Source organism: Rhinatrema bivittatum, chromosome 12 (genome assembly GCF_901001135.1).
Source record: "Rhinatrema bivittatum chromosome 12, aRhiBiv1.1, whole genome shotgun sequence".
NCBI classification, from domain to species: domain Eukaryota; kingdom Metazoa; phylum Chordata; class Amphibia; order Gymnophiona; family Rhinatrematidae; genus Rhinatrema; species Rhinatrema bivittatum.
The window spans coordinates 599,959-736,246 of NC_042626.1; the positions used below are offsets into that span (position 1 = coordinate 599,959).

General features: G+C 49.8%; 2 protein-coding genes across 3 annotated transcripts; one reads left to right on the forward strand and one right to left on the reverse strand.

Annotated features, from left to right (window-relative positions):
• Positions 1–34,289: 34,289 nt before the first annotated feature.
• Positions 34,290–84,160, forward strand: EPS8L3 (EPS8 like 3). 2 transcript variants are annotated; one of them, XM_029573515.1, is made up of 20 exons: positions 34,290–34,461; positions 42,314–42,373; positions 43,118–43,191; positions 43,329–43,393; positions 43,943–44,101; positions 44,540–44,686; positions 46,132–46,208; positions 46,801–46,937; positions 51,660–51,748; positions 66,190–66,304; positions 68,781–68,848; positions 69,182–69,256; positions 70,227–70,375; positions 72,452–72,569; positions 80,169–80,203; positions 80,477–80,564; positions 80,927–81,046; positions 81,174–81,241; positions 81,734–81,866; positions 83,271–84,160. In XM_029573515.1, the coding sequence occupies exons 2-20, from the start codon at positions 42,354–42,356 to the stop codon at positions 83,280–83,282; spliced, it is 1,749 nt and encodes a 582-aa protein (XP_029429375.1). In that variant the 5' UTR covers positions 34,290–34,461; positions 42,314–42,353; the 3' UTR covers positions 83,283–84,160. The 2 variants fall into 2 exon arrangements, with proteins under 2 accessions (XP_029429375.1, XP_029429376.1); XM_029573516.1 differs by lacking the exon at positions 34,290–34,461 and having other exon boundaries at positions 42,310–42,373; positions 43,334–43,393.
• Positions 84,161–95,793: 11,633 nt separating this feature from the next.
• LOC115074229 (glutathione S-transferase Mu 5-like) lies at positions 95,794–114,884 on the reverse strand. The gene is given in 9 exon segments (XM_029573518.1): positions 95,794–96,057; positions 96,140–96,250; positions 99,853–99,948; positions 100,118–100,218; positions 100,386–100,398; positions 100,400–100,468; positions 102,413–102,477; positions 114,398–114,473; positions 114,729–114,884. Coding segments are annotated over 9 exon segments (675 nt in total). The 5' UTR covers positions 114,765–114,884; the 3' UTR covers positions 95,794–95,949.
• Positions 114,885–136,288: the final 21,404 nt, after the last annotated feature.

The following is a 136,288-nucleotide window of genomic DNA, read 5'->3' on the forward strand; positions in this document are numbered from 1 at the left end:
GTCTTGGTCTGGGAGCAGGTTATCCTGGTCTTGGTCTGGGAGCAGGGTATCCTGGTCTTGGTCTGGGAGCAGGTTATCCCGGTCTTGGTCTGGGAGCAGGGTATCCTGGTCTTGGTCTGGGAGCAGGTTATCCCGGTCTTGGTCTGGGTGCAGGTTATCCCGGTCTTGGTCTGGGAGCAGGTTATCCCGGTCTTGGTCTGGGAGCAGGTTATCCCGGTCTTGGTCTGGGTGCAGGGTATCCTGGTCTTGGTCTGGGAGCAGGTTATCCTGGTCTTGGTCTGGGAGCAGGTTATCCCGGTCTTGGTCTGGGTGCAGGGTATCCCGGTCTTGGTCTGGGAGCAGGGTATCCCGGTCTTGGTCTGGGAGCAGGTTATCCTGGTCTTGGTCTGGGAGCAGGGTATCCTGGTCTTGGTCTGGGAGCAGGGTATCCTGGTCTTGGTCTGGGAGCAGGGTATCCCGGTCTTGGTCTGGGAGCAGGGTATCCTGGTCTTGGTCTGGGAGCAGGGTATCCTGGTCTTGGTCTGGGAGCAGGGTATCCTGGTCTTGGTCTGGGAGCAGGGTATCCTGGTCTTGGTCTGGGAGCAGGTTATCCCGGTCTTGGTCTGGGAGCAGGGTATCCTGGTCTTGGTCTGGGAGCAGGTTATCCCGGTCTTGGTCTGGGAGCAGGGTATCCTGGTCTTGCTCTGGGAGCAGGTTATCCCGGTCTTGGTCTGGGAGCAGGGTATCCTGGTCTTGGTCTGGGAGCAGGTTATCCCGGTCTTGGTCTGGGAGCAGGGTATCCTGGTCTTGGTCTGGGAGCAGGGTATCCTGGTCTTGGTCTGGGAGCAGGGTATCCTGGTCTTGGTCTGGGAGCAGGGTATCCTGGTCTTGGTCTGGGAGCAGGGTATCCTGGTCTTGGTCTGGGAGCAGGGTATCCTGGTCTTGGTCTGGGAGCAGGGTATCCTGGTCTTGGTCTGGGAGCAGGGTATCCTGGTCTTGGTCTGGGAGCAGGGTATCCTGGTCTTGGTCTGGCAGCAGGGTATCCTGGTCTTGGTCTGGGTGCAGGGTATCCTGGTCTTGGTCTGGGAGCAGGGTATCCTGGTCTTGGTCTGGGAGCAGGGTATCCCGGTCTTGGTCTGGGAGCAGGTTATCCTGGTCTTGGTCTGGGAGCAGGGTATCCTGGTCTTGGTCTGGGAGCAGGTTATCCTGGTCTTGGTCTGGGAGCAGGGTATCCTGGTCTTGGTCTGGGAGCAGGTTATCCTGGTCTTGGTCTGGGAGCAGGGTATCCTGGTCTTGGTCTGGGAGCAGGTTATCCCGGTCTTGGTCTGGGAGCAGGTTATCCCGGTCTTGGTCTGGGTGCAGGTTATCCTGGTCTTGGTCTGGGAGCAGGGTATCCTGCTCTTGGTCTGGGAGCAGGGTATCCTGGTCTTGGTCTGGGAGCAGGGTATCCTGGTCTTGGTCTGGGAGCAGGTTATCCTGGTCTTGGTCTGGGAGCAGGGTATCCTGGTCTTGGTCTGGGAGCAGGTTATCCTGGTCTTGGTCTGGGAGCAGGGTATCCTGGTCTTGGTCTGGGAGCAGGTTATCCTGGTCTTGGTCTGGGAGCAGGGTATCCTGGTCTTGGTCTGGGAGCAGGGTATCCTGGTCTTGGTCTGGGAGCAGGGTATCCTGGTCTTGGTCTGGGAGCAGGGTATCCTGGTCTTGGTCTGGGAGCAGGGTATCCTGGTCTTGGTCTGGGTGCAGGTTATCCTGGTCTTGGTCTGGGAGCAGGTTATCCCGGTCTTGGTCTGGGAGCAGGGTATCCCGGTCTTGGTCTGGGAGCAGGGTATCCCGGTCTTGGTCTGGGAGCAGTGTATCCTGGTCTCGGTCTGGGAGCAGGTTATCCTGGTCTTGGTCTGGGTGCAGGTTATCCCGGTCTTGGTCTGGGAGCAGGTTATCCTGGTCTTGGTCTGGGAGCAGGGTATCCTGGTCTTGGTCTGGGAGCAGGGTATCCTGGTCTTGGTCTGGGAGCAGGGTATCCTGGTCTTGGTCTGGGAGCAGGGTATCCTGGTCTTGGTCTGGGTGCAGGTTATCCTGGTCTTGGTCTGGGTGCAGGTTATCCTGGTCTTGGTCTGGGAGCAGGGTATCCTGGTCTTGGTCTGGGAGCAGGTTATCCTGGTCTTGGTCTGGGAGCAGGTTATCCTGGTCTTGGTCTGGGAGCAGGGTATCCTGGTCTTGGTCTGGGAGCAGGGTATCCTGGTCTTGGTCTGGGAGCAGGGTATCCCGGTCTTGGTCTGGGAGCAGGGTATCCCGGTCTTGGTCTGGGAGCAGGGTATCCTGCTCTTGGTCTGGGAGCAGGGTATCCTGGTCTTGGTCTGGGAGCAGGGTATCCTGGTCTTGGTCTGGGAGCAGGGTATCCTGGTCTTGGTCTGGGTGCAGGGTATCCTGGTCTTGGTCTGGGAGCAGGGTATCCCGGTCTTGGTCTGGGAGCAGGTTATCCCAGTCTTAGTCTGGGTGCAGGTTATCCCGGTCTTGGTCTGGGAGCAGGGTATCCTGGTCTTGGTCTGGGAGCAGGGTATCCTGGTCTTGGTCTGGGAGCAGGTTATCCTGGTCTTGGTCTGGGAGCAGGTTATCCCGGTCTTGGTCTGGGAGCAGGGTATCCTGGTCTTGGTCTGGGTGCAGGTTATCCTGGTCTTGGTCTGGGAGCAGGTTATCCCGGTCTTGGTCTGGGTGCAGGTTATCCTGGTCTTGGTCTGGGAGCAGGTTATCCCGGTCTTGGTCTGGGAGCAGGGTATCCTGGTCTTGGTCTGGGAGCAGGGTATCCCGGTCTTGGTCTGGGAGCAGGTTATCCTGGTCTTGGTCTGGGAGCAGGGTATCCCGGTCTTGGTCTGGGAGCAGGTTATCCCGGTCTTGGTCTGGGAGCAGGGTTATCCTGGTCTTGGTCTGGGTGCAGGGTATCCCGGTCTTGGTCTGGGAGCAGGGTATCCTGGTCTTGGTCTGGGAGCAGGGTATCCTGGTCTTGGTCTGGGAGCAGGGTATCCTGGTCTTGGTCTGGGAGCAGGTTATCCTGGTCTTGGTCTGGGAGCAGGGTATCCCGGTCTTGGTCTGGGTGCAGGTTATCCTGGTCTTGGTCTGGGAGCAGGGTATCCTGGTCTTGGTCTGGGAGCAGGTTATCCCGGTCTTGGTCTGGGAGCAGGTTATCCTGGTCTTGGTCTGGGAGCAGGGTATCCTGGTCTTGGTCTGGGAGCAGGGTATCCTGGTCTTGGTCTGGGAGCAGGGTATCCTGGTCTTGGTCTGGGAGCAGGGTATCCTGGTCTTGGTCTGGGAGCAGGTTATCCCGGTCTTGGTCTGGGAGCAGGGTATCCTGGTCTTGGTCTGGGAGCAGGGTATCCTGGTCTTGGTCTGGGTGCAGGGTATCCCGGTCTTGGTCTGGGAGCAGGTTATCCTGGTCTTGGTCTGGGAGCAGGGTATCCTGGTCTTGGTCTGGGAGCAGGGTATCCTGGTCTTGGTCTGGGTGCAGGGTATCCCGGTCTTGGTCTGGGAGCAGGTTATCCTGGTCTTGGTCTGGGAGCAGGGTATCCTGGTCTTGGTCTGGGAGCAGGTTATCCCGGTCTTGGTCTGGGAGCAGGGTATCCTGGTCTTGGTCTGGGAGCAGGGTATCCTGGTCTTGGTCTGGGAGCAGGGTATCCTGGTCTTGGTCTGGGAGCAGGTTATCCCGGTCTTGGTCTGGGAGCAGGTTATCCTGGTCTTGGTCTGGGTGCAGGTTATCCCGGTCTTGGTCTGGGAGCAGGTTATCCCGGTCTTGGTCTGGGAGCAGGGTATCCTGGTCTTGGTCTGGGAGCAGGGTATCCTGGTCTTGGTCTGGGAGCAGGTTATCCTGGTCTTGGTCTGGGAGCAGGGTATCCTGGTCTTGGTCTGGGAGCAGGGTATCCTGGTCTTGGTCTGGGAGCAGGGTATCCTGGTCTTGGTCTGGGAGCAGGGTATCCTGGTCTTGGTCTGGGAGCAGGGTATCCTGGTCTTGGTCTGGGTGCAGGGTATCCCGGTCTTGGTCTGGGAGCAGGTTATCCTGGTCTTGGTCTGGGAGCAGGGTATCCTGGTCTTGGTCTGGGAGCAGGGTATCCTGGTCTTGGTCTGGGTGCAGGGTATCCTGGTCTTGGTCTGGGAGCAGGTTATCCCGGTCTTGGTCTGGGTGCAGGTTATCCTGGTCTTGGTCTGGGAGCAGGTTATCCTGGTCTTGGTCTGGGAGCAGGGTATCCTGGTCTTGGTCTGGGAGCAGGTTATCCTGGTCTTGGTCTGGGTGCAGGTTATCCCTGGTCTTGGTCTGGGAGCAGGGTATCCCGGTCTTGGTCTGGGAGCAGGTTATCCTGGTCTTGGTCTGGGAGCAGGTTATCCTGGTCTTGGTCTGGGAGCAGGGTATCCTGGTCTTGGTCTGGGAGCAGGGTATCCTGGTCTTGGTCTGGGAGCAGGGTATCCTGGTCTTGGTCTGGGAGCAGGGTATCCCGGTCTTGGTCTGGGAGCAGGTTATCCCGGTCTTGGTCTGGGAGCAGGGTATCCTGGTCTTGGTCTGGGAGCAGGTTATCCTGGTCTTGGTCTGGGAGCAGGGTATCCCGGTCTTGGTCTGGGAGCAGGTTATCCTGGTCTTGGTCTGGGAGCAGGGTATCCCGGTCTTGGTCTGGGAGCAGGGTATCCCGGTCTTGGTCTGGGAGCAGGGTATCCCGGTCTTGGTCTGGGAGCAGGGTATCCCGGTCTTGGTCTGGGAGCAGGGTATCCTGGTCTTGGTCTGGGAGCAGGTTATCCTGGTCTTGGTCTGGGAGCAGGGTATCCTGGTCTTGGTCTGGGAGCAGGGTATCCTGGTCTTGGTCTGGGAGCAGGGTATCCCGGTCTTGGTCTGGGAGCAGGTTATCCCGGTCTTGGTCTGGGAGCAGGGTATCCTGGTCTTGGTCTGGGAGCAGGGTATCCTGGTCTTGGTCTGGGAGCAGGGTATCCCGGTCTTGGTCTGGGAGCAGGGTATCCTGGTCTTGGTCTGGGAGCAGGTTATCCCGGTCTTGGTCTGGGTGCAGGTTATCCTGGTCTTGGTCTGGGAGCAGGTTATCCCGGTCTTGGTCTGGGTGCAGGTTATCCCGGTCTTGGTCTGGGAGCAGGGTATCCTGGTCTTGGTCTGGGAGCAGGTTATCCCGGTCTTGGTCTGGGAGCAGGGTATCCTGGTCTTGGTCTGGGAGCAGGGTATCCTGGTCTTGGTCTGGGAGCAGGGTATCCTGGTCTTGGTCTGGGAGCAGGGTATCCTGGTCTTGGTCTGGGTGCAGGGTATCCTGGTCTTGGTCTGGGAGCAGGTTATCCCGGTCTTGGTCTGGGTGCAGGTTATCCCGGTCTTGGTCTGGGTGCAGGTTATCCTGGTCTTGGTCTGGGAGCAGGGTATCCTGGTCTTGGTCTGCGAGCAGGGTATCCCGGTCTTGGTCTGGGAGCAGGGTATCCTGGTCTTGGTCTGGGTGCAGGTTATCCTGGTCTTGGTCTGGGAGCAGGGTATCCTGGTCTTGGTCTGGGTGCAGGTTATCCCGGTCTTGGTCTGGGTGCAGGTTATCCTGGTCTTGGTCTGGGAGCAGGGTATCCTGGTCTTGGTCTGGGAGCAGGGTATCCCGGTCTTGGTCTGGGAGCAGGGTATCCTGGTCTTGGTCTGGGAGCAGGGTATCCCGGTCTTGGTCTGGGAGCAGGGTATCCTGGTCTTGGTCTGGGAGCAGGGTATCCTGGTCTTGGTCTGGGTGCAGGGTATCCTGGTCTTGGTCTGGGAGCAGGGTATCCTGGTCTTGGTCTGGGAGCAGGGTATCCTGGTCTTGGTCTGGGAGCAGGGTATCCTGGTCTTGCTCTGGGAGCAGGGTATCCTGGTCTTGGTCTGGGAGCAGGGTATCCTGGTCTTGGTCTGGGAGCAGGGTATCCTGGTCTTGGTCTGGGAGCAGGGTATCCTGGTCTTGGTCTGGGAGCAGGGTATCCTGGTCTTGGTCTGGGAGCAGGGTATCCTGGTCTTGGTCTGGGTGCAGGGTATCCTGGTCTTGCTCTGGGAGCAGGGTATCCTGGTCTTGGTCTGGGAGCAGGGTATCCTGGTCTTGGTCTGGGAGCAGGGTATCCTGGTCTTGGTCTGGGAGCAGGGTATCCTGGTCTTGGTCTGGGAGCAGGGTATCCCGGTCTTGGTCTGGGAGCAGGGTATCCCGGTCTTGGTCTGGGAGCAGGGTATCCTGGTCTTGGTCTGGGAGCAGGGTATCCTGGTCTTGGTCTGGGAGCAGGGTATCCTGGTCTTGGTCTGGGAGCAGGTTATCCCGGTCTTGGTCTGGGTGCAGGTTATCCTGGTCTTGGTCTGGGAGCAGGTTATCCTGGTCTTGGTCTGGGAGCAGGTTATCCCGGTCTTGGTCTGGGTGCAGGTTATCCTGGTCTTGGTCTGGGAGCAGGTTATCCTGGTCTTGGTCTGGGAGCAGGTTATCCCGGTCTTGGTCTGGGTGCAGGTTATCCTGGTCTTGGTCTGGGAGCAGGTTATCCCGGTCTTGGTCTGGGAGCAGGGTATCCCGGTCTTGGTCTGGGAGCAGGGTATCCCGGTCTTGGTCTGGGTGCAGGTTATCCTGGTCTTGGTCTGGGAGCAGGTTATCCCGGTCTTGGTCTGGGTGCAGGGTATCCTGGTCTTGGTCTGGGAGCAGGGTATCCTGGTCTTGGTCTGGGTGCAGGTTATCCCGGTCTTGGTCTGGGAGCAGGGTATCCTGGTCTTGGTCTGGGAGCAGGGTATCCTGGTCTTGGTCTGGGAGCAGGGTATCCCGGTCTTGGTCTGGGAGCAGGTTATCCCGGTCTTGGTCTGGGTGCAGGTTATCCCGGTCTTGGTCTGGGAGCAGGGTATCCCGGTCTTGGTCTGGGAGCAGGTTATCCTGGTCTTGGTCTGGGAGCAGGTTATCCCGGTCTTGGTCTGGGTGCAGGGTATCCCGGTCTTGGTCTGGGAGCAGGTTATCCCGGTCTTGGTCTGGGAGCAGGGTATCCTGGTCTTGGTCTGGGAGCAGGTTATCCCGGTCTTGGTCTGGGAGCAGGTTATCCTGGTCTTGGTCTGGGAGCAGGTTATCCCGGTCTTGGTCTGGGAGCAGGTTATCCCGGTCTTGGTCTGGGAGCAGGTTATCCTGGTCTTGGTCTGGGAGCAGGTTATCCCGGTCTTGGTCTGGGAGCAGGTTATCCCGGTCTTGCTCTGGGTGCAGGGTATCCTGGTCTTGGTCTGGGAGCAGGGTATCCTGGTCTTGGTCTGGGAGCAGGTTATCCCGGTCTTGGTCTGGGAGCAGGTTATCCTGGTCTTGGTCTGGGAGCAGGGTATCCCGGTCTTGGTCTGGGAGCAGGGTATCCCGGTCTTGGTCTGGGAGCAGGGTATCCCGGTCTTGGTCTGGGAGCAGGTTATCCTGGTCTTGGTCTGGGTGCAGGTTATCCTGGTCTTGGTCTGGGAGCAGGGTATCCTGGTCTTGGTCTGGGTGCAGGTTATCCTGGTCTTGGTCTGGGAGCAGGTTATCCCGGTCTTGGTCTGGGAGCAGGTTATCCTGGTCTTGGTCTGGGAGCAGGGTATCCCGGTCTTGGTCTGGGTGCAGGGTATCCCGGTCTTGGTCTGGGAGCAGGTTATCCCGGTCTTGGTCTGGGTGCAGGTTATCCTGGTCTTGGTCTGGGAGCAGGGTATCCCGGTCTTGGTCTGGGAGCAGGTTATCCTGGTCTTGGTCTGGGAGCAGGTTATCCTGGTCTTGGTCTGGGAGCAGGTTATCCTGGTCTTGGTCTGGGAGCAGGGTATATCCCGGTCTTGGTCTGGGAGCAGGGTATCCCGGTCTTGGTCTGGGAGCAGGTTATCCTGGTCTTGGTCTGGGTGCAGGGTATCCCGGTCTTGGTCTGGGAGCAGGGTATCCCGGTCTTGGTCTGGGAGCAGGGTATCCCGGTCTTGGTCTGGGAGCAGGGTATCCCGGTCTTGGTCTGGGAGCAGGGTATCCTGGTCTTGGTCTGGGAGCAGGGTATCCTGGTCTTGGTCTGGGTGCAGGTTATCCCGGTCTTGGTCTGGGAGCAGGTTATCCCGGTCTTGGTCTGGGAGCAGGGTATCCTGGTCTTGGTCTGGGAGCAGGGTATCCCGGTCTTGGTCTGGGAGCAGGGTATCCCGGTCTTGGTCTGGGTGCAGGTTATCCCGGTCTTGGTCTGGGAGCAGGTTATCCCGGTCTTGGTCTGGGAGCAGGTTATCCTGGTCTTGGTCTGGGTGCAGGGTATCCCGGTCTTGGTCTGGGAGCAGGGTATCCCGGTCTTGGTCTGGGAGCAGGGTATCCCGGTCTTGGTCTGGGAGCAGGGTATCCTGGTCTTGGTCTGGGAGCAGGGTATCCCGGTCTTGGTCTGGGAGCAGGGTATCCCGGTCTTGGTCTGGGAGCAGGGTATCCTGGTCTTGGTCTGGGAGCAGGGTATCCTGGTCTTGGTCTGGGTGCAGGTTATCCCGGTCTTGGTCTGGGAGCAGGTTATCCCGGTCTTGGTCTGGGAGCAGGGTATCCTGGTCTTGGTCTGGGTGCAGGTTATCCTGGTCTTGGTCTGGGAGCAGGGTATCCTGGTCTTGGTCTGGGAGCAGGGTATCCTGGTCTTGGTCTGGGTGCAGGTTATCCCGGTCTTGGTCTGGGAGCAGGGTATCCTGGTCTTGGTCTGGGTGCAGGTTATCCCGGTCTTGGTCTGGGAGCAGGTTATCCCGGTCTTGGTCTGGGAGCAGGTTATCCTGGTCTTGGTCTGGGTGCAGGGTATCCCGGTCTTGGTCTGGGAGCAGGGTATCCCGGTCTTGGTCTGGGAGCAGGGTATCCCGGTCTTGGTCTGGGAGCAGGTTATCCTGGTCTTGGTCTGGGTGCAGGTTATCCCGGTCTTGGTCTGGGAGCAGGTTATCCCGGTCTTGGTCTGGGAGCAGGTTATCCTGGTCTTGGTCTGGGAGCAGGTTATCCCGGTCTTGGTCTGGGAGCAGGGTATCCTGGTCTTGGTCTGGGAGCAGGGTATCCTGGTCTTGGTCTGGGTGCAGGTTATCCCGGTCTTGGTCTGGGAGCAGGGTATCCTGGTCTTGGTCTGGGAGCAGGGTATCCTGGTCTTGGTCTGGGAGCAGGGTATCCTGGTCTTGGTCTGGGTGCAGGTTATCCCGGTCTTGGTCTGGGAGCAGGTTATCCCGGTCTTGGTCTGGGAGCAGGGTATCCTGGTCTTGGTCTGGGTGCAGGTTATCCTGGTCTTGGTCTGGGAGCAGGGTATCCTGGTCTTGGTCTGGGAGCAGGGTATCCTGGTCTTGGTCTGGGTGCAGGTTATCCCGGTCTTGGTCTGGGAGCAGGTTATCCCGGTCTTGGTCTGGGAGCAGGGTATCCCGGTCTTGGTCTGGGAGCAGGGTATCCTGGTCTTGGTCTGGGTGCAGGTTATCCCGGTCTTGGTCTGGGAGCAGGTTATCCCGGTCTTGGTCTGGGAGCAGGTTATCCTGGTCTTGGTCTGGGAGCAGGTTATCCTGGTCTTGGTCTGGGAGCAGGGTATCCTGGTCTTGGTCTGGGAGCAGGGTATCCTGGTCTTGGTCTGGGTGCAGGTTATCCCGGTCTTGGTCTGGGAGCAGGTTATCCTGGTCTTGGTCTGGGAGCAGGTTATCCCGGTCTTGGTCTGGGAGCAGGTTATCCTGGTCTTGGTCTGGGAGCAGGTTATCCTGGTCTTGGTCTGGGAGCAGGGTATCCTGGTCTTGGTCTGGGTGCAGGTTATCCCGGTCTTGGTCTGGGAGCAGGGTATCCTGGTCTTGGTCTGGGAGCAGGTTATCCTGGTCTTGGTCTGGGAGCAGGGTATCCTGGTCTTGGTCTGGGAGCAGGTTATCCCGGTCTTGGTCTGGGAGCAGGTTATCCTGGTCTTGGTCTGGGTGCAGGTTATCCCGGTCTTGGTCTGGGAGCAGGTTATCCTGGTCTTGGTCTGGGTGCAGGGTATCCCGGTCTTGGTCTGGGAGCAGGGTATCCCGGTCTTGGTCTGGGAGCAGGGTATCCTGGTCTTGGTCTGGGAGCAGGGTATCCCGGTCTTGGTCTGGGAGCAGGGTATCCCGGTCTTGGTCTGGGAGCAGGTTATCCCGGTCTTGGTCTGGGAGCAGGGTATCCTGGTCTTGGTCTGGGTGCAGGTTATCCTGGTCTTGGTCTGGGAGCAGGGTATCCTGGTCTTGGTCTGGGAGCAGGGTATCCTGGTCTTGGTCTGGGTGCAGGTTATCCGGTCTTGGTCTGGGAGCAGGTTATCCCGGTCTTGGTCTGGGAGCAGGGTATCCTGGTCTTGGTCTGGGAGCAGGGTATCCTGGTCTTGGTCTGGGAGCAGGGTATCCTGGTCTTGGTCTGGGAGCAGGGTATCCTGGTCTTGGTCTGGGTGCAGGGTATCCTGGTCTTGGTCTGGGAGCAGGGTATCCTGGTCTTGGTCTGGGAGCAGGTTATCCCGGTCTTGGTCTGGGAGCAGGGTATCCTGGTCTTGGTCTGGGAGCAGGTTATCCCGGTCTTGGTCTGGGAGCAGGGTATCCCGGTCTTGGTCTGGGAGCAGGGTATCCTGGTCTTGGTCTGGGAGCAGGGTATCCTGGTCTTGGTCTGGGAGCAGGGTATCCTGGTCTTGGTCTGGGAGCAGGTTATCCCGGTCTTGGTCTGGGAGCAGGTTATCCTGGTCTTGGTCTGGGAGCAGGTTATCCTGGTCTTGGTCTGGGAGCAGGGTATCCTGGTCTTGGTCTGGGAGCAGGGTATCCTGGTCTTGGTCTGGGTGCAGGTTATCCCGGTCTTGGTCTGGGAGCAGGTTATCCCGGTCTTGGTCTGGGAGCAGGGTATCCTGGTCTTGGTCTGGGAGCAGGTTATCCCGGTCTTGGTCTGGGAGCAGGTTATCCCGGTCTTGGTCTGGGTGCAGGTTATCCTGGTCTTGGTCTGGGAGCAGGGTATCCTGGTCTTGGTCTGGGTGCAGGTTATCCCGGTCTTGGTCTGGGTGCAGGGTATCCTGGTCTTGGTCTGGGAGCAGGTTATCCCGGTCTTGGTCTGGGAGCAGGTTATCCTGGTCTTGGTCTGGGAGCAGGTTATCCCGGTCTTGGTCTGGGAGCAGGGTATCCCGGTCTTGGTCTGGGAGCAGGGTATCCCGGTCTTGGTCTGGGTGCAGGTTATCCTGGTCTTGGTCTGGGAGCAGGGTATCCTGGTCTTGGTCTGGGAGCAGGGTATCCTGGTCTTGGTCTGGGAGCAGGGTATCCTGGTCTTGGTCTGGGTGCAGGTTATCCCGGTCTTGGTCTGGGTGCAGGGTATCCTGGTCTTGGTCTGGGAGCAGGTTATCCCGGTCTTGGTCTGGGAGCAGGTTATCCTGGTCTTGGTCTGGGAGCAGGTTATCCCGGTCTTGGTCTGGGAGCAGGGTATCCCGGTCTTGGTCTGGGAGCAGGGTATCCCGGTCTTGGTCTGGGTGCAGGTTATCCCGGTCTTGGTCTGGGAGCAGGGTATCCTGGTCTTGGTCTGGGAGCAGGGTATCCTGGTCTTGGTCTGGGAGCAGGTTATCCCGGTCTTGGTCTGGGTGCAGGGTATCCTGGTCTTGGTCTGGGAGCAGGGTATCCTGGTCTTGGTCTGGGTGCAGGTTATCCCGGTCTTGGTCTGGGTGCAGGGTATCCCGGTCTTGGTCTGGGAGCAGGGTATCCTGGTCTTGGTCTGGGAGCAGGTTATCCCGGTCTTGGTCTGGGAGCAGGTTATCCTGGTCTTGGTCTGGGAGCAGGGTATCCCGGTCTTGGTCTGGGAGCAGGTTATCCTGGTCTTGGTCTGGGTGCAGGTTATCCTGGTCTTGGTCTGGGTGCAGGGTATCCTGGTCTTGGTCTGGGAGCAGGGTATCCCGGTCTTGGTCTGGGAGCAGGTTATCCCGGTCTTGGTCTGGGTGCAGGTTATCCCGGTCTTGGTCTGGGAGCAGGGTATCCCGGTCTTGGTCTGGGAGCAGGTTATCCTGGTCTTGGTCTGGGAGCAGGTTATCCCGGTCTTGGTCTGGGAGCAGGTTATCCCGGTCTTGGTCTGGGAGCAGGTTATCCTGGTCTTGGTCTGGGAGCAGGTTATCCCGGTCTTGGTCTGGGAGCAGGGTATCCTGGTCTTGGTCTGGGAGCAGGTTATCCTGGTCTTGGTCTGGGAGCAGGGTATCCTGGTCTTGGTCTGGGAGCAGGGTATCCCGGTCTTGGTCTGGGAGCAGGTTATCCCGGTCTTGGTCTGGGAGCAGGGTATCCTGGTCTTGGTCTGGGTGCAGGTTATCCTGGTCTTGGTCTGGGAGCAGGTTATCCCGGTCTTGGTCTGGGAGCAGGGTATCCTGGTCTTGGTCTGGGAGCAGGGTATCCTGGTCTTGCTCTGGGAGCAGGGTATCCTGGTCTTGGTCTGGGAGCAGGGTATCCTGGTCTTGGTCTGGGAGCAGGGTATCCTGGTCTTGGTCTGGGAGCAGGGTATCCTGGTCTTGGTCTGGGAGCAGGTTATCCTGGTCTTGGTCTGGGAGCAGGTTATCCCGGTCTTGGTCTGGGAGCAGGGTATCCTGGTCTTGGTCTGGGAGCAGTTTATCCCGGTCTTGGTCTGGGAGCAGGGTATCCTGGTCTTGGTCTGGGAGCAGGGTATCCTGGTCTTGGTCTGGGAGCAGGTTATCCTGGTCTTGGTCTGGGAGCAGGTTATCCCGGTCTTGGTCTGGGAGCAGGTTATCCTGGTCTTGGTCTGGGAGCAGGTTATCCCGGTCTTGGTCTGGGAGCAGGGTATCCTGGTCTTGGTCTGGGTGCAGGGTATCCCGGTCTTGGTCTGGGAGCAGGTTATCCTGGTCTTGGTCTGGGAGCAGGGTATCCTGGTCTTGGTCTGGGAGCAGGGTATCCTGGTCTTGGTCTGGGTGCAGGGTATCCTGGTCTTGGTCTGGGTGCAGGGTATCCTGGTCTTGGTCTGGGTGCAGGGTATCCCGGTCTTGGTCTGGGAGCAGGTTATCCCGGTCTTGGTCTGGGAGCAGGGTATCCTGGTCTTGGTCTGGGTGCAGGGTATCCCGGTCTTGGTCTGGGTGCAGGGTATCCCGGTCTTGGTCTGGGAGCAGGTTATCCTGGTCTTGGTCTGGGAGCAGGGTATCCTGGTCTTGGTCTGGGAGCAGGGTATCCTGGTCTTGGTCTGGGAGCAGGGTATCCTGGTCTTGGTCTGGGAGCAGGGTATCCTGGTCTTGGTCTGGGAGCAGGGTATCCTGGTCTTGGTCTGGGAGCAGGGTATCCTGGTCTTGGTCTGGGTGCAGGTTATCCCGGTCTTGGTCTGGGAGCAGGGTATCCTGGTCTTGGTCTGGGAGCAGGGTATCCTGGTCTTGGTCTGGGTGCAGGTTATCCTGGTCTTGGTCTGGGTGCAGGTTATCCTGGTCTTGGTCTGGGAGCAGGGTATCCTGGTCTTGGTCTGGGAGCAGGGTATCCTGGTCTTGGTCTGGGAGCAGGTTATCCCGGTCTTGGTCTGGGTGCAGGGTATCCTGGTCTTGGTCTGGGAGCAGGGTATCCCGGTCTTGGTCTGGGAGCAGGTTATCCCGGTCTTGGTCTGGGAGCAGGGTATCCTGGTCTTGGTCTGGGAGCAGGGTATCCTGGTCTTGGTCTGGGAGCAGGGTATCCTGGTCTTGGTCTGGGTGCAGGGTATCCCGGTCTTGGTCTGGGAGCAGGGTATCCTGGTCTTGGTCTGGGAGCAGGTTATCCTGGTCTTGGTCTGGGTGCAGGGTATCCTGGTCTTGGTCTGGGAGCAGGGTATCCTGGTCTTGGTCTGGGAGCAGGTTATCCCGGTCTTGGTCTGGGAGCAGGGTATCCTGGTCTTGGTCTGGGAGCAGGGTATCCTGGTCTTGGTCTGGGAGCAGGGTATCCTGGTCTTGGTCTGGGAGCAGGTTATCCCGGTCTTGGTCTGGGAGCAGGGTATCCTGGTCTTGGTCTGGGAGCAGGGTATCCTGGTCTTGGTCTGGGAGCAGGGTATCCTGGTCTTGGTCTGGGAGCAGGGTATCCTGGTCTAGGTCTGGGAGCAGGGTATCCTGGTCTTGGTCTGGGAGCAGGGTATCCTGGTCTTGGTCTGGGAGCAGGGTATCCTGGTCTTGGTCTGGGAGCAGGGTATCCTGGTCTTGGTCTGGGAGCAGGGTATCCTGGTCTTGGTCTGGGAGCAGGGTATCCCGGTCTTGGTCTGGGAGCAGGTTATCCCGGTCTTGGTCTGGGAGCAGGGTATCCTGGTCTTGGTCTGGGAGCAGGGTATCCTGGTCTTGGTCTGGGAGCAGGGTATCCTGGTCTTGGTCTGGGAGCAGGTTATCCTGGTCTTGGTCTGGGAGCAGGTTATCCCGGTCTTGGTCTGGGAGCAGGGTATCCTGGTCTTGGTCTGGGAGCAGTTTATCCCGGTCTTGGTCTGGGAGCAGGGTATCCTGGTCTTGGTCTGGGAGCAGGGTATCCTGGTCTTGGTCTGGGAGCAGGGTATCCCGGTCTTGGTCTGGGAGCAGGTTATCCCGGTCTTGGTCTGGGAGCAGGGTATCCTGGTCTTGGTCTGGGAGCAGGTTATCCTGGTCTTGGTCTGGGAGCAGGTTATCCCGGTCTTGGTCTGGGAGCAGGGTATCCTGGTCTTGCTCTGGGAGCAGGGTATCCCGGTCTTGGTCTGGGAGCAGGTTATCCTGGTCTTGGTCTGGGAGCAGGTTATCCCGGTCTTGGTCTGGGAGCAGGGTATCCTGGTCTTGGTCTGGGTGCAGGGTATCCCGGTCTTGGTCTGGGAGCAGGTTATCCTGGTCTTGGTCTGGGAGCAGGGTATCCTGGTCTTGGTCTGGGAGCAGGGTATCCTGGTCTTGGTCTGGGTGCAGGGTATCCCGGTCTTGGTCTGGGAGCAGGTTATCCTGGTCTTGGTCTGGGAGCAGGGTATCCTGGTCTTGGTCTGGGAGCAGGTTATCCCGGTCTTGGTCTGGGAGCAGGTTATCCCGGTCTTGGTCTGGGAGCAGGGTATCCTGGTCTTGGTCTGGGAGCAGGGTATCCTGGTCTTGGTCTGGGAGCAGGGTATCCTGGTCTTGGTCTGGGTGCGGGGTATCCTGGTCTTGGTCTGGGAGCAGGTTATCCTGGTCTTGGTCTGGGAGCAGGTTATCCTGGTCTTGGTCTGGGAGCAGGGTATCCTGGTCTTGGTCTGGGAGCAGGGTATCCTGGTCTTGGTCTGGGTGCAGGTTATCCCGGTCTTGGTCTGGGAGCAGGGTATCCTGGTCTTGGTCTGGGAGCAGGGTATCCTGGTCTTGGTCTGGGAGCAGGTTATCCCGGTCTTGGTCTGGGAGCAGGTTATCCCGGTCTTGGTCTGGGAGCAGGGTATCCTGGTCTTGGTCTGGGAGCAGGTTATCCTGGTCTTGGTCTGGGAGCAGGTTATCCCGGTCTTGGTCTGGGTGCAGGGTATCCTGGTCTTGGTCTGGGAGCAGGTTATCCTGGTCTTGGTCTGGGAGCAGGGTATCCCGGTCTTGGTCTGGGAGCAGGGTATCCCGGTCTTGGTCTGGGAGCAGGTTATCCCGGTCTTGGTCTGGGTGCAGGGTATCCTGGTCTTGGTCTGGGAGCAGGTTATCCTGGTCTTGGTCTGGGAGCAGGTTATCCTGGTCTTGGTCTGGGAGCAGGTTATCCCGGTCTTGGTCTGGGAGCAGGGTATCCTGGTCTTGGTCTGGGAGCAGGTTATCCTGGTCTTGGTCTGGGAGCAGGTTATCCCGGTCTTGGTCTGGGAGCAGGGTATCCTGGTCTTGCTCTGGGAGCAGGGTATCCCGGTCTTGGTCTGGGAGCAGGTTATCCTGGTCTTGGTCTGGGAGCAGGTTATCCCGGTCTTGGTCTGGGAGCAGGGTATCCTGGTCTTGGTCTGGGTGCAGGGTATCCCGGTCTTGGTCTGGGAGCAGGTTATCCTGGTCTTGGTCTGGGAGCAGGGTATCCTGGTCTTGGTCTGGGAGCAGGGTATCCTGGTCTTGGTCTGGGTGCAGGGTATCCCGGTCTTGGTCTGGGAGCAGGTTATCCTGGTCTTGGTCTGGGAGCAGGGTATCCTGGTCTTGGTCTGGGAGCAGGTTATCCTGGTCTTGGTCTGGGAGCAGGGTATCCTGGTCTTGGTCTGGGAGCAGGGTATCCTGGTCTTGGTCTGGGAGCCGGTTATCCTGGTCTTGGTCTGGGAGCAGGTTATCCCGGTCTTGGTCTGGGAGCAGGGTATCCCGGTCTTGGTCTGGGAGCAGGTTATCCTGGTCTTGGTCTGGGAGCAGGGTATCCTGGTCTTGGTCTGGGAGCAGGGTATCCTGGTCTTGGTCTGGGAGCAGGTTATCCCGGTCTTGGTCTGGGTGCAGGGTATCCTGGTCTTGGTCTGGGAGCAGGGTATCCCGGTCTTGGTCTGGGAGCAGGTTATCCCGGTCTTGGTCTGGGAGCAGGGTATCCTGGTCTTGGTCTGGGAGCAGGGTATCCTGGTCTTGGTCTGGGAGCAGGGTATCCTGGTCTTGGTCTGGGTGCAGGGTATCCCGGTCTTGGTCTGGGAGCAGGGTATCCTGGTCTTGGTCTGGGAGCAGGTTATCCTGGTCTTGGTCTGGGTGCAGGGTATCCTGGTCTTGGTCTGGGAGCAGGGTATCCTGGTCTTGGTCTGGGAGCAGGTTATCCCGGTCTTGGTCTGGGAGCAGGGTATCCTGGTCTTGGTCTGGGAGCAGGGTATCCTGGTCTTGGTCTGGGAGCAGGGTATCCTGGTCTTGGTCTGGGAGCAGGGTATCCTGGTCTTGGTCTGGGAGCAGGTTATCCCGGTCTTGGTCTGGGAGCAGGGTATCCTGGTCTTGGTCTGGGAGCAGTTTATCCCGGTCTTGGTCTGGGTGCAGGGTATCCCGGTCTTGGTCTGGGAGCAGGTTATCCCGGTCTTGGTCTGGGAGCAGGGTATCCTGGTCTTGGTCTGGGAGCAGGGTATCCTGGTCTTGGTCTGGGAGCAGGGTATCCTGGTCTTGGTCTGGGAGCAGGTTATCCTGGTCTTGGTCTGGGAGCAGGTTATCCCGGTCTTGGTCTGGGAGCAGGGTATCCTGGTCTTGGTCTGGGAGCAGTTTATCCCGGTCTTGGTCTGGGAGCAGGGTATCCTGGTCTTGGTCTGGGAGCAGGGTATCCTGGTCTTGGTCTGGGAGCAGGGTATCCTGGTCTTGGTCTGGGAGCAGTTTATCCCGGTCTTGGTCTGGGAGCAGGGTATCCTGGTCTTGGTCTGGGAGCAGGTTATCCTGGTCTTGGTCTGGGAGCAGGGTATCCTGGTCTTGGTCTGGGAGCAGGGTATCCTGGTCTTGGTCTGGGAGCAGGGTATCCTGGTCTTGGTCTGGGAGCAGGTTATCCCGGTCTTGGTCTGGGAGCAGGGTATCCTGGTCTTGGTCTGGGAGCAGGTTATCCTGGTCTTGGTCTGGGAGCAGGTTATCCTGGTCTTGGTCTGGGAGCAGGTTATCCTGGTCTTGGTCTGGGAGCAGGGTATCCTGGTCTTGGTCTGGGAGCAGGGTATCCTGGTCTTGGTCTGGGTGCAGGGTATCCCGGTCTTGGTCTGGGAGCAGGTTATCCTGGTCTTGGTCTGGGAGCAGGTTATCCCGGTCTTGGTCTGGGAGCAGGTTATCCCGGTCTTGGTCTGGGAGCAGGGTATCCTGGTCTTGGTCTGGGAGCAGGGTATCCTGGTCTTGGTCTGGGAGCAGGGTATCCCGGTCTTGGTCTGGGTGCAGGTTATCCCGGTCTTGGTCTGGGAGCAGGGTATCCTGGTCTTGGTCTGGGAGCAGGGTATCCTGGTCTTGGTCTGGGAGCAGGGTATCCTGGTCTTGGTCTGGGAGCAGGGTATCCTGGTCTTGGTCTGGGAGCAGGGTATCCCGGTCTTGGTCTGGGAGCAGGGTATCCCGGTCTTGGTCTGGGAGCAGGGTATCCCGGTCTTGGTCTGGGAGCAGGGTATCCTGGTCTTGGTCTGGGAGCAGGTTATCCCGGTCTTGGTCTGGGAGCAGGGTATCCTGGTCTTGGTCTGGGAGCAGGTTATCCCGGTCTTGGTCTGGGAGCAGGGTATCCTGGTCTTGGTCTGGGTGCAGGTTATCCCGGTCTTGCTCTGGGAGCAGGGTATCCCGGTCTTGGTCTGGGAGCAGGTTATCCTGGTCTTGGTCTGGGAGCAGGGTATCCTGGTCTTGGTCTGGGAGCAGGTTATCCCGGTCTTGGTCTGGGAGCAGGGTATCCTGGTCTTGGTCTGGGTGCAGGGTATCCTGGTCTTGGTCTGGGAGCAGTTTATCCCGGTCTTGGTCTGGGAGCAGGGTATCCTGGTCTTGGTCTGGGAGCAGGGTATCCTGGTCTTGGTCTGGGAGCAGGGTATCCTGGTCTTGGTCTGGGTGCAGGTTATCCTGGTCTTGGTCTGGGAGCAGGGTATCCTGGTCTTGGTCTGGGTGCAGGGTATCCTGGTCTTGGTCTGGGAGCAGGGTATCCTGGTCTTGGTCTGGGAGCAGGGTATCCTGGTCTAGGTCTGGGAGCAGGGTATCCTGGTCTTGCTCTGGGAGCAGGGTATCCCGGTCTTGGTCTGGGAGCAGGGTATCCCGGTCTTGGTCTGGGAGCAGGGTATCCTGGTCTTGGTCTGGGAGCAGGGTATCCTGGTCTTGGTCTGGGAGCAGGTTATCCCGGTCTTGGTCTGGGAGCAGGGTATCCTGGTCTTGGTCTGGGAGCAGGGTATCCTGGTCTTGGTCTGGGAGCAGGGTATCCTGGTCTTGGTCTGGGAGCAGGGTATCCCGGTCTTGGTCTGGGAGCAGGGTATCCCGGTCTTGGTCTGGGAGCAGGGTATCCTGGTCTTGGTCTGGGAGCAGGGTATCCTGGTCTAGGTCTGGGAGCAGGGTATCCTGGTCTTGCTCTGGGAGCAGGGTATCCCGGTCTTGGTCTGGGAGCAGGGTATCCCGGTCTTGGTCTGGGAGCAGGGTATCCTGGTCTTGGTCTGGGAGCAGGGTATCCTGGTCTTGGTCTGGGAGCAGGTTATCCCGGTCTTGGTCTGGGAGCAGGGTATCCTGGTCTTGGTCTGGGAGCAGGGTATCCTGGTCTTGGTCTGGGAGCAGGTTATCCTGGTCTTGGTCTGGGAGCAGGGTATCCCGGTCTTGGTCTGGGAGCAGGGTATCCCGGTCTTGGTCTGGGAGCAGGGTATCCTGGTCTTGGTCTGGGAGCAGGGTATCCTGGTCTTGGTCTGGGAGCAGGTTATCCTGGTCTTGGTCTGGGAGCAGGGTATCCTGGTCTTGGTCTGGGAGCAGGGTATCCTGGTCTAGGTCTGGGAGCAGGGTATCCTGGTCTTGCTCTGGGAGCAGGGTATCCCGGTCTTGGTCTGGGAGCAGGGTATCCCGGTCTTGGTCTGGGAGCAGGGTATCCTGGTCTTGGTCTGGGAGCAGGGTATCCTGGTCTTGGTCTGGGAGCAGGTTATCCCGGTCTTGGTCTGGGAGCAGGGTATCCTGGTCTTGGTCTGGGAGCAGGGTATCCCGGTCTTGGTCTGGGTGCAGGTTATCCCGGTCTTGGTCTGGGAGCAGGGTATCCTGGTCTTGGTCTGGGAGCAGGGTATCCCGGTCTTGGTCTGGGAGCAGGGTATCCTGGTCTAGGTCTGGGAGCAGGGTATCCTGGTCTTGCTCTGGGAGCAGGGTATCCCGGTCTTGGTCTGGGAGCAGGGTATCCTGGTCTAGGTCTGGGAGCAGGGTATCCCGGTCTTGGTCTGGGAGCAGGTTATCCTGGTCTTGGTCTGGGAGCAGGGTAGCCTTTTTTCTGAAGTCACACATTTTCTGAAAAGCTTCTGCTTGCACATCTCAAATACACCTCATCATTTTTTACAAGTAATCTTTTCTTGTGATAGTTGGACTGGAAAACCTGCAAAACTCATGACACAGGTCCCTGGTGATTGAGCACAGATAAAAGAGAAGGTTGGGCAGCTCTTCTAGGAGTTCTCTGGCTAAGAACAAAAAGGTCATTATTGTTACTACAGCAAGTGTTAAAGGAGCCTGAAATGAGTCAGATCTGGGAGGAGAGCTCAGCCCCGCAGCAACGGGAGGAAGGAGCTGAGAGCAGGGAACCTGAAAGGAGAGCTGAGCATCGCAGACAAAGCCAAACAGCTTCCTTTACTGCTCTTATAAATGTCTAACCAGAGACAAGTCTGTGGCACTCCTGCGTACGTTCTGGGCGAGGAGATGATGCTCCTCACCATTCTTGCGCTCAAGCTCCTAACCATCACCCTAAGCGAACACTGGACCTATGACTCACCATTATATACTTTCAAACAAGCCCTGGTGTAGGGCCCCTTGCTGAGGAACTTTGCTGCAATAATCCAACCCTCGGAGAACCCACAGCTGTGGGGGAGTGAGGGGTAAAGCCTGGGATAAGCACAGAGGATCCTTAGCTGTGGGGGAGTGAGGGGTAAAGCCTGGGATAAGCACAGAGGATCCTTAGCTGTGGGGGAGTGAGGAGTAAAGCCAGGGATAAGCACAGAGGATCCTTAGCTGTGGGGGAGTGAGGGGTAAAGCCTGGGATAAGCACAGAGGATCCTTAGCTGTGGGGGAGTGAGGGGTAAAGCCTGGGATAAGCACAGAGGATCCTTAGCTGTGAGGGAGTGAGGGGTAAAGCCTGGGATAAGCACAGAGGATCCTTAGCTGTGAGGGAGTGAGAGGTAAAGCCTGGGATAAGCACAGAGGATCCTTAGCTGTGGGGGAGTGAGGGGTAAAGCCTGGGATAAGCACAGAGGATCCTTAGCTGTGAGGGAGTGAGGGGTAAAGCCTGGGATAAGCACAGAGGATCCTTAGCTGTGAGGGAGTGAGGGGTAAAGCCTGGGATAAGCACAGAGGATCCTTAGCTGTGGGGGAGTGAGGGGTAAAGCCTGGGATAAGCACAGAGGATCCTTAGCTGTGAGGGAGTGAGAGGTAAAGCCTGGGATAAGCACAGAGGATCCTTAGCTGTGAGGGAGTGAGGGGTAAAGCCTGGGATAAGCACAGAGGATCCTTAGCTGTGGGGGAGTGAGGGGTAAAGCCTGGGATAAGCACAGAGGATCCTTAGCTGTGGGGGAGTGAGGGGTAAAGCCTGGGATAAGCACAGAGGATCCTTAGCTGTGGGGGAGTGAGGAGTAAAGCCAGGGATAAGCACAGAGGATCCTTAGCTGTGAGGGGAGTGAGGGGTAAAGCCTGGGATAAGCACAGAGGATCCTTAGCTGTGGGGGAGTGAGGGGTAAAGCCTGGGATAAGCACAGAGGATCCTTAGCTGTGAGGGAGTGAGGGGTAAAGCCTGGGATAAGCACAGAGGATCCTTAGCTGTGAGGGAGTGAGGGGTAAAGCCTGGGATAAGCACAGAGGATCTTTACTTAGGAAGAAGTGAAGGGAAAGCCAGAGATCAGCTGTGATCTGTAGCACCGCACTAGTCTTGAAATTGTTTTGTGCATTAAAGCAATTGCTTGTCTGAAAGTGATGATTTACAGGTCATAGGAAAGCAGCTGGGTAGATGACCGTCCATGCCTCTGGGCCAGAGATGGTGAGCCCCAGTTCCTCTCCCTGCATGCCAGACTTATAGCTGTTCCCTGGTATGACTGGCACCAAAGGTTATCAGCGGGACTAGAAATCTTACACTGAGTCTCTTAGTACAGTCGGCCTACGTTGTGCCCTCTTATCAGTCAATGCCTAGTGGGGCCTCCTATTCACAGGAAGTAACCTCAGAGTTCTGGGAAGAAATGTTGAGAAGGAGCTTTTGTAAAGAAAGCAGGAAGCAAGCTGACCTGAGAGGCTAACACAGAATATGAGCCCAATAGTTAAGAAGCTCCACTAAAACAAGAGCAATTTAAGAGAGACCCAAGTCTTCAGGCAGATGTACTACGCATTTCAGCAATAAATCCTCATTCTCTGCAGGAAATTCTTTTCCTTTCACCCTTGCCCTCTGAGTCCCAGCCAGTTTAGTAAGGACCTTGGGCCTCCTGAAGCACAGAGCTGCTATTTTAGGGTCCAGTTTGCTGGAAAAATGTTCTCTCTCTGACCCCTTGTGGTTGAGACTCTGAATTCATTAATGGCATTCAAGGGTTTGCAGCAGAATCCTGTGCTGGACCCAGTTGTTTACCATTAGCAATTTGTTTCCTGTTTAAATATATTTAAAGATAAAAGTACTCAGTATTGTAAAGGAATAAGCTCAATTAATGGTTATACAAGCAGAAGAAGGATACTGGAGCAAGAGGAATCTGCATCCCTAGAGGATTGTAAACCCAGATCAGAGCAGAAGTCCCTTTTTCACGGCAGGGAGGGGATGTCCACTTCCTTTGGGCTTTCAACACAGTCAGAACCAGGGCTGGGATTTTGCAACTTGCTCTACTCCAGACCTCGCATCGACCATGCAGCAGGGTCCCATCCAAAACCCTAACTCTATGGCTGAGCCTCCATCCCTCGAGGAGATGTGACTGCGGCCTCTCGGGAGCACCCAGTCCTATTATTCTATGCGGCCTGCAATTTATAACATAGAACGAGCAACTACAGAATGAAAACATAAAATGTATTCAAATGGTTCAGTGGTGCTGTGAGAGGGAAAACACAGGAAACACTTAACGACGCCTTCAGTTTAATGAGGGACTGCAGAATAATTTTCAAGAGGGCTAAACTCTACATACTTCAGCCACAATTTTTTTTTAATTCTTTATTTATAAATTTTCATTCACATTTACATTTTAGTGGATAAAAAGGATCAAATCTGCCCAACTTCAACCAAAACCATACAACCCACATTAGACAATAGAAAACCCTGGTTTACCCCTGAACTTAAATCCCTCAAGCAATCACTAAGAAATAAAGAACAAAGCTGGAGAAAAAACCCAACCACTTCGACACATGCTATCTACAAATCCTTCCTCAACACATATAGGAACACTATCCTTAGAACAAAGAAAGAATTCTACGCAAAAATAATCCACAACTTCATTTTCGACTCAAAGGCTCTTTTCTCCTACGTCTCCTCACTAACCAAACCTTCTCCTCCCACCATCCCAGACCACCAAGCTCTCAATAAAGCAAACGAACTCGCCAATTACTTCAAGACAAAAATCACCAACCTTACCCATTCTCTCACAACCAACAGCCTCCCCCCAACACACCATCTCATAACCCTGCCTCAACAAAACGCTAGTCTTGATTCATTTGAGCTCACTTCTTCACTGGAGATAGAAAATACCCTCAAGAAACTTAAACCATCCTCCCACCCATCAGACCCATTACCAACAAATCTCCTCATCGCCATACCGAACATCATCTCAAAACCAATTGCAGAAATTATTAACACATCCCTTGCTCAAGGCTTAGTACCTAACCAGTTAAAATTGGCAATCCTCAAACCACTACTAAAAAAACCAAAAGCCTCTCCATCGGACCCAGCTAACTTTCGACCTATCGTAAACTTACCTCTCATCGCCAAATTGATGGAGAAAATTGTCAACAAGCAACTGTCAGAATATTTGGAAGATCATAACATTCTATCCCCGGCTCAGTATGGCTTCCGCAAACTCCTAAACACCGAATCTCTCTTACTATCACTCACGGACACCATCCTCGTTAACCTGGAGAAAAAACAATCCTACCTGCTTGTTCTTCTAGATTTGTCTGTGGCTTTTGACACGGTAAAACACACTATACTTATAGACCAACTAGCCAATATAGGGATCAAAGGCTCAGCTCTCAGATGGTTTCAGTCCTTCTTAAGCAACAGATTCTACAAAGTCAGGATAAACAACAAGGAATCTCATCCAGTCCTTACAGATCAAGGAGTCCCGCAAGGATCTTCACTTTCACCCACCCTCTTCAATATCTTCCTCCTCCCTCTCTGCCACCTACTCTCAAACCTCAAGCTTACCCATTACCTCTATGCAGATGACATACAAATCCTTCTCCCCATTTACAGAATCCCTTCAAAAAACCATCACCTACTGGAATGAATGTCTACAGCCAATCAAAGACTTACTCTCAAGCCTCAACTTAGTATTGAATGCCAATAAAACTGAAATGCTCATTATCTCCCACGACCTCCTCACAATCTCATCAAGCCCCACGCAACCAAACTCAAACAGCATGTTCTCATCTGACGTCAGGGACCTTGGAGCCTGGATAGACAACCATCTAAACCTAAAAAAGTTTATAAACATTACCACAAAGGACTGCTTTTACAAACTGCAAGTCCTCAGAAAACTAAAACCCCTCCTTTACTTCACCGACTTCAGGACAGTACTCCAATCCATTATACTATCTAAGCTAGATTATTGCAACTCCCTTCTTCTCGGTCTCCCCACTAATACCATCAAACCATTACAGATGGTACAGAACTCCGCCGCTAGAATTCTCACAAACTCTAACAAAAGAGACCATATCACCCCAATCCTTCGTAATCTACACTGGCTTCCTATTAAACACAGGATCCTCTATAAAGTACTCACAATCGTTCACAAAGCGACATACAAACTAGCTCCTATCATGTTAAGCACTCAACTTCAACCTCATACATCTTCCAGACCAATTAGAAGCGCATACAAAGGCACACTTCACGCCCCACAGGTAAAATCATCATTGAGTAAACGAGCACTATCTTCAGCAGGCCCCCACCAGTGGAACGCGCTCCCCCCAGATCTAAGACTGGAACCAAGTCATCAGGAGTTCAAAAAAAAGCTAAAAACCTGGCTTTTCCACCAAGCCTTCCCAGACTCTTAATGCTGCCTAGACGGGAGGATAAACCCAATTTATGGGATCCCTCACTGAGTCTTACTATTATGATTTTTAACTGTACAAAGATCTTGAGTTCAAACGTTCTCTTACTTATATTGTATTTATATTGTATCTATAATATATTTTAATTTTACTATGTTAAATTGGCATTCTGTTCTATTGTTCCATGTAAAGCCCCTTTCTCTATTTTGGGCATATCATCGTTTTATGTAAACCGGAGTGATTTGTAGTTCTTACAAGAACTTCGGTATATAAAAATTAAAAATAAATAAATAAATCACATCATAGAATATCCCTAAAGGGTAACAAAACATCATTTGTGTAATAACAAGAAAATGTCTATCTTTAATCTATTTTTGTGTTACTTTATAGACCGTGATTAATAATCTAAATAAGAAAAATAAAATAAGGCTGTTTGAGTAATTTAGTTAATACTGGAGATCTCTTATTTGGATAAACAAAGTAAACACGTAGTACAGATCACATACCGGTTTCTTTACTTACTTGCCTACTCATTGATAGGGATTACACTGGTAGATGGTTCTTCTGTTATAGCAGGCATAACTAATATATCATTATTAACTAAAGGGGAGGAAGCTAATGGTTGCTGCGCAGCCAAGTGTTGCAATTGCTCCACTTGATGAAAAACATAAGAATGTTCTCCTTTTTTTACCTCACATTTACAAGGGTAGCGCAGTAAAAACGTAAAACCTAATAAGGTTATCTGAGATCTTAATGCCAAAAATTCTTTGCGCTTCATTCTTGTAATCAAAGCTAAATCAGGATAAATCTTAACCACCCGTCCATGAAATGTCGTAGGGAATTTCTGGAAATAACGTTTCATGACCTTATTAATATCCTGAGCTATAATAAAGGATGCTACTAGTGTACATCTATTAATAACTTCTAGGTTGGAGTCCTCTAAAAATTCAGTAAGATTTGTTGGAACTAAAGATTTCTTTGTTAGAAAATAGAAATTATTAATCGAGGGAATTTCCTCTTCTTCAAATAACATTTCTCTAAAGTATTTTTTCAAGGAAATATACGGAAGTTCACCCAGAACTTGTGGAAAATTTGTCAGTCTAATATTTAAATGTCTTATATGATTTTCTAGAGCCTCCAACCTTCGTGAACTAGCTATTTGATCCTTTATTATGCATACATTAAGTTTTTGCAAAGAATGAATATTTCTCATTATCGTTTACTTTTTGAGAAATTAAATTTTATTTTGAGTTTGAAGAGAGGCATCAGAGCTAGGGGGCCCAGAATCCCACGTAGGAAATTTATCTCAGATATTAACGAGACCTGGGAAGGTAACACTGGAATTAATATGGGAAGCAGTAACTGGTTTAAGCTCAGCCATGAAGAGATTAGAAAAAAAGATGGATGCAGTATCTGATTTTCAATTGAAATTAACAAGTGTTCAAACTCAGCCACAATTTTTAAACTGCAGTTACAGTATGCTGCTTTGAAAATTGGCCAGTATGCACAATTCCTGCACGGCGTACAGGATGGAGAGTAGTGCTAGCTTTGTGCATGTGGATTTACTTTCAAAAAGCTAAAGTATGCATGTAGGGAGACATCTCATGTGTACCAATGATTCACCAATTATGAATCATAATAGCCAAGAAACTTTTATTTATTTATTTATTTAATATATATTTCGATACCGGACTTCACGAATAGAATTCACATCAGGCCGGTTTACATGGAACTTAGGGGATAAACAAGTGTAACCAAGAACGAGAAGGCTGAATCAAGCAAAGTTACATAAAACAGGGGCATTGAACTTGGGGGCTAGAGTAGCCAGGAAGAAAGGTAGAGCGGAAAAGCAACAAATAAATAATAAATAACTGGTTATGAGATTGGTAATTATCTCATTCCTTAGGCTGAGTTCGAAGTGACATTTTGACTAGGGGAAGGCTTGGAGGAAAAAAAACTTACAGGCCAGTGTGGGGACAGGCCCCAGCACGGTCACCACAAGAAAGAAGACTTTTACCCAGGTAAACTGTAAAACTGCACTGTCTCAGTGGAAAATGAAGAACTTTTGTCCTGTTACACTGAAGGATCCCTTATCAGATCTGCCTGATGTTGCATCCATTCTCAGACGGCTTCGACCCTTCTGCCTCACCTTTTTCTCTGCTCTCCCCGCTAGCCTTGGGAAGATGGCCACCACCGCATCTGCAAGCCGCTCTCTCCGGAACGGCTATGGTGTTGCCTCAAGCCATGTTTCTCCTAGGGTGCGCGTGCACGCTACCCACGTCTTTATTCCAGCAATGGCGCAAACCTCGGGGACGACCCCCTCTAGTGACGTCATGCCATCCGGGTATTTAGCCTTCCCTGTATTGCTAGCTAATTGAGTTAGCAAAGACCGATCTCGGATCGTGAATGGATGGAAAGCCTCCGGTCTACGCTGCTCTGCCGCTGGAAGCCCTCTCTCTGCCCTTCGGGGTATTCTCTAACCTGGGTACCCGCTCCTCGGGGGCCCTTCTTCTTTCAGGTGCCTTACTGGGATCAGGTACTCGCTCCTCAAGGGCCTGCTCTCCCTGCCTCGGTGCCTGGAACCATCTACTTCTGCCTGGTGGGAATCGCCAACCTTACAGCTACCATCTAGTGAGTAATCTCATTCTCAGTCTGTCTCATCTACAGCATTGCTGTGCTGGGAAACCTACACCGGATCTCCCTATACCATCATGGTGAGATGGGTTCCCTCTGCTGAGGATCCCTGGACTGCTATCCCTGGATCACCTCACTACTGCCACCTCTGGTGGTACACATCAGCTGTACAATAAAAGACAAAACTCTGTGTTTGTGCATCCTGAGTCTAGACCAGTACTGTGGCTCCCCGCAGGGCTCCTCCCCATGGGCGCTGTCATCTGCCACAGTACCCGAGAATCCATCCAAACACCTCAAAACCATAACAGATTGCTAATTATGGATTCGGCTCAGCTCACCACATTGCAGGCCATTCCAGGCCTGGCCCAGCGAATCTCTGAACAGCAGAACACTCTGGAGAATTTGACTGCTGCATGCACAGATGAATTCATCTACCACCACAGGTAAAGACGTTACGCCGCCAGAAGTGACGGTCAAAACAATTGTACCTCTATCTGCTCCAATACGCTTCTCAGGGGAAGTTTGGAAATGTAGAGGACTTATCAACCAATGTTGCATGCACTTTTCCCTGCAACCTAACCATTTCCCTACAGCCTATGCCAAGACCACCTACATCTTGTCTTATCTAGACGGAAGAGCGTTGGCTTGGGCCTCTTCGCTGTGGGAGCACGATGACTATCCTACATGATCGTGCTGGGTTCCTTGAACTGTTCAGATCAGTTTTTGATGACCCTGCCCGGCACACAACTGCAGGATCTTTGTTGGTTCACCTGAAGCAAGGTAGTAAACCTTTATTTATTTTTAATTTTTATATACCGACATTCTTGTATAATATACAAATCATACCGGTTTACATTAAAACAGGAGATGCAGGAAAAAAGTTACCTTTGTCAAATACATTTAACATTAACTTCCCATAGGGTTCAAGACTCTGGTGTCTGAATTACATTGGGACCCTAAATGCCTGAGGACCCTCTTCTTTGAAGGACTGAACTCTCATTTGAAAGACGAGCTGGCAGCTCGTGAGATGCCCGAGACCTTGGCTGAACTGGTGAAGTTGGCTACAAGGATTGATTGCCGACTTCGTGACAAGGTTCAAGAGACCAAGACTCCCAGAAGACCCCTTCAGGGTGAAACTCGAGTTAAGTCTTCACCCAGGCCTTTTCCCTCGGGTCCAGTTGCAGGCGAAGAAGAACCAATGCAACTAGGCCGCAGTCACCTGATGTCCAAAGAGAGAAGAACGCGGAAGAGGTTGGGACTATGCATGTATTGTGGACAAGCTGGCCATGCTGTGCAAACATGCCCTATATGTCCGGGAAACTGGCAGACATAAGTCCTGTGGGAGGACTCTTCTTAGGTCTAACTACACCCTCTCCTCTACTCTCTCTTCCTGTATCCTTGGTCTGTGGACCATTAGAATACCAGACCCTTGCCCTAGTGGACTCAGGGGCAGGGGGCAACTTCATTTTGCAACGATTAGTGGAGCACTTGCGGATTACCATCACCACTATGACGTCTCCACTACTCCTATCTTCAATTCACGGAGAGCCCTTACAGGGTGAAGTAACCCAGCTCTCCGAACCAGTGGGTTTGTGGACTGGTGCTCTCCATTCAGAGACTATCTCCTTATTTGTACTAGAGAAGGCCATGCACGCTGTAGTACTGGGGCTACTGTGGCTGCAGCAACATATGCCTCAATTCAATTGGGCCACTCTGGAGCTTTCATGTTGGGGTCCAGATTGCCATGGTAAATGTCTGATGGAGGTTTCTCTTATACCCTGCATGCCAACTACCCCACTGATGCCTGGGTTGCCGCCTCAGTATGCATCTTTTCAAGATGTGTTTTCCAAAGAAGCCGCAGACGTACTACCTCCACACAGATCCTACGACTGCGCCATCAATTTGAAGCCTAACACTGAACCACCCAAAGGAAGGGTTTACCCTCTCTCCGTAGTAGAAAATAAAGCTATGTCTGAATACATACAGGAGAACCTTCAGAAAGGCTTCATAAGGCTCTCCAAGTCTCCTGCTGGTGCAGGCTTCTTCTTTGTGGGGAAGAAGGATGGAACATTGCGTCCATGATTTGACTACAGAGGTCTAAACGAGATTACTGTGAAAGATCGCTATCCCTTACCACTCATCTCAGAGCTATTTGATAGACTACAGGGAGCCAAGATTTTCTCCAAGCTGGACCTCAAGGGAGCCTATAACCTCGTTCGCATTTGCTCTGGCGATGAATGGAAGACTGCCTTCAATACCCGGGTCGGACACTTTGAATATCCAGTGATGCCCTTCGGCCTGTGCAAGGCCCCGGCTGTCTTCCAAAACATGAATGACATTCTGCGAGATCTACTCTACAAATGTGTCGTTGTGTACTTGGATGACATCTTAATATTCTCCCAAGATATGAACACTCATCTGGAGGATGTCAAAAGGGTGCTGCAAAGATTCCGCGAGAATCGCCTATACGCCAAGTCGTGTAAGTGCGAGTTCCACAAGGAATCAGTGCCTTTCTTAGGGTACATTGTTTCCAATTAAGGTTTCCATATAGACCCACAAAAGCTGGAGAGCATTCAGAAATGGACACAACCCACAGGTCTAAAGGCTCTAAGACGATTTTTGGGATTTACCAACTACTACAGAACATTCATCAATACTCTTCACTAACCGTTCCGCTTACTGCAATGTCCAAGAAAGGTGCCAACGTCGCCAATTGGTCTACGGAGGTAGTAACAGCATTCCAGAAACTGAAAGATGCCTTCTCGAGCAAGCCATGCCTCTGACACCCAGATCCACCTGGCCCTTCATCGTAGAGGTCGATGCCTCAGATGTAGGGGCCGTGCTAAGCCAGTCCAGTGACTCTAAGGCCTTATACCCATGTTCTTTTTTCTCACGACGCTTCTTGCCAGCGGAGAAGAACTACGGCATAGGGGATAAAGAACTACTGGCAATAAAGATGGCATTTGAGGAGTGGCGCCCTTGGCTTGAAGGTGCACAAAATCCGTAAGAACAGTGATCTGATCATAAAAATATGGAATACCTCCGTCATGCACAGCACCTAAACCATAGGCAGGTGAGATGGTCCCTGTTCTTTAACAGGTTTGACTTTGTGCTGAAATACCACCCTGGAGATAAGAACGTCAGAGCAGATGCCCTATCTCGCTCTTTTCTCTCAGAGGACTTACCCGATGAACCCCAACATATCATCGACCCGAAAAGAGTTATCTTGTCAGCTACTCACCCAGTACCTGCGGGTAAAACCTTTGTACCCAAGAATCTAAGGAAAAAGCTATTAGCATGGGCTCACGATTCCAAACTGGCTGGACACCCTGGTCAACGAAGAACTCTGGCTAAATTTCAGAAGTATTACTGGTGGCCTACCATGAAGGAAGACATGTTCTCTTATGTTGCTTCTTGTTCCAATTGTGCCAGACAGAAACCGCCGCCCGGACATCCTTGGGGCCTACTCCAACCCTTGCCAGTGCCAGACGAGCCCTGGACACATATTGCTACAGACTTTGTGGTAGACTTACCACTCTCGGGAGAAAACACCATCTGGGTAACAGTGGATCGTTTCTCGAAGATGGCTCACTTCATGGCTCTCCCTGGCTTGCCCTCAGCCATGGAGCTTGCAAAGCTTTTCATCACGCACATTATTCACCTACACAACATGCCAAAGCACATCGTCTCTGACAGAGGAGCCCAATTCACAGCAAAGTTCTGGAAAGCATTGTGCAAGTTTGATATCTCTCTCGACTTCACCTCTGCATACCATCCTCAGTCAAACGGGCAAACGGAGAGAATGAATAGGACATTCAAGCAGTTCATTCGTGCCTACGAGGGTACACGCCAAAATGACTGGGCTGAACTGTTGCCCTGGGCTGAATTCACCATCAACTCTCATCCAGCAACATCAACTGGATTAACACCATTTGAAGTGGTCTACAGACGACCTCCATCACCACCATTACCACTTCCACTTTAGTGTCGTCCCCGGCAGCTCAATCTACTGCCAATGATATCCAACAACTATGGACTAGAACTAAAGAGATGCTACGTAAAGCAGGACTAAGAGCAAAGAACATAAGAACATGCCATACTGGGTCAGACCAAGGGTCCATCAAGCCCAGCATCCTGTTTCCAACAGTGGCCAATCCAGGCCATAAGAACCTGGCAAGTACCCAAAAACTAAGTCTATTCCATGTAACCATTGCTAATGGCAGTGGCTATTCTCTAATGGGCGGATTTTAAAAGCCCTGCTCGCGCGCCAATTTTGCATAGGCTACCGGCGCGCGTAAGTCCCGGGGTTTTTTTTAGGGGGTGTGTCGGGGGCGTGTCCGCGCCCTCTGGAACCGCCCCCAAAACGCACCAGTGATCATCAGATGGTTTGGTTTGATATCGCAAACAGGATACAGAGAGGTCACACGAAGACCTGAGTTTTGAATTTCTAAAAAATACGGACTTTACTGAAATGGGCAAATTCCTGGAGATGGAACTGAGACTGGGAGAGAATGGGAGGTGGAACAACAGTGACCAAACTAAAGGAGCAATTACAAAGGCAACAAATCTATACGTTAGAAAAGTAAACAAATGCAAGACAAATAAGAAACCGATCTGGTTCTCAAATGAGGTGGCTGATAAAAATAAAAAGAACAGCGTTCAAGAAATATAAAGGATCCCAAAAAGAGGAACACAGGGAAGAATATCTGATGGAACTGAGAGAGATGAAGAAAGAAATCAGGAAAGCAAAATGTCTGGCAGAAGAAAAGATTGGCAAGGAGGTAAAGTGAGGTGACAAAACATTTTTCAGATACATCAGAGAAAGGAGAAAGGTCCAAAGTGGCAGAGTGACACTGAAAGGTGACAAGGATCATTGTATGGAAAAAGACCAAGAAAAGGTAGAAATATTAAACAAATACTTCAGTTCCGTGTTCACTAAGGAAGACCTCTGAGAAGGACCGTCATTGGTTAACATAACTGTAGAAAGAGATGGAGTAGCCGAAACTCCGTGTCCAGAAAAGAATGTTTGGGAAGAGCTAAGAAAACTAAAAGTGGACAAGGCCATGGGGCCGGATGAGGTTCATCCCAGGATACTGAGGGAGCTGAGATGTGCTGGTGGGTTCAATAGATCCCTGGAAACGGGAGAGGTGCCACAGGATTGGAGGAGAGCGGTGGTGGTCCCGCTTCACAAGGGTGGGAGCAGAGAGGAGGCTGGAAACTACAGGCAGGTTAGCCTCACCTCGGTGGTGGGAAAAGTAATGGAGACTCTGCTGAAGGAAAGGAGAGGGAACTATCTACAGTCAGGAGGATTGCAGGACCCGAGGCAGCATGGAGTCACCAGGGGAAGGTCCTGCCAGACACATCTGATTGATTTCTTTGATTGGGTGACTAGAGAACTGGATCAGGGAAGAGCACTCGATGTAATTTACTTGGATTTTAGTAAAGCTTTTCATACGTTCCCACATAGAAGACTCATCAACAAAATGAGAAGCTTGGGAGTGAGTGCCAAGGTGGTGGCATGGATTACAAATTGGTTAATGGAAGACATCGTGTGATGGTAAATGGAACCTGCTCTGAAGAGAGAGCGGTGTTAAGCAGAGTGCCACAGGGATTGGTGTTGGGACCGGTTCTGTTCAACATCTTCATGAGCAATATTGTGGAAGGGACAAAAGGTAAAGTTTGTCTATTTGCAGATGATACTAAGATCTGCAACAGAGTGGGCATGCCGGGAGAAGAAGAGAAAATGAGACAGGATTTAAGGAAGCTGGAAGAGTGGTCGCAGATATGGCAGCTGAGATTCAATGCCAAGAAGTTCAGAGTCATGCATCTGGGGTGTGATAATCCGAATGAACTATATGTGCTGGGGGGGAGAAGGGCTGATGTGCACGGAACAGGAGAGAGACCTTGGGGTGATAGTGTCTAACGGCCTGAAGTCAGCAAAACAATGCGACAGGGCGATAGCTAAAGCCAGAAGAATGCTGGGCTGCATAGACAGAGGAATATCGAGTAAGAAAAGGGAATATCGAGTAAGAAAAGGGAAGTGATAAACCCCTTGAACACAAGTCCCTTGTGGGACCTCACTTGCAGTACAGTGTTCAATTCTGGAGACCGTATCTCAAAAGGAACAGAGACAGGATGGGTACTTGCCAGGTTCTTATGGCCTGGATTGGCCACTGTTGGAAACAGGATGCTGGGCTTGATGGACCCTTGGTCTGACCCAGTATGGCATTTTCTTATGTTCTTATGTTCTTATGGAATCTGTCCAGAGAAGGGCAACCAAAATGGTGGGTGGTCTCCATCAAATGCCTTATGAAGAGAGGTTGAAGAACCTGAATATGTACACCCTGAAGGAGGAGAAGAGCAGGGGGGATATGATACAGACATTCAGATATTTGAAAGGTTTTAATGATTCATGGTCAACAACAGACCTTTTCCATTGGAGACAATTTAGTAGAACCAGGGGTCACAATTTGAAACTCCAGGGAGGAAGACTCAGAACCAATATCAGAAAATATTTCTTCATGGAGAGGGTGGTGGATACCTGGAGTGACCTTCTGGAGGAAGTGGTGAAGACTAAAACCGTAAGGATTTCAAAGGGCATGGGATAAACACTGTGGATCACTAAAAGCTAGAGGATGGGAATGAATGAAAAGAAGCATGGGGGTAGTGGGCCTGGGGGTAACTGGCATGGAGCAGCAATTACTACCATCGGAAGCTAGCTGGGCAGACTGGATGGACCATTTGGTCTCTTTCTGCAATCGTTACTATGTTAAAAGAGAAAATGCATTCTTAACAAAAGAAAGGAAGCTCTTACACAGTAACTTTTTATCCTACTTTATAACTAAATGTCAATAAATAGCCAGCAGGGAAGTGGAAAAAAATCACTCAACGCTAACCACTGTCCAGGAGATCTGCGCTGAGGCTTCGGGTGCACTAGTGCATGTGCGTACCTTGGTTATTCTCTGTTCCTGGGCATGTCAGAAATCAAAGGTCATTGGTTGTCACCACAAGCAATAAAAGCATTTAGCCTGTGATCTATAAATACCTGCCTTCTTGACTGGCAGTCTCCAGCGTCTGCTCCTGGGCCCTGCTGAGTCAGGCTCCAAAGCTGTTGTTTACAGGGATATGGACTTTGCCTGGCTCCCTCCCTCAGTGCTGTTCCTTCTTCCTTCATCACTGACTCCATTCGCAGGCGTCCCAGTGGTGCTGCTGAAATCCACCCAGGTAATCAGTTTTCAGGTTTTTTTGCGCAGTCTTGAAAGAGCCAGGGAGACATCCCCTATGTAAAAGTCAGAAAAGGGTCCTCTAGGAAGAAAGTGAACCTTGCAACCATTGTCTGGTCTTAGCAGGCTCGCTCTTTCATGGGCTCGCTTTGTAATATGGTTTCTTGGCTCTGACTCGTTTTTCACAGGTCTGCAGGTACTTGTTTATAAGACTCCAACTTTGACAATATTTAGTTTCAGAGCTCAGGACTATACCGTAACAGTTTGTGAACTAATTATAACCGCTTGTTTTGTGTGCCCTCGCACACCACCTCCTCCTTCCTGAAGTCTCGTCCCGTTCCTGGTTTATCAGGTTCTGGTGCATTTTAGCACTACCCTGGGTTTTCCGCTCCTTGGGAAGAGGTTGGCAGTTTCACATTAAATGGGAAAGAAGAACTGGGGAGATGCTAAAATAACCTAAAGCAGCGTTTCCCAGCCCTGTCCTACAAGCACAACTTACCAGTTGGGTTTTCAGGATTGCCACAATGAAGTCAATTTGCACACACAGGGACTCCAATGTATGAAATTCATCTCATGCATATTCATTATGACGGTCCTGAAAACCCTGTAAGGAGAAGCATGGTAAAACTGCACTGAAATTCATCACATAGTGTCTGAACACGCACAGTAAAAGAATATTCAATAAGCAAAGCTTTTTACAAAGGATGAGGCGAGATACTCAATTCATGTGCATAAAAACAAGCACATTTTTTATTTTTTTCAATTTACAAGCTTACAAGACTCCCAAATTAGCAATGCAAAAGCATTCAATGTAATACAACATATAAACAAGCCTTTCCAGACCCTAACTGAATCATAACCTAACATTAATTTCAGTTAGTCATTTCGATTGTCGTAAATAATTAAGCCTTGTTCTGTTAAGAATGTTCTATCTTCTTCTTCCTCTCCCAGTCTTGAACAGCCTTGTTTTATTGTAACTTCATGGTTTCTTTCACTTGTTCCATGTTCATTCACACCCCTTGTTAATTGTAAACCAGCATGATGTGATTTTATCATGAATGCTGGTATAGAAAAAAACTAAATAAATAAATACAAATATAATTGCAGTATAAGTAACAGTAGATAAACTATTCTCTTCCAGCTATACCTACTTATTGCATTAAAATTTTAAGAATTTAGAGCATTCTTCAGAAAAATAAGGCACACAAATCAAACTGCAACATTAAGCATTCCCAGTAATGGGATGGTGTGCACCAAATGCCAATACAGACTACAGCATTTTTAAATATTTGTGACAGTAGCTGAACAAATCACATCACTGTCACTTGTTGTGGGAAAGGCTCTCAATTGTTAGAAATATCTTATAGTTGTACTTCATTGTGTACAGATCTCCAATGAGAAGTCACATTATGTCGAGCAGTTAGGCAAATAACAGGATGAGAATCCCCATGTCAATAACTAAGGCGTCCAAGTGCAATTTAATACCCATAAACAGATGGATCCATGACAACATTTCTGGGTCATTCCCCCCATTTTCACCAAGTGTCACCCTCCTGAATACGCATCCTTTTCAGTTTAGAAGGGGTCTAGCACCACTGATAAAGAGGTTTGTACGCAGGCTTCAGATTAGTAATTCAAATGAAAGGTAGAAACGAGGATGGCAGAAAAGGAGCAAACTATGCAGCAGTCTGTGGCCGAGTCCCTGCACAGGAATCCCCGGTTAACCCTATAGGCGCCGTGCAAAAGAGAAGGGAAGCAGTTGTGCAGGGAACGACATTTCCCAGACTGCCCCGCGTTTCTAATTCCCTCTGCGTCCTTAATCAGGCACCAGGGCTGCATTGTCAAGCTCAGAACTAAGGCGGAAGCTTGAGGGTGCAGATGTTTTAAGAGCTTGTTAAAGTTTCCCAATTTTATTATTATTTTTTTAAACAACGATATAAAGATTTCCTCCTTCCATCCTCCATTTTTCAGCGGTCCAAAAGGAGAAAAAAAACCCTCTTGTGCTTCTCAGCAGAGGAAGAAGAACAAGGAAATGCCTTGCCTTGCTTCTCAGCAGAGGAAGAAGCACAAGGAAATGCCTTGCCTTGCTTCTCAGCAGAGGAAGAAGCACAAGGAAACGCCTTGCCTTGCTTTTCAGCAGAGGAAGAAGCACAAGGAAATGCCTTGCCTTGCTTCTCAGCAGAGAAGCACAAGGAAATGCCTTGCCTTGCTTTTCAGCAGAGGAAGAAGCACAAGGAAACGCCTTGCCTTGCTTCTCAGCAGAGGAAGAAGCACAAGGAAATGCCTTGCCTTGCTTCTCAGCAGAGGAAGAAGCACAAGGAAATGCCTTGCCTTGCTTCTCAGCAGAGAAGAAGCACAAGGAAATGCCTTGCCTTGCTTCTCAGCAGAGGAAGAAGCACAAGGAAATGCCTTGCCTTGCTTCTCAGCAGAGGAAGAAGCACAAGGAAACGCCTTGCCTTGCTTCTCAGCAGAGAAGAAGCACAAGGAAATGCCTTGCCTTGCTTCTCAGCAGAGGAAAAAGCACAAAGGAAATGCCTTGCCTTGCTTCTCAGCAGAGGAAGAGCACAAGGAAACGCCTTGCCTTGCTTCCCAGCAGAGAAGAAGCACAAGGAAATGCCTTGCCTTGCTTCTCAGCAGAGAAGAAGCACAAGGAAACGCCTTGCCTTGCTTTTCAGCAGAGGAAGAAGCACAAGGAAACGCCTTGCCTTGCTTCTCAGCAGAGGAAGAAGCACAAGGAAATGCCTTCCCTTGCTTCTCAGCAGAGGAAGAAGCACAAGGAAATGCCTTGCCTTGCTTCTCAGCAGAGGAAGAAGCACAAGGAAACGCCTTGCCTTGCTTCTCAGCAGAGGAAGAAGCACAAGGAAACGCCTTGCCTTGCTTCTCAGCAGAGGAAGAAGCACAAGGAAACGCCTTGCCTTGCTTCTCAGCAGAGAAGAAGCACAAGGAAACGCCTTGCCTTGCTTCTCAGCAGAGGAAGAAGCACAAGGGAAACGCCTTGCCTTGCTTCTCAGCAGAGGAAGAAGCCAAGGAAACGCCTTGCCTTGCTTCTCAGCAGAGAAGAAGCACAAGAAACGCCTTGCCTTGCTCTCAGCAGAGAAGAAGCACAAGGAAAACGCCTTGCCTTGCTTCTCAGCAGAGAAGAAGCAACAAGGAGAACGCCTTGCCTTGCTTCTCAGCAGAGGGAAGAAGCACAAGGAATGCCTGCCTTGCTTCTCAGCAGAGAAGAAGCACAAGGAAACGCCTTGCCTTGCTTCTCAGCAGAGAAGAAGCACAAGGAAACGCCTTGCCTTGCTTCTCAGCAGAGGAAAGAAGCACAAGGAAATCCTTGCCTTGCTTCTCAGCAGAGGAAGAAGCAACAAGGAAACGCCTTGCCTGCTTCTCAGCAGAGGAAGAAGCACAAGGAAGAAACGCCTGGCCTTGCTTCTCAGCAGAGAAGAAGCACAAGGAAACGCCTTGCCTTGCTTCTCAGCAGAGGAAGAAGCACAAGGAAATGCCTTGCCTTGCTTCTCAGCAGAGAAGAAGCACAAGGAAATGCCTTGCCTTGCTTCTCAGCAGAGGAAGAAGCACAAGGAAATGCCTTGCCTTGCTTCTCAGCAGAGGAAGAAGCACAAGGAAACGCCTTGCCTTGCTTCTCAGCAGAGAAGAAGCACAAGGAAATGCCTTGCCTTGCTTCTCAGCAGAGAAGAAGCACAAGGAAATGCCTTGCCTTGCTTCTCAGCGGCTTGGCTGCCAGGTCTCCCGCTGCAGTCTCTCCTCCATTTTATTTATTCAGCAGTGGGGAGGGAGACCAAGTCGCTGCATCTCAATCCTTAACCAAAAACGAAACCATACGGATTACTCCCTCCTCCCTCCTGCTTTGCAGGGGGAGAAGCAGAGAAGTTCCGACCGGAAGAGGGGGCAAAAGGGCTCCCCCTCCACTTCTTTTCAGAGGGGGGGGTAAAATAAAAACACAAAACTCCCTCCCTGACTTTCCAGCTAGGGGGGGGGGGGCTCCTTCCTTCCCCTTCGGCTGAACCGGAAGAGGAGGAAAAGGCGATGCCGGCTGAGCCAGCCTTGCGGTCTGGGAGCGCCCCCTGGCGGCCGGAGGCGGGAACTTCTCCTAGCACAGCAGAGCTTTGCTGCTCACGCCTGCGCCTGCGCAATCCTCCGCAGGTGAAGGTAGAGAAAGGAGAGGTACAGACTGTCCAGGGAGGTGGAAGGAAACGCATTGCTTAATAGTAGCACTATTTGCATAGTTGATATTTGAATTTTATTTATTATGAATTATTGTATTTTTCTCCAACTGCATTTTTATTTATTTTTACTTTAATTATTTCTAGACACTTAAGGATTACGAAATGCAGTGGTTTTATTTTTAATTCTAATTTTTTATCATTATTGTAAACAGTTTTGGTCAATTTGCTTTGTTAAAACGGTATATAAAATACTTTAAATAAATAAATTAAATAAATTAGGTCCATCATTTATGGACATAGTTTTCCTGCATTGACAAGATTTAAATCCTGGGATTTTCGGTGCCATTGTAGCACTTAAAAGTGCTCCGGGGGAGATGAGAGAAGAACCCGTGCCCATTGCTGCACAGAAAAGGGGAAAAACAGAGAATTTGCCGAGGATTGCGCGGACGTGATCAGCAAAGTTCTGCTAGTGCTAGGAGAAGTTCCTGCCTCGAGCCACCAGGGGGCGCTCCCAGACAGCATGGCTAATTCAGCCTGCTGATCAGGGGGAGAATCAACCCAAGCCTAGGGAGAGCTGACAATGAAGAAAAAAAAGGTGAAAGGAGGGAAGGAACTGCCCCTTACCTCTTACTCAGCTAACAGGCCTGCAGGGCTTTAGCACCTCCACCCCAGCAGAGAGGAAAGGCAAAGGACCTCAGAGGGCAACCCCTGGGGAGAAGGACAAAGTGAATAAAAGGAATAAAAGAGGAAAGAACTAAATTAAAAGACAGAAAAGGAGAGGTAGTGCTGCAGCACTATGAGAACAGTAAGTAGCAGAAGAGTCCCCAGAAGGTAGTGCAGCACTAAGAGAAGAGTCCCCAGAAGGTAGTGCAGCACTATGAGAAGAGTCCCCAGAAGGTAGTGCAGCACTAAGAGAAGAGTCCCCAGAAGGTAGTGCAGCACTATGAGAAGAGTCCCCAGAAGGTAGTGCAGCACTATGAGAAGAATCCCCAGAAGGTAGTGCAGCACTAAGAGAAGAGTCCCCAGAAGGTAGTGCAGCACTATGAGAAGAATCCCCAGAAGGTAGTGCAGCACTAAGAGAAGAGTCCCCAGAAGGTAGTGCAGCACTATGAGAAGAATCCCCAGAAGGTAGTGCAGCACTATGAGAAGAGTCCCCAGAAGGTAGTGCAGCACTAAGAGAAGAGTCCCCAGAAGGTAGTGCAGCACTAAGAGAAGAGTCCCCAGAAGGTAGTGCAGCACTATGAGAAGAGTCCCCAGAAGGTAGTGCAGCACTAAGAGAAGAGTCCCCAGAAGGTAGTGCAGCACTATGAGAAGAGTCCCTAGAAGGTAGTGCAGCACTAAGAGAAGAGTCCCCAGAAGGTAGTGCAGCACTATGAGAAGAGTCCCCAGAAGGTAGTGTTATGCTCAGGCTTGTGAACCCTTGGGCCGACAGGAGGATGGTATTCCTTAGGAGGTGAATCCTTAGGTTCTCCCGTCGGGTGGTGAGGTGGAACAGAAGATGTGACTGGCTGACGTTTGGTACTGGAGACTAAGGTGACCGTGGAGGCAGAGGAAGAGTCGTGAAGTTGAAGAAGCCAACTGAGTCTTTGCCACTGGAAGCCCGCGGTCCCCCTGGGAGGAGCCCATAGGGACCCGGGCCGCTGGGACTTAGGTGGACCTTTGAGACGATGGTCCAGAGGAAGTCCAAGGTCAAGTACCAGAGAGTCGTCGCTTACCAGTCTGAGGTCACACACCAAGGGATCGCCGCTTGCCAGTCCGAAGTCAGGAACCAAAGAATCACCGCTTGCCAATCCGAAGTCAGGTACCAAGGAATCAACGAGACGAGACAGGAACCAGGAAGCAAGGATCCGAAGCACAAGAAGACTCACCAAAGCAAGCAGACTCGAACAACGCTGGAAGCTGTTGCCAAGTCAAGGAATGAGCAGAGGAAGTCTCCTTATATACTTCCTCTGCTTTGACCCATTGGGAACAGGTGTATGCAATTAAACAGACGAGGTCCCTTTATGTTCAATATATTTTATTGAGGAAGTGGTCCATAGTAAAACAATACACAGTGATTCAGGAACAAGGTAGCAACCAAAACTACAACAATGCAAAATACAAACAACAATACATCTCTGGTGCTTCCTTGTCTAGTCCGTGAAGGGAGCACTATCCAATTTTATCCTAATGAGAGGCATAGCCCAACCAAACATCGTGGTATCCGGGAGCCCCTATTCTTCCCCCCTCCCCATCGGCCCCCACCACTGCCACATATCCAGTAACATGCCTCCCTGTAATTCCCCCCCCCCCCCTCCCCCAAGCCCCCCCAGAGATCCCTAGCCACAAACCCCACTGTTCAGGGTCCGTTCAAACATGACAAGTTAATTGTTGAGTACCAGACTCCTAGCCCGGTGAGGCAAACTTTGGAGGTAAGCGTCCCAGGTCTGAAGAAATTTCCGGCGAGCCGCCACAGACAATCGAGACGCCAAATTCTCGAACTGCATCAGACGATGAAAATGTATCCTCCATGTCCAAAAGGAGGGCCCCGTCTGCTCTTTCCAATGGAGAAGGATGATTTTCTTCCCGACAAGGCCCTTTAAATCTGGTGAGGAGGCGCGGCCTCACGCCTAAGATAATGGTGGCCATCTTGGATTTCGGCCGCGGAAGAAAAGCTGCCCGAAGCTGCGAGGGAGGAGCAGGGACGGCTTCCACCGCGAAGGGCCATGCCGACGCGCGAGAACGACAGACGAGCTTCTGCAGCTTCCCCTGATGCTGTCGCGGCGGTTCGCCATCACGGTTCAGGTAGGGGGCCGCGACCATGGCCATCCGCCGCCGCGGAACACAACAGAGCAGGTCTGTGTTTGAATTAGAAAGCTGTATTTGTGAGATCCCAGCAGTAAAAGACCAGGCTTAATTAGGAAGCTATATGTGGGAACTGCACAGGGGCAGATCACCCCTCTTGATTAGCCTTGGAATAGGAAAATCTCTCCGTAAATCACTAATCTTGCCTAGGATCTGCAGAGGGGTAAGCTATTCCCTGCTTAGTCAAGCCAGGAGTTGAAATGTGCTAGAATGAGCTCAGTCCCCAGTACTTACCAGCCAGGGCCAGCCTCATTGCATCGACACTCCTCAATAATGGTTCTAGTTGCCATCAGGGTTCCTGGCAATGTCACCAGCCTAAGCAGTATTGGGAAAGCCTGTCCAGTAAGTACAGCATATTACTTGCTTCTCTGGGACAACGAGAGTTTCTCTGAGGCAACTAGGTAATACATCTAATAAGAATAATAGCCTAGGCAGAACATTCATTTTGAAGGAAGCTATCCTCCCAATCCTTCAGATGGACAAGCTGCCAAGTCGGATGAAAAGAGAAGCAAAATTCAAAGAATATAAACTCTCCAGATTTCCAGAAATATCAACTTCTAGATACCTAATTGCTGCCTTTGACCATCTAGAAGGATATTTCTTTCACCTCTGAATTTTTAATTCTAGTATTTCAGTTTTAGACATATTAGCTTATATCCTGAGAATCTGCTGAAATTATTAACGGTTTTTAAACTTCTTTACAAAAGGGCTAAAGTCCTTGTCATCGAGTGATCAATGATGTGAACCAATTCTCGGCTCAGTGGTGCGAGTTATTAGGAGCATATCTCCAGGGCACGTGGAAATGAGTTTTAATCATTTTCTGGTCTCTTCCAGAATCTTGTGTTCAAAGAAGCTGAACAATTTCAGGAGCTACATGGAAAGTACTCAATATGCGTATGTATCCTCATATCCCTAATATTTATAACATGCATGGACCTTCCTTTCTGCAAGCATTGTAAAGAAATTCCAATGCACATAAATGGTGCTTTTTGGTGCCAATGGAATAGAGTGCTGTAACGATCTCTCTGTGGTCATCTCTTCAGTCACAATTTGTATTACAAAGTCAGTTTCTTGTGACAGCTGCTTTTCCAATGGTCCGTGACATCACAACGACACAACCAAACCAAAGCAGCCTGGAGTCAATGCAACATGTGATATATTAAGAGCATTAATTCATGTACCTTGTTTGTGATTTAGCCTTGTATGTACTTTTTCCAACAGACATTGTGGATTTGTTGTGGTGTGTCTGATATTGCATGACCTGTCATGTCATATGTAATTATAAATGATGAGGGGCCGATTTAAGTTCCCAGCCTACTTCTGTATTGCTGCATTCTCTGTCTGCGTGTAAGACATAATCCTCTATGGTTTGTTTGTTTTTTGCAAATTTATTTTTGCAGATTTTGAACCATGCTATGTTGAATTTCATGTAGCCAAATATATGGTAAAACTCCGTTAAATATTAATTGTGAGCATTTTTAAGAGGTGGGAAAGATCAGATATTAAAGAATTCAAGCGCTACACATGAAGGAATCAATAAAATAGCCAAAGAGAAGATGGACAGTGGGACAGACAGAGGAATCCATGTCTGGCTGGTGTTTGCTGTATGATGTTACTGACTCTGTCTTCTTGTTTTAGTGGGCTCCCTCCTGCTGATTCGAGCTTCCTAAGGAGCAATAGCGTATCCAGGCCTAGTGCCAAATCAGTTTATCGTAAGCAGCACCGCACTGTTTCTCATTACTTTCAAGTGTCATCCTCTCTTTTCCTAATTTATCTCCCTGCTTCTATCCTATTAAACGTTTACTCCATGCCCTCTTCCTCATCCTTACATTGTCTCTCTTTCCTGTAGAACAGAGGAAGCAATATTCCCAGGCTGTATCTGGTCTGAAGGATGGTTTTCAGCATAGAGTGGAGGTATGAAAGATTGAGACAAAACAAGCCTATTCTTCTACAAGGTAGGGGAGAAGGGGGTTTTGTCAGTCCCAGCTTCTGCCATCAGCCATCCCTGCATGCCTCCTAGCTCAGGGCTGGTACTGCTCATGTATACCTCTGTCCTGAACACGGGGAGGGTTCAAGACCTCCGTACATCGTGCAACCGATTCTCTTGGAGATAGGGGCTAGAAAGACTAGATATTCAGAAAAGAAAGAAGGAACCCAGAAGTAACATTGCTAAACTACCTTATCTGGTTCTCCACTTATCTAGTAACATTGCTAAACTACCTTATGTACTTCTCCCCTTATCTAGTAACATTGCTAAACTACCTTATCTAGTTCTCCCCTTATCTAGTAACATTGTTAAACTACCTTATCTAGTTCTCCCCTTATCTAGTAACATTGCTAAACTACCTTATCTAGTTCTCCCCTAGTTGTAATACAGAAAGTGTGGGAGGTAGAACGGAAGCCTCTAGAATCCGGCTCCCTTGCCCTGGAGTGTTTATGTTAAATGATTTGGTTCTGCTCCAGCACCTGCTCACTTGCCAAGTTGACAGTGGAGAAATCCAGAGTGTGGAAGACTGTGTTACTCGACTACAGATGCTGGAAGCCCAGGGTCGGGTGTGGACTCAAGACCTGATCCTGCAAGTCAAGGACAATGAGCTGCTCTTGGCCGATATTGAGACCAAGGTATGAGGTACCCTTCGAAAGCTGCTATATGTGGACTAGAATAACAGAGTTTATAATATTTGTTTCTGAAATAACATCACATCACAATGAACCTGTTGCCAAACAAAACAAGGGTATGTAATTTTAGGAGATGGAGTGATTTGATTGTCTTGGCTTGTGTAGGCAGCTCATAAGCAGAGAACGTTTATTCACTTTTTATGTGAAATAGTGTATTCAAAGCTCTGAAATATTTCCTTTTGTGAATCTGTTTTACATGTTTAGTTTCTGCAGCTATCGACATTATGACTTTTACTTACTATTTACTGTTGCAGAATAGGACAATAGGTGATGAGTAGAAGGCATTTCTTTGTTACACTTTCCAAATCCTTATAAAGTGACAAATCAGAGCTCACCTCTGTTTGCTCTGTCCCATCCCCTCCACTTCTGACTTTCATGCAGGAGGAGCTGGAATGCTTCAGCCTGGATAGCGTTCAGAATTGCTGCTCCATCCTGCACAGTTGCTCATTCAACTCAATCCTTGCCATCACTGTGCGAGACCATCATCACAAAGAAAACATCTTTCTTTTCCAGTGTGAAGAGATTGGGGTGAGTACCTCCAAGTGATTCCTCGTGTGAAGGGGGTGGTGCTTGATGCCTGGGTCATTTCATTTAGTATGAAGGGCTGACATAGTCTGATAGATCATTCTATTCCTGTGAAGACAGGTGATCAGTGCCTCAGTTATCCTGTCCTCTACAAGGTCTTTCCAACACATGAAGGTGGAGTCAGTTACCAGTGCTTGGATCATTCCATCTCGCCTGGTCCACCTTAAATCCTACAAGGATAGTGAGCTGTGTGGGCAGGGATCAAGAGGCCCTGCGTCTCCAGGAGCAGGAGCTCCTAACCCTCTCTGGAGTTTGTGTTGCAAGGCTGGCGTCAGCATGATTCCTGCTCGTTTGGCTATCCTACATTACCCGTTACCAGCTGATGCAGGAAGGTGTGCCCAGAGACTGCCAGCCAAGCACGCACCTTTCTTACGCCAGTTCTGGAGATGGAGTAAACTTTACTCGCAGTCAAGGACTCATGAGAGACAAAATAATTGTTCCTCTATGTGGCAAAAAATGTGTCCTCCTCCATAGTAACATATTTGGAGCTTTCTGGTTTCCCTGATCAAGTCGAATAATATGTTTTTTTACAGCATAGATATATATTTTTCCATTTGGTTTTCCTGTAACCAATTTAATAAGTGAAGGGAATGTACAACCTGAGGAAAAGGTCAGGATTTTAATTGGTATCTTCAACAATTAGCCTGAAATGGTAATGAATGCACAACTTTTGCAGATTTCTCCCTAGCTCATTCTTTTTGTAAAACGCTTCGATTTCACTCCCATTTGAATATTGCATTGCGTGTGCAGGGAACGTGGTTGCATTGAGTGTACAGGGAACGTGGTTGCATTGCGTGTACAGGGAACGTGGTTGCATTGAGTGTACAGGGAACGTGGTTGCATTGCGTGTACAGGGAACGTGGTTGCATTGAGTGTACAGGGAACGTGGTTGCATTGCGTGTACAGGGAACGTGGTTGCATTGCGTGTACAGGGAACGTGGTTGCATTAGGAAAATGTGTGCCCGTTTTTAGCGAGACTACAGCCAGAGAGAGGAGGGGAGTTCAGTTTCCATATCTGGTAATAGAGAGAGGGGAATGCACATCACAGAGAGAGGGGTTGGAGCTGAATTCCCACCCGGAGAGGTAGAGTTGGAGCTGTAAAGTACAGAGAGGGAGGCAGAGCTATGCAGGTGTGGGGCAACGTTCCTATTTATTATGATAATTCTTGCTAGAGTGGATTTGGTAGAGCAGTTTTTTAAGATTATTTCTGTAATAGGAAGGCACTGCATGCTTACCTATAGGAGAGGTTCTCCAGGGGCCATTCTTACCTGCTTTCTCCTTGTGTAGAGCTTGTGCCCGATATCAGAGAGAGATGCGAGTACTCGTGGGACGTGGCGTGTGATGATTGCATCCCCTCTCAAGCTGTGTCTGTCTGTCTTTCCCATCAGGCTGAGCTGCTGCAAGTCAGCTTGGAGAAAATACTCAAGGAGAAACAGGGAGCCTGGGAAAGCCAGAACACTCTAAGGTACAGCTCCAATCAATCCCAGCACCATTCACATCCTTTCAATGTCTTTCCACGATAATAGTGATTCTTTCCACTTTCAGTTAGGGACTATAGAGATCAAGATGAATGTTTTTAAAAAGTGTCCATTTAAACTATATCATTTATACTAACCATTAACATGCATGGAGCAGGAGCCAGGAGAGCACGGTGCCAGAGCAAGGCCAGAAGCTTAAGCCAGAGGCAAGGTGGTAAGCAGTAAGGCAGCGTGAAGCAGAGGTGGCGATGGAGCTTGGCTGGCCTGGCAGTGTCGGTCAGTCACAGCTCTGCCCTTGAATCTTGCCAGTGGGACCTGGAGCCTCTCACCTCCACCTGTCCTCACACAAATGTCCTGGATACTGCTGTTGTAAGGGAGCAAATATGCTAAACGGTTAAACACCGAGACTGTGGATTAAACGGCAAAACTGTGCTTAAGGATTATCCATTTAATATTTTACATCCCTGATGGAATTGCATTTCAGTGATGTCACTTATCGCCTGTGTGAGACAAAATTATGAAATGTCACAATGATGCAATATTTGTTTAATTTTTGCCTTTTTTTCTGCCATTTTTCAGGAATAATTTGGAACACATATTGTCCCAATATACTCAGGAGCGGGTTCTATCAAAGTCCCCTCAAACCTCCCAGGATGGCTGGGCTCCAGCAGAGAGGCTAAGGCAAGAGAGCCCAGCAGTGAATAACTCGGAATATGGTACCTGAGCGTGCAAGTTTTACATTCATACACTAACGCACATCTCACGTGTTTATCCAGGTCTTCTCGTGCACCATCCAGCACAGCATGCACAATTATTCATGAAATGTAAGGCAAGAGAGCCCAGCAGTGAATAACTCGGAATATGGGACCTGAGCGTGCAAGTTTTACATTCATACACTAATGCACATCTAACGTGTTTATCCAGGTCTTCTCGTGCACCATCCAGCACAGCATGCACAATTATTCATGAAATGTAAGGCAAGCGAGCCCAGCAGTGAATAACTCGGAATATGGGACCTGAGCGTGCAAGTTTTACATTCATACACTAATGCACATCTAACGTGTTTATCCAGGTCTTCTCGTGCACCATCCAGCACAGCATGCACAATTATTCATGAAATGTAAGGCAAGCGAGCCCAGCAGTGAATAACTCGGAATATGGTACCTGAGCGTGCAAGTTTTACATTCATACACTAATGCACATCTAACGTGTTTATCCAGGTCTTCTCGTGCACCATCCAGCACAGCATGCACAATTATTCATGAAATGTAAGGCAAGCGAGCCCAGCAGTGAATAACTCGGAATATGGGACCTGAGCGTGCAAGTTTTACATTCATACACTAATGCACATCTCACGTGTTTATCCAGGTCTTCTCGTGCACCATCCAGCACAGCATGCACAATTATTCATGAAATGTAAGGCAAGCGAGCCCAGCAGTGAATAACTCGGAATATGGGACCTGAGCGTGCATGTTTTACATTCATACACTAATGCACATCTAACGTGTTTATCCAGGTCTTCTCGTGCACCATCCAGCACAGCATGCACAATTATTCATGAAATGTAAGGCAAGCGAGCCCAGCAGTGAATAACTCGGAATATGGTAGCTGAGCGTGCAAGTTTTACATTCATACACTAATGCACATCTCACGTGTTTATCCAGGTCTTCTCGTGCACCATCCAGCACAGCATGCACAATTATTCATGAAATGTAAGGCAAGCGAGCCCAGCAGGAATAACTCGGAATATGGGACCTGAGCGTGCAAGTTTTACATTCATACACTAATGCACATCTCACGTGTTTATCCAGGTCTTCTCGTGCACCATCCAGCACAGCATGCACAATTATTCATGAAATGTAAGGCAAGCGAGCCCAGCAGTGAATAACTCGGAATATGGGACCTGAGCGTGCAAGTTTTACATTCATACACTAATGCACATCTCACGTGTTTATCCAGGTCTTCTCGTGCACCATCCAGCACAGCATGCACAATTATTCATGAAATGTAAGGCAAGCGAGCCCAGCAGTGAATAACTCGGAATATGGTACCTGAGCGTGCAAGTTTTACATTCATACACTAATGCACATCTCACGTGTTTATCCAGGTCTTCTCGTGCACCATCCAGCACAGCATGCACAATTATTCATGAAATGTAAGGCAAGCGAGCCCAGCAGTGAATAACTCGGAATATGGTACCTGAGCGTGCAAGTTTTACATTCATACACTAATGCACATCTAACGTGTTTATCCAGGTCTTCTCGTGCACCATCCAGCACAGCATGCACAATTATTCATGAAATGTAAGGCAAGCGAGCCCAGCAGTGAATAACTCGGAATATGGGACCTGAGCGTGCAAGTTTTACATTCATACACTAACGCACATCTCACGTGTTTATCCAGGTCTTCTCGTGCACCATCCAGCACAGCATGCACAATTATTCATGAAATGTAAGGCAAGAGAGCCCAGCAGTGAATAACTCGGAATATGGTAGCTGAGCGTGCAAGTTTTACATTCATACACTAATGCACATCTCACGTGTTTATCCAGGTCTTCTCGTGCACCATCCAGCACAGCATGCACAATTATTCATGAAATGTAAGGCAAGAGAGCCCAGCAGTGAATAACTCGGAATATGGTACCTGAGCGTGCAAGTTTTACATTCATACACTAACGCACATCTCACGTGTTTATCCAGGTCTTCTCGTGCACCATCCAGCACAGCATGCACAATTATTCATGAAATGTAAGGCAAGCGAGCCCAGCAGTGAATAACTCGGAATATGGGACCTGAGCGTGCAAGTTTTACATTCATACACTAATGCACATCTCACGTGTTTATCCAGGTCTTCTCGTGCACCATCCAGCACAGCATGCACAATTATTCATGAAATGTAAGGCAAGAGAGCCCAGCAGTGAATAACTCGGAATATGGTAGCTGAGCGTGCAAGTTTTACATTCATACACTAATGCACATCTCACGTGTTTATCCAGGTCTTCTCGTGCACCATCCAGCACAGCATGCACAATTATTCATGAAAGCTAAGGCTTATAACCTTTACCCTTAGGGCCAGTTTTTAAATCTTACGCATGCTGTAGCATGCACAAATGTACACCCGATTTTGTAACATGGGCACGCTGCCGCACGCACGTTATAAAATCCGGGGTCGGCGTGTGCAAGGGGGTGTGCACTTGTGCACCTTGGGCGCGCCGAGCCCGAGGGGAGCCCCGAAGCTTTCCCCGTTCCCTCCGAGGCCGCTCCGAAATGAGAGCGGCCTCGGAGGGAACTTTCCTTCCACGTCCCCCCACCTTCCCCTATCTAATCCACCCCCCAGCCCTACCTGAATCCCCCCACCTTATTTTATTTCTTACGCCTGCCTCTTGCAGGCGTATCTTGCACGCGCCGGCTGGCTGCCATGCCGGAGGACTCGGAACAGCCCGGATCAGCGCCATGCCTGCTGCCCCACCCCCGGACCACCCCTTTTTCAAAGCCCCGGGACATACGCGCATTTCGGGGCTTGCGTGCACCGCCGAGCCTATGCAAAATAAGATGGGCGCGCGCAGGGTTAGGTTTTTGGGGTTACGCGCGTAACCCTTTGAAAATCTACCCATAACGTAGTGTCTTAAGCCACGACTTGAATGCAATTTAGCATTCTCCCCATGCGCAGCAGACAGATCACAAGGAATAATTCTCTTATCCATCCAATCCCTTGACAATCCAGTACAGACCCCTCCTTATTTCTAAAGAGCTCAATATTCTTACAGGGCAGTGATTATGTGCACGGTTATGCCCGCAAACTCCACCTGCTAATGATTTCAGGCACCAAACTGCATGAAGATGGGAATTAGAAAATTGGCAGTGATCCCAAAATCAACAATTATGTTATTCACTTCACCATCACTGTGCTTGCTTGATGTCTCAGTACGGGACACAGGCCTGGGACTTCTTTATGGGCTCGTTCCCAGCTCGAGTCTCAATAGAAAGTCCTGTACCATTTTTTCTTACTCCAGTGAGCCTAGGGGTCGGAACGGGGTGGGCCACAGGGCCATGGCTCATCCAAAATACCACTGCAAAAGATGAAAGGCCAGGCAGCAGCAGTGGTCAGCTCTGCAGCCGAGTGCTGCTGGGACGCGCAGCTGGGCAGCACAGGAGGCAGGGTTTCCAACTTTTCCACACACCTGAGAATAGGGGGAGGATTTGCATAAATCCTAGATCCCGTCTCTGAGCTATCTCAATAGCTCACGTACAGTATTTTTGGATAATACTTACAGATCCAATAGAAGCTATCACAGCCTGCCAAGAATAAGTTAACCCCAGGAGCCATACAGTTACTGTATCTAATCACTGAATGGAAAATAAAATGCTCATAGGAAGTTTTCAGCACCGCAAAAATGATAAAAATTGTACATTAGTAGGAATACAAATTCTGCATTTAGAATAGATTTTTGCAGGCTCTGCTCTAGAAATGTACATATTTATTTATTTATTTATTTAAATTCTTTTAATATACCGATGCTCAAGACCAAGTCTTATCGTACATGGAAGATTTCTTTTCATGCTTTCAGTTCAGAAAGTGAAGTTTCTTCACATAAATATATTCTGTGCAGTTTAATTTCTGTTGTCAAGATTTTTATTGCATCACTAAAGAATGAATATGATAATGTTTTCATCAACTTTAGCTTCGCTCAGAACAGGACCAACTCCCAAGATTCAAACAGCAAGAAATCTACCCCAGAAAAACCCTGGGCCTAAGAAAAACTAAACTGAATGCGCCAGGCAGAACACAGACCAACCCCCACCAAATACAGAATAATGGACCACAAACTAGAAACAAAAGTGACCTGAAACCCAGGAAATCACTCTGCCTCCTCCTGTCACCCCACAAGATCCCCCGGCCTCTTGCCAGTAACCGGACACTGTACAAAGAGGGGACAAGGGAGGGGGAGGGTGTGAGAGCAAGACGGATGGGGAAGAGGAGGGCAGAGGGAGGAGAGAAAGCTCCCTGGGCGTCCCGGGAAACTTCATTCTGAGCACTGCCCCCAGCCCGGGATCGGGAAGTGGAGGCTGCAGAATGGGCAGCCCTGCAATAACTCACCCTGAATACATTCTTTCTCCATCCCATCGTCTCTCCCATCCTTTATCCTCTGTTACCCCACCTTTCTTCTTCTCTTTTTGGGCTGTGAAACAAACATGCATTGGTAATTTGTCCTGTGGTGTTACATTTTCCTGTACATCTTCCACACCCATTTTTATAGATGAATTCCTGTTCCTATGCCCTTTTCTGTTTCCAGTAAATACGCAGCAAATGAATAGTGATGCATGCTGCCAGTGTGCACACACGTGCTGACAGTGTGCACACACGTGCTGACATACTTGTCTGTGCACACTGGCAGCTCTGTCTGCTGAGCAATCCCTGACAGATCTTCTGCATTTCAGACTCCAGATTCCAGAGGCACAATGGATATGACTCTGCAGCTATGGATCCCAAAGCAAATGCTGACAGCCAGGAGGAGGCAAGAGATATCGTGAGTGTTTCTGTCTCTTTTTAAGAGGATTCAGTCCATGGACTTGATGCAGTAAGCTGCACTGAAATCCAGTGCAGTTTCTTTACGTATACGCTAAAAAAAAAGTTTACTCCCGATGCAGGAAACTAATGTTATGCCAAATGCATCAGGATTAAAAATGTGCACTCGGAGCACACATTTTAAATGGGGTGAAGAGAGACTGTCTGGGACCCAAAGAAACACAAATCATGAGGCAGGAGAGGGAAGAGCAGAGCTTCAGGGAGGCAGTGGGAAGGCTGCCGATTCTGTCTCTCCTACATAAAACAGCAGGCAGCTTCCTGAAAAAAGGATACAGAGGACAAGATCCCCAATGAGTCTTAAACCCCAATCTCATTGCCCTTTTCCGAGGAAGCTGTGGCTGGCAATGTTTTCAGGGAAGAGAGGCTGAAAGTATTTTAGGGAGGGAAAGAAGGAGAGAGTGATATTCTCCACTTGTCCCCTGCACTGCATGTTCCTTCCCTTCCCTCCTCTGACTCAGCCTTACCTCTGTTTATCTCTTCCCTTCCCTTCCCACCTGCTGCTGAGGCCTCAGTACATCCTCCAAGCCTTTAGTCTCTTCAGGTTCTCTGGTGGGGCAGTGCCAGTGGCAGCCGCAGCCTTGCTGCCTCTTGCCTCATTAGTGGCGAGCTGGCCTGTCCCAGGGCTCCAAGAAAGCAGATTTTGCATGCGCAGCTGTGCATGCATTGCATGGTCATCAGGAGCCACAGAGACAAACTCCAGCCTGCCGGGTGCAAACACAAAACTCCTTGACAACTGTGATACTTTGAACTGCAAGACCAAATGTCAAATCAGAAGACTCTTACAGTGCAAAACCTGCACCATTTGATGCAATCAGCTCTTGTTCTACATAGTAAGAGAAGGAAATCGTGGCGGATAAACCTCTCCCAGGAGGGCAGTATTTCCTGACATTGGTCCTTAGTCTGCTTCCTGGAGTTTATCTCATCATCCCTAATCTGTCAGATTTCTTTCCACTGGAAAATGTTTTGTTTTATGTACTTTTTGATACTTTTAAGCCATTTAAAACTCTGTACCGTATCCCCTCTGTCAGCATAGAAACCTGACAGAATGGCAAAAGAAGATCAATGGCTCGTCTTTACAATCCCTACCATTCATTCAGAGATCCTGAGTGCTTATTCCCTGCCGTCTTACATTCACATCCACAGGGAGGCCCTTCCATGCATCCACTTCCCTCTCTATAAAGAAATATTTCCTTAGATTACTCCTAGTCTGCCCCCTCTCTCTCTCATCCCATGACCCCTCGTTCTAGATTCTCCTTTCCATTGAGAGCCTCCCCTCCTGTGCATGGAAACCCTTGAGATATATAAATGTCTATCATATCTCCCCTTTCCCCCAGGGTGTACATGATTAGATCTTTCAGTCCTTCCCCATATGCTTTAGATCGAAGACCACTGATCATTTTAGTGACCTCCCTCTGGAGCGGCTCCATCCTGTTTATGTCCTTCTGAAGGTGGGGGGTCTCCAGAATTGTGCTCAGTATTCCCAGTGAGGTCTCACCAGGGACCTGTACAGGGGCAATGTCACCTCCCTTTTCTGCTGACCCTTCCTCTCCCTGTGCACCCAAGCATCTTTCTGGCTTTAATTATTATTAAAACATCTTGTACTCCAGCAATCCATCAATGTTCAGCGCTGTTGCTTTATCCATTTTGAGATCATCAGATATAATCACACCTGCCCCTCCGCCAGCTATGATTCGTGCTTAGAAATGTTTAATCTGCTGTACTCCCTTGGGTTTTTGCAGCCCAAACACAAGACCCTGAATTTATTAGCATTAAATCTTAGCTGCTAGACCATACCTTAAGTTTCACTAGATTCCTCCTCATGGTTTCCACATCTTCCTGGTTGTCTACCATCCACAAAAAGAAGCAGTGAATGGACCGATCCCTGCGGCACACACTAGTCCCATCCCCCTCCTCAGAGAAATCTCCATTTCCCACCACCCATTCTCACCTCCCACTCTGCCAGGTCCTAACCAGGATCCATCCCAGGGCACAATTCATTTATAAGTCTTCTGTCAAAGGCCTCGCTGAAATCCAAACGCACTATGTCTAGTGCTCACCCTTGAGCCAACTCTCTGGTCACCCAATCAATGAAATTGATCAGATTCGTCTGACAAGATTTGTGCTGGAAAAACCCTGCCGCCTCGCATCTTGCCATCCATTGGGTTACAGAAGCTGCACTCTCCTGGGATTTAGCAGCGACTCCATTAGTTTGCTCACCACAGAGCTCAGACTCACTGCCCTATAGTTCCCAGACTCCTCCTTCCTTCCAGTTTTATGATATAGGAAACACATCTGCCCAGAGGCTACTAAGGGTCTCTAGCACCCAGGGGCAAATGCATGTGACCCCACACCCCTACCTCCTTCTTGTAGAAATGCTAAAAGCCACAGAAATTCCCAGGAAAGAAATGAAGTGACAGACTGCTGTGAAGAGCTTCCCTGCGCTGACTGTGACCCTAACCCCATGAAACATTCCCACCCAAATCCTACTCAGCTACTGGTGAAACCGTGGAGAAAAGTTAATGGGGGAGACAGGAAACCTTTCTGACGGGGCACACAGGGAGCGCTGTTAGGCAGAAGCAAGTGCTCGCTTTATCAACATAAGAACATGCCATACTGGGTCAGACCAAGGGTCCATCAAGCCCAGCATCCTGTTTCCAACAGTGGCCAATCCAGGCCATAAGAACCTGGCAATTACCCAAACACTAAGTCTATAGCTTTATGCTATACATTAGCCTAATACGGATTATACCGTTGCGCAACCAATTACATCATTTTTGGGGTTTCTTTCCCCAGATGACCACCACAAAGTAAGAGAACCCCCAATGTGCCACACGGTCACAACCCCCAGGGGCAGAGCTGCCCGGTTAGCAGCCTCTCTGCTGAGGATTCAGTACTGCTCTCTGGCTCTCGTTCTTGTGCAGTTATAATGTCCTGCTGCGTTTATCTCAAGCAATGATCACAGTCTGGCCCCAAGCTGCAGGCCACTGCTGATGTGGTGCTCCTAGCCTGGGAATTCTCCACTCCCAGCATCGGGTAACACTGCAGCCTCTCTGCTGAGGATTCAGTACTGCTCTCTGGCTCTCGTTCTTGTGCAGTTATAATGTCCTGCTGCGTTTATCTCAAGCAATGATCACAGTCTGGCCCCAAGCTGCAGGCCACTGCTGATGTGGTGCTCCTAGCCTGGGAATTCTCCACTCCCAGCATCGGGTAACACAGCAGCCTCTCTGCTGAGGATTCAGTACTGCTCTCTGGCTCTCGTTCTTGTGCAGTGATAATGTCCTGCTGCGTTTATCTCAAGCAATGATCACAGTCTGGCCCCAAGCTGCAGGCCACTGCTGATGTGGTGCTCCTAGCCTGGGACGTCTCCACTCCCAGCATCGGGTAACACTGCAGCCTCTCTGCTGAGGATTCAGTACTGCTCTCTGGCTCTCGTTCTTGTGCAGTGATAATGTCCTGCTGTGTTTATCTCAAGCAATGATCACAGTCTGGCCCCAAGCCACAGGCCACTGCTGATGTGGTGCTCCTAGCCTGGGACGTCTCCACTCCCAGCATCGGGTAACACTGCAGCCTCTCTGCTGAGGATTCAGTACTGCTCTCTGGCTCTCGTTCTTGTGCAGTGATAATGTCCTGCTGTGTTTATCTCAAGCAATGATCACAGTCTGGCCCCAAGCCACAGGCCACTGCTGATGTGGTGCTCCTAGCCTGGGACGTCTCCACTCCCAGCATCGGGTAACACTGCAGCCTCTCTGCTGAGGATTCAGTACTGCTCTCTGGCTCTCGTTCTTGTGCAGTGATAATGTCCTGCTGCGTTTATCTCAAGCAATGATCACAGTCTGGCCCCAAGCTGCAGGCCACTGCTGATGTGGTGCTCCTAGCCTGGGACGTCTCCACTCCCAGCATCGGGTAACACTGCAGCCTCTCTGCTGAGGATTCAGTACTGCTCTCTGGCTCTCGTTCTTGTGCAGTGATAATGTCCTGCTGCGTTTATCTCAAGCAATGATCACAGTCTGGCCCCAAGCTGCAGGCCACTGCTGATGTGGTGCTCCTAGCCTGGGAATTCTCCACTCCCAGCATCGGGTAACACTGCAGCCTCTCTGCTGAGGATTCAGTACTGCTCTCTGGCTCTCGTTCTTGTGCAGTGATAATGTCCTGCTGCGTTTATCTCAAGCAATGATCACAGTCTGGCCCCAAGCTGCAGGCCACTGCTGATGTGGTGCTCCTAGCCTGGGACGTCTCCACTCCCAGCATCGGGTAACACTGCAGCCTCTCTGCTGAGGATTCAGTACTGCTCTCTGGCTCTCGTTCTTGTGCAGTGATAATGTCCTGCTGTGTTTATCTCAAGCAATGATCACAGTCTGGCCCCAAGCCACAGGCCACTGCTGATGTGGTGCTCCTAGCCTGGGACGTCTCCACTCCCAGCATCGGGTAACACTGCAGCCTCTCTGCTGAGGATTCAGTACTGCTCTCTGGCTCTCGTTCTTGTGCAGTGATAATGTCCTGCTGTGTTTATCTCAAGCAATGATCACAGTCTGGCCCCAAGCTGCAGGCCACTGCTGATGTGGTGCTCCTAGCCTGGGACGTCTCCACTCCCAGCATCGGGTAACACTGCAGCCTCTCTGCTGAGGATTCAGTACTGCTCTCTGGCTCTCGTTCTTGTGCAGTGATAATGTCCTGCTGCGTTTATCTCAAGCAATGATCACAGTCTGGCCCCAAGCCACAGGCCACTGCTGATGTGGTGCTCCTAGCCTGGGACGTCTCCACTCCCAGCATCGGGTAACACTGCAGCCACTCAGGTATCCAGTTGTATGGATTATTGCCGTGCCTCACACTGCATTGCTTGCAGAGGACAAGAACGATAAAGGGGATGGAGTGGGTCCCCTCAGATAAGAGGCTACGCAGGCGAGGGCTCTTCAGCTGAAAGTTTCTAAAATAACTGGGAGATGACAGACTCGCTTAATTTTCTTACCCCTCCCCCCTTATGTCTTTGTTTCCTTTTCCCCAATCACAAACGACAGGACACTTTCTTTGGAACAATAAAAAGGCCGCAGTTTAATAACCGTACCCGAGCCCCCACAATTTTATACAACGACTCAATTCCCCTTTTTGTTTCTCCCTCTGTTAATTGCGCCCCCCACCTCTTCCAGTGGTAGAGCTCCTTATTAATCCACGCCTCTGAGCATCAGCCCCCCTCCTGCTCATTGGCAATCTCGTGTAGCAGCCCCCCCCGCACTACACAAGATTCCCCCCCCCCCCTTGTTTAATACTTTTAACCTTAACATCAATGCAAGCTCTTAAGGGCTCGGGTTTACCGCCCACTGCGACAACACTCACAACTAGTAACTATTATCATCAACCCCACTAGTCTTCGCACCGGGTGGGAGGGAAAACCTCAGCCCTCCGCCTCAGCTTTTCCTCATCAACTGAGGAGTTCAACCGTTGCTCCTGCTTCCCTTCACCACCTTAACCAATCCTTTCTTCCCCATTCAAAATTCTTGCCACCTATTGGTTACTCCCCTTTAGACCTCTGTCCTACTCCCTTCCCCCCCCCCCCCCCTTAGAGCACTTCTTCCTCCTACCTGCACTCGCTTTCCCACCCGTTATTTGCGCGGCGCAAGACAAGCTTGCTCCACTTCATTTATGAGTGGGGTGGAAATGGTAAAAGTTGCGATTCCCGCCGCCACGTTCCAGCTGCCTCTATGGGCACTGCCGCTGACACTGATGAAGGCCCCCAACTTTCCTAAGGTGCACACGCGTGTCCGGCTGTGCTCCTCTTAAAGGGCCCACGGAGGGATGAGACCGGCGTCACCAGACGCTATCACCAGTACGGGCCTATAGAAGACCCCTTCAGCTATCTCTCCTCGCCTCAGCAATAGGTTACTCCTCCGGTACAGCGAATCGCCTCGGCGTGTTCCTGATCTCTCTACTTCTACAGCAAGAGGTAAGAGGTAACGGGGAACTGGACTCAGACAGTAACCAACAGGTCCTGACTTGTAAGGCACGGCAGATGCCACCCCCTGATGCTACCATTATAGGGGAGAGCTGTGTGGCGCGGCTGATGCTACAACAAGTTGCTGGGCAGACTGGATGGACTGTTTGGGCCTTTTCTGTCATCATTTCTATGTTTCTATACGGCCTTCGTGCCTTCGTTCCTGCGTTCATGGTCTTCTTTCCTGAGTTCTTCATCTTTGTCCTGTAGTCAATCTTCAGTTCTTCAGTGCCTCTTCTGCCAGTCTGTGCTGTTCCTCACCTCCCTGCCTGCTTATCCCTTCCCATTTTCCCTTGGACGGATCTCTGCTTCTGACTACAACTGAACTCCGCCTGCCCCTGACCACTGCCTGACTCTTGTCCACGACTGAACTCCGCCTGCCACTGACCACTGCCTGACTCTTGTCCACGACTGAACTCCGCCTGCCACTGACCCCACTGCCTGACTCTTGTCCACGACTGAACTCCGCCTGCCACTGACCACTGCCTGACTCTTGTCCACAACTGAACTCCGCCTGCCACTGACCACTGCCTGACTCTTGTCCATGACTGAACTCCGCCTGCCACTGACCACTGCCTGACTCTTGTCCACGACTAAACTCTGCCTGCCACTGACCACTGCCTGACTCTTGTCCATGACTGAACTCCGCCTGCCACTGACCACTGCCTGACCCTTGTCCACGACTGAACTCCGCCTGCCCCTGACCACTGCCTGACTCTTGTCCATGACTGAACTCCGCCTGCCACTGACCACTGCCTGACCCTTGTCCACGACTGAACTCCGCCTGCCCCTGACCACTGCCTGACTCTTGTCCATGACTGAACTCCGCCTGCCACTGATTACTGCCTGATTCTCATCCACACTTGAATTCTTCCTTCCTCTGACCTCTGCCTGACAGTTGACCTCACCTAAATGCCACCTGTACTGACCACTGCTTGCCTCTGACTATGTCTGTATTCAGCGTGCCCCAGACCCTGTTCTGTCAGACACCGCCTCCACAGATCTCCACCTCAGCAAGAGAGGCCTGTGCCTAAATCCTTCTGGCCCTAGCACCCGAGGGTTCAACCTAAGGATAACGAGGGCTTGCATAGGTGAAGCTCCAGTTAGGACTGTGCCTCAGCCAGCTCCACCAGCCATGCCAGCCAACGGTGGGGACCTGCAGGGCTCCTCCTTGCAGGTTGCTACAACTCCACCTCGGTCCAAGGGTTCATGCCTGCAACACCTCCAGGCCATTCGAGCTTAGCTCACAAACTCCAATAGCAGCAGTGCTTCCTTCAACTCCTGGCGGCTTCTATGGAGCGACTTACCTCCTTTCTGGATGCAACTACGGCCTCAGCTGCACCAGTTCTGCTGCCAGCTGTCTCACCTGAGTCTCCCCATTCTGCATCTACCTGCTCCACCTCAGAATGCTGGGGTCCCGAAACAGTGCCGGAGATTCCTTAATCAATGCTATATGCACTTCTTCCTCCAGACGGCACTTTTTCCTGATGACACAGTAAACATAACCGTCATCCTCTCTCTCCTTCATGGTAAGGCTCTGGCCTAGGTGTCACTGTTATGGGAGCACGTCGATCCATTCCTCCAGGACCTGTAGCAGTTCACGTCTGCCTTTAAGATGGTCTTCAATGAGTTGGGCTGGCCGGCCGGCCGGCCACCTTGGGCTCTAACCTCTTGCATCTATGCAAGGGCACCCGGCCACTAGCAGACTACGCTATTGAGTTCCAGAACCTGGCCACCGAATTCAACTGGCGGGAAGATTGTCTCCGCAGCATCTTCCTGGAGGACTTGTCCTCTAGGATGAAGAATGAGCTGGCTGCCCAGGAGCTTCCAGAGTCCCTGGAGCGGCTCATCGACCTAGCAGGGAGGATCAACTGCCACCTTCAACAACAGGCCAGGGAGGTTAATCTGCCTTGTAGGGCCATCACGCTGGCTCCCCGCTTCCAGCACCTGCTGTCACCACTGGCGCCAGCCCCATCCCTCCTCTGTGCATTTGGACAAACCCATGCAGCTTGGAAATGGCCATCTCACAGCAGAGGAGAGACTCCATCGCCACCAGTTAGGCCTGTGTCTCAGGGCACTGGCTTGCTCAATGCCCAGTCAAGCCGGGAAACTTCCAAGCCTAGGATCTGGTGGGGAGGTGATTCTAGGCTTCATGACACCTACTCCTCAACTGACTCTTCCGGTGACAGTCACCGTGGAAAACCAGGACTTCTTTACTCTAGTGCTGGGGGGACTTCCTGATGAAAGCGGGTAGATCTTCTACAGCTTCCCACTGTTCCAAGAGGTCCCCCTTAATCATCTGTTTATTTATTTATAAATTTATGTATCGCTTATCAACATTTCTAAGCAATTTACAAAGTACATTCATAAATTAGTAAACAAACATTATACATCAAAATCAATCAAATCACAAACAATAAGAACATAAACATAAAACATTGAGGGCTTGCTATTAAATGTATGAACTAAAAACCTACTCAAATAAGAATGCCTTCTCCTCCTCTTTCACCCGGTTGGAGCCTGCCGACATCATCAGGGCGCCGGAGTGAAATTGGAGTGCAGATGCTCAGAGAAGCTGAGGAAACCAATGCATCTGCTGAGGAAAGCTTCATTTAACATCATGGAGCTCTCCCCCTAAGCGTCTGCCGGACCATCTCTTCCTCTTTCACCCGGTTGGACTGGAGCTTGCCCACCTGTGACATCTCTTCCATATATGGGGATCTGTTGCCTGGTCAGATCACCATTGCCACCACACCTTTGTCCGTGCATACCAACTTACTCCACAAGAAACTTCTAGCCTTCCATGTTATTGACCGTCCATACAATTGTGCTGTGGCTTTCCTGGCTCTAGCTGCATTCCCCCCAATTTAACTGGGCCATATTGAAACTCAACTGCTGGGGCCTGCAATGCTACGAGTGTGTGGAACCTCTGCTTCACTCATCCCTTGCTGCCACACTTCCGGGCATTCCTCATAAGAACATAAGAAATTGCCATGCTGGGTCAGACCAAGGGTCCATCAAGCCCAGCATCCTGTTTCCAACAGAGGCCAATCCAGGCCACAAGAACCTGGCAAGTACCCAAACACTAAGAAGATCCCATGCTACTGATGCAATTAATAGCAGTGGCTATTCCCTAAGTAAACTTGATTAATAGCCATTAATGGACTTCTCCTCCAAGAACTTATCCATTCCTTTTTTAAACACAGCTACACTAACTGCACTAACCACATCCTCTGGCAACAAATTCCAGAGTTTAATTGTGCGTTGAGTGAAAAAGAATTTTCTCTGATTAGTCTTAAATGTGCCCCATGCTAACTTCATGGAATGCCCCCTAGTCCTTCTATTATCCGAAAGTGTAAATAAGCAATTCACATCTACTCGTTCAAGACCTCTCATGATCTTAAAGATCATAAGACCTCTATCATATCCCCCTCAGCCGTCTCTTCTCCAAGCTGAAAAGTCCTAACCTCTTCAGCCTTTCCTCATAGGGGAGCTGTTCCATCCCCTTTATCATTTTGGTTGCCCTTCTCTGTACCTTCTCCATCGCAATTATATCTTTTTTGAGATGCGGCGACCAGAATTGTACACAGTATTCAAGGTGCGGTCTCACCATGGAGCGATACAGAGGCATTATGACATTTTCCGTTTTATTAACCATTCCCTTCCTAATAATTCCTAACATTCTGTTTGCTTTTTTGACTGCTGCAGCACACTGAGCCGACGACTTTAAAGTATTATCCACTATGATGCCTAGATCTCTTTCCTGGGTGGTAGCGACTTTGAGGATGTATTCTTGAAGAAAGGAACTGAGACATTTCCACTCAACAGGGTATATGACTGTGGAATTTAGCTGCCACCATGGGGTAGGGTATCCCTTGTCTCTCCCTGAAATCAAGGCAATGTGGGAGTACATCTATGAGAATCTAGACCGGGGCTTCATGCGACAATCCACATGTCCAGCAGGGACCGGCTTCTTCTTTATCCAAAAAGGATGGGTCGCTCTGGCCTTGTATTGACTACCGCAGATTAAAAGTCACACCCCAGCCAGATTCCTACCCCCCCCATCCCAGCCAGATTCCTACCCCCCCCATCCCAGCCAGATTCTCATGCACACACACACACACACACACACACACACACACATTCCTACCACCCCCCCATCCCAGCCAGATTCTCATGCACACACACACACACACACACACACACTCACACACATTCCTACCACCCCCCCATCCCAGCCAGATTCTCATGCACACACACACACACAGCAGACAGGCTCCCATTTACATGCACACAACCCTCCAGTCATGCTCCCATTCACATACTTCCTCCCCCCGCCTCCAGTCAGGCTCTCATTCACACACATCACAACCCCAGGCCAGGCTCTCATTCACACACACCACACCCCCAGGCCAGGCTCTCATTCACACACAGCACACCCCCAGGCCAGGCTCTCATTCACACACACCACACCCCAGGCCAGGCTCTTATTCACACACACCACACCCCCAGGCCAGGCTCTCATTCACACACACCACACCCCCAGGCCAGGCTCTCATTCACACACAGTACATCCCACACTCCACTAAGACTCTCATTCATTTATTCGTACACACAGACCAGCAGGAGCCATTCTGCTGCTTCTCCTCATGTGCTGCCCTATGCACTAATCAAACCACGTGAGTCTAGCACTTCCTCTATGCTGATCTCGAGCATCGCGAGATCAGCATTGAAAATGTGCTAGCTGCACGTGTTCTGGAAAGTGAATGCTGGCCTCTTGGGCAGAATTCTCTTCCGGGCCGCCGCTGAGAGAGTCCACCAGCAGCCTTGCGGGCCTCTTCCTGCTCCCAACGCCGCCCCACTGGGTGTGTGGCCTCTCCCTGCTCCTGATGCCACCTTACCGGGTGTGCCGCCCTGTGCAATTGCACGGTTTGCACACCCTGTGGCGCCGGGCCAGGTCACAGGGCGAGTCTCTCTCCCTTCTTCAACCGCCGGCTCCAGGAACGTCGGTGGCAATGTTGAGCCTGTTCTTTGCTACCGGCTCTAGTAAATGCCAGCGGCACCGCTGGTCTCTGCCACTGCTGCAGGACCTTGCTTTTGCTGGTGAGATTTGCCCTGCTATGTTCCTGTTCCGCGCTGTCGCAGGACCTTCCTGCCAGCGGCAATGGCACCCCTGTTGCCACCCAGGGCGGCCCCCTTAGTACGCCTGGCACCCAACCAAAACCTTAATAGCCAGAGATAGGTTGGATCAGCACTAGTCTTCCCTGGCCCCAAGCACCTCTCTTTCTTTTTCTCCTCCCGCCAGCCCTGGCCTCAAACACCTCTCTCTCGCTCCTCGCACAGCCCACACATTTGCAGAGAATATCACAACAATGTAAATATAAGATAACACAAGCCAGCAAGAGAAGAATTCCCACCAAATATAAGAGCAGCAGATAAGAATAATATGCACACTCCTGAGGGAATGTCAAATTCTGCTTAACACAATATACATGACAGTCTTTACCTAATTAATTTAATATGTAAGGCAGAACAAAGGGATTACTTAAAGAGGCAGAGTTTTAAATATTTTGAGCAGAATTTCCCTAGATGTTCACTGTAAGTGTCCCTTCCACCCTCTCTCCCTACTCCTCTGGCCAGTCTCCATTCATTATGCCCTCTCAGGCCCCAACCCCTCCACCTGCCACCAACTCTCCCCTCCCCTCTAGGCTCAACCCCTTCCACTCTATCTCCACTCCCAGAGTTTGATCCCTCTCTCGGTACTGCCCCTTACACAGGCTCCCTCTGTCCCTCTCTCTCATACATACACACGCACACCCTCTCATGCAGGCTCCCTCACTCTCTCTCGAACACACACACACACACATACACACACACACACCCTCCCTCATATAGGCTCCCTCTCTCTCTCTCTCTCACACACACACACACCCTCATAAAGGCTTCCTCTCGAGCGCGCACACACCCCCTCATACAGGCTTCTCTCTCATACACACACCCTCATACAGGCTTCCTATCTCTCTCTCTCTCTCTTACACACACACACACACCCTCATATAGGTTCCTCTCTCTCTCTCGCTCACACACACACACACACACCCTCATAAAGGCTTCCTCTCTTACACACTCACACACCCTCATACAGGCTCCCTCTCACACACAGACACACACACTCACACACACCCCCCCCTCATAAAGGCTCCCTCTTGAGCGCACACATACACACACACCCTCATACAGGCTCCCTCTCACCCACACACACCCACTCTCATACAGGCTCCCTCTCTCACACACACAGACTCCCTTTCTCTCTCACACATACACCCTCATACAGGCTACCTATGCCTCTCTCTCACACCCCTCCTACACACAGGCTCCCTTCTCTCACACCACCCTACACAAAGGCTCCCTCTCTCACACACAAATATCCTTCCACACAGGCTCTCTCACACACACATACAATCCCTTCACACAGGCTTTCTTTCTCACACATACACACATCCTCACACAAGCTCCCTCTGTCACAAACAAGCACCTTCACTCCCTCACATACACACAATCCCTTTTTTACACACACCAGCTCCCAATCTCTCACACATATACACACTCTTTCACAATTTCCTCACATAGGCTCCCTCTTTCTGGTACCCACCCTCACGCACTCTCACATATGCTCTCTCTCACCCCACCCCCAAGGTTGCAGTCTTACACACACACACACACACACCTCTACACACAGACTCAGTCTCACCGGAATGGGCTCTGCTCGTGGCATGCCGGGACTGCTCTATTTTCACCAAATTCTGTACAGAAAATGGAAATTCTGTGCAGGAGGGGAATTTTGTGCTCCACAGTAGCGCAGAATCCCCCAGGGATTATATGCAGACATGATACCCTTAAAAACAGTCTCACAGCATCCACAGGTATCCAAGAGAGAGCATAATCTTCAGACAAGTCACACTTGTATTTGAACTTTGTGTGCCCTTTATATGGCGGGATTTTCATTTGTGTTAAAATAAGCGACTTTTTATATGCACGTTTTATGAAAATGCTAGAAATGTGTGGGGTGGATGATAGAGACCAGATGGTCTCTGTAGAAGCTTAGTGCAAGCCTCTCATTATTATCATTAATGAGTACTAAAGCCCTATCCAAGGACATCTCCCCCTCCCTTCCCTTTTCTCCCCACCTTAAGAACATAAGAACATAAGAAAATGCCATACTGGGTCAGACCCAGGGTCCATCAAGCCCAGCATCCTGTTTCCAACAGTGGCCAATCCAGGCCATAAGAACCTGGCAAGTACCCAAACACTAAGTCTATTCCATGTAACCATTGCTAATGGCAGTGGCTATTCTCTAAGTGAACTTAATAGCAGGTAATGGACTTCTCCTCCAAGAACTTATCCAATCCTTTTTTAAACCCAGCTACACTAACTGCACTAACCACATCCTCTGGCAACAAATTCCAGAGTTTAATTGTGCGTTGAGTAAAAAATAATTTTCTCCGATTAGTTTTAAATGTGCCCCATGCTAACTTCATGGAGTGCCCCCTAGTCTTTCTACTATCCCAAAGAGTAAATAACCGATTCACATTTACCCGTTCTAGACCTCTCATGATCTTAAAGACCTCTATCATATCCCCCCTCAGCCGTCTCTTCTCCAAGCTGAACAGCCCTAACCTCTTCAGCCTTTCCTCATAGGGGAGCTGTTCCATCCCCTTTATCATTTTGGTTGCCCTTCTCTGTACCTTCTCCATCGCAATTATATCTTTTTTGAGATGCGGCGACCAGAATTGTACATAGTATTGAAGGTGCGGTCTCACCTTCTGTCACCTCCACTTCCCTACAGTTTCCTGTCATCTATCGTCTCTTCCCTCCCCATATCTGGTGCTTCTCTGACCCTCTCTCGGACCTCTGCCGGGGGTGGGGGGATCACCACAGGTTTCTCACTCTTCCCTACCGACACTGCGGCTTCTCCTGAACTGCAGCTGAGAGGCCTGCTCTCCTCCCTCCTGCTGTCAATCATAACAATACAGGGGCGTGGCATGTTTCAGGGGTGGAGAGCAGAGGGGCTTATTTATTTATTTATTTGCATTCCAGTGACACAGGTGCAGGGCACCTTTCCTCTGTATTTTGCTATTATTTTGCTGTTTCTTCTACATTTGATACAAACTTTTTGGGGCAGTTCAATCAGCTCTTTGATTGTTATATCATAATTTTCTATTTCACATAATGCTAAAGGCATTTATGTTGTCCATATAAATAAAACTGTTGACACAGAGTCAAGAAATCTGCAGTGAATATTAATCTAACAAAATCCATGCACAAGATCTTTGTCAAGGTACAGAAAAGATCATCATAATAACCTGTACAAGTCATTCACATTTTTTCTGGAGCAGGAAGTCCTCAACCACGTCCTAAGTGACATTGAGGTGTTTGTGGGGAAACTGAGGCCATTGAGCAGCTCCCCATCTTCCAACAGCAAGAAGAAAAGGAAGAAAAAAAAGAACAATGGTGAGGACTCCTCAGAATTTTCTCTGTGGTGATTAGACTCTGCTAGGAGCGTGCTGGCTGCCGCCCGGGATGGGTGCATGTGTGCGTGCATGCATGCCCGTGTCTTGCACTGTTGCGTGTGTTGATTAGACTCTGCTAGGAGCGTGCTGGCTGCCGCCCGGGATGGGTGCACGTGTGCGTGCATGCCCGTGTCTTGCACTGTTGCCTGTGGTGATTAGACTCTGCTAGGAGCGTGCTGGCTGCCGCCCGGGATGGGTGCATGTGTGCGTGCATGCCCGTGTCTTGCACTGTTGCCTGTGGTGATTAGACTCTGCTAGGAGCGTGCTGGCTGCCGCCCGGGATGGGTGCATATGGTGCGTGCATGCACGTGTCTTGCACTGTTGCCTGTGGTGAGTAGACTCTGCTAGGAGCGTGCTGGCTGCCACCCGGGATGGGTGCATATGGTGCGTGCATGCCCGTGTCTTGCACTGTTGCCTGTGGTGATTAGACTCTGCTAGGAGCGTGCTGGCTGCCGCCCGGGATGGGTGCACGTGTGCGTGCATGCCCGTGTCTTGCACTGTTGCCTGTGGCGATTAGACTCTGCTAGGAGCGTGCTGGCTGCCGCCCGGGATGGGTGCACGTGTGCGTGCATGCCCGTGTCTTGCACTGTTGCCTGTGGCGATTAGACTCTGCTAGGAGCGTGCTGGCTGCCGCCCGGGATGGGTGCACGTGTGCGTGCATGCCCGTGTCTTGCACTGTTGCCTGTGGTGATTAGACTCTGCTAGGAGCGTGCTGGCTGCCGCCCGGGATGGGTGCACGTGTGCGTGCATGCCCGTGTCTTGCACTGTTGCCTGTGGCGATTAGACTCTGCTAGGAGCGTGCTGGCTGCCGCCCGGGATGGGTGCACGTGTGCGTGCATGCCCGTGTCTTGCACTGTTGCCTGTGGCGATTAGACTCTGCTAGGAGCGTGCTGGCTGCCGCCCGGGATGGGTGCACGTGTGCGTGCATGCCCGTGTCTTGCACTGTTGCGTGTGGCGATTAGACTCTGCTAGGAGCGTGCTGGCTGCCGCCCGGGATGGGTGCATGTGTGCGTGCATGCCCGTGTCTTGCACTGTTGCCTGTGGCGATTAGACTCTGCTAGGAGCGTGCTGGCTGCCGCCCGGGATGGGTGCATGTGTGCGTGCATGCCCGTGTCTTGCACTGTTGCCTGTGGCGATTAGACTCTGCTAGGAGCGTGCTGGCTGCCGCCCGGGATGGGTGCATGTGTGCGTGCATGCCCGTGTCTTGCACTGTTGCCTGTGGCGATTAGACTCTGCTAGGAGCGTGCTGGCTGCCGCCCGGGATGGGTGCATGTGTGCGTGCATGCCCGTGTCTTGCACTGTTGCGTGTGGCGATTAGACTCTGCTAGGAGCGTGCTGGCTGCCGCCCGGGATGGGTGCATGTGTGCGTGCATGCCTGTGTCTTGCACTGTTGCCTGTGGCGATTAGACTCTGCTAGGAGCGTGCTGGCTGCCGCCCGGGATGGGTGCATGTGTGCGTGCATGCCCGTGTCTTGCACTGTTGCCTGTGGCGATTAGACTCTGCTAGGAGTGTGCTGGCTGCCGCCCGGGATGGGTGCATGTGTGCGTGCATGCCTGTGTCTTGCACTGTTGCGTGTGGCGATTAGACTCTGCTAGGAGCGTGCTGGCTGCCGCCCGGGATGGGTGCATATGGTGCGTGCATGCCCGTGTCTTGCACTGTTGCCTGTGGTGATTAGACTCTGCTAGGAGCGTGCTGGCTGCCGCCCGGGATGGGTGCACGTGTGCGTGCATGCCCGTGTCTTGCACTGTTGCCTGTGGTGATTAGACTCTGCTAGGAGCGTGCTGGCTGCCGCCCGGGATGGGTGCACGTGTGCGTGCATGCCTGTGTCTTGCACTGTTGCCTGTGGTGATTAGACTCTGCTAGGAGCGTGCTGGCTGCCGCCCGGGATGGGTGCATGTGTGCGTGCATGCCCGTGTCTTGCACTGTTGCGTGTGGCGATTAGACTCTGCTAGGAGCGTGCTGGCTGCCGCCCGGGATGGGTGCATGTGTGCGTGCATGCCCGTGTCTTGCACTGTTGCGTGTGGTGATTAGACTCTGCTAGGAGCGTGCTGGCTGCCGCCCGGGATGGGTGCATGTGTGCGTGCATGCCCGTGTCTTGCACTGTTGCTTGTTCTGCAACATCGAGCACAATTAAGTGATGCACTTGTGTCACTCTAGTCTACTTATCTTCAGAGAACTTAGGAATGTTTCTAGTTCTCTTTAATATTTAGCGTTTCACCCACTAAATTTAGAAATAACTTCTATAAAAATTGGAACAGTGTTGCTTGCTCTTGACACAACTGTCGCAGTCTATCTTAGGGCGATACTTGTGTTATGGGTAAAATAAATATTCTTTTTACATTGGCTTTCATTTTTCTGTTTGAGGGGAATAATTTTTGTATTTGGCACCGACAGATTGTTTTTTTTTCTTTCTAAAGCCTCTGCAGTTTCCGAAGCGGAATATATAGAAATGTTTCAGAAAGTGAAGTACGCCTTTAACCTGCTGGTAGGTCACTGTCACTTTCAGGCTAATTTGTGCCTGGAGCAGGGAGGGACGGACTCTGCTGAATTTGGGGTAAATGTTGCCAGAGTTAAGGGCTTATGAAGCTTTGTGGAGCTGTTGGAGAGATGATGTGGGGGTGGGGGGTGATGGGACAGGTAGTAGACGAAAGGTGACATGTGGAGGGCCGGGCACATGGTTGGGGGAGTTTCTGGGGTGGGAGGAGCACCACTGGAGGACTTGGAGAAGAGATGATGTGGAGAGGAATTTATTTTTCTGGATTCATGGACTGGTGGAAATGGTCGATGCTTTTCAGTGCAGGTCTGTCATGTTTTACAGGGGAAAGTCTCTCTGTGCATGCAGGAACCCAGCGCCCCAGACCTCATTCATATGCTGTTCTCCGCGCTTTCTTTGGTGAGTGCCATCTCTGGGCAGGGCCGGTGCTAGGATAGCAGATGCCCTAGGTGAACCTTCTACCTTGTGACCACCCCCAGTCCAGGTCCCAGCTGTGACCTCAGTCACTCAGACGGACCTCTTACGCAGGCTCCCTCCCTCTCTCTCACTCACACCATTGCTCTCTCGTACACACACACTCCCTCTCACTCACTCACACACACACACTCCCTCTCACTCTCTCACACTCCCTCTCACACATACACACACTCTCACTCACACACACACACACACACAAACACTCCCTCCCTCACACACACAAACACACACACACTCCCTCTCACTCACACACACAGACACTCCCTCCCTCTCACTCACTCACACTCCCTCTCACTCTCACTCACTCACACTCCCTCTCACTCTCACACACACACACACTCTCACTCACACACACACACACACACTCCCTCTCACTCACTCACTCACACACACACACACTCCCTCCCTCTCACTCACTCACACACACACACACTCCCTCTCACTCTCACACACAGACACACACACACTCCCTCTCACTCACACACACACACACACACACACACTCCCTCTCACTCACTCCCACACTCAGAGGCACCGTTCATGGCCCGCTGAGGCTCTACTCCTTTCAGCCATGAGTGGGATGGGCTCCGCTTGCGGCCCCATATGGCTGCTCTTTGCCGCCCCTTAATAGCTGGCACCTTAGGCGACTGCCTAGTTCTCCTATTGGGACGTGCCGGCCCTGCCTTCAGGGCAGTAGGACATTTAAAGGAGGAGTCCAGCATTTGGCTAAAAACCGCTTTTTTCTAAGTCAGTCAGTGCCATATACTGTAGAGTGGCTTTTAAGACTTTCCTCATTTTAAATCATTTTTAAAACTTAAGTCTTTTTAGTTATGTGACCTTGTTTTAGCAAGCGAGTATAAGTTCTCTTCTGCTCCCATCACTACCATTACAGATCTTGTCAGAGTGTCCAGGAAATGAAACGGCTGCTTCAGTTACAAGTCCTCTGCTGACGGGGAAGGCCATAAATCTGCTTAACTCCTGTGTGACAGCAGCTGAACGGATAATCTGGAAGAACCTGGGAGAAGCTTGGTTTGTAACGAGGTAAGAATTAATCATGGAGGTCATATCAAAATCAAAGAGAAAAATTACATCACTACCTTAGAAGGATATTACCGAAAGGTCTTTGCATATCGCTAGCAACCTTCAGCTTGCATCCACCTTGCAGAGGTTTAAACCAGGGTCAGGTAATAGCTGAATGAGGCCTAGCCTAGTGATTACTTATTTATTTATTTAATAGGTTTTCTAGGCCGTCGTTTAGTAAAACTTTCACAATGGTTTACATGATTAAGAAAATAAAAACATAATTTCAATATAAAATACCTTATAAATACATAAAATAGAAAGGTAAAACTAATATTAAAAGAATCTTAGCAAAATGAATAACTATCAATGTTAAAATTAAGCAGAAACATAAAATAGAGATAAAACAATGTAAAAGAATAAGATGAAAACCTACAAACACACAGGAGGCACGAGCAACACTCCAAAAATTATCCACACAAACGAGAAGGGAGGTGCAAATAATATGTACACAGTCCACAAATTTTGTAGAAAATGAAGAATAACTTCTTTTAATTTTTCATCAATTCAATTCAGTTGCACACATACGGAGAATGATTTGACGTTTGTGATCATTGACGTTGTACCTCTGCCTATACGAGGAGGTCATTTCTCTCAAATTTTGACACAAAGGGAACAGAAATGGATCTATAAGCTCAATAGCCTATCCCCTGAAGGTCTTAATAATGAGATCGAATGGCACTGCTTCATTTAATGACGCTCCGTTCTCGTTTTACTTTCTTACTTCTGATTGGTGGTGGGTGCGCCATGATTGGTGCAGCTCTCTCGCACCAAATTTTGTCCCTTTCAAGCTCCGTTTCAGTCTGTACTGCCTGCTCTCCCTGGTTCTAGCTTTTTGGATTATTCACAAAGGTATGTGTCTCAGCATCTAGTCAGAACATTGCCTTTTCTCACATCTCTATTATTGCTGATAAAACTTATTTCTGTTTGAATTTTCAGTGGTTGAAATTATACACTGTATTAGTCCTTCCCGACGCAGCTTCATGCGAAACACAGGTCCGTGTCGGGGGACCTCGTTGAGAACTGTTTCATACTGCAATGAGCTTTGGTTGAGCCATATTGAATTGATGAAAAATTAAAAGACGTTATTCTTCATTTTCTACAAAATTTGTGGACTGTGTACATATTATTTGCACCTCCCTTCTCGTTTGCGTAAAGAATAAGATGAAATCATGACTCAGCCAGTACTGCTATAAGCTCTCTTAAATAACCAGGTTTTCAAATTTCTTTTAAAAACCTTAACATCAGCTTGCATCCTTATTTCAGGGGGCAGCTCATTCCAGTGTTTTGGGCCTGCGAAAGAGTTAGCTCTCTCCCGTACTCGCGTTAATCTCGCCGTAGTAATAGATGGCACCATCAGAAGGCCTTTATTTGCCGATCTGAGGTTTCTCGGAGGAGTTTGTAATCTTATAGCAGCTTTCAGCCAGAGAAGCCCGGACTCAACTCCCTTCACTCTCCACTACAAACTTTGGGGGGAGGAAAAAAGCTTCATAAATCAGAGCCTTGGCTTGTGAGCCTTCCAGGGAGGAGGAAATACCTGCATGCATGAAAGAGGATTCAGGGAGGAGAAGCCTTCACCCCTGCCCTATGAAAGCAGATTTGTTTTTTTTACAGTCTTTACAACCACAAACTCTCTTGTACTTTACACAGATCATTTTTTAAACAAAGGTTTTTTTAATTGGAGAAATATTTCAGAAATCCTGACCTCTGATGGAGGCAAGTTTCAAATCTCCTCCCTAGCTGGAAACTTTGCAGCACTTCGTGCATGAATTTTATGCAAATTTTCAAAGGGAAAACAGCCGTGTAGGAGTCTGTGTCGGTGTGAGTAGAGGGCAGAAAAGTGCATGGCTTTATGCCCCCAGGAATGCCTGCGTGTAACGCAGCCGAAAGAAGTCACGGCACCGTGCTGTGAAAGGTAAAGAATTAAGAGAATGCGGGCATCAGCTCCTGAATATCTGGGGCTTGGAGTGCATTTCATCCTCACTGCCACTTGCACATTTTGGAGCATAAATGCATGAATTTTGTTTCTATTTACAGAGCGGAGTGGCCCAATGGGAAAAGCATTCCTGCGTATGTCCCCAGCTTCTCCGACGGATGGGCTCCTGCCGCTGCCCAGGCACCCACTCAGGGACAGGGCCAAGCCAGACACTTTACGGTGAGCAGGGAATACGCAGCACCCAGGACAGGGAGTTTGGGTTTACGTTCCTTAGCAGAGATGGAATAATTCCCCAAGAATTTGTGGAAGTGGCGCAAGGGAGGACTGGCCATGATTACTGCTGGGCACAGGGCCGTCCATAGGCGAAGCAGCACAGCAAGGTCTCAGCTGCAGGCCCACGGGTGCACATTGTCAGTGCCCGCAGCTGCTGCTCTGCAAGCCCCCCCCTATATCTGAGTGCAAGGTCTCAGCTGCAGGCCCACGGGTGCACATTGTCAGTGCCCGCAGCTGCTGCTCTGCAAGCCCCCCCTATATCTGAGTGCAAGGTCTCAGCTGCAGGCCCACGGGTGCACATTGTCAGTGCCCGCAGCTGCTGCTCTGCAAGCCCCCCCCTATATCTGAGTGCAAGGTCTCAGCTGCAGGCCCACGGGTGCACATTGTCAGTGCCCGCAGCTGCTGCTCTGCAAGCCCCCCCCCCTATATCTGAGTGCAAGGTCTCAGCTGCAGGCCCACGGGTGCACATTGTCAGTGCCCGCAGCTGCTGCTCTGCAAGCCCCCCCTATATCTGAGTGCAAGGTCTCAGCTGCAGGCCCACGGGTGCACATTGTCAGTGCCCGCAGCTGCTGCTCTGCAAGCCCCCCCTATATCTGAGTGCAAGGTCTCAGCTGCAGGCCCACGGGTGCACATTGTCAGTGCCCGCAGCTGCTGCTCTGCAAGCCCCCCCTATATCTGAGTGCAAGGTCTCAGCTGCAGGCCCACGGGTGCACATTGTCAGTGCCCGCAGCTGCTGCTCTGCAAGCCCCCCCTATATCTGAGTGCAAGGTCTCAGCTGCAGGCCCACGGGTGCACATTGTCAGTGCCCGCAGCTGCTGCTCTGCAAGCCCCCCCTATATCTGAGTGCAAGGTCTCAGCTGCAGGCCCACGGGTGCACATTGTCAGTGCCCGCAGCTGCTGCTCTGCAAGCCCCCCCTATATCTGAGTGCAAGGTCTCAGCTGCAGGCCCACGGGTGCACATTGTCAGTGCCCGCAGCTGCTGCTCTGCAAGCCCCCCCTATATCTGAGTGCAAGGTCTCAGCTGCAGGCCCACGGGTGCACATTGTCAGTGCCCGCAGCTGCTGCTCTGCAAGCCCCCCCCTATATCTGAGTGCAAGGTCTCAGCTGCAGGCCCACGGGTGCACATTGTCAGTGCCCGCAGCTGCTGCTCTGCAAGCCCCCCCTATATCTGAGTGCAAGGTCTCAGCTGCAGGCCCACGGGTGCACATTGTCAGTGCCCGCAGCTGCTGCTCTGCAAGCCCCCCCTATATCTGAGTGCAAGGTCTCAGCTGCAGGCCCACGGGTGCACATTGTCAGTGCCCGCAGCTGCTGCTCTGCAAGCCCCCCCCTATATCTGAGCGCTAGGAACAGTCATTGAAATACGATAAATGTGTTGTAATTCCATAATGTTCCTCCCCCTTCCCTCTCTCCCCTGGCTGCCCCCACCCACCATGGTCTGTCCATCTTCAAACAGCAGTAGCTCTCTTTCGCCAGCCCCCCTCCCCCACCTTAGCTGAGCTCCTGTCTGCATCACATCTGGCTTTGCTCTTCAGGGGGGGAGCAGCAGAGCTGGGCTGAAGGCGCTGGCCCTGCCCCTGCCGAGCTAGGCCTGCCCAGTTTGATTGGCTGCTGCTTGCAGGCGATGCTGAGGGAGAGAGGGGACTCCCTGTGCGCCCCTCCCTATGGCTGGGAAGATCAGGGCAGGGGGGGTTAGCATTTGTTTGATTTCACTGAAAGCTGGTCTCAGCTTATTACAAATTAACTTACAAACAGGTCACTTGCAGATTCACATTTCAAAGCTTTAAACAAATTTGAATAGAAGCAGAATCACAATGCAACAGTGTCCCTCAAGGCCTCTCTCTAAATCAATCTAACCGCTACATCATACTAGTGACTACCTTAGAAATAAAAAACGCACAGCAAAATCTCTGGATTATTGCAGCATTTTTAAGGTGTTCATGGCAAAAAGTCAATTGGTAGGCTTAGCTTTTAAAGGCCAGGCGTGGAGGGAGCACCCTAGGTGCAGGACCCATTCCACGTGGCCGGGCTTCTGTGGACGGAGTGGAGATCATTGTGGTCTGGGACGCATGCATGCAGAGAGGCTTTTGCTAACACTTAAAATAGTCCCTGACTATCAGAGGCAGAGTTATGAATTTTGTTCTGGGAGGTAGTGGCAGTCACTGTGATGTGATGGGGTCGTGAGGTTTGCATTCTTCTAACAGGCATGCAGGTTGAGTAATATGGACAAGTTGCATGTTCATAATATATTATAATATAATAAAGGGTTAGTACCATAAACAGCTCTATAAAAAGAATATCTATACAGCACTATATGATGTTATAAGTATATTATTTATTTATTTACCGACATTTGATCTCAATCGAGATATCACACTGGTTTACATTCAGATACTGTAAGTATTTCCCTATCCCCAGAGGGCTTACAATCTAATGTTGAACCTGAGGCAATGGAGGGTAAAGTGACTTGCCCAAGGACACAAGGAGTGACATCTGGACTCAAACCCTGGTCTCCTGGTTCATAGTCCCCTTCTCTAACCACTAGGCTATTCCTCCTCCTAATACTGTGCTCTGCATTGTAGAAGTTAAGTCGTCCTATGAAAAACATAAGTGTCATGTTAAACCAGACCGGTGCACGCCTGAGCCAGCATCCTGACACATGGAAGGAGCTGGCAAGAAAAGTACACGTGTTTAATGCACTGAAAGACTCGCTTTCCATGCATTCCATGTATTCACATGTAAGCACACCTATACGCATATGTTGGCGATACACTTAAAATAAGTGTGATTCTGATATGTGCAGACTCTAAAATACTTGAGGCTCTCCACACAGTCATATACACATGTACCTGTGGCCACACACAGTTACCTGACAATTATGCTCCCTGTGTTTTGAATTTATAAATATCCCTCCTGAAACGGGCATTGCTGCTACAGTACTTGGTGTTTGTGTCGCTTTGATTGTTTGCTCAGGCTTCCAATTGTTAAGAACATAACATAAGAAATTGCCATACTGGGTCAGACCAAGGGTCCATCAAGCCCAGCATCCTGTTTCCAACAGAGGCCAAACCAGGCCACAAGAACCTGGCAAGTACCCAAACATGAGCTAGATCACAAGCTTATCAATAATCATAATAGCAGATTATGGATTTTTCCTCTAGGAATTTATCCAAACCTTTTTTTTAAACCTAGTTACACTAATTGCTGTAACCACATCCTCTGGCAATGAATTCCAGAGCTTAACTATGAGCTGAGTGAAAAAGAATTTTCTTCAATTTGTTTTAAATGTGCTACTTGCTAACTTCATAGAATTCCCCTGGTCCTTCTATTATCTGAGAGAGCAAATAACCGATTTACATTAACCTATTCAAGTCCTTTCATGATTTTGTAAATTTCTATCATATCCCCCTCAGGGCTGTTCAGTTTGGAGAAGAGAGGGCTAACTTCCTTAGCCTTTCCTCATAGGGCAGCCGTTCCATGCCCTTTATCATTTTGGTCGCCCTTCTCTGCACTTTCTCCAGTGCAACTATATCTTTTTTGAGATGCGGCGACCAGAATTGTACTCAGTGGGGTAGATTTTCAGAGGGATACTTGCGTACCCCCCCCCCCGAAAACCTACCCCAAACCTCCCCTGCGCGCGCCGAGCAAGCCCCGGGCCGCGCGTAAGGCCCAGGGCTTGGCAAAGGGGGCGTGTCAGGGGGGGGGGGTGGGCGGCACTAATTTCGGGGCAGGACGGGAGGCGTGTCGGGGCGTGACACTGGCCCGGGGGCGTGATCGAGGCCTCCGGACCAGCCCCCGGGTCGGGTGATGGCGCGCTGGCAGCCCGCTGGCGTGCGCAGATTTACGCCTGCTTTCGGCAGGCGTAAATCTGCGCCTGCCGAAAGCAGGGGGAAGGGAGGGGAAGGTGAGGGGAGGCGGAAGGAAAGTTCCCTCCGAGGCCGCTCCGATTTCGGAGTGGCCTCGGAGGGAACAGGCAGCGCGCGCTGGGCTCGGCGCGCGCAGGTGCAACCCCTTGTGTGCGCCGACCCCGGATTTTATAAAATCCAGCGTACTTTTGTTCGCGCGCGCGTAAACTTATAAAATCTACCCCAGTATTCAAGGTGCAGTCTCACCATGGAGCGATACAGAGGCATTATGACATTTTCTGTTTTATTAACCATTCCCTTCCTAATAATTCCTAACATTGTTTGCTTTTTTGACTGCCGCAGCACACTGAGCTGACGATTTTAAAGTATTATCCACTAAGACGCCTAGATCTCTTTCTTGGGTTGTAGCACATAATATGGAACCCAACATTGTGTAATTATAGCATGGGTTATTTTTCCCTATATGCATCACCTTGCACTTATCCACATTAAATTTCATCTGCCATTTGGATGCCCAATTTTCCAGTCTCACAAGCTCCTCCTGTACTGCATCACAGTCAGCTTGTGATTTAACTATTCTGAATAATTTGGTATCATCCGCAAATTTGATTACCTCACTCATCATATTCCTTTCCAGATCATTTATAAATATAGTAAAAGCACCAGTCCAAGTACAGATCCTTGAGGCACTCCACTGTTTACCCCTTTTCCACTGAGAAAATTGACCATTTAATCCTACTCTCTGTTTCCTATCTTTTAACCAGTTCGTAATCCACGAAAGGACATCGCCTCCTATCCCATGACTTTTTAGTTTTCTTAGAAGCCTCTCATGAGGGACTTTGTCGAACACATTCTGAAAATCCAAATACCACATGCTTATTCACCCCTTCAAAAAAATGTAGATTTATGAGGCAAGATTTCCCTCGGGAAAATCCATGCTGGCTGTGTCTCATCAAACCATTTCTATCTAAATGTTTTGTGATTTTATTCTTTATGACAGGTTCCATGATTTTTCCTGGCCCTGAAGTCAGGCTAACTGGTCTGTAGTTTCCCGGATCACCCCTGGATCCCTTTTTAAATATTGGGGTTACATTTGCTATCTTCCAATCTTCAGGTACATTAGATAATTTTAATGATAGGTTACAAATTTTTACTAATAGGTCTGAAATTTCATTTTTTTAGTTCCTTCAGAACTCTGGGGTGTATACCATCCGGTCCAGGTGATTTACTACTCTTCAGTTTGTCAGTCAGGCCTACCACATCTTCTAGGTTTACCGTGATTTGGTTCAGTCCATCTGAATCATTACCCATGAAACCTTCTCCAGTAGGGGTACATCCCCAACATACTCTTCAATAAACACCGAAGCAAAGAAATCGTTTAATCTTTCCGCGATGGCCTTATCTTCTCCAATTTGAAATGAAGTTGGCCGTAGAGCAAAAACTCATAAAAGCTTTTTAAAAAATATCCCAAGCAAGAAACCTGTGAGGGAGTCTGTTGAACCGTTAGATAACCAAGGGGTTAAAGGGGCTCTTAGGGAAGATAAGGCCATTGCTGAAAGACTAAATGAATTCCTTGCTTTAGTATTTACTAATGAGGATGTTGGAGAGATACTGGTTGCCGAAATGGTTTTCAAGGGTGATGAGCCAGATGAACTGAGCCAAATCACTGTAAACCTGGAAGATGTAGTAGGCCAGATTTGACAAACTAAAGAGTAGCACCTGGTCCAGATGGTATGCACCTCAGGGTTCTGAAGGAACTAAAAAATGAAATTTCAGATCTATTAGTTAAAATTTGTAACCTATCATTAAAATCATCCATTGTACCTGAAGACTGGAGGGTGGCTAATGTAACCCCAATATTTAAAAAAGGCTCCAGGGGCGATCTGGGTAACTATAGACCAGTGAGCCTGACTTCAGTGCCAGGAAAAATAGTGGAAACTATTCTAAAGATCAAAATCACAGAGCATATAGAAAGACACTCAATGCACAATTAAGCTCTGGAATTTGTTGCCAGAGGATGTGGTTAGTGCAGTTAGTCTATCTGGGTTTAAAAAAGGTTGGATAAGTTCTTGGAGGAGAAGTCCATTAACTGCTATTAATCAAGTTGACTTAGGGAATAGCCACTACTATTACTGGCATTAGTAGCATGGGATCTACTTAGTGTTTGGGTACTTGCCAGGTACTTGTAGCCTGGATTGGCCACTGTTGGAAACAGGATGCTGAGCTTGATGGACCCTTGGTCTGACCCAAGCATGGCAATTTCTTTCTTAAGTGCCCCTTTAACTCCTCGATCATCTAACGGTCCACCTGACTCCCTCACAGGCTTTCTGCTTCAGATATATTTAAAAAGTTTTTACTGTGAGTTTTTGCCTCTACGGCCAACTTCTTTTCAAATTCTCTCTTAGCCTGTCTTATCAATGTCTTACATTTAACTTGCCAACGCTTATGCTTTATCCTATTTTCTTCTGTTGGATCCTTCTTCCAATTTTTGAATGAAGATCTTTTGGCTAAAATAGCTTCTTTCACCTCCCCTTTTAACCATGCCGGTAATCGTTTTGCCTTCTTTCCACCTTTCTTAATGTGTGGAATACATCTGGACTGTGCTTCTAGAATGGTATTTTTTATCAATGACCACGCCTCTTGGACATTTTTTACTTTTGTAGCTGCTCCTTTCAGTTTTTTTCTAACAATTTTTCTCATTTTATCAAAGTTTCCCTTTTGAAAGTTTAGCACGAGAGCCTTGGATTTGCACACTGTTCCTTTTCCAGTCATTAAATCAAATTTGATCATATTATGATCACTATTGCCAAGCGGCCCCACCACCGTTACCTGTCTCACCAAGTCCTGTGCTCCACTGAGAATTAGATCTAAAATTGCTCCCTCTCTCGTCGGTTCCTGAACCAATTGCTCCATAAAGCTATCATTTATTCCATCCAGGAACGTTATCTCTCTAGCGTGACCCGATGATACATTTACCCAGTCTATATTGGGGTAATTGAAGTCTCCCATTATTACCGCACTACCAATTTGGTTAGCTTCCCTAATTTCTCTTAGCATTTCACTGTCCGTCTCACCATCTTGACCAGGTGGACGGTAGTATACCCCTATCACTGTAGTCTTCCCTGACACACAAGGGATTTCTACCCATAAAGATGGCGCCATTTTGAGAATGGAACCCAGGAAGACAAAGGGACCAAATTCCACGGAAGGGATAAGACTCATCTTGGAGGGGGGATTGAAGTAGGCCAGGGGGAGAGGTAAAATCTTTGGCAGTACTGAAGCTTTTTCTTTCCAGTTTTTATTTTGATTCAACTACATGAACTGAACAGCAGACAAAACAAAACATTAAGTAATAGGATGTAAGTAAGAATGTCTTCTATGCCCTGTTGCCTCTTCTAGCTTCACCCTGCTTTGCTCCGATTCTTCAAAGAATGTACCAGGACTACTACTTATTTCTGTAGCCCTGTCAGACATACATAATGCTACACAAATACATATAAGAGATAGTAGCTCTATCGAGAAGAGAGTATCTAGTTAAAATAGACAAATAAGAGACTTACCCAGTTCTGTTTATTATTGAAAATTGTTTTAAAGCAAGAAGGATGTGGTTAGGAGCGCCAGTGTAAACATTTAAAAGTGGCTGCTTATGTTTTGCTCCACTGATTATCTTTTCTCTTTGCAGTCTCCCATGGATAACCTCTCACCTTTCTCTGCCAGGTATGGACAGTGCTTTAATAATAATGCATTAGGAAGGCCCGACCTGAGAGAGCACAGCTTTGCTTCTGAGAGCCAGCACAAGGCAGTGGCTAAACTTCACAGAGAGTCTGCTTCTTTCCCACTCACAGAAGGGGCTGCACAGGATATTTTCTATTTGCCTTCCTTACTCTGCCCCACACATCCATCTCCATCCCCTCATACTACCCCTAATCTCAAATCTCCACACCTCTCTCATTTATTTAACGCTTTAAAATTCCTTAAACTATGTTCTAGGTCCGGCCCTCAGCTCATGCGAGTGATGTACGACTTTGTGGGCAGGAACAGCAAGGAACTAACAGTAGTGAAGGGGGATATGATAGAGGTGAGTATGCGCCATGCAGACCCTTACAGGATGACGTAGGCCATGTGAATCGCGCTCTCGCTCCTATTGACATCTCTTTTGTGATGACTCTGCAAGGCTCTTTTCATTACTAACAGAGGCACTGCTATGACACTTGCCCAGGGCAGACCACTATCACTTCTTATTTTTTTTCTACATTTTCCTTTAAGAAAATTTAAATGAAAAAAGAAATAAAATAATTGTGTGCTATTAGCAAGTCCCGTCCTGGCTAGAGGCACGTGGTATTGGCAGAAGCTCTTATTCGCCCTGCTTGTCAAACTAAGCTGCTTGAACACTTGCAGTGCCTATGACAATTTAATTTTTAGATATTTTTCTTGTTTTAGGTCCTGGATCAAAGCAAGCAGTGGTGGATGGTTAAAAATATGAAGGATGAAACAGGCTATATACCCAATAACATCCTGGAGCCGATAGATAACCAGCAGTCCAAGAACAAGATGAATCAGGTAGCGAGAGAATGAGGGGAAGGGAAAGGTCAGCGGGCAGTGGCAGGAGATGAATGATAGGAAGAAGTGGAATACTAACGGCAGGCTTGGGGAGGGCAGTAACCTTTTAATCTCCTGCCGTCCACAGCGTCTGCAAAGGAGTTCCAGCCCTGCAGAGGTAGCAGCGTGGCTGAACGACCAGGGCTTCTCTAAACTGTATGTACTTGCACGTCTGCTTTCTCTGGCTTCACACATGAGATTCTCGCTCTTGCCTTTTGGAGTTAAAAAAAAAAAAAATCAGTATTAGGTGAAACTTTGTGCAAAATTCCTTGAAAAATCCTGGAACCTGCGCCTTGTAAGTAATTGTGCCAGGGTTTCTATAGCAAATCAAATCAGGGGGTAGGGGGTAGTCCTGCCTCACTTTGTGTAAGATGGAATATTTTTATCTACAAGTTTTTGTTACTGGCTTCCAGGTTAAAAAGAAAACATGTGGGCCAAGAAACCTCTGCATCCATCACGTGCCCAATTAAATTGCTCTTCTATAGAAATACGGCTTTTCAGCAGCTCTAGCAGGGCTGTCCTGTGGTTTGTGACGCGACTTACCCTGTGCTACAGCAGAAACAACTAATTCCCCTTTTCCTTTCTATACAAGATGTCTCTCGTCTGCACTGCCTGCTGGCACTGAGCACTTATTTTGTTCCTGACTAGGACAGTGAAATGCCTTGGGGTGCTAAGTGGAGCACAGCTGCTGGAACTCAGTAATAAAGACCTGAAACTGGTTTGTCCAGAGGAAGGCGAAGACGTCTTTTCTCAGCTGTCTGCCATAAAGTCACTAGAGAAGGTGAGGGACCAAACATGTAACACCTACAGTCCAGGGCCACGGAAGTCTTCCTCCGCAGCCCACCCACACTGCAGGGCCACAGGAGCCTTACACTGCAGCCCGCGCACCCACACTGCAGGGCCACAGGAGCCTTACACTGCAGCCCGCGCGCCCACACTGCAGGGCCACAGGAGCCTTACACTGCAGCCCACGCACCCACATCAGGGCCACAGGAGCCTTACACTGCAGCCCGCGCACCCACATCAGGGCCACAGGAGCCTTACACTGCAGCCCGCGCACCCACATCAGGGCCACAGGAGCCTTCCACTGCAGCCACGCACCCACATCAGGGCCACAGGAGCCTTCCACTGCAGCCACGCACCCACATCAGGGCCACAGGAGCCTTACACTGCAGCCCGCGCACCCACACTGCAGGGCCACAGGAGCCTTCCACTGCAGCCACGCACCCACATCAGGGCCACAGGAGCCTTCCACTGCAGCCTGCGCACCCACACTGCAGGGCCACAGGAGCCTTCCACTGCAGCCCGCGCACCCATATCAGGGCCACAGGAGCCTTCCACTGCAGCTACACACCCACATCAGGGCCACAGGAGCCTTCCACTGCAGCCCACACACCCACATCAGGGCCACAGGAGCCTTCCACTGCAGCCACGCACCCACATCAGGGCCACAGGAGCCTTACAGTGCAACCCGCGCACCCACATCAGGGCCACAGGAGCCTTACACTGCAGCTCACGCACCCACATCAGGGCCACAGGAGCCTTACACTGCAGCCACGCACCCACATCAGGGCCACAGGAGCCTTACAGTGCAACCCGCGCACCCACATCAGGGCCACAGGAGCCTTACACTGCAGCCCACGCACCCACATCAGGGCCACAGGAGCCTTACAGTGCAGCCCACGCACCATCAGGGCCACAGGAGCCTTACACTGCAGCCCACGCACCCACATCAGGGCCACAGGAGCCTTACAGTGCAGCCCACGCACCCACATCAGGGCCACAGGAGCCTTACACTGCAGCCCGCGCACCCACATCAGGGCCACAGGAGCCTTCCACTGCAGCTCACGCACCCACATCAGGGCCACAGGAGCCTTCCTCCACCACCTGCCCACCCACCACAGCTCCTTGCAAGCCATCCTCTGCATCCCGCCACAGGAGCCTTGTGCCACAGCCTGCCCACCACTGGTCCACACAAGCCTTCCTTTGCAGCCTGCCCACCCACTGTAGGGCTAAGCGAGCCTTCCACCAGAGCCTGCCCCCACAGCTCACACCCCCACCGCAAGGCCACGCCAGCATCTTCTAACACAGCTAAGATAATGTATTCTTTCCTATCTGCATCCAAGACGGTATATGTGCAAGTAGCTGTATGTTTTTAAAACTATCCTTATCTCCTTTTTTACAGCCTCTGCAATGAATTGGTGGGAGCAGAAGACAGGAAGGGAAATGAGCAGAAATATTTAAAGATGACACAATTATTCAAAGTAGTAAAACATAAGCAGACTGAGGCAGCAGATGACGATTCTGAGACTGGAAGACTGGGCACCTAAATGGCAGATGAAATTTAATGTGGACAAGTGCACAGGGACACAAAGAGGGGCAAAAATGTCAACTATGGGGTAGAGAATGAATTCAGCCACAGTTTAGGCTACTCCCACGCGCAGTTCCCTACAGACACAGTTTGTAGAAATAGTTTTGCTTGGATTTATCTGGGCAGTTCTGCTTTGGTTTTTGTCCTAGCAAAAGCAGCCAGAGACATTTGTGCTCGCTTTATGTGCAGGTACCTTTTTTTGGAAAGGGGAAACTACACAGGTAGCTAATTATGCAAAACTAGCCACATTAGGTGGCTCTCCTGACCACCACAGAAATGCCGCCACAGCTCCACGCATACAATACTCATGCTGCTGCCATGCACAGCAAATTGCAGCTATGTAAAGGTTGAGTAATAATCAAAACGCCATTACTGCAGCTAAAATGCTAGGGCTTCATTGTCATCCTCTCCAAGCGTGCCACATAAGAACCTGCCATACTGGGTCAGACCGAGGGTCCGTCAAGCCCAGCATCCTGTTTCCAACAGTGGCCAATCCAGGCCATAAGAACCTGGCAGGATCCCACACGTAAACAGACCCCACACTTCTATCGCACAGTGATATTCCCAGGGAGGATACCTTCAAACAACTGCCTGAGCCCATTTCAACTCACACACTTGGAGTCGTGCACAATACCTCAAAATCTTCAGCTCAGGGTGCAGCAGTGGTCAAAAAAGCAAATAGAAAATTAGTGGTTATTCAGAAAGGAACACATGGAAATATAACAACGTCTATCAATACATGGTGAGGCTGTACCTTGACTATTGTGCGCACTCCATATCTATATCGGCATTTGGTGCTTAATGTTGCACTTGGATTTGCTGTGATACTGTGTGTGTGTCTTATTTCTTTGAACAGTGCTTTATAATCTTAAAATTAATCCATAACCTTGTACATCTGGAAGAGAATGGTTTATTCAATGCCACTTATACTGACAATTATATATTGATGTAGTACATTGAATACTTTTGCATTGTTAATTTAGAAGGCTTGTACATTGAAAAGTTTTAATAAAAAGTTAAAAAAATTAAATGAAAACGACTACTGCTGTCAAAAATAATAAAAGAAAAACAAAACAGAAAGCAATAAAGTTGTGAAACAGCTTCCCTGTGAAGAATGAGTAAGGAGGTTAGGGCCGTTCAGTTTGGAGGAGATATGTGGGGTTTGTAAGTGGTGAGTGGTGTTGAAAGCGGACAGTGAACAGTTATTGACTTTGCCCAACAGCTCGTACCATGAAACTAATGGGCAGCAGCTTTAGCTGACTTGGTAAAAGTGTTTGTTCTGGAGGATGTGCAGGTGTTGCAGTGTTTAGAAAAGGTTTTCACAAACTTCTGGAGGACCGGTCTGGTGACATTAATTGGGCAGGTAGACTTGGGCAGCTTCCTGCGAGTGAACAAACAAGAAATGGATCTAATGCCAGAGCATGGTGGAGGCAGGATGGGGTCATCATGGTCTGGAAGGGAAGGGGAGGTGCCAGGGCACGCCGGCTCTCCCGCACCTCGTGTTGCATCGGCCTGAAGGAATGGATCTGCAGGAAGAGCATGGTGGAGGCAGGATGGGGTCATCATGGTCTGGAAGGGAAGGGGAGGTGCCAGGGCACGCCGGCTCTCCCGCACCTCATAGTGCATCGGCCTGAAGGATTGGATCTGCAGGAAGAGCATGGTGGAGGCAGGATGGGGTCATCATGGTCTGGAAGGGAAGGGGAGGTGCCAGGGCACGCCGGCTCTCCCGCACCTCATAGTGCATCGGCCTGAAGGATTGGATCTGCAGGAAGAGCATGGTGGAGGCAGGATGGGGTCATCATGGAAGGGAAGGGGAGGTGCCAGGGCACGCCGGCTCTCCCGCACCTCGTGTTGCATCAGCCTGAAGGAATGGATCTGCAGGAAGAGCATGGTGGGGGCAGGATGGGGTCATCATGGAAGGGAAGGGGAGGTGCCAGGGCACGCCGGCTCTCCCGCACCTCGTGTTGCATCAGCCTGAAGGAATGGATCTGCAGGAAGAGCATGGTGGGGGCAGGATGGGGTCATCATGGTCTGGAAGGGAAGGGGAGGTGCTGCTGTACCTGTCCACCTTAGTCAGATAAAGCCCTGTGGCCGCCCTGTTTAGCCACTTGGGATAGATTGAAATAAAGAGCTCCACAAAAGTTGTTGTGAGGCCCTTTTAGCGAATCTTTTGAGGCCTATGCACCCTTCCTCAGCTAAGTACAAAATTGAGCTGATGAAAGCAAGTCACAAACATTTTATGTTAGACTATCGGTTACAACTTATTCATTGCACTTAAAGTCTTTGCATAAGGTAAAAGATGTTCCTACTTGAGGGAATGAAGTGAATCTTTGAAGCCTTTAGGCTGTTAAACCAGGATGGATCTAGTGCTGGTACCAGTGCTTGCAGGATGCAAGAGGCAGGTTTCTGAATATCATTTGAATTTCTCCATGAGTGGGGGGAGATGTTTCTTTGGTTTAGCAGGACACAAGAAGGAAAGGGCCCAGCGCTGACCTTTAAGGTATTGCGTTGCAGTTTGGACACTAAGAGCTCGTTCCCCCACCAGCTGTGGTCTATGCTGCTGATCCAGCGAGCAAGGATGAACCCTGTGTGCTTCCTGCCTCGCCTGCTCGGGCCCTTGTGTTCTGGTTCTGATTGAGCATCTGCAGTCATCCTTGCTTTAGAGAATCCCATTTCCTTATTCCTCCTCCCTGACTACCAGGACCACTGCAATGTTTCATGGTTCCTGCACCTCGCTCTCTGAGAATTATAATGAACCATTTCTGTATGTGCTCTGAAGGTAACAAAGTTACCCTCTCTTTTGTAAGATTGATGGAGGGATGAGCAGTTCATTAACAAATGAATGCGGCTAGCAAACTGTTCCTGTCTCAGCTACCTGCAGTATTTCTCCAAGCTTTTCCCTCTGAAGGAAGCTGAACAAATCGTTTCCATCTGTAATTTCTGGAAGCCACAAAAGGAGAAGTAGAAAGGCAGCGATGTGTTCATAGTTCGTTGCTGCTGTGCATGCAGAGGTCTCCGCACTGGGAAACACGGAGTTGTCATTGCTTGAGTGAGCAACTCCCGCGCCTCCTTCTTTAATTTGAAGAGATCCTGTAAACCAGGATCACAGGAAGGAAGTAAAGGCAGCCTTTCCCTCATAGAATAATTAAAATAATAATAAAAAATTAAAAATGTGTGAAGGCTGTGTTATGGGTTTTACTTACTAACATTTATATTTTAATAAAATCAAAGTGTTTTACTTGGTTCTGGAGGAGCTGCCACTGTGTGATCAAAAATGTAAAATTTTAGAAGAATCCATCATGCATTTTATATGGAAATAAAACAGATTTGGCATATGATTCATCTTCAACATCTAAGGAAGATTGTGCCAGCTTATAGGTAACATCAAAAGCAGCAATAGCCTAGTAAGTGATGGAAAAAAAATGAAAGACTATCTCCGCAAACCAAACCACTTCAGCAGCCACACTAAAGCCTGGGATAGGCACAGAGGATCCTTAGCTGTGAGGGAGTGAGGGGTAAAGCCTGGGATAAGCACAGAAGATCCTTAGCTGTCAGGGAGTGAGGGGTAAAGCCTGGGATAAGCACAGAGGATCCTTAGCTGTCAGGGAGTGAGGGGTAAAGCCTGGGATAAGCTCAGAGGATCCTTAGGTGTGGGGGAATGAGAGGTAAAGCCTGGGATAAGCACAGAGGATCCTTAGCTGTGAGGGAGTGAGGGGTAAAGCCTGGGATAAGCACAGAGGATCCTTAGCTGTGAGGGAGTGAGGGGTAAAGCCTGGGATAAGCTCAGAGGATCCTTAGGTGTGGGGGAATGAGAGGTAAAGCCTGGGATAAGCACAGAGGATCCTTAGCTGTGAGGGAGTGAGGGGTAAAGCCTGGGATAAGCACAGAGGATCCTTAGCTGTGAGGGAGTGAGGGGTAAAGCCTGGGATAAGCACAAAGGATCCTTAGCTGTGAGGGAGTGAGGGGTAAAGCCTGGGATAAGCACAGAGGATCCTTAGCTGTGGGGGAGTGAAGGAAATAAAGCCTGGATAAGCTCAGAGGATCCTTAGGTGGGGGGGAGTGAGAGGTAAAGCCTGGGATAAGCAACAGAGGATCCTTAGCTGTGAGGGAGTGAGGGGTAAAGCCTGGGATAAGCACAGAGGATCCTTAGCTGTGAGGGAGTGAGGGGTAAAGCCTGGGATAAGCACAGAGGATCCTTAGCTGTGAGGGAGTGAGGGGTAAAGCCTGGGATAAGCACAGAGGATCCTTAGCTGTGAGGGAGTGAGGGGGGACAGCCTGGGACTAAGCACAGAGGATCCTTAGCTGTGGGGGAGTGAGGGGTAAAGCCTGGGATAAGCACAGAGGATCCCTTAGCTGTGGGGGAGTGAGAGTAACGCACTGGGATAAGCACAGAGGATCCTTAGCTGTGAGGGAGTGAGGGGTAAAGCCTGGGATAAGCACAGAGGATCCTTAGCTGTGGGGGAGTGAGAGGTAACGCCTGGGATAAGCACAGAGGATCCTTAGCTGTGGGGGAGTGAGAGGTAAAGCCTGGGATAAGCACAGAGGATCCTTAGCTGTGGGGGAGTGAGGGGTAAAGCCTGGGATAAGCACAGAGGATCCTTAGCTGTGAGGGAGTGAGAGGTAAAGCCTGGGATAAGCACAGAGGATCCTTAGCTGTGAGGGAGTGAGGGGTAAAGCCTGGGATAAGCACAGAAGATCCTTAGCTGTCAGGGAGTGAGGGGTAAAGCCTGGGATAAGCACAGAGGATCCTTAGCTGTCAGGGAGTGAGGGGTAAAGCCTGGGATAAGCTCAGAGGATCCTTAGGTGTGGGGGAATGAGAGGTAAAGCCTGGGATAAGCACAGAGGATCCTTAGCTGTGAGGGAGTGAGGGGTAAAGCCTGGGATAAGCACAGAGGATCCTTAGCTGTGAGGGAGTGAGGGGTAAAGCCTGGGATAAGCTCAGAGGATCCTTAGGTGTGGGGGAATGAGAGGTAAAGCCTGGGATAAGCACAGAGGATCCTTAGCTGTGAGGGAGTGAGGGGTAAAGCCTGGGATAAGCACAGAGGATCCTTAGCTGTGAGGGAGTGAGGGGGTAAAGCCTGGGATAAGCACAAAGGATCCTTAGCTGTGAGGGAGTGAGGGGTAAAGCCTGGGATAAGCACAGAGGATCCTTAGCTGTGGGGGAGTGAGGAATAAAGCCTGGGATAAGCTCAGAGGATCCTTAGGTGTGGGGGGAGTGAGAGGTAAAGCCTGGGATAAGCACAGAGGATCCTTAGCTGTGAGGGAGTGAGGGGTAAAGCCTGGATAAGCACAGAGGATCCTTAGCTGTGAGGGAGTGAGGGGTAAAGCCTGGGATAAGCACAGAGGATCCTTAGCTGTGAGGGAGTGAGGGGGTAAAGCCTGGGATAGGCACAGAGGATCCTTAGCTGTGAGGGGGTGAGGGGGTAAAGCCTGGGATAAGCACAGAGGATCCTTAGCTGTGGGGGAGTGAGGGGGGTAAAGCCTGGGATAAGCACAGAGGATCCTTAGCTGTGGGGGAGTGAGAGGTAACGCTGGGATAAGCACAGAGGATCCTTAGCTGTGAGGGTAGTGAGGGGTAAAGCCTGGATAAGCACAGAGGATCCTTAGCTGTGGGGGAGTGAGAGGTAACGCCTGGGAATTAAGCACAGAGGATCCTTAGCTGTGGGGAGTGAGAGGTAAAGCCTGGGATAAGCACAGAGGATCCTTAGCTGTGGGGGAGTGAGGGGTAAAGCCTGGTATAAGCACAGAGGATCCTTAGCTGTTGAGGGAGTGAGAGGTAAAGCCTGGGATAAGCAACAGAGGATCCTTAGCTGTGAGGGAGTGAGAGGTAAAGCCTGGATAGCACAGAGGAGCCTTAGCTGTGAGGGAGTGAGGGGGAAAGCCTGGGATAAGCACAGAGGATCCTTAGCTGTGGGGGAGTGAGGGGGTAAAGCCTGGGATAAGCACAGAGGATCCTTAGCTGTGAGGGAGTGAGGGGTAAAGCCTGGGATAAGCACAGAGGATCCTTAGCTGTGGGGGAGTGAGAGGTAAAGCCTGGGAGAGCACAGAGGATCCTTAGCTGTGGGGGAGTGAGGGGTAAAGCCTGGGATAAGCACAGAGGATCCTTAGCTGTGAGGGAGTGAGGGGTAAAGCCTGGGATAAAGCACAGAGGATCCTTAGCTGTGGGGGAGTGAGGGGTAAAGCCTGGGATAAGCACAGAGGATCCTTAGCTGTGGGGGAGTGAGAGGGTAAAGCCTGGGATAAAGCACAGAGGATCCTTAGCTGTGAGGGAGTGAGAGGGTAAAGCCTGGGATAGCACAGAGGATCCTTAGCTGTGAGGGAGTGAGAGGGTAAAGCCTGGGATAAGCACAGAGATCCTTAGCTGTGAGGGAGTGAGAGGGTAAAGCCTGGGATAAGCACAGAGGATCCTTAGCTGTGGGGGAGTGAGAGGTAAAGCCTGGGATAAGCACAGAGGATCCTTAGCTGTGAGGGAGTGAGAGGTAAAGCCTGGGATAAGCACAGAGGATCCTTAGCTGTGGGGGAGTGAGAGGTAAAGCCTGGGATAAGCGCAGAGGATCCTTAGCTGTGAGGGAGTGAGGGGTAACGCCTGGGATACGCACAGAGGATTCCTTAGCTGTGAGGGAGTGAGGGGTAAAGCTTGGATAGCACAGAGGATCCTTAGCTGTGGGGGAGTGAGGGGGTAAAGCCTGGGATAAGCACAGAGGATCTTAGCTGTGAGGGAAGTGAGAGGTAAAGCCTGGGATAAGCGCAGAGTATCCTTAGCGTGGGGGAGGTGAGAGGTAAAGCCTGGGATAAGCACAGAGGATCCTTAGCTGGTAGGGGAGTGAGGGGGTAAAGCCTGGGATAATGCACAGAGGATCCTAAGCTGTGGGGGACGTGAGGGGTAAAGCCTGGGATAAGCACAGAGGATCCTTAGCTGTGAGGGAGTGAGAAGTAAAGCCTGGGATAAGCACAGAGGACCTTAGCTGTGAGGGAGTGAGGGGTTAAAGCCTGGGATAAGCACAGAGATCCTTAGCTGTGGGGGGAGTGAGGGGTAAAGCCTGGGATAAGCACAGAGGATCCTTAGCTGTGAGGGAGTGAGAGATAAAGCCTGGGATAAGCACAGAGGATCCTTAGCTGTGGGAGGGAATGAGAGGTAAAGCCTGGGATAAGCACAGAGGATCCTTAGCTGTGAGGGAGTGAGAGATAAAGCCTGGGATAAGCACAGAGGATCCTTAGCTGTGGGAGGGAATGAGAGGTAAAGCCTGGGATAAGCACAGAGGATCCTTAGCTGTGGGAGGGAATGAGAGGTAAAGCCTGGGATAAGCACAGAGGATCCTTAGCTGTGAGGGAGTGAGGGGTAAAGCCTGGGATAAGCACAGAGGATCCTTAGCTGTGGGGGAGTGAGAGGTAAAGCCTGGGATAAGCACAGAGGATCCTTAGCTGTGAGGGAGTGAGGGGGTAAAGCCTGGGATAAGCACAGAGGATCCTTAGCTGTGGGGGAGTGAGGGGTAAAGCCTGGGATAAGCACAGAGGATCCTTAGCTGTGAGGGAGTGAGGGGTAAAGCCTGGGATAAGCACAGAGGATCCTTAGCTGTGAGGGAGTGAGGGGTAAAGCCTGGGATAAGCCACAGAGGTATCCTTAGCTGTGAGGGAGTGAGAGGTAAAGCCTGGGATAAGCACAGAGGATCCTTAGCTGTGAGGGGTAAAGCCAGGGATAAGCACAGAGGATCCTTAGCTGTGAGGGAGTGAGGGGTAAAGCCTGGGAAAAGCACAGCGGATCCTTACCTTTGGGGGAGTGAGGGGTAAGCCTGGGATAAGCACAGAGGATCCTTAGCTGTGAGGGAGTGAGAGGTAAAGCCTGGGATAAGCACAGAGGATCCTTAGCTGTGAGGGAGTGAGAGGTAAAGCCTGGGATAAGCACAGAGGATCCTTAGCTGTGGGGGAGTGAGAGGTAAAGCCTGGGATAAGCACAGAGGATCCTTAGCTGTGGGGGAGTGAGGGGGTAAAGCCTGGGATAAGCACAGAGGATCCTTACCGGTGGGGGAGTGAGGGGTAAAGCCCTGGGATAAGCACAGAGGATCCTTACCTGTGGGGGAGTGAGGGGTAAAGCCTGGGAGAAGCACAGAGGATCCTTAACGTGGGGGAGTGAGGGGTAAAGCCTGGGATAAGCACAGAGGATCCTTAGCTGTGGGGGAGTTGAGGGGTAAAGCCTGGGATAAGCACAGAGGATCCTTACCTGTGGGGGAGTGAGGGGTAAAGCCTGGGATAAGCACAGAGGATCCTTACCTGTGGGGGAGTGAGGGGTAAAGCCTGGGAGAAGCACAGAGGATCCTTAGCTGTGGGGGAGTGAGGGGTAAAGCCTGGGATAAGCACAGAGGATCCTTAGCTGTGGGGGAGTGAGGGGTAAAGCCTGGGATAAGCACAGAGGATCCTTAGCTGTGGGGGGAGTGAGGGGTAAAGCCTGGGATAAGCACAGAGGATCCTTAGCTGTGGGGGAGTGAGGGGTAAAGCCTGGGATAAGCACAGAGGATCCTTAGCTGTGAGGGAGTGAGGGGTAAAGCCTGGGAGAAGCACAGAGGATCCTTAGCTGTGGGGGAGTGAGGGGTAAAGCCTGGGATAAGCACAGAGGATCCTTAGCTGTGGGGGAGTGAGGGGTAAAGCCTGGGATAAGCACAGAGGATCCTTAGCTGTGGGGGAGTGAGGGGTAAAGCCTGGGATAAGCACAGAGGATCCTTAGCTGTGAGGAGTGAGAGGTAAAGCCTGGGATAAGCACAGAGGATCCTTAGCTGTGGGGGAGTGAGAGGTAAGCCTGGGATAGCACAGAGGGTCCTTAGCTGTGGGGGAGTGAGAGGTAAAGCCTGGGATAAGCACAGAGGATCCTTAGCTGTGAGGGAGTGAGAGGTAAAGCCTGGGATAAGCACAGAGGGTCCTTAGCTGTGGGGGAGTGAGAGGTAAAGCCTGGGATAAGCACAGAGGATCCTTAGCTGTGGGGGAGTGAGAGGTAAAGCCTGGGATAAGCACAGAGGATCCTTAGCTGTGGGGGAGTGAGAGGTAAAGCCTGGGATGAGCACAGAGGATCCTTAGCTGTGGGGGAGTGAGGGGTAAAGCCTGGATAAGCACAGAGGATCCTTAGCTGGGGGGAGTGAGGGGTAAAGCCTGGGATAAGCACAGAGGATCCTTAGCTGTGGGGGAGTGAGGGGTAAAGCCTGGGATAAGCACAGAGGATCCTTAGCTGTGAGGGAGTGAGAGGTAAAGCCTGGAATAAGCACAGAGGATCCTTAGCTGTGAGGGGAGTGAGAGGTAAAGCCTGGAATAAGCACAGAGGATCCTTAGCTGTGAGGGAGTGAGAGGTAAAGCCTGGGATAAGCACAGAGGATCCTTAGCTGTGGGGGAGTGAGAGGTAAAGCCTGGGATAAGCACAGAGGGTCCTTAGCTGTGGGGGAGTGAGAGGTAAAGCCTGGGATGAGCACAGAGGATCCTTAGCTGTGGGGGAGTGAAAGGTTAAAGCCTGGGATGAGCACAGAGGATCCTTAGCTGTGAGGGAGTGAGGGGTAAAGCCTGGGATAAGCACAGAGGGATCCTTAGCTGTGAGGGAGTGAGGGGTAAAGCCTGGGATAAGCACAGAGGATCCTTAGCTGTGAGGGAAGTGAGGGTGAAGCCTGGGATAAGCACAGAGGATCCTTAGCTGAGGGGGAGTGAGGGGTAAAGCCTGGGTAAGCACAGAGGATCCTTAGCTGTGGGGGAGTGAGAGGTAAAGCCTGGGAATAAGCACAGAGGATCCTTAGCTGAGGGGGGAGTGAGGGGTAAAGCCTGGGGTAAGCACAGAGGATCCTTAGCTGTGGGGAGTGAGGGGTAAGCCTGGGATAAGCACAGAGGATCCTTAGCTGTGGGGGGAGTGAGGGGTAAAGCCTGGGATAAGCACAGAGGATCCTTAGCTGTGGGGGAGTGAGGGGTAAAGCCTGGGATAAGCACAGAGGATCCTTAGCTGTGGGGGGAGAGTGAGGGGTTAAGCCTGGGATAAGCACAGAGGATCCTTAGCTGTGAGGGGAGTGATGAGGTAAAAGCCTGGGATAAGCACAGAGGATCCTTAGCTGTGAGGGAGTGAGGGGTAAAGCCTGGGATAAGCCACAGAGGATCCTTAGATGTGGGGGAGTGAGGGGTTAAAAGCCTGGGATTAAGCACAGAGGATCCTTAGCTGTGAGGGAGTGAGGGGTAAAGCCTGGGATAAGCACAGGGATCCTTAGCTGTGAGGGAGTGAGAGGTAAAGCCTGGGATAAGCACAGAGGATCCTTAGCTGTAGGGAGGTGAGGGGTAAAGCCTGGGATAAGCACAGAGGATCCTTACCTGTGGGGGAGTGAGGGGTAAAGCCTGGGATAGGCACAGAGGATCCTTAGCTGTGGGGGAGTGAGGGGTAAAGCCTGGGATAAGCACAGAGGATCCTTAGCTGTGAGGGAGTGAGTGGTAAAGCCTGGGATAAAGCACAGAGGATCCTTAGCTGTGAGGGAGTGAGGGGTAAAGCCTGGGATAAGCACAGAGGATCCTTAGCTGTGGGGGAGGGGAGGGGTAAAGCCTGGGATAAGCACAGAGGATCCTTAGCTGTGAGGGAGTGAGTGGTAAAGCCTGGGAGTTAAGCACAGAGGATCCTTAGCTGTGAGGGGAGTGAGAGGTAAAGCCTGGGATAAGCACAGAGGATCCTTAGCTGTGAGGGAAGTGAGGGGTAAAGCTGGGATAAGCACAGAGGATCCTTAGCTGTGAGGGGATGGAGGGGTAAAGCCTGGATAAGCACAGAGGATCCTTACCTGGGGGGAGTGAGGGGTAAAGCCTGGGATAAGCACAGAGGATCCTTAGCTGTGGGGGAGTGAGAGGTAAAGCCTGGGATAAGCACAGAGGGATCCTTAAGCTGTGGAGGGTAGTGAGAGGTAAAGCCTGGGATAAGCACAGAGGATCCTTAGCTGTGGGGGGAGTGAGAGGTAAAGCCTGGGAGAAGCACAGAGTATCCTTAGCTGTGAGGGGAGGTGAGGGTAAAGCCCTGGGATAAGCACAGAGGATCCTTAGCTGTGGGGGAGTGAGAGGTAAAGCCTGGGATAAGCACAGAGGATCCTTAGCTGTGAGGGAGTGAGTGGTAAAGCCTGGGATAAGCACAGAGGATCCTTAGCTGTGGGGGGGAGTGAGAGGTAAAGCCTGGGATAAGCACAGAGGATCCTTAGCTGTGAGGGAGTGAGGGGTAAAGCCTGGGATAAGCACAGAGGATCCTTAGCTGTGGGGGAGTGAGAGGGTAAAGCCTGGGATAAAGCACAGAGGATCCTTAGCTGTGAGGGAGTGAGGGGTAAAGCCTGGGATAAGCACAGAGGATCCTTAGCTGTGAGGGAGTGAGGGGTAAAGCTATGGGATAAGCACAGAGGATCCTTAAGCTGTGAGGGAGTGAGAGGTAAAGCCTGGGATAAGCACAGAGGATCCTTAGCTGTGGGGGAGAGTGAGAGGGTAAAGCCTGGGATAAGCACAGAGGATCCTTAGCTGTGAGGGAGTGAGGGGTAAAGCCCTGGGATAAGCACAGAGGATCCTTAGCTGTGGGGGAGTGAGAGGTAAAGCCTGGGATAAGCACAGAGGATCCTTAGCTGTGGGGGAGTGAGAGGTAAAGCCTGGGATAAGCACAGAGGATCCTTAGCTGTCGGGGAGTGAGGGATAAAGCCTGGGATAAGCACAGAGGATCCTTAGCTGTGGGGGAGTGAGGGGTTAAGGCCTGGATAAGCACAGAGGGTCCTTAGCTGTGGGGGGAGTGAGGGGTAAAGCCTGGGATTGTGGTCCTTATTCACCATAATCTTCTATGGATTAATTTTTACTTTAACATTTTCTCCTGGCCACCCACCATAAGTAGTTTTACTGATTTCTCCTTCCAGTTACATTTTATAATATTGTTTGGGTCTCGGCCCATGCTGCACCCAAATCTCCACTCAGAGCACATTTCTGCAGAGAAGTCTTTATTTTTAAGGATTGCACTGTAACCAGCAGCAGCAGTTGTGAGAGTGTTAATGTCACAGGGTGCGCTCCCTCAGTTTGGTTTGTGCCGTTTGCCCGCCCCAACTACCACATATTTGAGGAACAACCGTTTGACCTCAGTCCTCCCAACTCAAGCAGAGAGTTGGTGACCAATCAACATGTGCATGAATCTTTCTGCCACCCGAAAAGTTGTCTTCCAACTGAAGAGCAAGCCCCAAGATCTGTCAAGCAACCTCTTCTAGCAGTGCTCAGTTATCCCCTGCCTAATCACTGAGCAGTTCCCAATAATCCCTCTCCCATCCAATAACCCTTCACCTTGACCCCAAAAATGAGAGAAGTGCTGAAATGAAACCAAGAGCACTGTTTTGTCTTCCCTTTAATGACAGCTATTCAGCAGCTAGCGCCCATCTACAAATCAGATCTCCATCTCTCCCCGCACCGTGAAGGAAGAAGGGATTCTGTCTTTCCCACCACTAAAGAGGCTTCTTGCTCCTTCCAGCTCAGACCCCTCACTTCACTTGCAGGTCTCTGGTTTTTGGTTGCACCATTTGGCCATTCTGTTGTTAACTGGCGTTTTCATATAGCGATCGGACTTCATGTAGGCAGCAATCTTCTCCAGAGCCTGCATGACAGACAAAGAAGATCTCAGGAGACCTCGAGATACGAGACCCATTCCTAAACTGAAACCTCACAGGCCACTTTACCTCAACACGCTCAAGAAAAGATTGCAGGTTTTTGAACTGCTCAAGGCACTTGGACTCCAGCATTCGATGCTGATCCAGAACATCGTACATGATGAAATCAACAAAGGTAATCTGAAGAAAACAGCAGCAGAAAAGTAAGTAGTTTGTGGCCTGCTCGCACATCAGCACCGTCGGCTGCTCCCCACTGCCAACCATCATCGCCCGGGGCACTGGATACACCTGTTCCCCACTGCCAACCATCATCGCCCGGGCACTGCATACACCTGCTCCCCACTTGCCATCCATCATCGCCGGGCACTGCATACACCTGCTCGCACATCAGCACCGTCGCCTGCTCCCCACTGCCAACCATCCATCGCCCGGGCACTGCATACACCTGCTCCCCACTGCCATCCATCATCGCTCGGGCACTGCATACACCTGCTCCCCACTGCCAACCATCATCGCCCGGGCACTGGATACACCTGCTCCCCACTGCCAACCATCATCGCCCGGGCACTGCATACACCTGCTCGCACATCAGCACCGTCGCCTGCTCCCCACTGCCAACCATCATCGCCCGGGCACTGCATACACCTGCTCCCCACTGCCATCCATCATCGCCCGGGCACTGCATACACCTGCTCCCCACTGCCATCCATCATCGCCCGGGCACTGCATACACCGTGCTCCCCACTGCCATCATCGCCTGGGCACTGCATACACCTGTTCCCCACTGCAAACCATCATTGCCCGGGCACTGCATACAACTTTCACTTAGTGATCAATCTTTCTTGTAATGAAATCAAAGTGATGCACATTAAAATTGTTACAAAAATGCAATAAGCAATTTACAAAAATGAACATTTTAGGTGGCATTGGCAGTAACTGATAACAAAAGCAGTCCGATCAATTCAAATGCATGTGCAAGAAAAGAAAATGTCTTTAACGCCTTTCTAAACTTAGAGAAATATTTTTGTAAGCGTATGGCAAGGGTAAGAAGTTTCAGAGGCTGTAGCTGGAATGATAGATCTGATTTTTGGTGTTTTAGTTTGATCATGTTTGTATGTCAATTGTTCTATTTTACGAGTATTATTCTGTTCCCCACAGAATACAAATATTTTAAATGAATAGGCATGAAAAACTCATTTCCCGGGTTTCTCTGGGTCAAGGCAATGCTAATAGCTTATGCTGTGAAGAATAGAGAGTGATGTGGGCATAGAAGATTTAAAAGATACAAGACCATACCCCAACCAAGAGCCTTAAAGGTTGAATTGAATACAGCCCTAGGCTGACATCCTGGGAATGTTACCTGTCAACTTCACAACATTTTATTTATTTTGAAAAGTTTATGTCCCGCACTCTACAAATGTTTTAGGTGGCTAAACCGAACTATAAAAAACTGACAGAGAAGTACTAATATAAGAATATGTTAAAAGTGAATAATCCCTGCTCTGAAGGAGAACATTTAGGGAAAGGCTATGGAGAAGAGATGTGTTTTCTACAGTAGAGGATGTATTGCATAAGGTATTTGGGATAGCGTTGACCTGCTACTGAAAGGGCAGGTCACCTGGTGAGATCTAATCTATTACCTAACTTTGGGTTAGGAATTTCTAAAAGATTCTTGTTGGAGGATCCTAGCTGTCTGGTTGGCTTGAAAAGTCAAAGGATAGAATTTAGCCAAATGGGTGTCTCATTTTGTAGTAATTTGTAGATTAATGTTATCAGTTTGTATTTTATGCTAAAGGTAACTGGAAGCCAGTGAAAGGTGTATAGTACGGGGGAGATAAGGTCATGGAATTGTGTACCAGTTAGAAATCATGCTGCTGCATTTATTCTGCCATAATTGGTAAGCTGGTAAACCAAGGTACAATGAGTTACAGCAGTCATCGAAAATCAGAGATTGTAATACTAGACAGTTCAAGCAGAGATTTTAACCATTATAGCAATGCAGTTTATAGAAGGATGATTTCACAATTGCAGAAATAAGTGGTTGCATAGAAAAATTAGAATCTAGGCTAACACCTTAATTTTTCGCTTTTTGGCCAGTTGGTATGTAGTGCCCTTGATGATTAAGCATATTGGGAATTTAATACCTGTAAGAAGTAGTATTTCCATTTTACCAATATTGATAATTGGTTGTGAGTACAGGAATACTAGAGCAAGGGTATCAGAGCACGAGGAGTTGTAAGGAATGAAAAACTGTATGTCAGCATAGATGTTTAATTTGCACCCAGATATGAGAATAGGACTGCAGAAAGCGCAGAGCCTTGGGGGAACAGCAGAGGACACAGAAGAGCCTGACTTGTGATCTGTCAGACAGATAAGAGGTAAACCATTTTAGAACTGTTCCTGAGATACCAACAGAATGATAACTGCTTAAGGAATATTTCAAGATCCAAGGTGTTAAATGCGGCTGTTAAGTCCAGAAGGATCATAACGTACTCTGTGTTTGAATCAAATCCACAAATGTGTGTGTCAAAAGTTGATGTTTCTGGCCTAAATCCATATTGATGTGAATCAGAGATAGCATTATTGATGAAGTCGGATAATCAGTGAAGGACAACCGACTCAATTATTTGGTTAATAACAAAAGGGATGAAATTGGTTGATTAATCTGACATGTCCAAAGGGTCAGCGGTCTTTTTTTTTTTTTTTTTTTTAAGATAGGCATCACAGAGGCTTGTTTTAAAGGGGATGGTAATGTCCCAGAGATAGGGATAGGCTAACAATATCAGCTATGTATTGTGAAGTGTAATCTTTGGCTGATTTCAATGGGTTGAGTGGGCTTGAAGATGATTTTATTTTTGTCCAAATTAAATATGTAGTATCTGCGGTTACCTCTGAAAATAAAATTCCAGCTGAGCTGGAACTGAAGATGGAATTATTGGTAGTGGAAGATGAGATGTTTTCTCCACGAATATTTAGCCTTGTCTTCCCAATGTTCAGTGGTAATTGAGTGAAGGGTATTTTTCTTCACAATAGCTGATTTAGTAATACGAAACGAGGCTGAGCAGTCATTACCAGCAATATGTATTTTGGAAAAAGAGTTTGTCTCAATGTGTTTTCTACACAAATTTAGATAGGATCAATATGCTTTCTTTTGTGGTGGAATGGGATTTTATTTTTCTAATTATCTAAAATTTTGCTTCATCTTTTTAAATTCAGGAGTACCAAGGAGCATAACGTTTACGAGGTAAGCGTTATCAGTTTCAGGGATGCAACTTTGTCTATGACAGCTGTCAATTTTCATGATACTGCCTGATAAATATCAGTAGGCAGCGAGTAAGAATTACAATTACATTTATTTGGATCAGTTACCTCTAAGTAATGTTTCTGTTGGTATAGCATTTACTGCGATGGATTGTCAACTAAGCGTGCATTTTACTGAAATAAGGTAGGATTCCAGTTTCAGAAATAAATTTAGGACCATGGATTTATGAAGAAGAAATCCAGACAAACAGTACAGCTCCTTTGGTGCTTTTGTTTGGCCAACTCCAGTATGAAGACTGTGTTGTTTCCCCAATAGCTATAACTGTGACTATGTCCCACCTTCCAAGATATCAATTAATAGTGATCTGGAGGAGTGTACTGACCAAGCCAGCTATATGCAAAAAGTGATGTTAACATAACAGCAAAACCACCATTCATATCCATAAGCCAGCTTGCCTTCCCCCACTCATGTCTCCACATTAACAGGTCACTTTAGCATATGTGCATTAATTACATCATACCTTCTCTCCAGCAAACCACTTCCTGTCTCCCAGGAACTTGGAAAACAACTTCAGATTTCCAGGAAGTGCATCAAGGTAGCTACCTTTCAGACTCTCCTGTAAGGAGGAATTTCAATCACAGAAACTTGTCAGTGGGATTGAAACTTTAAGACGGTCTGTCCTTAGTCTGAAAAGTTGAATTCACACCTTATCTTGTTACTGCATACTTCATTCACTCTTATTGTCAGTTTACTGTACCAAAACAGAAACAGTAGGGGGAACTCACAAAATTGGGATTATAGGCAATGGTTACAAGACCCATCCGAAAATCCAAGGCCTGATTAACCAACATATCCACCCTGATCATCTCTTTCTCACTCTCTCCACCTAAAAGGCAGAAATAAATCAAGGGAAATATTTCATTGCATCACTAATCCAAACTGAACGAGTAGTATAAAAAAATCCGTCCTCTTCCCCATCTCTCCCTCTTATACTGGTGCATTTGTGCTATTTAGCAAACAGCAGCACTAATCTGCAAGAATACAAGTACTTACATAGATTGTGTTTTGCGTGCTATGTAGCGCAGAATGGCATGACTCTGGCTGATTTTTAAATCACCATCAATTAGATAAGGGATCTTCAAGGAAACACAAAAGAAATGGTAATTTTTATCCATTCTGTAACTTAACACTTTCATACTAAACAATATTCAATCATCCTCAACCCAACCATTGCACGTCCTCTCAACCCAATACTGCATGTCCTCCTAAATCAGCCACAGCACACCCAACAGTGCAGACTAGCAAGACAAACCACAGCAAACCACTGTAGACCATTCCATAACACAACTAACCAATCCAATCAGGTAAATCCAACCACGGCAGCTAGAACAGCCCATGCACCACTGCTCATCAACCATTGCACATCCTCTCACCCCAAATACTGCATGTCCTCCTATATCAGCCACAGCACACCTAACAGTGCAGACTAGCAAAGACAAACCACAGCAAACCACTGTAGACCATTCCATAACACAACTAACCAATCCAATCAGGTAACTCCAACCACGGCAGCTAGAACAGCCCATGCAACACTGCTCATCCACCACAAGACACCCAACCATTGCACATCCTCTCACCCCCAAATACTGCATGCCCTCCTAAATCAGCCACAACCACACCTAACAGTGCAGACTAGCAAAGACAAACCACAGCAAACCACTGTAGACCATTCCATAACACAACTAACCAATCCAATCAGGTAAATCCAACCACGGCAGCTAGAACAGCCCATGCAACACTGCTCATCCACCACAAGACACCCAACCATTGCACATCCTCTCACCCCAAATACTGCATGCCCTCCTAAATCAGCCACACACACACCTAACAGTGGCAGACTAGCAAAGACAAACCACAGCAAACCACTGTAGACCATTCCATAACACAACTAACCAATCCAATCAGGTAAATCCAACCACGGCAGCTAGAACAGCCCATGCACCACTGCTCATCAACCATTGCACATCCTCTCACCCCAAATACTGCATGTCCTCCTATATCAGCCACAGCACACCCAACAGTGCAGACTAGCAAAGACAAACCACAGCAAACCACTGTAGACCATTCCATAACACACTAACCAATCCAATCAGGTAAATCCAACCACGGCAGCTAGAACAGCCCATGCAACACTGCTCATCCACCACAAGACACCCAACCATTGCACATCTCCTCTCACCCCAAATACTGCATGCCCTCCTAAATCAGCCACACCACACCTAACAGTGCAGACTAGCAAAGACAAACCACAGCAAACCACTGTAGACTATTCCATAACACAACTAACCAATCCAATCAGGTAAATCCAACCACGGCAGCTAGAACAGCCCATGCACCACTGCTCATCAACCATTGCACATCCTCTCACCCCAAATACTGCATGTCCTCCTATATCAGCCACAGCACACCCAACAGTGCAGACTAGCAAAGACAAACCACTGTAGACCAATCCAATCAAGTAAATCCAACCACGGCAGCTAGAACAGCCCATGCACCACTGCTCATCCACCACAAGACTCCCAATTATTGCACATCTTCCCAGAGCAACCAGTGCATGCTCAGCACAGCTTGTCCTCAGGGCAGGAAAATGTTAGGTTTCTTGGTTGCCAAAAGCTGTCAGCAAGGCCTGAGGAGTGAAGAGTTGTGGCAGCAGCTGACAGTAGGCCTCTAGGCTGTATAATGCTGCAGCAGTGGGCCCGGGCTACAAAGGCTGCTAATGGCTCACAAAGTGCAGAAAATCTGGCTGTGCCAGGAAGCATAGAAAAAGGGAGGAAGGTAGGGTCCTGTGAGGGAGCAGAAACGGGAAGAATACCTGGAGAGGAAAGAGCAAAGAAATGCACAAAAGGAAAAATAAAAGGAAAAGAAAGTTGAAAACAAAATTAAAAGACAAAAAATAAGGAAAAAAGAAAAAGAATTGCATTGGCTCCTAAAACTTTCTGGCCAACAAGTTGTTGAACTATTTTTGCACCCCTGCTGTTCTTTCAAGTATAACAGGGAAGGACAGCGCCTGCAATGCTCACATTTGGAAAGTCCAGTCCCAGTTTTTCCTTGTCCTTCAGCCACTCGCTTTTGTCATAATCAGGAGCTTAAGAAAGGAAACAGATTTAGCATAAGGAATTGCAGATCTGAACTGGCCCAGCCACCACAGGCTGCACTCACCACTCCACTTCCAATAGACATTTTTACACTTTTTTTGCTTCTCTGTAATTCTTTGAGGACGGCAGGGACTCCAGACCCACAGGGACGGGACCTCATCCAACGCTGCCCACACAAAGCATCTCCCACAGCCTTCTGGAACGAGCATGGGAAGTGTTGTGCAGAAGCCTGAGTTTTATGTACGAGCACTCACATAAGCCAGAAGGCTACGTACGAATCATTCTGTTGTGCTCAGTGAGAAAGCAACTTTCACTTCTTTGAGGACTGGCAGGATGACTAACAAGTGAGGGAATCTCTAGCTAAGGGCTGCCTTCAGCAACAAAGTTAAGAAGGGAACCAGATAATAAAACGGGCCCTGCAGGAATAAGTTGGATTCTATCCTTGAACAGGCCCAATCTACCACTTCCATGTCAGAAGTCAGTGTCCAAACAGCAATGGGATGTACCTAACAGGTCGATACAGTAAGGTCGAGGTAGAAACAGTGCGGCAGTGTCAGGCGCACCCTTCCTCCCCGCACGCACAGTTCTCTTCACTAACTCCCCGATACTCTCCTCTAATCGTATGCAAATGCAGGCCGTGGCTTTAAAGCGGTAGGGAAGGCTTATGCCCGCGCAACCCATTTTACTGTATAGGCGCTTAATACAGCGCCTATACAGTAACCCTGGGTGGCGCTGGTGCCTGTCATTTCAAATGGCATTTGAAATGACAGGCACCAGGAAGTGTAAAAATCAAAATTTTATAAATACCTGTCGGAGGGGCCGCGTGGGTCCAGGCGGCCGGCGGGATCCGGGGGGCCGGTGGTCGCGTGTTAAATCTAGGCCGCGGGCGGGTGGGCGCCTGTTCCGGGCGGCGGGTGGACGCGCGTTAGTTTCAGACGGCCGTGTGGGTCCAGGCGGCCGGCGGCGGAGGGAGCCGGGTGGTCGCGTGTTAAATCTAGGCCGCGGGTGGGTGGGCGCCTGTTCCAGGCGGCGGCGGCGGCAGCGGGGGGACACGCATTAGTTTGAGACGACCGGCGGGCGGCGGGTGGTCGCGTGTTAAATCTAGGCCGGGTCTGCACAGGCGCGCATTCATTCATCCAGGCGGAGGAGCCGGTGGCGAAAGCAGCCGGCTCCTCCGCCTGGATGAATGAATTCATTCACTGCCGGTGGGGGTTGCCTCTCCGGCAGCCCCCACATGCCGTGACGTCACGCCTTGAGCGCCGAATCGCAGGGGTCGCACAGGCGCGCATTCATTCATTCACTGCCGGTGGGGGCTGCCGGAGGCAGCCCCCACCGGCAGTGAATGAATGCGCGCCTGTGTGGACCCGGCCTAGATTTAACACGCGACCACCCGCCGCCCGCCGGTCGTCTCGAACTAACGCGTGTCCCCCCGCCGCCGCTGCCGCCGCCGCCACCTGGAACAGGCGCCCACCCGCCCACGGCCTAGATTTAACATGCGACCACCCGGCTCCCGCCGCCGCCGGCCGCCTGGACCCACGCGGCCCTCCGACAGGTATTTAAAAATTTTTATTTTTTCTTCTGACAGGTTTTATGTGTCCCACATCATTACATTTTCTCGATCATCTCTGTATGGCTTTTTTTTAAAATTGTGTTTTATTGTTTTTGAGTATCTTAAGCGGTGTCGATGGATTTGTTACTAGACTCACAGTCCTAACTCCTACTAGGGGGAGGCGGTAAACTAACACGTTACGGCCGCGGCAAAACAGTGCGTTACTAATGAGAGAACCTGAGTGCCCGTTACGGTATCGGAGGGGAATAGCTAATTCCTTCATTATACAGCTAATTCGTTCATTTACATGCCGGGTGCGGGAAGGGTTACGCGTCTGTTTAAGAAGCGCTACGGACGCGCAAAACTGGAGACTGTATCGCTGGTTTGCCTTACGCGTCCGAATTGTGCGCAGCGAGCTCGTTACAGACGAGAAATCTTCAACTGAACTTTACTGTATCGAGCTGTAAGTATATTAGGACAATGGCTGAAGACCTTTCACGCATTCATCAGGGCCCAGAGCTCCAGAACATTGATTTGGTCTTCTCTAGGGCTGAGGGTGAGGCAGGAGGCTTCTGTGCTCAGAACAATCTGGTGAGCTGGAATTTGGGGTTATCCAGATTAATATGGGAAAACACAATTCAATGCAAAATTATTTAGAAACCATTTTTTCTATGTACAAAGCAATCCTAACACAAACAAAAGTTGCATAAGGTAAAAAATGATAGCAGGTGAGGATACTGCTCTATTGTTACTCAGCTGCCCTAATGGTGGAGTGGTCCAAGGTGCTGAACTGAAGTCTTTCTTCTTCTCTGTGCTCAGTCTTCTGCTCTCCCGATGGAGTCGGGGGTTCGAATTCCACTTCTGACTGCTCATTCTTCAATTTGTTTCCTTGATCCTTCAACATCAATGGCGGGGGTGGAAGGAAATTAGAATCAAAAAAAGTTACCAATAAGGGCCCTGACCTCAGTGGTCAGACCAACAGTTAAGTATGAGAAAAATAAGTGTGAAAGCTTGCTGGGCAGACTGGATGGGCCGTTGGCTCTTCTTCTGCCGTCATGTCTCCGTTTCTATCCAGTCTGCTGTTCTGTGCAGGTTTCTTCTGAGTCTTTATCCCTCATCCTTCTGAAAGCCATTATTGTTCTGGTCTTCACCACCAAATGCCCGACAATGGTCCTGAGTCTACCCTCTTGGAGTTTGATATCAGGACCCATAGATATAAATCTACCACAATGGTACCTTAAATTAAATAAGAATGGCAATAACGCTGAGATCAGATAAGCCAAACAATGGAAAATACCAAATATACGGTAATATCAAGCTTGAAGCAATACTAAAACAACAAAACACACCACAGTTGTCTCATTGAGTTATTCATCCTTGGTACCATCCCGGCCTGCGGATTCTAAAAAGACAAGAACAGCACTGAGTGCATGCCCCACAAGAATAACTCTGCCAAAACCAAGAACAAATGCTTGGTTGCTAATCACACTTATCAGAAATATTGTCTGCTAGAGAGAAACACTTGATTAAGACTAAAAGTAGCAGCCAATTGCCCTAAGCAATTATTTAAAATGATTGCTCAGATTCCTAATCAGCCTGCTCTCCTTCCACCAGAGGTGAACTGAGCAGCTTTCTTCTCAGAGAAAATTAAATCCATCTCTAAGGAATTTCCCACAGACTTTAATCTGGAGGTCCCCCATTTCTGACGCCAGCTGTCTTCTTTCAATTTAACCTCGTATCTCATGGCTTCTCAGTTACATTCAATGCCTTCACTATTTCTGAAGAAAGAGGTTAAGCTAGGCCGAGAGCATCAATTACTGTAACTCCTCCCTAGTTTCTGGCCCTCATTGCATGCAGATTTATCTCATGCATATTCATTGTGGATATCCTGAAACCCCAGCTAGCTGCAGATCCTCCAGGACAGGTTTGGGAAGCCCTGGTCTACATCATGATGCACGTCGGCTTTCCAGGCATGGACTAAACGTTAATCCAACTAAACTGGAAGCTTTATCACCTTCCATCATTCCTGAAGTGCCTGGTACTCCCTTTATATTAAAGGATACTGTAAATACTCTAGCAGCTCATCTAGATGTCAAGTTGTCTATGGTTTCATATATAATCAAAACATCTTTTTTTTCTGATAGGTCTGCTGATCACAACTGTTTTTAAATCCCTCCCGATTTAAAATTGTTGAGCTGTGCCTTTGTCATGTCGCTGATATTGAACTACCTATTTCTTCACTTAAGCTATTACAGTTGCTGTAAAATATGGCTACAAAGGTGATCTGTGGCCTAAAGAAATACGATCATGTGACCCTATCTTGAAGAGTTTACATTGGCTTCCTGTCTCTTGCCAGATTAAGTTTAACATTGTGTGTGCTGCACTTTACAATTCCTTTCTATCTTTCAAGTTGTTAATCCCTTATTCCCCAGATCATTCACTGCAAAATAATGTATTACACCTCCTTCCACCCTCTGCTATCAGACTGGAGACCACTTGAGAACATAAGAATATAAACTGTTGCCATACTGGGCCAGACCGAGGGTCCATCAAGCCCAGCATCCAGTTTCCAACAGTGGCCAATCCAGGCTGCAAGTACCCATGCTATTACTGCCAGTAATAAGCAGTGGCTATTCTCTAAGTCAACTTGACTAATTGATACACGTTCTGCAGCTGATATAAACATTCTGCACTACATCTAATACTGGGTTTAATAGACTAAAAAATTATTTTACAAACTGCAACTCTTAAAACATCTTTGCCCTCTTCTTTTTCATCATGATTTCCGAACTATTCTATTCTACAGTCCCTATGAATGTCGGTATAGAAAAGAGTTAAATAAATAAATAAATAAATAAATACAGTCATTGCATTGTCCGACAACTGCCCAATCTGACTACCCAGGCCTCCAGGTAATTAATGTTCCAGAAGTCCTCTTCTTTTGTCCACCGTCCCTGGGCCACCAGCTCCTGACAGTGAGCTCCCCAGCCCCAGAGACTTGCATCTGTCATGAGAATCAACTAGTTTGGAGAGGACAGGGGCACAACCCTGTTCAGATAAGCTTCCTGTAATCACCACTTGAGGTGACAGCAAATTCCCATTGGTAGATGGAGGCGAATCGAATAGTTTTGAGACTGTGGGTTCCAATGTGATATCAACTAGCGTTGAAGAGGACACGTGTGCCTTGCCCATGGCACTACTTCCAGGGTTGCCACCATCAACCCGAGAACTTGGAGAAAGCTCCACACCATCGGGCATACTGTGTTCACCAACTGATGCATCTGGCACATCAACTTCTGTATCCATGTGGATGTTAAAAAAGACTGCCCCGCCTGATGTAGGGCTGGGAAGGCTTGAGGCTGCTCTTGGCCAGGTTTACTACCCAACTGAGTTCCTGTAACAGGGAGATCACTCTGTTGGTTATTGGGAGACTCTCTTCCACGGACTTGGCCCGAATCAGCCAATGGTCCAAGTATGGGTGCACCAGGATCCCATCTTTTCTCAATGCTGCCGCCACAACCACCATGATCTTGGAGAAGGTTCTGGGGGCGGTGGCTAAGCCAAAGGGTAATGCCCGAAACTGATGATGACCCAGCATCGCAAAGCGTAGGAAACATTGGTGTTCCTGCTGGATTGGAATATGTAGGTAGGGCTTGGGTAGATCCAGGGAGGTTAGGAACTCTTCCGGTAGTATGGCCATTATCACAGAGCATAAGGTCTCCATCTGAAAATGAGTTTCTCGCAAGTGACAGCTGATGCTCTTGAGGTCCAGGATGGGGCGAAAGGAACCTTCCTTCTTGGGTACAACAAAATAAATGGACCACCACCCCATATTTTCCTGGGGCATAGGTACTGGGATCACAGCCCTCATCTTGAGGAGTCTTAGGCAGTCTCCACTGCCTGCTTCTTGTGCTGGGAGTAGCAAGGATACATGAATACGTCCCGAGGAGTGCTGTGGAATTCCAGTGCATATCCCTGTCGTATGACTTCCAGTATCCATTTGTCTGAAGTAATCTTGACCCACCATGGTAAAAGAAACAGGTGACCCCCTATCTCCTCGTCCCGAAGGTGGGTCAGTAAAATTTAATTGGGGGGTTCGGGACAAGCCTGAACCTCTCATGGGCTGCTGGTTACGAAAGGACTGGGACCTCCCAAGGAGTCGAGACCTCTGAAATGTCGAATTTCTGTAGGGGCAAAAATGCTGGGAACCCTGCAACGACCCCTCATACAGGCCGATACAGTACAGTGCGCTCCGACGGAGCACACTGTTAACCTGCTATTGGACGCGCGTTTTCCCTTACCCCTTATTCAGTAAGGGGAGGAAAACGCGCGTCCAACCCGAGGCACCTAATAGCGCCCTCAACATGCAAATGCATATTGATGGCCCTATTAGGTATTCCTGTGCAATACAGAAAGTAAAATGTGCAGCCAAGCCGCACATTTTACTTTCAGAAATTAGCACCTACCCAAAGGTCGGCGCCAATTTCTTCCGGCACCGGGAAAGTGCACAGAAAAGCAGTAAAAACTGCTTTTCTGTGCACCCTCCGACTTAATATCATAGTGATATTAAGTCGGAGGTCCCGAAGAGTAAAAAAAGTAAAAAAAAAAAATTTTTAATTTGAATTCGGCCCGCAGCTGTCGGGACGAACACTGGACGCTCAATTTTGCCGGCGTCCAGTTTCCGAGCCCATGGCTGTCAGCGGGCTCGAGAACAGACGCCGGCAAAATTGAGCGTCGGCTGTCAAACCCGCTGACAGCCGCCACTCTGGGCCAAAAGGAGGCGCTAGGGACGCGCTAGTGTCCCTAGCGCCTCCTTTTCCCCATTTCTACCGTGCCACCTAATTTGAATACTGCATCGCGCGCACCGTGAGGAGCCGGTACGCACGCCGGGACGGCGGGCATTCATCTGCTCTCCCGCGGACTTTACTGAATCGGCCTGATGGGCAAGGGATGCTGCAGCTGCTTCCTCTTATCTTCTGGTAACTGGGGAACTAGAGACTCTCCCCATTTACTTTCTATTCGGGAGCTTTTCCAACTCGCTCCCTAAGAGAAGGGATTCTTTAAAAGGCATCTTTGTAAGATTAGCTTTGGAGGTTGTGTCAGCTGACTAATTCCGCAGCCACAGCTGTTGTCTGGCTGCCACCACTGAGGCCACGCCTCTGGCCACAGTACAGATTAGGTGAAAGCCTACGTCTGCTAAAAAGGCGGCAGCGCATTCCATAACTGCTCTGGCATCCATCACCGAGTCATCAACCTCCTGAGAGAGAAGCAGACACAAATGAGCCAGCAGAAACGATCTACAGCATCAGAGGCCTGTTTAAGAACAGACTCAAGCCGTCTATCATGCACATCCTTTAAGGCCCCTCCTTCCTGCACCGGGATAGTTGTTTGTTTAGAAAGCATCCACTTTAGGGAAATGCAAACGTTCCCTTACCGCTGGGTGCAGAGGGTAGGGAGCTTCCAATGCTCGGTCCCCTTTCAAACTTGCTTCTGGGGCATCCCATTCCAGATAAATCAACTCCTGGATGTCGTCCATCACTGGAATGAGGGAGACCTTCTGCAGGGAAAGCAGAATGGGATTCTTCTTTGCTTCCATCTTAAAAGAGTCCACCCCAGGAACTCCCAGCATCTTCAGGGTCTGGGAAACCAGGGCCGGCAATTCGTCTCTATGGAAAAACCGCAACATGGTCCAATACGGTTCCAAGGAATCTGGGTCCTCCTCTTCATCCATGCCCACCCCCTTGGTAAGACAAGGCAGCCGGACCCATGCCTAGCCCAGGACCAGTTGAATTTCCCTCTCCCACGGATGATCCAGTCAGGGAGATACTGAGGTCCAGTGACCAACCCATCATCCGAACGGGAGGAGCCTGGCTTAGCAAAGTCTGAGGAGCTCAGATCCCTTTGGGCTTCCTTGCTGCACTGAAGTTGGCGTCCAGGTCTAATACGGCAAGCATTGCAGAGAGGAAGGCACTTAGTTGACGTGATACAGAGGCATTAGGACATTTCCCGTTTTATTTTCCATACCCTTCCTAATAATTCCTAGCATTCTGCCTTGTCTCCCACCACCCACCAGAGTAAACATAAAACATTTGTGAAAGTAACCAGGCTTTGATTTGGTTAAAAAACACTTCAAAACTGATTATAACAAACTTCCTGAGGCAAATTCTTTCTAAAAATAGAGAGCAATTACAGAGAAGGCGTTCTAGCTCAGGCTCTTCCTGGGCTGCCGCCTCCATGAGCAGGTAGCCCGACACCCCACCAATCTGTTCTTCTTTTAATTGGCTGTTTTTGAAATTGAATTTAAAAAGAAAAAAACACCCTTCCCCCTGGCTCCTTGAGCACTGCCAGGACAATGGATCAGTATCAATCCTGGTTGGCCACAGCACAAGAGGACCCTTTTCAAATTCAGCTCCTCCCTCCCGCTCCTATTTATATTTGGACGTCCCCAGTGCTCTCCCTCCCACCCTGCACTCTGTCGGGTTTTCGGTCTTCATACTATTTTGATGCAGCGGGGGAGGGAGAACCTGAGCAGGAATGTAAACTTTGTATGATTTGGAGTTTCTTTGGGGTGTACTGGGCTGTAGGGTCAGGGTTCAGCCCTGTGGGTGATTGGCTCCTCGCTGGCTGTGGCGGGGGCCTGTGGTCAAGCGACCTGGAGGTAGTGTCAATTTGCCAGGCTGTGGCGGTTGACTTACCAGGGACTGTTTTCTGCAGATTATGTGTAATCTTTATCTTGTTGGGCTCCAGTACTTGATTGTACTAAAGCTGCGTGTTTGACCTCCCAAACTTGTGTTTATAGAGTGATTTGTGTGCGTCAGGGTGAGAGGAAAGCCCCTAGTGTCTTCATATTATAAACTTCATTTCAGGTAAAGAAGGGAAGAAACTGCTCGACAAGGAGTGGCTGAATAAGCTGCAGCTATGCCCTTCAGAACGCTATTTAAAATATTATCCTATGAGCTCTAGGTAGCAGGTGAAGACTGGGCTAATACAATCATATAATGCTTTATACAAGCCCGCATGTGTGCGGCCCTGTTCTGCATCAACAGCAGTGCAGCACCCCAGCCAAAAACAAACTGCAATAATGAAGACGATTTAAAAGAAAAGCAGAGACCAATCTAACAGAGAGCCTGGTCCTGAAGCCCCTGCATGGACAGAGTCCACACGCCATGGGGTGGCAGGAGCAAAATCTGCCCCAGGCAGACATGGGAGGAAGGCACAGCCCTGAGGACCTCGAAGAGGATGAATTTTGATTATGGGAGGGTGACAATATTTAAAATAAATATTTCATGCTTTCCAAACTCTTGTCCAATGCGGATTACAATTATATGTCCATAATCCTATCAGAAAGCAGAATAAATAAAACCTTCCACTTCTAATAACTGGAGCAGATGGATTCATTGCCCCTGCTCAAGATGTCATCCAAGTAAGGAAACAGACACAGAGTCTGCTGGCCTCAGGAGCCCTGGTGCCAATTCAAGAGCAGCACAGCTCGGTAGGGGTGTGCATTCGTTTTGAACTTAAATGGAAAACGCAACTTATTTTTTTTTTTTTACTTAAAAAAAAGATGAGGCTTAAACGATCGGATTTCCAACATATTCAACATAGCTATGTTGAATAAGTTGGAAATCGCTATTGTTGATCTAAATAAAAATTTAAGCCCCTCACCCTCCTTAATCCCCCCCCCAAGACTTACCAAAGCTGGCCAAAAGTTCCGTGAGGGTCCGGGAGCGGACGCGTGGGGAATCACGTGACGTCCGCGTCACGTCGGAGTGAGGCGGCGTCACGTGATTCCCCTCGGGTTCGCTCCTGGACCCCTCGTTGGGCCCAAAAGGCACTTTTGGCCAGCTTGGGGGGGGGGGGGTCAGGAGGCCCCCCCCAAGCTGGCCAAAAGTTCCTTTTGAGCCCAACGAGGGGTCCGGGAGCGAACCCGAGGGGAATCACGTGACGCCGCCTCACTCTGACGTGACGCCGACGTCACGTGCTCCTTGCAAAGGAGTTCAGGAATGGCGTCCTGACCCCGCTGGACCACCAGGGAGTTTTGGTAAGTCTTGGGGGGGGGGGGGGGGATTAAGGCGGGTGAGGGGTTTAAATTTTTATTTGCACATATGGACATAGACTCAACTTATCGAATTCTCCATATGTCCATATTGACCGCAAATGGGACCCCCTTTTGACTTATGGACTTATGAACTTAAACTTTTGGTCTGCACATCCCTACAGCTCGGAGACATTGCACGCACCGGTGACCAAAACGGTTCCCATTCCTCATGCCCCTTCCAGAGTGGCGTGCAGGGGCTGGATTACATGGCCCTCATAAGATCTATACAGGACAAACATTTCATCCTATAAAGATCCAAAATGTATGAACTTTAATTGGAAAGATTATAGGAAAACTGCAGCTATGATAATGTGTGTGAGGACAACAGTGCAGAAGCAAGCACCTGATTTCTGCTTTGTACATGTCTGGCGTGGCTGAGAGGAGTAGTGACGTTTAGGTAGCTGGGCATGCAGAGATGCTTCTGTGTGCAGCTGGCTTACTGCAGGCTCTTGCTATACAGCAGGGTTATAATATAATTCAGTAACACTGATTTCTGCTTTGTACATGTCTGGCGTGGCTGAGGGGAGTAGTGACGTTTAGGTAGCTGGGCATGCAGAGATGCTTCTGTGTGCAGCTGGCTTACTGCAGGCTCTTGCTATACACCAGGGTTATAATATAATTCAGTAACACTGATTTCTGCTTTGTACATGTCTGGCGTGGCTGAGAGGAGTAGTGACGTTTAGGTAGCTGGGCATGCAGAGATGCTTCTGTGTGCAGCTGGCTTACTGCAGGCTCTTGCTATACAGCAGGGTTATAATATAATTCAGTAACACTGATTTCTGCTTTGTACATGTCTGGCGTGGCTGAGAGGAGTAGTGACGTTTAGGTAGCTGGGCATGCAGAGATGCTTCTGTGTGCAGCTGGCTTACTGCAGGCTCTTGCTATACACCAGGGTTATAATATAATTCAGTAACACTGATTTCTGCTTTGTACATGTCTGGCTTGGCTGAGAGGAGTAGTGACGTTTAGGTAGCTGGGCATGCAGAGATGCTTCTGTGTGCAGCTGGCTTACTGCAGGCTCTTGCTATACAGCAGGGTTATAATATAATTCAGTAACACTGATTTCTGCTTTGTACATGTCTGGCTTGGCTGAGAGGAGTAGTGACGTTTAGGTAGCTGGGCATGCAGAGATGCTTCTGTGTGCAGCTGGCTTACTGCAGGCTCTTGCTATACAGCAGGGTTATAATATAATTCAGTAACACCGCTTGCTCGCCTGCTAGGCAGTGACCCTTTGCAATGGATCAGAAGTTGGGGTGGTGCAAGCAGCTGACTAGGTTATTTATCGTGGCCTCACATGTGCCTGCCAGCACTCTGAGGGACAATGTAATAAGGTGTGCGCAAAACACTGCTTATTATATGCATAAATCATCTTTTTACAGGTTACTAGGCTTTAACTCCTAACGCATTACCTCTGTAATGCTGCGGCTTTATCACTTCCACACATATTTAACAACATAAGCCACCATAGTGGGTCCATCAAGCACCGTTTCTAAGTACCCCAATCATTAAATAGGTGTTTTACTAATCTGATTATTGTGAATTTTGTTTTACATAAAATTGTTCTATTTTATGTTTACTGATTTACTGTCCTTGCATTGGCGTATCAATAAAAGTGGCTTCTGGTCCTGCAGAAGAGCGCAGAGTTATTGGCAAAAGATTAGGGATTTTCTTGGTGGAATTCGGAGGGAAATTATACCTTGCAGTGGGGTTGCTATTCTCTTTGATGACATTTCTTCCATGTCTGTTTATCAGAAAAACTCTGGAAAGACACAACAGCCCCATCTCTACATGGAGAATGTGTAGGCAGTTCCTGGATACAGGGGCTTGTGCTATACAGGGATTCAGCGTTATTAATAGACTGGAGGGAGACCTTGGCTGTTTCTTTCTGTGGTTTTTAGGGAGGGTGAGATAATGTTTGAAAAAGTGCTCTCTTTTATCTTTGTCGTGTACACGAGCGTGCATAAGGGACACCATACACTTGGCTTATGTTTAAGAAACAAGTTTAAACAAAATAGACTTGGTATAAATATGGAATAAACATTAATTTAAGGTTTCCTCTTTGCTCTATATGTACAATAAAGCAGCGAATACAAAATCCAAGCAGTGACAAAAATAAAGAATTTCAGCAGGGGCCGAGCGCTCCCGTCCGGTGCTGAGTGCAAACAAGACACAGGCTGCGCGGGTAAGAGTGGCCGCTTGCGCGGGCAGTGCCGACTTCTTCCTGGCAGGGAAGCACTAAAGCCCCTGACTGTACGTGCAATACCTTCCCCGCAGCTATAACGCTTCTCCTGGTACTCCGTGCCGGTGTACTCCAACAGCAGACGGATAGGGTGCGCCAACTGCAAGAAAGACGGACATCAGCTTTATTCCCGCTCCCCTCCGAGTTTCCGGCCTGCACGTCTCCCCCTCCCCCGCTCCTGCTGCTCCACGTCCCATCACTTTTCCGGGTATCGGGTTTCTCTTTGGGGAGTCGGCTCCCAGCGTCCGGGACGATCTTTATAAAAAGCAAAAAGCCCTCCCAGCAACAAGTTTATCGATTTAAAACAATCAGAAATCCCACCCTGCAGAGGTGCGGAGGGAAGGCTGCGACTCACCCCGCGAATGTCCCAATATCCCAGCGTCACCACCATCCTGGACGTCCCTGCTGCGCGCTCAGAGCAGGACTGAAAGTGCCTGGGCGGAAGGGGAGGCGCGGCTCGCACTCCCGCTCCACGATTGCTTCCCGGGTGAATGCAAGGGCGCGAAGGGGCCGTCCCTCCCCACCCTCCACAATACCAATCAGCCTCTCCCCCGCCCCAAGGCACTCACTCTCCTCCTCCCCTCTACGTCCCTACACTCACTCTCCTCCTCCCCTCTATAACCCTGCACTCACTCTCCTCCCTCCCCTCTACATCCCTGCACCCCCATAACCCTGCACTCACTCTCCTCCTCCCCTCTACGTCCCTACACTCACTCTCCTCCTCCCCTCTACGTCCCTGCACCCCCGTAACCCTGCGCTCACTCTCCTCCTCCCCTCTACATCCCTGCATCCCCATAACCCTGCACTCACTCTCCTCCTCCCCTCTACGTCCCTGCACTCACTCTCCTCCTCCCCTCTAGGTCCCTGCACCCCCGTAACCCTGCGCTCACTCTCCTCCTCCCCCCTACGTCCCTACACTCACTCTCCTCCTCCCCTCTACGTCCCTGCACTCACTCTCCTCCTCCCCTCTACATCCCTGCACTCACTCTCCTCCTCCCCTCTACGTCCCTGCACTCACTCTCCTCCTCCCCTCTACGTCCCTGCACTCACTCTCCTCCTCCCCTCTACATCCCTGCACCCCCATAACCTTGCACTCACTCTCCTCCTCCCCTCTACGTCCCCGCACCCCCATAACCCTGCACTCACTCTCCTACTCCCCTCTACGTCCCTGCACTCACTTTCTTCTCCCCTCTACGTCCCCGCACCCATATAACCCTGCAAAATCTCACCAATCTATCCTGCTCCCCTCTACATCCCACAACAGCCTGGTATATCGCGGTGAAGTTGACATCTTTGTGTGTCTTTGTTTTCACTTTCTGGAGGCCGGTCCGGCCCGTTTTTAAACAGCTTTGGAAGTACAGAGCACATCTTTTCACTCAGAGGCTTTCAGATCCCACATAAAAGCATAGAAGACAAGCTTTGATCACCCAGAAATTTCGAAAAAGAATTTTTACTTCCGCAATCCTCCCGGGACCCGCAAGAGGTTTTTCAACCTATCCGGAGATTCTCATCCACCATAGCCGCGACGTTTCCAGCGAGTTTGAGCTCTGAGCCATGAACCAACTTGAACAATCTGAAATTTTTTTTTCGATAAGCAATCCCGTAAGCTGATCCAGCGGGTTTTTCAATAGTTTAAATCATCTTTTCATAAAACATTCAATTTTGATAAACTTCGGTCCCCCTGACGCAGCTGGAGGCGAAACTCGGCCGTGTCGGGGCTCTGTCGCTCTTACAACATTGTAAATTTTAAATCAGATTTCTTGCACATTCCCAGGATGCAAATGAAAAACAAATAATTGTTTGGTTGCTATATTATTGTCCAGTACATTGTATGCCGCACATTTTTTTTTTTGTTGAAATTTATTTATTTAATAACTTTTTTATACCGACATTCATGGATACATCATTTCGGTTTACATGGAACTAAGAGAAATACAGTGAACGGGGGAGGGGGGGGGGGGGAAGAGTGGAAGAAATGGGGGTATAACAGGGTAAAGGCATAACAGAAGAAGTGTAATGGATGCAACTAACAAGAGAAATAATATTATATAATGAAAGTTATAATAATAATAAACATAAAATAATATAAAACAAACATGAATCGCGCTTTGTATGTGGCATTATAGAGGGAAAGCAAAAAAGAAGTCCAAGTAAAGAGTTTTACCAGGAAAAGCAGAGAGAGCATCTTTTCCTGCTACAAAAGAAGGAGGAATACAACAATTAAAGAGTGAGAGCTTCTTTGATCCAGGAGCGAGGGTCTCTGGGGGAGAAATCCTGGAGCTGGGATTGATCTTCATGGCGGAAGAGATGTCGCTCAGCGCAGGGGCACCCGAGACATCGCCACAAGTCCAAACAGGAGATGGAGGAGAGGAAATATCGCAAGCTCTGGAGGAGAGAGCTACCCCCCTCCCTCGAGCTGGACGGAGAGACGGCGCATGGAGGAGGTGGAGAAGTTCTGGAAGGAGTAGTTACCTCCACACCTAAACCCCAAGAGGCTATACCGGGAAACATGGAGGATAAAGCCCTTCAAGAACTGGTTAATTTACATTCTCATAATGTTTTGCTCTGCAAAACCCCCCTGTAGTGACTCTAGATATGCGTTGGAAAGCCATGACATCAGCTGAGTCAGCAATTTCAACTTTAACACAGGCTTAGACTTGAACAAAAGGGGAATGAATGTTGAAAAATGATGGATGAACACCAGAATAAAATTGAGGAACTGGAGGAGAAAGTTACCTCTATGGAAAATATCCAGGGAACCATAATAAAAGCAGAGGTAAATGCTGAGAGGTTTGCGAACATAGAGAATTCACTAAGGTTTCCTAATTTACGAACTGTGAATTTGCCAGTGGTGAAAAAATGATCTCCGGTTGAAATGTTAAGAGAATACATGCAAGATTGTTTAAAAATTCCCAAGGAAATAACTCCAATTGTTTCAAAAGCATTTTTTGTCTTTAAGAAGGATATGTCATCTACGGGAGCAGAGGAAAACCAGGAAAGGAAATCTCTGAATGCCTCAGAACTAATTGAGATGTCTATAAGACCAGAGGCACACTAGTGGCCACTTTTCCATTTGAACAGGATAGAAACCTGATCCTGAAGTATTTCTTCAGGAACAGAACTGTTAAATACTATGGGCAAAATATCTGGATTTATCCTCTCCACTCAGGAGCGGAGAAGAAAATTCTTGCTAATGAGATCTGAAGTCTTAAGTCGAGGGGCCAGATGGTCCTGAAATATCCCTGTAAATGTTGTTTAAAATTTCAAGAGAATAGATATATCTTTAATGAACCGGATCAATTAAGAGGTTTCCTAGATGGAAAAGGATGAAGGGTTATAAAGTTAGGGGTAATGCATCATGTGGTGGTTATATTTTTTGTCTGATTATATGGTTTGAGCTGCTTTAATTTCCTATATAATCTTGGTCCCTCTACTACCTGTTAAAATATCTATTTACCTAGAAATGTTAAATGTTGCTATTGAATTATATTATAAGATCTCTTACACTTTGATACATGATGTAATAAATCCGAAATTTGCATAAATAAAAAAAAAAAAAAAGAAACATGAAATAGCATAACAATAATCACACGAGATGACATAAAATAAATTTGCTTGATAATAATAATGTGGGAGGGTAATAAAGGGAGGAGCTGGAAGACCAATACTGGGAATGCCTATTTAAAGAGCCAGGTCTTTAGCTTTTTCCTAAATTTGTACAGGCAGGGCTCAGTGCGGAGATCAGTGGGAAGGGCATTCCAAGGGATGGGTCCAGGGCTCAGTGCGGAGATCAGTGGGAACGGCATTCCAAGGGATGGGTCCAGGGCTCAGTGCGGAGATCAGTGGGAAGGGCATTCCAAGGGATGGGTCCAGGGCTCAGTGCGGAGATCAGTGGGAAAGGCATTCCAAGGGATGGGTCCAGGGCTCAGTGCAGAGATCAGTGGGAAGGGCATTCCAACGGGAGGGTCCAGGGCTCAGTGCGGAGATCAGTGGGAAGGGCATTCCAACGGGTGGGTCCAGGGCTCAGTGCAGAGATCAGTGGGAAGGGCATTCCAACGGGAGGGTCCAGGGCTCAGTGCGGAGATCAGTGGGAAGGGCATTCCAAGGGATGGGTCCAGGGCTCAGTGCGGAGATCAGTGGGAAGGGCATTCCAACGGGTGGGTCCAGGGCTCAGTGCGGAGATCAGTGGGAAGGGCATTCCAACGGGAGGGTCCAGGGCTCAGTGCGGAGATCAGTGGGAAGGGCATTCCAAGGGATGGGTCCAGGGCTCAGTGTGAGATCAGTGGGAAGGGCATTCCAACGGGAGGGTCCAGGGCTCAGCTGCAGAGATCAGTGGGAAGGGCATTCCAAGGGATGGGTCCAGGGCTCAGTGCGGAGATCAGTGGGAAGGGCATTCCAACGGGTGGGTCCAGGGCCCAGTGCGGAGATCAGTGGGAAGGGCATTCCAACGGGAGGGTCCAGGGCTCAGTGCGGAGATCAGTGGGAAGGGCATTCCAACGGGTGGGTCCAGGGCTCAGTGCGGAGATCAGTGGGAAGGGCATTCCAACGGGAGGGTCCAGGGCTCAGTGCGGAGATCAGTGGGAAGGGCATTCCAACGGGTGGGTCCAGGGCTCAGTGCGGAGATCAGTGGGAAGGGCATTCCAACGGGTGGGTCCAGGGCTCAGTGCGGAGATCAGTGGGAAGGGCATTCCAACGGGTGGGTCCAGGGCTCAGTGCGGAGATCAGTGGGAAGGGCATTCCAACGGGCGGGGTCCAGGGCTCAGCGCGGAGATCAGTGGGAAGGGCATTCCAACGGGAGGGTCCAGGGCTCAGTGCGGAGATCAGTGGGAAGGGCATTCCAACGGGTGGGTCCAGGGCTCAGTGCGGAGATCAGTGGGAAGGGCATTCCAACGGGTGGGTCCAGGGCTCAGTGCGGAGATCAGTGGGAAGGGCATTCCAACGGGTGGGTCCAGGGCTCAGTGCGGAGATCAGTGGGAAGGGCATTCCAAAGGGATGGGTCCAGGGCTCAGTGCGGAGATCAGTGGGAAGGGCATTCCAACGGGTGGGTCCAGGGCTCAGTGCGGAGATCAGTGGGAAGGGCATTCCAACGGGTGGGTCCAGGGCTCAGTGCGGAGATCAGTGGGAAGGGCATTCCAACGGGAGGGTCCAGGGCTCAGTGCGGAGATCAGTGGAAGGGCATTCCAACGGGTGGGTCCAGGGCTCAGTGCGGAGATCAGTGGGAAGGGCATTCCAAGGGATGGGTCCAGGGCTCAGTGCGGAGATCAGTGGGAAGGGCATTGCAACGGGTGGGTCCAGGGCTCAGTGCGGAGATCAGTGGGAAGGGCATTGCAACGGGTGGGTCCAGGGCTCAGTGCGGAGATCAGTGGGAAGGGCATTGCAACGGGTGGGTCCAGGGCTCAGTGCGGAGATCAGTGGGAAGGGCATTCCAAGGGGTGGGTTCAGGGCTCAGTGTGAGATCAGTGGGAAGGGCATTCCAAGGGGTGGGTCCAGGGCTCAGTGCGGAGATCAGTGGGAAGGGCATTCCAAGGGGTGGGTCCAGGGCTCAGTGCGGAGATCAGTGGGAAGGGCATTCCAACGGGTGGGTCCAGGGCTCAGTGCGGAGATCAGTGGGAAGGGCATTCCAACGGGTGGGTCCAGGGCTCAGTGCGGAGATCAGTGGGAAGGGCATTCCAACGGGTGGGTCCAGGGCTCAGTGCGGAGATCAGTGGGAAGGGCATTCCAACGGGTGGGTCCAGGGCTCAGTGCGGAGATCAGTGGGAAGGGCATTCCAACGGGTGGGTCCAGGGCTCAGTGCGGAGATCAGTGGGAAGGGCATTCCAACGGGTGGGTCCAGGGCTCAGTGCGGAGATCAGTGGGAAGGGCATTCCAACGGGTGGGTCCAGGGCTCAGTGCGGAGATCAGTGGGAAGAGCATTCCAACGGGTGGGTCCAGGGCTCAGTGCGGAGACCAGTGGGAAGGGCATTCCAACGGGTGGGTCCAGGGCTCAGTGCGGAGATCAGTGGGAAGGGCATTCCAACGGGTGGGTCCAGGGCTCAGTGCGGAGATCAGTGGGAAGGGCATTCCAAGGGGTGGGTTCAGGGCTCAGTGCGGAGCTCAGTGGGAAGGGCATTCCAACGGGTGGATCCAGGGCTCAGTGCGGAGATCAGTGGGAAGGGCATTCCAACGGGTGGGTCCAGGGCTCAGTGCGGAGATCAGTGGGAAGGGCATTCCAACGGGTGGGTCCAGGGCTCAGTGTGAGATCAGTGGGAAGGGCATTCCAAAGGGTGGGTCCAGGGCTCAGTGCGGAGATCAGTGGGAAGGGCATTCCAAGGGATGGGTCCAGGGCTCAGTGCGGAGATCAGTGGGAAGGGCATTCCAAGGGATGGGTCCAGGGCTCAGTGCGGAGATCAGTGGGAAGGGCATTCCAAGGGGTGGGTTCAGGGCTCAGTGCGGAGATCAGTGGGAACGGGCATTGCAACGGGTGGGGTCCAGGGCTCAGTGCGGAGATCAGTGGGAAGGGCATTCCAAGGGATGGGTCCAGGGCTCAGTGCGGAGATCAGTGGGAAGGGCATTCCAAGGGATGGGTCCAGGGCTCAGTGCGGAGATCAGTGGGAAGGGCATTCCAAGGGATGGGTCCAGGGCTCAGTGCGGAGATCAGTGGGAAGGGCATTGCAACGGGTGGGTCCAGGGCTCAGTGCGGAGATCAGTGGGAAGGGCATTCAACGGGAGGGTCCAGGGGCTCAGTGTGAGATCAGTGGAAGGGCATTCCAACGGGAGGGTCCAGGGCTCAGTGCGGAGGATCAGTGGGAAGGGCATTCCAAGGGATGGGTCCAGGGCTCAGTGCGGAGGATCAGTGGGAAGGGCATTCCAACGGGTGGGTCCAGGGCTCAGTGCGGAGATCAGTGGGAAGGGCATTGCAACGGGTGGGTCCAGGGCTCTGTGCGGAGATCAGTGGGAAGGGCATTCCAAGGGATGGGTCCAGGGCTCAGTGTGAGATCAGTGGGAAGGGCATTCCAACGGGAGGGTCCAGGGCTCAGTGCGGAGATCAGTGGGAAGGGCATTTCCAAGGGATGGGTCCAGGGCTCAGTGCGGGATCATGGGAAGGGCATTCCAACGGGTGGGTCCAGGGCTCAGTTGCGGAGATCAGTGGGAAGGGCATTCCAACGGGTGGTCCAGGGGCTCAGTGCGGAGATCAGTGGGAAGGGCATTCCAACGGGAGGGTCCAGGGCTCAGTGCGGAGATCAGTGGGAAGGGCATTCCAACGGGTGGGTCCAGGGCTCAGTGCGGAGATCAGTGGGAAGGGCATTCCAACGGGTGGGTCCAGGGCTCAGTGCGGAGATCAGTGGGAAGGGCATTCCAACGGGTGGGTCCAGGGCTCAGTGCGGCGATCAGTGGGAAGGGCATTCAACGGGTGGGTCCAGGGCTCAGTGCGGGAGATCAGTGGGAAGGGCATTCCAACGGGTGGGTCCAGGGCTCAGTGCGGAGATCAGTGGGAAGGGCATTCCAATGGGTGGGTCCAGGGCTCAGTGCGGAGATCAGTGGGAAGGGCATTCCAACGGGTGGGTCCAGGGCTCAGTGCGGAGATCAGTGGGAAGGGCATTCCAACGGGAGGGTCCAGGGCTCAGTGCGGAGATCAGTGGGAAGGGCATTCCAACGGGTGGGTCCAGGGCTCAGTGCGGAGATCAGTGGGAAGGGCATTCCAACGGGTGGGGTCCAGGGCTCAGTGCGGAGATCAGTGGGAAGGGCATTCCAACGGGTGGGTCCAGGGCTCAGTGCGGAGATCAGTGGGAAGGGCATTCCAAGGGATGGGTCCAGGGCTCAGTGCGGAGATCAGTGGGAAGGGCATTCCAACGGGTGGGTCCAGGGCTCAGTGCGGAGATCAGTGGGAAGGGCATTCCATACGGGTGGGTCCAGGGCTCAGTGCGGAGATCAGTGGAAGGGCATTCAACGGGAGGGTCCAGGGCTCAGTGCGGAGATCAGTGGGAAAGGGCATTCCAACGGGTGGGTCCAGGGCTCCGTGCGGAGATCAGTGGGAAGGGCATTCCAAGGGATGGGTCCAGGGTTCAGTGCGGAGATCAGTGGGAAGGGCATTCCAACGGGTGGGTCCAGGGCTCAGTGCGGAGATCAGTGGGAAGGGCATTGCAACGGTGGGTCCAGGGCTCAGTGCGGAGATCAGTGGGAAGGGCATTGCAACGGGTGGGTCCAGGGCTCAGTGCGGAGATCAGTGGGAAGGGCATTCAAGTGGTGGGTTCAGGGCTCAGTGTGAGATCAGTGGGAAGGGCATTCCAAGGGATGGGTCCAGGGCTCAGTGCGGAGATCAGTGGGAAGGGCATTCCAACGGGTTGGGTCCAGGGCTCAGTGCGGAGATCAGTGGGAAGGGCATTCCAACGGGTGGGTCCAGGGCTCAGTGCGGAGATCAGTGGGAAGGGCATTCCAACGGGTGGGTCCAGGTCTCAGTGCGGAGAATCAGTGGGAAGGGAATTCCAATGGGTGGGTCCAGGGCTCAGGCGGAGATCAGTGGGAAGGGCATTCCAAGGGATGGGTCCAGGGCTCAGTGCGGGAGATCAGTGGGAAGGGCATTCCAACGGGTGGGTCCAGGGCTCAGTGCGGAGATCAGTGGGAAGGGCATTCAACGGGTGGTGGGTCCAGGGGGCTCAGTGCGGAGATCAGTGGGAAGGGCATTCCAACGGGTGGGTCCAGGGCTCAGTGCGGAGATCAGTGGGAAGGGCATTCCAACGGGTGGGGTCCAGGGCTCAGTGCGGAGATCAGTGGGAAGGGCATTCCAACGGGTGGGTCCAGGGCTCAGTGCGGAGATCAGTGGGAAGGGCATTCCAAGGGGTGGGTTCAGGGCTCAGTGCGGGAGATCAGTGGGAAAGGGCATTCCAACGGGGTGGGTCCAGGGCTCAGTGCGGAGATCAGTGGGAAGGGCATTCCAACGGGTGGGTCCAGGGCTCAGTGCGGAGGATCAGTGGGAAGGGACAGGGCATTCCAACGGGTGGGTCCAGGGCTCAGTGTGAGATCAGTGGGAAGGGCATTCCAACGGGTGGGTCCAGGGCTCAGTGCAGAGATCAGTGGGAAGGGCATTCCAAGGGATGGGTCCAGGGCTCAGGCGGAGATCAGTGGGAAGGGCAATTCCAAGGGATGGGTCCAGGGCTCAGTGCGGAGATCAGTGGGAAGGGCATTCCAAGGGGTGGGTTCAGGGCTCAGTGCGGAGATCAGTGGGAAAGGGCATTGCAACGGGTGGGTCCAGGGCTCAGTGCGGAGATCAGTGGGAAGGGCATTCCAAGGGATGGGTCCAGGGGTTCAGTTGTGAGATCAGTGGGAAGGGCTCCAGCACCTGACAGAGCTCGCTCTCTGGTGCAGTGAGGTGAGCATTCTTAAGGGTGGGGGTGGGGGTGTGGAGAGTTGCTTTGTGAGAGTGTTCTAGTGGGGCGATTGTGGAGAATGAACTGCAGTGGCTCTTCAAGCCAGTTGGAGTTGTGCATGTGTAGTGTTTAATGGATAATGTTGAGAGTTTTGAAGAGGAACGTGAGGGTTATGGGGAGTCAGTGAAGATCTTTGAGGGACAGGGGTTATATGGTCGGATTTACGGTAATTAGTGAGGTTCTGGCTAAAGCATTCTGTAGCATTTGAAGTGTTTATTTATTTATATATTTAAAACTTTTCTATACCCGTCGCTAAGTTATATACCCATCGCGTCGGTTTACAAATAGGCACATAGACTAAGGTAAGTAAATGTAGGATATCGTACATTTAACAGGTGCCAATAAAGTTTGGTTACAATTTCATAAATAAAATCATTATTTGAGTAATGTTGGCCAAGTCCAAGGTATATTATTGAGTTACTATCTCTTTGAGATATTACTTCTTAAATGTAGAATTGAGTAAATTCATTCTCATCTGCATTACCCTGTACTTTCATTCTCTACCCTCCACACTCTTTAGTGAAGGCTTTTTTAAAGAGCCATGTTTTTAAATTTTTCTTAAAAGTTTTGAGATTACTCTGTAATCTGAGTTCGGGGGGCATCGTGTTCCATAGTATGGGCCCAGCCAATGATAAAGCCCTTTCTCTCACTTGGGTTAATTTTGCTGACTTTACTGAAGGGATTGTTAGTAGTGCTTGTTTGCTGAGCGGAGGTTTCTTTGTGGAACGTGTACTCGTAAGCTTGTGTTTAGCCAGTCTGCTTCTTTATCATATATTAATTTGTGTATGGTGCATAAGGCCTTGTATTTTATCCTGTATTCGATAGGTAACCAATGTAAGTCTGCTAGAGTTTCGGTTATATGGTCCCTCCTCTTTTTTCCCATCAGTATTCTGGCTGCAGTATTTTGAAGTATCTGGAGTGGTCTTATCGATGTGTGGGAGTCCTAGTTTGTGTGGTTTGATTGTGGTGTACGGAAGGCCCAGAAGAAGGGTGTTGCAATAGTCCATTTTGGGGCAGATGGTCGCTTGTATGACTGTGCGGAGATCCTGTGCACGGAGTAGGGGTTTGAGTTTCTTCATAACATGGAGCTTTTTTTTTTTTAAGGACTGTGCTGATGTGTTTTTTGAAGTTAAGTTGTTGGTCAATCATGACACCAAGGTCACGTACAAATGGCTGTGTAGAGGTCAAGTTGAGAGAGGGGTTGCTTGAGAGGGCAATCCTCGGATTCTGTGGATTTGATATGCTGAGCAGCTCTGTTTTAGTAGTGTTGAGTGATAGGTGGAGGTTCGTGAGGAGGGTGGTTATGGAGGAGAGGCATTTCTCCCAGTGTTTTAAGGAATTGGTAATGGATTCTTGAATGGGTTAAGGGATTTGAACATCATCGGCATATATGAAAAATTTGAGGCCTAGGTGAGAGAGAAGATGGCAGAGAGGTAACAGGTATATATTGAAGAGAGAGGATGAGAGAGAAGAGCCTTGTGGGTCGCCTTGGGAGAGGGGGATGTGGGAGGATTCAAAGTTTCCTATTTTTACAGGTTATTGGTAGGATTTGAACCAAAGGTAGGCAGTACCTGATGTATCTATGTCTGATAGCCGAGAGAGGAGGAGGTTGTGGCTGATGGTGTCAAAAGCAGAGGAGATGTCAAGGAGGGCAAGAATATAACATTGACCTCGGTCTGTGCCTTTAAGGAGGGTGTCTAAGAGGGCGAGTAATAGAGTTTCTGTGTTAAAATGCTTACGGAAACCAAATTGGGACGGGTGAAGAATGTTGTGGGTGTCCCGGTAATCTATGAGTTGGGCGTTAACCACCTTTTCCATGATTTTAGCTATAAAGGGAAGGTTTACTTATTTATTTATTTATACTTTTTTCTATACCAACGTTCATGAAAGGACATATCGCATCGGTTTACAGTGAACCAAGGTTAGAATTACATCGAACAATTGAACAGGGTTATATTGAAAGAAAAAACAATGGAATAGACATGAGCAAGGTAGGAGAGGTAAGAAACCAGCATATGATCAAGGAACTAATTGGATAACGGGTATAGTGTCCGTGAGAAGCATCAGTTCTTTATGGTTGGAAATAGGGCGATAGTTGGAGGGATCCTTAGGGTCAAGGGTGGGTTTTTTGAGGAGGGGTTTGACCACAGCATGTTTTCGTGTGTCAGGGACTTTGCCAAGGAGAGGGAGCAGTTAATAATGTTGGCTAAGGGTTTGGCGATGATATGTGGAATGGTTAACGGTGCTTTGGTAGGGATAGAGTCAGAGGGGTGGGTTGCTGGTTTCATTTTTTTCAGAATAGAATTAATTTCTTTAGAGGATGAGATCCAGGGAAACGAGGGATTTGCTGCATTAAAACAGGTGCCTTGGCTGTGCAGCAATTTTTGGCTTCGCAGGGTAGTTTCATGTGATGAGTGCTATTAGCCTCGGGCTGGTTTGGATTCACATTTTGGATGCACTAATCCCAGTATTGCATCAGGCACAACTGTAGCACACTGAAAATGCGCATCCAAGCACAGGTTTAGTGGCGGCTGACCTGAGCGCCCGATATTGCATCGGCCTGTTTGTATCCACACTTTGAACAGTCGTATTTTGCAACAGGGCCCAAGGCAACCTTTCTGGCCCACAGGGAGTGATGTTGGAGTAGTTGTCACCTTTCTCCCAACCCCATCTTAACCCTCTGTTGTCTATTTCCTTCAGTCCCAGCCTGCCAGGGACCCCCCTCTCCCTCTGAAGCCCTTCCTGCTACTGCTGGCTCCTCTCCCTCCCATGTTGGTCATAGCAGGAGGCCTAAGCTCCGGTGCTGCCTCCTCAGGGGGCAGGGGCAGTGAGTCACCCCGGTTCCCAGGCTTGCTGCCATCCTCTCTCACTCATGCTGAGGCCCGAAACTCTACCAAGTTTAAGCAAAAAATGTAAAACTTGAAGCTCAGTCACGTTTTGTATTTACTATTTGCAGGCCCGTGATAAACTAAATCCAGCACTGATCTCACCTTTCTTATAACATTTGGCACTGCCAAAAGCAACTTCTTCATCTATTAGTTTTGTGGTCAGTCTGGGGAAGGTTCTACAGATTTTGGGATCAGATGGCTTAGGATATTTGAGGAATTTTAAAAGGTTGCTGTGTTGTGAATTTATTTTGTGGTCAGTTATGTTTTATATTAAGATTTATTTATTTAAGCATTTTATATACTGTTGTTCTATTTAAAGATCATAACAGTTTACAAAAGTAACATTCATACTATAAATCAACAGATAATGACAGTTTACAGAGGTAGTATTCATAAACAAGAATTAATATACATCTAATGTGATGTTCTAATTCATATGAACTAAAGATCTTAATACTTCAGGCGAGTATTACGGGAAGATGATAATTTTCACATCATGGTGTTGAGCTATGGGCAGCCTCTTACCTCCGTGGCACGGAGGCCACTGACTCCCTGGACCCTTCTGAGTGGCAGGAGCCGTCCTTGACCTCCTTCCGCGGCTGGACACCGTCGCTCACCTCGAGGCCTGCTTCCTGCTTCAGCCGCCTCCCACGTCGGGGCCTGCCTGCGGCCCTTCTCCTGTTCCTGTGCGGCTGCATGACCGCTGTCCAGGGTCCTGCACCTCTTCTCTTCCTCAGGCGCGGGGCCGTGCCTCTTGTCCAGTCTTAAAGGGCCAGCAGGGAGTGGTCCCTCTGGCTCCACCTGGATGTCATCACATGGGTGTTTCCTGTGCAGCCCTACAAAAGGGCTCAGTTGCCATTCCAACTTCGCCTTCGCAAGGAGCTAGTTCATTCTTGGACTTCTCTGCGTTCCTGCTCCTACTTGGCTTCCTGTATCTTCATGGGATCCCTCCTTGTCGTTGTCATCTGTCCTGGTCTCTGCTGATGTCTCCTTTGTCCCAGTCCTGATGTACCTCGGTCTCGTTTTGATGTCCGTCCTGTCCAGATGTCCAAGGCTTCGCTTGATCCATCCTAGCGTGGTCTGCGACCAGCCCGGCTGGGTTGGTACGGCGCGCTGCAACCCAGTGGTCAGCGACCACCCCTGCTGGGGTGTGTAGGGCACTGGTGCGTCTTCTCCATCTTTAAGCCGAGGATCTCCATGTTCCTTTCTGTCACCTCCTAGGTCTGAAGTCTTCTGGATGTCCCGCTTTGTCCGTCCTGGGTGTCCGGGGACTCTGTCCTGGACGTCCTAGATCTTCGCTTTGGAGGCTCATCTCTTAATCATTCTTCTGATGCTCTCGACTCCGGCTATGCCTAGTCTCCAGTGGGCAGTGCTCCAGTGGATAGCCTGAGAGCCGTTCTGGCCACTGCAGCCTCCTCCCCGGCTGTGGCTGTAGGAGTCTTATCGGAGTCTTCTCCATCCTGAGTTTTATCCTGATTTTAACTTGTCTCATCCTCACTTCGTTTGAGTCTGATCTTCGTCTGAATCCATCTTCAACATCATCTGACTCCTGCTTCATCAGCACCAGAGTTTCAACTTCGGTTCCAGTCCACCCTTGCCTCCTGTCCGGCCTGCCGCCTTTGCCGTTACCCAGCGGCAGGTCCGAAAGGGCTTGGAGTGGTCGGAGGACCACTCAGAGAGCAAACCTTGCGTGGTTGGTCTCACTGTGGCTGTGCAGATCAGCAGGGACCTGGTCTTCACATCTCCCAGACGAGGCTCCATCTCACCGCAAGGGCACACACATCTCGTCCCGCAATGGGGAGCGCCCCCTTCCATCGTCAGTATGTTGTCCTAAGATTCTTATGCTCTATCATTAATTTATTACTCATGCTTCCATTACTATCTCTTGTCCTTCTTGCTATTAGTTCTCTACGTTCTGATTTTTTTACGTTAGGTTGTCCGCATCTTTGAATAGCCATGTTTTCAGCTAACATTTAAATCTCTTTCTGTATCAATCGTAACGTCTCAGGTAGAGCAGTCCACAGCTTTGGCCTCACTAGGGAAGCACTCGATCTCGTACGTAGTCCTTTAGTGTGAGCTCTCAGGGTTCTCTGTGGTGTGCATGCTTGTAGTGTCGGGGTTACTGGAATGATTCTGAAGATTAATGTTAATACTTTATAATAAATTAGGGATTGTACTAGCAGCCAATGCAGTGAAATCAGAGAGGGTGTGATGTGATGTGATCAGATTGCCTAGTTCCTCATAAAAGTCTTGCTGATTGTTTAATGTTTTCAAACTGCATGGATGAGAAAAATGAATAAATAAAATTTAGCCTCATTCTTCATAGTGCGGATACAGTACCGAGCTCTCAGGATCTGCTTTCCAGTCCCTGAAGGTAGCGTTGAAAGTCTCCGTCAGCCACTTCCATCAGTGCTGATCCATCCTCTCTCTCTCTGTCATACATGTCTTCACTAAAATATTTACAGCACACGAATACAAATCATAGCACCAGCAAAAAAACTTCTAGGACATCCGTAAGGACAATTTCACCTGCGTAAAAACTTCACTCACCTCCCTGAGCTTAGTGCTCAGAGTCAGGGAGCACAGCTTAGTCACTGAGTGTGTTCTGGGTCTGCCTGCCTTTGTCCCTACGTAAAAATCTGGCTTAATAAGTTGTCAGTAAATCAGACACACAAACGCACACACTGCTTCTGCTCAGAATGAGAAACATTGAATACAGATTTTATTTCTCAGCCTCTTCTTTACAATATATGCCAGTGAACATACAAACATGACGAAATACTGCTGGACGGAGGACTTTGCTCTCTGTGACCACTTTGCATGACGGTGCGGGTGCTGTGCTGCCATCCCCTTCCCTCCCGAAGTCCCTCTACACCCAGCAGATTTCTGTTTCTCTCCACTGCTCCCTCAGATCTCTGGCACTAGCGCTGCTGTTTTTAGAGGGCAGTGTGCTTGTGGGCTTTGAACACGCTGCCCGGCACCAGAAGCTGAGGTCACGGGTAGGAAGGTGGCAGACACTGCACAAATGAATGAGACTGGAGGTCAGGGAGAGTGAGCGACTCAGAGCCAGCAGTGGGGCCCAGCGCCTCCAGACTACGGCAGACTCTGTCTCAGCTTTGCTGAAGGAGCCCCTTCGTGTCCCAACACTGCTCCTTGAGGCGGGATCTCACATGCAGCACACATATCTTCACTTATGTGTACCAAACTCATATTTGAAAACCTTTTTTTTTTTATGGGAGTTTTGCTGAAGCTGGAAATTTAGAGCAAGGTTCAGCTCTGGTTGCAGGAAGATCAAAGAGGTGCATATGAGTGCAGCCTCCAGATCAGGTTACTCAGGTACCACTGAATACATTTAGGCCACAGCCACAGGGCAGGGCAGGAAATTTAAATCTCAGAGTCTGGGTATCTTAAAAGTTGTGAAGATAAATCCTTTTCAATATTGACCTGCCAACTTCTGTGCTTTGCAATCATCATTTTCTAAAGATGTTTGCTTGTTGGAAAGATGCTTCCTCTGGAGAACTTGTTTTTGTCACATTTATCTGCATTCTCTGCACAGACGAGCCTTTTGCTTAATTTTGGTTATTGCATAGAAAAATACATTTTTCTTAGGACATTTAGAGTTGTCTTGTCTGCCTGTGTATAATAGTAAATGAGTGCCAATGCATTTTCATAAAATGAAGGCTCCTGTTTTACCATAAAGTATTTATTAACGTGAAACTTGAGCACGAAGGAAAGGAGAATGCAGAGACAGCAGATGTCTTCCTTCCTGGCTCAGGAGAGGATTGATGGAAGAGCACCTGGGAACTGTGGGAGGTGGTGGGTGCCCTCAGGAGCTGGGCTAGTGGCCCCTCCAAAGACAGTGGGTGGATCCTCCTCATTCTTGGGCAAATCTCTCTCCCCAGGACTTGCCCCAAAAGGGACAAGGAAGCTGAAAAGGTAAAGAACTGTATTTTTTCCTGGCCAAGCTGTTATAGTTTAAAGATCTGTGATTTGCCTTCTGTGGATCATCGACAATCAAGGGCAGAAGTGGCAACAACTCCAAGCTACTGAAGAGCTACAGGGGCAGAATAAGCAGGAGCTGAGCTGGGAGAAACGTCAGGAAAAGACCAATGGGCCCATCCAGCCTTCCCTGTGCACGGTGCTAAAGACATCTCCCAGCTGCCACTCATTGGCCACGCCCACCTGCGAGACATCACCTCCCATTCCATACAGCACCCTGCCCCCTTCCTTTCTACTTAGTCTCCGAGATGTAGCTTTATTTACAGAACTGCAAATTTATCAATCATAGTATCACCAGGGGTTCTGGTTTTGTTTCACTTTGTTACCACATACATGCACCATGCTCCTATATCCAGATACATATACACAGCATACAAGTACACATCATGACCACATGTATACATATCATGAGCATGTGCATGCAGCATGCACACTTTATAAAGCACATACTTCACCTGTGTGTACTATACCTGCGCACACTATGCACCACACATATGTACACATGTATGTACTAAATCTACACATACTATGATCCCATGCATCACATCTATATCTATATCTATGCCATGATCACTCATGCAAGCGTCACACTCAACCCCCCTATGGATAGGAGGAGAGAGCTGGCCTCCAATAAACAGGATGAGGACTTCGCATATTCACCAAGCATTCCCTGCACCTCTGTTTGTTCCGGATGAAACCAAGCTCCTCCCAGCAATCCAGGTGCAGCTTCCTTGCTGATGCCAGCACAGTGCATAGGGAGGAGGCTGAGACTAGGACCACATGGCAAGGGAATGCAAGGAGCTCATTCCCAAACGTACAAGCCCCTCACTGCCACCTCTCCTGGGGGAGGGGTGCAGCTGCCCCAGAGCGAAACATGCACATTTTCCAAGTAAAATGAATTTATAACCTGACAGTACTAGCAACGTCTAAAGATGGCCGGACACCAATAGAGAAGCAAGGCAGAAGCAGGTACAGGAAACTGTCACACACAAGGTAAGCAGAACCAAGAGTTTTCTTACTAAATGGCTAGTATGGGAATTACGAAAAGGGATTTTGTTCTACAGTAACTCCAGCTATCTCCCTCCAGTGTGCCCAAGGGCCAGCTGTGATGTCACAGGGAAATTTCCCTGGCTATCAGAAAGTCCCATTTCAATACAAGAACAATTACAAAGAAAATAAAAGTAAACGTGACATTCCAAGAGAGCCTCTTATGCCCATTACACAGAGATGAGCTTTCAGGATAAATGCAGTGAGAGTGCAATCAGCAGCTGAAATCAGAAACCTACTCAGAGATGGCAGGGAAGTGGCTCTATGGATTCACGACTCTGTGAACAGGGCCAGGACTCCTGCTTCACATGCACGCAGCAGGGCACTCGTTTCAGGCTTCACACATTGCAGCAAAGACAAATGCTTGATTTGTGAGAGTCCAGCACAGAGCTTTCTTGTGTCATCATTCAGTAATACTTAGAGTAAATATTTTAAGCAATTAAACAACACAAAATAATAAAAAGGCAACAGCACATGTAATTAAAATATAGCCTTAAAATTTAAAACTAACATAAATATCATCATCTATTATTATAAAAGTAAATTGAAATCCCTATATATAAGGGAACCAAGCTCCCTATCAGAGTCACCTCCCTCAGACCCTCAACACCAGGGTCCCCTTCTTCTCCCCAGTCCATTCCCCCACCCCCACACCAGGGTACACTTCCCCCAGGCTCCCTGTCCTCTGATGGTACCCTAATATCAGTGCACCACCCTCCCTATCACAGTCATCTTCCCTTGGATATCACAGTGCTCTGCCTGGTGTCCCGTCCGCCTCACTGTGAATCCTGAGTCGAGGTCATGCTCAGAGAGTCCTCTTCTGGAATAACCTGCAGGTCCTCGGTGCGCAGCGCCTGCGTGATCAGGGTTAGCTCTTCACATAAGGTTTCAAAGCGATAGGCCACACGAATATCTGGCACATTGGTGCGACGGATATCATTCCCCTCTGGTCCCTCCTCGAGGTAGTGGGGCCCCAGCCAGTAACTCTTCACCTGCAGAAGGGCAGGAGGACAGAGAAGAGAGAGGACGGAAGCTTCATTCCAAAGTCTTCCAATAAACAACGAAAAGCAACGCAATCAAAGAAGTAAACACTGCATCAGCCCCTTCAGAACCTCATTTAGTCAGTGATTACTCTTGGGTCTTTAGTAAGTGAATTCCAGAGAAAGCACATTTGTGCTTGGCAACACTCTTTGCCCCAGAAAAGATAATTAAATTATCTTCTAAATGCAAGCCCTCTGCTTTATAGAGTTTGATATATTGGCAACATCCCATAAATTCATGTCCCTCTGCAGCTCTGAAAGACTCCAAAGAGATTCGATGCTCAACAGGCAGCCAATACAGTTTTTTTTAGTGCTGGAGTGCTAGGACCTAATCCCAGAAGCAAACCTGCAGCCCTATTCTAAAAATACCAAAGCCAAACTATGAGACTCTTATTTACCCTAACATATAAAGCTTTACAGTAACCCCAGGGCCTTGCCTACTGTAGCCAGAGAGATCGCTGAGAGATGGGCATAGGAGACTGTCACTATACTGTTAATCTGGGATGTCATGGAGAGACAGCTAGTATCCTTTCCAAAGTTTTAGCCTGACCTACAACCTAACAGATGTTTTATGAACCCATATCATCTCACCTTTATGGTCAATCCGTTAAAAAAACATCCATTTTTAACTTTCCCGCAAACAAGTTACAAATTATTGCATCTTAGGATCTTGCTTTGATCCCAATTCATAAATTATTTCAAAAATATATATACCCCTACTGCCGAAACATAAAACCACACATAATAGGTCGCCCACAAAACAATAAACAACAATATGAATTTGTATGTCATCAGCATAGAGCCGACAGCCCATTAACCAAATACCCTAACGAGTGCACATCTATAGTGAAGCATTCAGCCTTCCAAAAGTGTCCAGGTACTAACCAAGATCTTACCCCTCCACTCTCTGAAGCAAGAGTCAAGGAAGCATCCAGTGACGCCACTAATGAATCTCTCTCTCAGACCGATGGGTCAGAAGGTTTCTCTCTTCTGATGCCATAGGTGCAGAACAGCATGATGTAAAGAAAGTGAAGCGAGGGGGTGGGAAGAATACACTGAAAGGGAGGGAGGGAGGAGAAAGAGTGAGTCACACACGTGGATAACTTCATTTGATGGCACCGGGCACGGAACATTTACCAGAACAAATGTCCAGTGGCTGCAGTGAGGGCTCAGTGCTCCACACCTTCTGCTTGCCAAGGTCCCAATAACTTTGTATGCAAGAAAGAGAAGCGCGCATTTTAAGAAGAGGCGAGTCCTTGAATCTCCGAAGAGGTTTAATGTAGCTGAGTGTGGAAGATGGCGGGCTTCTTTCATATTTGTGGCATCTTCCCCTGGCAGGGTTGCAGGCCCTCTGGATTCCATTTCATCTGCATTTGATGCGGACGTCCTTTTCCGTTTCCTTGCAGAGTGTCCTCGGTTTATACAGGGTGGTAAATACGGATGAGTCTACAATTTCATTTGCCCATCAGCTGATCTGCTCCTCATGTTGCCTTCTTGCAAGGGCTGGATCTGTTCTGGTCCCAGGGTGCAGCTGCAGACTCCCTGGTCTGTGATTCTGTTCATAACTTCTGGTTTTAATAGCCGACTGGCTCCACATACACCTGCAGGTCCTGCCTTCAGTAGCATTTGTCTTGCCGCTTGTCTTCTTGTCATCAAGAGATTCAGCTTTCCCATTGTATGGAGGACACACCCTACAAATCTACAGCCTGCTGATGTTCTGCATTATGTTCTCAATTTCTGTGACCACATAGGTGTCTGATAGCTCGTCTATCTCCCAAAATCTGAGTGATAAGGCAGTTCCTACCTTGGGGATTCTGTGTATCTTCCAAGTTTACTGCCGCTGCCTCACAGTTTTATATTATTAATAATATTTGGCCACTATATTACACCCCTGAGTGGCAGTGATGTTCCTATCATAAGGTTCCCTCCTCATGGCTTCAGGTATGATGATTCGATTTAAGCTCATCATGGTCACCTCAGGGCCTTTTCAGGGATATTTGGCCACCCTTGTAAAGCAACAAAGTCTGTAGCGCTTTATCCAATACGCCCTGCTGTGAGATGGGAACCTAATCAACTTAATTGATACTTTCAATGTCTGTGCGTTTCATTTGGTTCCAGCAGGCTGAGGCCCTCATACTAGACTCCCTCTTCACTGTGTAGTTGTAGTTATCTGCAGGATTCGTTTCTTTTCCCTTTATCTTGATGGTAGCACCGCAGCCACAGGAGCATACATTGCAGACATTTTCTTGCAAGCAGTTTCGATTTTTTAAATGACCTCAGTCATGGTCAGTTTGGTAAATTTCTCACAAGCAAATACAATTGCTAGACCCTCTTTTTCAATCTGCGTGTACTTCCCTTCAGCTGGAGATAAGGATCTGATTGCTGCTCAATGTCCAGTGTTGCTGGGGATGTCACCTTGTACATCAGGGTATTTCAGCAGAGCAAATACTTGATGTGCTTGACAGCTATGTTATGTTGAGGTAGCCAAGTCCATGGCTACCTGTACAATCATCTAACAGGTTCACAGGCAACTGATAAAGAAGGAAGACATTTTGCTAAGTAGATAATAAATACTAATAGCCATTGCAGTGACTTTCCATTTACAGATGTGGGTATTTGCTGCATTGCCCTCACTTTCTCAGAGTCTGGACATAACCCTTGGAGGTCAGCAGGTACTTCCTTGAGTCAAGTTTTAATTTTCTTTTCCTGAGTATAAGATTGAGTGGCTTTTTCTAAGAATTTCCTGAGATTGTCATGATCTACTGTTGCCAACTGGCTCCAAATTTTCAAGACAGGTTGATCCAGTCCTGGTTTTACCCCATTGCATGCTGGGACTTATTCTGATTTCCCTATTGCATTCCCTAAGTAAGCAAGCAAACTATATGTACCTGCATGCAGGTGAGTAATGATGTGGATACTGGATATGCTGTGCACCACGGACCCAGACCCAGACATGGAGCATTGTTTTACCTTGGAGAGAGAAACCACTCATGAGCACACTGTTGCGAGCTAATTCACACATGTCACAGGAGCTCAGCTTCCAGACCTGGGTGGCAATACTGTATTCCTCCATCAAAGGCTCCTAAGGAAAGCACAAGCAAGCACTTTACAAATAAGACAGATAGGAAAATCCAATTATTTCTCATATCCCCAAGGATAAAAGAGGGGCAGCTTAGACTAAACAATTCCAAAAGCAAGAAACATTTACAGAATTAGTCACATTATTGTGCATTCACTAACTGAATCAGTTAGAAACCTTGGACCATTTCTATAGCCGCATTCTGCACAATTAGAGATCTCTGTCTCTCATCATGAACAGGTATTAGCACAGGAAAGTTAGAGATTGGAAAAATGATTCTTATACACACACACAGCCATTATATGAGCATATCACACACACAAAAGTGAGGAGGAGCACATATCCCAGAGAGTGAGAAAGACTACATAATTATACACAGAATGAGAAGGAGCACATATCCCAGAGAGGAGAAGCTACATAATTATACACAGAATGAGAAGGACCACATATCCCAGAGA

What these genes read in the sequence shown, in the direction of transcription:
- EPS8L3 (XM_029573515.1), top strand. Translation starts at nt 42,354, where the DNA reads ATGGAAAGTACTCAATATGC. An exon ending in TGGCCGATATTGAGACCAAG is followed by an intron (nt 44,102 to 44,539) that starts GTATGAGGTACC and finishes ACTTTCATGCAG; the next exon opens with GAGGAGCTGGAATGCTTCAG. An exon ending in CCAAGAACAAGATGAATCAG is followed by an intron (nt 81,047 to 81,173) that starts GTAGCGAGAGAA and finishes TGCCGTCCACAG; the next exon opens with CGTCTGCAAAGGAGTTCCAG.